Source organism: Carcharodon carcharias, chromosome 9 (assembly GCF_017639515.1).
Source record: "Carcharodon carcharias isolate sCarCar2 chromosome 9, sCarCar2.pri, whole genome shotgun sequence".
Taxonomy (NCBI): domain Eukaryota; kingdom Metazoa; phylum Chordata; class Chondrichthyes; order Lamniformes; family Lamnidae; genus Carcharodon; species Carcharodon carcharias.
The window spans coordinates 23,586,618-23,730,796 of record NC_054475.1 but is presented as its reverse complement, the minus strand read 5'-3'; the positions used below and the strand labels follow the sequence as shown (position 1 = coordinate 23,730,796).

The following is a 144,179-nucleotide window of genomic DNA, read 5'->3' as shown; positions in this document are numbered from 1 at the left end:
GCTTGATGTGAAAGTAGCCTACATTTTAGCTTTTTTTATGAAGCAGTTCCTCCAGACCGTTGTCCCGAACCTGCCTTTCATCAGTCTGAATCTGTAGCCCCTTGTCTGACTGTCCATGGCTTTTCTTGAAGTTCTAGATTTACTTTTTCTACACCATAGGTTCAATGCTATTTCAAAAGGAAAGATTACTATTCTTCGTGAAGCTGTTTGGTTTTTGTTTATATCATTTCGGCAGGAAAGAAATAGCTGATTAGGCCCTGAAAGCTTCCTGTTTTCTAGGAGGAGCGAGATTAACATGATTTAAATCCATAGTTTTTGAGTGACATCAGGTTCTAATATGACCAGTTGGCTGCCAACTATTTGACTTGATCCACTGCTGCAACCATGTAGTCACAGCTTTTGTTTGTGACTGCATCTACCCAATTTTAAAATTACTAGAATTGTGTGCAATTCTCATGGACACCAATAAAGTATCTTCTTCAGTAATTGAAGCAAGGCTATTGCTAAAATGAGAATTGATTCTGTTTTGTTTGCCTGTGGCTATTTTCTTTCCTTTCAGAATTTCATCTCGTAATTGGACTGAGGATTCATCTTTTGATACTGAGAATCCCACACGTTTTAAGTGTTGATAGATTGTCTTCAGGCTCCAGAAGTGAGCCTGCCTCTGCCTGGCTGGGAAGCGACAGCCACATATTATGGTTGCCAGGCAATTCACTGCCTGAGGTCTTGTCTTTTGCCCTTATCCGAGAGGATGTTTTGCTTCCAACAGCTGCCAACTGATCAGATGACCAGCAGCTGTCCAGTCCCAGTGGCGGTGCCAGGTGTAGTGGCCATTGCTGGGACTGCAGTCAGTCCCTGACAAAGCCACCGAGCAGGCCAGCTTATGAGGGATGTTTGGTCTTCTAAGGTCAATAAGGAAGGCCTCACAGCAAAGAGGAGGTTGTAACAAACACCTTTTCCGGCTGACCTCCATTGGGCAGAAGGTGCCTGAACAGAAGGCCCCCACCCCAGCTTGTAGCCCTTAGTGGTCTCGCCACGTGCCATTAATTGACCGCTACAGAATCGTTACAGCGCAGAAGGGTGCCATTTAGCTCATTGTGTCTGCACCGGCTCTCTAAATGAGCAATTCCCTTAGTGCCATTCTCCCACCTTCTACCCGTAACCCTGCACATTTTTCCATTTTGTTCAGCATTCAAAAGGGAGTCAGACTGTTTTGATTGAAGCTGACTCCACCACGCTCAAGCAGTACATTCCAGACCTTAACTACTTGCTGTGTGAAAAAGCTTTTCTCCTATTGCTTTTGCTTCTTTTAATAATTACTTTAAATTGTGCTTTCTCATTCTCAATCCTTTCACGAGTGGAATTAGTTTCTCTCTATTTTCTCTGCCCAGCTCCCTCATGATTTCCTCTCAGCCTTCTTTTCTCCATTTAAAACAGTCCTAACTTTTCCAATTTATCTTAATAACTGAAGTTCCTCATCCTTGGAACCATTCTCATGAATTTTTTCTGTACGCTCTTCACATCCTGCCTAAAATGTGGTGCACAGAATTGGATACAATACTCTAGCTGAAGCTGAACTAGTGCCTTATACAAGTTCAACATAATTTCCTTGCTCTTGTACTCTATGCCCTATTAATAAAGCCTAGGATACTGTATTACCCACACTCTCAACCTTTCCTGCCACCATCAATGACTTAAACATACATCCAGGTCCCTCTGCTCCTGTACCCCCTTTTAGAGTTGTACACGTTATTTTATACTGTATCTCTATATTCTTCCTACCAAAATGAATCACTTCACATTTCTTGGCATTGAACTTTATCTGCCACCTGTCTTCCCATTCCACCAACTTGTCTATGCCTCTTTGAAGTTCTACACTATCCTCCTTGAAGTTCATAATGCTTTCAAGTTATGTATCATCTACAAACTTTGAAATTGCACCCCGTATGCCACAGACTAGGTCATTTAATATGTAATCAGGAAAAGTAAAGTTCCCAACACTGACCCCTGGGGAACTCCACTGCAAACCTTCCTTCAGCCTGAAATAGCCAAAATGATATAAATCCATTAACCATTACTCTGTCTCCTGTCACTCAGCCAATTTTGCATCCATGTTGCTACTGTCCCTTTTTATTCCATGAGCCACAACTTTGCTTACAAGTCTGTATGGCACTGTATCAAATGCCTTTTGGAAGTCCTTGTTAATACATCAACATTGCCCTCACAAGCCCCTCTGTTAGCTCTTCAAAAACTCCAGCAAATAGTTAAACATTGTCCCTTAAACCCTTGCTGGCTTTTCTTAGTTAACCCACGTTCTCCATGTGACTGTTGATCTTGTCCTGGATTATTGTTTCTAAAAGTTTGCCTACCACCAGAGTTAAACTAATTGGCCTGTAGTTGCTGGGTATAACAAGATGTAAAGTTTACAATTCTCCAGTCCTTTAGCACCACCCCTGAGTCTAAGGAAGACTGAAAAATTATGACCAGTGCCTCCTCAGTTTCCACTCTTGCTTCCCTCAGTATTCTTGGATGCATCTCATCCAGTCATGGTGCCTAATCACCCTTAAGTACAGATAGCCTATCCAATATCACCACCTTATCAATTTTTAAACCCTTCTATGAATTACCTCCTCTTTCACCATGGCCTGGGTAGCATATTTTTCCTTGGAAAAGATAGATGTAAAGTATTCATTTAATATCTCAGCTATGCCCTTAGCCTCCATGTGTAAATCCCCTTTTTGGTTCCTAGACCCTACTTTTCCTTTTACCATCCTCTTACTGTTTCTATGCTTAGAAGACTTTGGGGGCAGAATTTTACATTTGACATGTGGGGGCGGGACCGACACGCCGGAACGTAAAATGACACGGTTGGCGGGCAGGCAAAAAGGCCAAGTGGCATTTATTGAGGTTTCCTAAAGTTTTTAACAACTTAAATAAAAACTTTCTTTGAAAAATGAAAAAATGTCCCATCTCATTTGACATTCACATGAGGGGACAAAATTTCAATTTTTACTGTATTTATTTTTTTCAACCATCACTTCAATCTCCGTGAGGCAGCCTCCGTGCCTCGGAGGTTGAAGTGCTCTTGCATGCACGTGCAGGAAAGAACGCTGGACCCGACTCTCCTTCCTCCTCTTCCCCACCCCCCTGCTGGCACAGGTAGCGCTCAGTACTACTCACGTTCCATGCTGGGTGGGCCTTAATTAGCCCATCCCACGTGAAGTCGTGGTGTGGAGCTGATCGCGGGCAGCTCCACGACCGCTCCTGCCGAGCCCACCCAACCAATGAATAATCCTGGCCTAGGATTCACTTTTATGTTAGCTGCCAATCTCTTTTCATACTCCATTGTTGCTTCCCTTATTTGATTCTTCACCTCCCCTTTGAACCTTGTATATTCAGCCTGGTTTTCAATTGTATTTTCTACCCGAAAGCTGTCATCAGCACACTTTTTTTTCTTTATCTTAATTTCTATATTTTTTGCCATCCAGGGAGTTTTTGCTTTGTTTACCCTGCCTTTCCCTTTTGAGGGAATATACCTTGACTGTGCCTGAATTATATTTTCTTTGAGGTCAGCCCATTGTTCAGTTACTCTTTTTCCTGCCAACCTTTGGACCTGGGGCAAATAAATTGTTAGTCTTACCCCATTGAAGCTGGTTTACCTCCAATTAATTATTCTTACTCTGGATTGTTCTTTGTCCTTTTCATAGTCAGCCTATACCTTTATGGTACAACGATCACTGTCCTTTTTAAATGTTGTCCTACTGTCACTTGAACCACATGGTCCATCTCATTCCCAAGAACCAGGTCCAGCAGTGCCTCTTTTGTCATTGGACTGGAAACATATTGCTGTGGTGTTCCTATGTGCCTGCTACTCTTCTACTTCTAGCCAGTAGAGGTCATGGATTTGGAAGGTGCTAGTGAAGAATGTTACCTACCACTCACCAGCTCAAGCCTGAATGTTGTCCAGGTGTTGCTGCATGCTTCTGAGGAATTGGAAATGAAGCTGAATACCCTACAATCCTCAGTGAATATTCCCACTTCTGACCTTATGTTGGGGGGAAGGTTATTGATGAAGCAACTGAAGATGGTTGGCCCTTGGCCACTACCCTGATGAACTCCTTCAGCATTGTCCTGGGACTGAGACGATTGACCTCCAACAACTGTCTTCCTTTATGCTAGGCATGACTCCAACCAGTGGTGAGTTTTCTTTCTGATTCCCATTGACTTCAATTTTACTTGGGGTCCTGGATGCCAAAATCAATTAAACATTGTCATAATGTCAAGGGCACTCACTCGCACCTCCCATCTTGATTTCAGCTCCTTTGTTCATGTTTGGACCAAGGCTATTCTTGTGTTCTAAAGTTAAATGGTCCAAGCAGAACATAAACAGATTATTTGTAAGAGAGTGCTGTTTGATGGTACTTTTAGCGAAAACAGATTATTTTAATGATTGATAGCAGACTGATGAGGTGCTAAATGGCTGGATTACATTTGTCCTGCTTTTTGTGGATACAACATTCCTGTGCAATTTTTCACCTTGTTTCCCTGTAGGGTGTATGTGTATTCAGCATTGGACCTGCTTATGTGCATAACATTACGCTTTTTAATTTACCTGTTAATTGCCAATGCTTTACCCCTTTCTCCCAACTGATCAAGATCCGCACTGTATATAGTCAAGTGTTATCTACTGGCACAAACCAGCCAGAAAAATTATGATCTCCAAATCCTACATCTGAGTTTTTAATGGAAATAGTAAATTGCAATGGTCCTAATGTTAATTCCTGCAGGACTCCACTAGTGACCATTTTTCAACCTTTTCTGGAAGCCATGCTGAGCATCCCTGATCAGGCCTTCCTTGTCAAGGTGGTCATGTAGAGCATCTCTAATGATACCCTTTGAGCATCTCATCTACTACTGAGGTCATGCTATTGAACCTATACCCAGCTCTGCCAAATCACCCTTTATAAAAATCGGAGCTTCTTTGATGGCACCCTTCTAACCTGAAGAAACAGCTCCCAAGCTGCTGACTGCATTGAGCTACCAAAGGTACAGGCAAAGAATTTGCATGGCACCTGTCCCATTTAAGGATCCTTGGGCAGATATAAGCTGGGCTGGTAGCCTGATGTATTTTAAATAAAAACAGAAAATGCTGGAAAAACTCAGCAAATCTAACAGCATCTCTGGAGAGAGAAACAGAGCTAACATTTCAAAACATTGACTCTGTATTTCTTTCGACAGATGCTGCCAGACCTGCTGTGTTTTTACAGTATTTTCTGTTTTTTATTTCAGATTTCCAGCATCCTCAGTATTTTGCTTTTCGTGATCTATTTAAGGTTTCTCATTCTATGTTCTCTTATCATGAGAACAATTTTTACTGTTACCCGCACCATCTAAGAAAATGACTGATGTGTATGTTTAGCATCTAATGTGTGCTTTCATTAAAGCTTGCTAGGGGACATTCAGAAATTGATAAATATTTAATGCTATGTTTAGGTTTTTTTCCCTCTGTACTTCAGCATTAGAGAAGTTTTTTTACGAGTACTATGGTGCTTTCAGTGATTCAGAACATCAAGCCTCAACTATACCGCAACTGCTCTGATTTTAATTAAACAAGTCAAGATTAAGAATTTCTTTGAATTTCAGATTCTTTATTACCAAGTTAATTATACAATTGTGAATTGTTTCAACAGCAAAATAGCTAAGATTTTTTGGGCCTTTTTCATTTAAGGATTTCAGTCAATCAGTGAAAGAAAAGGGCACGGTCTTTCTTTCTACCTCCCTCAGAGTGAATAGCAATGCAAGAAAATTACATTTAATCTCCCTTGGCAGAACTAGTGGCTGTTTAATTTCAATCTCCTTGCACAACAAACAACACAGTTAAACTTTGAAAACAACTGGGGCATCTACTTGCCAAGAAATGGGGAATTCTGGGTAATGTGAATAATGCCAGCTCCTTCCATGTACAATAGCTGATTGCTACCTGTTAACGCCCTAGTATTCAACCTGCGTCATTCTCACTGTGGAGAGCTCAATATTTTTCAACGCTGGAACACTGGATTCATTTCAGTAAGGAATATTTTGTGGTTGTATGATTGGAGTTCTCTTGCTTTAAATTTTACTTAATAAAGACTTGAATCGCTTTTGGTGTTCGAGGTGGCATTGGTGCTCAGGCCAAACTCGCTGAGAGATCTGCAGTTGGTTTGGGTTGTCGTCATAAATGTAATTGTGATTTTTATTGAATGCTGAAGCAAGCCTGCAGGAAATTCTGCTTCTGAAATACCTGAGCTGCCAGCTGTAAACAGCAAAAAAAAATAAATAAATTCAGTTTGTGTTTACGTGGGCATTCTACTTGAATGAAGCTTTCAAATGTTACAAGCTGAGCTCCTGTCATCGTTTATTCCATTAGTTCAGGAATTTTTCAATTTAAAAGTGGATCTGTTACCAAAATACCCCAAAGAACATGTTAAGAAATTCCGCCAAATTTGTTTCCGAACATATTGAGAGCCTTTTTTTTTCGAAAATGGAGAAATTAAGTAATAGCTTAAACGGTCAGTAATGTTGCACTGGTTTACGTTTACAGATTTTTCTTCCTTCTGAAAATATTGCTGAGGTAATGAGCCTTGAAAGACAGTATATTACCTTCAGTAGTGTTTAGCTACCATTAAATATGAATGCTGGAAGAATATTATTTCCTATTATAATCAGCTATTTTCTTTCGATAAGTTTGATTCTGGGGCTAGATATTCCTTACTGGTTTACCATGAGAACTGCCTGTAACCTAACACAAACCCATCATTATAACTGCACCTAGAAACAGTCCAGTTTTTCTCTGTTCATCCACGACAGACTTCTGGAATCATTAGCCATGTAGACAGTCTTCTGCAGCAGAGGAGAAAAAGTCAATGATTTTGGACCATCTGAAAGAATCAATGCAGCCATTTTGTGTCTGTAACAATGTTGTGTCTACAGGGCAGCAAGCCCACCAAACAGCCGCAATGTAATTCTGTCTTTTTTCATTCGTTCATGGGATGTGGGCATCGCTGCCCACTCCTCATTGCCCTTGTTCAAAGGGCATTTAAGAGTCAACCACATTGCTGTGGGTCTGGAGTCACATGTAGGCCAGGCCAGATAAGGATGGCAGATTTCCTTCCCTAAAGGGCATTTGTGAACCAGATGGGTTTTACAACAATTGATAATGGTTTCATGGTTGTCATCAGATTTTGAATTCTAGATTTTTATTGAATTCAAATTCCACCATCTGCCGTGGTGGGATTTTGAACCCAGGCCCCCAGAGCATTACCCCGGGTCTTCTGAACCCAGGCCCCCAGAGCATTACCCCGGGTCTTCTGGAATTCTAGTCAGTGACGATACCACTATGCCACCACCTCCCTGTAACCCATCAATTGAGAATCCAGCTTTTAGGCCTCAAGTGAAGAAGGCCCACCACACACCTGTGGAAGGAGGTGACCTTGGCAATGAGTGTCACCTCCAGTGAAATCTTGATTGGCTACTCAATACCAGAAGTTGTTCACTGGAGTTGATATTGTGACCTGCAGCATAGCCACAGGCACTAGCACCTTGTAACACTGCACTTCCATAAGCATACTTGCCAGTTGTAGCCACCTCACATTAATGGTGTCAAACGCCGTCTAATCACCTATGTACAGGGGGTAACACAATATCTGTCATAGCCCTTTCCTTATTCTGCAAGTGTTCCTTCACTCATAGCTGAACACTTATAGAAGCAGTGGAAAATTGTATAATGGGTATCTTTGTCAGTACCTAGCCTTTCCTAGATCTACTTTGTTTAGACTGGCAGCCAAAAAATAGGAAGCACCACCTCAATTTCAGCTTAAAAAAAAAAAATCATTTAGTTAATCACCTCACTCCTCTTGTAGAACAAAGACACCAGGATTGAAATGGCACAGATAAATAAGCGCCGAATGAAACTGGTTTTGGAGTAGGAACATTGTGTGATCATTTGGGGCAAGACTGGCAAAGGCCTGCACAAAGGAGCTGTAGAATGATTTCCAAATGGTACTTCTGGAGGAGAGCTGCTCTCTGGCTTGGCACTTTAACCTCTGCAGCTTTCAAAAGCTGGTTGCGCCAGCCTGCCTGAGCTCCACTGCCCTTCTCAGTGGGACTGCTCTCACTTGGTCCTGCTTTTTAATTATGCAATTGTAGCCATACATCTCAAGTAAAGACCAGCACACTGGCCTCCAGTTTGCTGATTCTGGCCCTTACCTTCTCATCATCTCCATACTCCCAATTGGTGATGTCTTCTGCAGAGTTGGGGGTCAGCTTCTTCCTAAATGTTGATGTGAGCTGAGCCAGAATCAAACATAACAGTGCAGTGCCTCTGCTTCTCTGATATTCAGTTTTGGATGAGCTACAGTTTCAAGCCCTAAATGTCGGGAGGATCCCCAGCTCCATCCTCTTTCCCCAGCTGTTGCCTCAGGCTGAACTTAATTGCTCACATCCCTGATGTCTATTTAATCCAGAGTTTGCCAACCTCACATATCCTCTATAATGTAAACAAAAAAAAAACACACGCTTCCACTTTTATATTGCTCAGCTCTGTCCCTACCTCCACCTTCTTCAGTATATATGTGCTGTTCAAGTCAATGCCAACACCCAGCTCCCTGTGTACCCATTTTCAGATGTGCTTTGCATGTGCTGTGATCTGTTGTTACTTAACATGATGGGATCCATTGGGCCAAGTTCTCTTCACCAGGACCAGTTGCAAGTCATTGGGCCAAAATAACATACGTTGCTTGTGAAGAGCTGTTCTTTAGCTAGCTCACCATGATGAGTACTTTAGCACTCCTATCCAGCAAGCTGGCCTTAAGATTTAGTTCTTCAGAATCCCACTGGGAATTTTTCTGCTGTGTAAATATTCTTTTCTATTGGCACTTGAAGGTTGAACAACAAGGGAGGAATGTTTTTATTATTAAGTTTTGCTTTCAACATAGTATTATTTTCTCATTTGACGTAGAGAAATTTGCAGCTTTTGTATTTTATTGTGTTTCAGTGCTCTTGCTGTTAACTGGGGTATCCTTGTTACTTTGTCAGGGTAAAGAGAGACATCCTGGACTCATCCTTTATGTAAAGCAGAACGCAGGTATATCTGCCCTTTCAAAGTATGATTATGAAGGCAGTGCTTATGGGCAAAATTTAATGGAGGCTGGGGAGCTGGCAATAGTCCTGTGTTGCTTCTTTTAGGGAAGGCCTGCCATATCAAGTGCCACTCAAACACAACTGGATAGAAGCGAGCCTTTCCCAGGATCAAAGACCCAGAGGGCAGAAGTCTCACCTGCCAAGAACCCATCAGAAGGGGGCAGCGTTATTGAACAGCAGCACCACCAGAGGTAGTGGCTGCTGCTGGTACTACACATCTAAAGGCCTGGTATCATTGCTGGACCCTAGGCCACAAGTGACTCATGGCAGAAGGTAGGAGAAGGGAACTAGATGGCTCTCAGTGGGACTCTTCTTCCCCCACCCCCTCCATACCAGGTCCCTCAATCAGGCACTGAGTGTCTTTGAATGAGGGACCACATCTGGGAGCCTGCAAGCAATCCAGCATGGGCTTGCATGTCATTCATGCTCTCCCCTCCCCACCACCCCCCACCTGTAACGGGCTAACCTAACCTGTGCTGGATTAATAACAGCAACATTCTTAATTGGGCATTAATTGCTTAATTAATCAGGATAGAGAGGAAAGGCTGTGGAGTCCTCGCCTGCCAACCTCCCGTCTGATTAAATTCCCCCCCCCCCCCCCCCCCCCCCCCCCCACCCAAACATGGTCACCAGACTCGCTACAGGGGAGGACTTAAAATTTACTGTCCTCTGGAATTATGGCATTACCTTATTAGTGTGTATAGAATGGACATCTTCAAAATGTTGGAAGACCTTTAAATGTGGAAGTCGTGCAGACCCCCCTCCACTGATGGAAGTGCGTTAGAGCAGGAATTATGGCTGCAAATCTGCCTGAACATAGATTTGGGATTGAGGTTGGCTGCTGTGGGGTATGGCCCTCTTAAGATGTTCCCCGAGTATCCCTGCGAGTAACTTGGAAATTTCAGAACAACACCTCTGTTCCATGGGTCGGTCATTTGTTTAAAAACTTGCTGGATGATATTTGCACATAAGTATCAATCTGAAGCATTGACTCTAATCAGCTGTCAAAATTAAACCAACATTCTGGATGACTCTCTTGCCCCATTTATTCTGGCAGAATTCTAGTAATAAGGACAAAAGATGCGGGGCTTCACTTTTTCTACCAATGCAGGAGGGCATGGATATGAGAAGAGCTTCTTCCCTTCCTCCCACCCCCTCTACTCAAAACTTCTCAATGTCTGAAATCATAAAAGCTGCTGCCCAGGAGGAGAGTGATCCTGACCCAAATAAATGGCCTCAAAATGCATGCCAGAGAATTTTGCATTGGGTTTTTTAATGGAGGGGAGAGCATTTGCATAACTTATCAAGACCAACAAATGCATCCTATAATCCATTCAATAGTACTGAATATATGCCCAACATTATTACAACCAAACGGTGTATCTGTACCAGTGACTTATTGGATATAAGATGATTAATACTGGTTCCTTTTTGCCATAAAGCTGAAGATATTTTGCTGCAAAATGACCTGTTTATTAAATGTCATTAGTTTCCTGTACTTCAATCTTTATTGCAGCTAAAAGCACTCCATTTTGTGGAGCACACTGATACTGCAGCAAAAGTGAAGACCTCTACTTTTTACAATTGAAAAATTGGTATTTTATTACTTTTTTCCTCTGTTTCATGACTGACAAACAATATTTTTATTAACCTCGTGAAGGTCACTATACAGGACGAGTTTTCTAACAATCTCTGTTAACTCCCTGTCATCTGAAGGTCCTAACAAAACACTAATTAAAGTTTTTTGTAAAACCTGGCTACAATCCAGTTAGCTGCCTACACACTCTACAGTGTCGCAGTGCAATTCAAACAGATAACGAGCAGCCACATAAAATTCAAACATAAATCCATTAGAGGCAATCGCATTTTTGTGTCTGGGGAGAAGAGAAATAAGATCCTTTTGTGCACGTTCAGAAAGCGTGAAGTTGCTCTTTTTTCACTCCGATCTCTGATTGACAGTGAACAATGTATTTCTCAGAATGCCAGAAATCCTAAAGTGAATGAAGTGCTTTGAGGTATGTGGACAATCAAATTTGGACGCTTAGAAGTACAAGGACAGCATGAAAGAACTAGAGATCTGCTGGAGGTTTTTTTTTATATAACCTATATATATAACTCTGCAATCAAGGGAGTGGCCACTGATTGAAGTGCATGACTAAAGAGGCATTGTGGGAGAAGAGTGAAGAAACCAAGACTGATTAGCATGTGTGAAATTGGGGGGAAAAAGTTTAATGACAAAGGTTGCAGGCATGATATTGTGATTAGCTAGTAATTTAGCACAGGAAATTTACTCTCAAATCAGGAGTTGTGGATAGAATTGAGAGAGATTCTCCTCAACAGCTGGTTGTTTCTTTGTGTAATGAGGGATTGGATTTTTGTTTTATCAACATCAAATTTAAGGAGAGTATTTTGCGCTTCAGTGCTCCTGGCACATGGCTGGGAAGGCAAAGTGAATGAAATCTCTCATTTTGGTACCATATTTCTGTTCTTTTAAGATGGTAGAGACCTTTGTGTCTTAGTGGTGGGGATCAGCTGGAGAATTGAATTGTGACTGCTATCAGTTGTAATTATAAGTTGACTCTCAGCTGCATTTATTGGTGCAGTAGAGCTACGTGTGTATGATATGGTCAGTCATTCCAGAAGAATCTGCTGGAATGCTCAACAAATATATTTCCATTTCTCATTGTTTCCATTTTATTTATTTGATTCCTTCCTGAATTAAATTACTTTCATTTGATCTGCAACAATTTCAGGTGGTCTCTTTTTTTCCCATCTTTATAAAGCACAATTTATCATTCCTCCTGCCACGCAGATGCATTTAACACTAAAATGTGCTCTCCTGTGGCACAAAAAAGTAGCATTCCCTGCTGTTCTTTACTTTAAGTCAGCTCCTATCAGCAAATTATTGAATTTATACCTTTTATAATGGAAAAGGTGGTGGTGGTGGTGGCCCAATCATACATCAGCACCCTGACCAGTCCAAAACCTCAATCAGATCTCTAGTTCTTCCATGTGGCTCTTGCACTCTTAAGCAACATGTCCAGACATCCTATAGGGATGCCCTCCATCTGCTGCTGATGTATGTGTAGTCAGTCTTGATCAGGGTGTTACCACCTGGAGTCTTTTTGTGGATGGCCTTGCGTTTTGAAGAACGTATTCCCAGTGCTGAGATCAAGACCAGTAGACATTCACCGTTTCCGTTGAGCAAACTTGCTGATCCATGGCGCCTGATCGCATAGCTCAGTCTTCACCAGTTGCCGTCTGGGTGACATTTGGGTCACTGATCAGTAGCTTGATGTCAGAGCTAAATGTCATGTCCAGTATGTCCTGCAATTGGTGGTAGAATTTATCTTTCTCCACCTCTATGCTTCTCGCTCTCTCTCGCGCTCTCTCTCTCTCATATGCTTAAACTTGCACACCAGTGACTTTCGGGTGTCCTGCGTGGAATCTGGCGGTAAAGATGATCCAGCTAACGTCTGCTGAGCATCTGTTCGAGTATGAGGCCAACTCGATGGGTGTGATGCTCTTCTTGCCCAGAGAATAGGATTGTTGTGTCCTCACCGCTGATTTGCTCTTGGCCTGCCCACTGTATCTTGTTGATGACTAAGATGTTAAGCCAAGAGGTTCTGATCTCTTGGCAAGATCCACCTGAAGCTGAGGCAGGCAATAACTACAAAGTTATAACAGCCATTTGCAACAGAGCAACTGAAGGACAAGGACATGATAAGGATAGTTTCTCGCTGGTCCTCTCCAGATTTGAAGTACTACTGAGGTTGGGCAACATCAAAGAACAGTGGGACATCTTCAAAAGAGGGATTAAGGCGAGTGCAGAAGTCACCATTTATATGAAGAGGAACCAGCCAGGAACAATGGATCACTGACCTATCATGGAAGTTGATTGATGAAAGAAGAGCAAGAGGAACCAGGAAAAGAATATTGAACAAAGATGAGAAGACAGAAGTTCAGAAGGCTGGATGAAGTGATGAATTAGAGCTGCAAGAGAAACAAACTAGAAAAGGTTAGTCTTTAAAAGCAGGGAGGTATAAAAACAAATTGTAACAACTCTAGGCACTGTACAAGATTATACAGGAGCTGATTGGTATAAGGAACAACCACTGTACCAATCAAGGGCAAGGTTGGCAGGTATCTACTGATGGAAAAGGAGCAGGAGGCAAGGGATGAAACACTCAGGAGATCCTCAAGCAGCCCAACCCCAGCTCGGAGTTCGGGTTCGATAACAGCATCACCCTTCGGCAGCTGAACTTCAACCTGGGGGAAATTGCCACATCGGAGGTCCAAGCAGCCATCAAGTGTCAATTCTAGGTATCTTGTTCTTCAGGTGAGATACCTGCAGAGCTACTGAAACATGATGATAACACTATCACAGAGCCTCACGCAATTTCTAATAAGATTTGGACTGCGGAGGACGTCCCACATGATTGGAGTTGAGGAGTAATTGTCAAGCTGCCAAAGAAAGGGAACCTCAGTGACTGCAATAACTGGAGGGGCAGAAGACTGCTTTCAATAATTGGCAAAGCCTTCAATATGATGTTCCTCAACTGCTTAAAAGCAGAGGTAGACAGTACCCATCATGATGAACAGGCAGGTTTTCAAGGTGGCAGATCATGCTGCGAGCAGATCCTCTTGCTCAGCAACATCATAGAGCAGAGCCTAGAGTACCAGAAGACACTTGTTCTCAACTTCATTTGATTTCAAAAAGGCTTCCGATAGCATCTATCAGCAGTCAATTCAGTACATTGCAAGAAGGTACGATATCCTGTCCGATGCGGTATATTAACATCTTCAAAGCCTTACATCAGAACTCCAGCTGCTGCGCCAAGACCAGCACGGGCACAAAAAAATTCCTTCAACATTATCACGGGAATGCAGCAAGGCTGAATACTCTCCCCATTACTTGTCCCATTGGTTTATTGATTTCCTCATGAGGAAGGCGATGTGGGTGCAGACTTTGGCATCCTGTGGCAGCACCACTGGTTGACGGACCTGGATTTCACAGATGACATCACCTTGCTAGCTGAAGAATCACATGGGTCCCATGACATGGCCAACACCCCTGAGAGTAGCAGCACCAAGGTTGGCCTAAGCATCAGCTGTCAGAGCACCAAGATAGCGACAACTGGACAGCACCATGGCCCTCCCATCGCTATCAGGCAACAGAACATGAGGACGTCGACCACTTCCCATAGCTGGGAAGCAATATCTCCAGGGTGGGCAATGTAGAGATTGATGTCCACACAAGAATTGGCAAAGCAACATTGTTTTCCAGTGGCTGGGCATCCAACACCACCATGAAGCTGGAATTCTACATGTCTGTTGTACCAACCACAATCTATGCCAGCAAGACACAGAACAGCAAAGCTGAACATCATCTGCCAGCGCTGCCTACCTCACATCCTGGGCATCACATGGAGAGACAGCATCACCAATGAAGAAGCATTACAGAGGACTGGTCAGAGCTGTTTATGGATCATTGTGACAGAAGGGTGACTGAGGCTGGCAGGACACACATTTCACCTTTCTGGACATATGCGCTGCCAGAGTATCAGAGTAGAATGGACACCACCAGGCAAAAGAAGATGGGGCCAGCAAAAGAAGACCTGGTGAAGTACATTTAAGGAGCACCTTCAAGAATGGGACACCATTCAGGCTGGAGCAAAAGGGACTGCAATGGATTGGGTCCAGTGGTGGAGTCTGCTGCCTGTTTTTCTGCAGAGACTGGAGGAACCAAGTCAAAATCCAAGTATAATGGAAAATTGAGTATGTTTCGAACAGGTAAGATAGCACAGGGAATTTTGATTAATTTTGGATTGCCTTTGCAAAGGTCAAGTGTAGAGGATTGACTCAAAAACAGAAAATGCTAGAAAAACTCAGCAGGTCCAACAGCATCTGTGGAGAGATGTAAAAAAAGCAGTTAATGTTTCAAGCCTGTATGACTCTTCAGAGCTAAAGAGAAGTAAAAATGTAATGAAATTTATACTGTTTAAGGGGGGGTGGATCAGGTGAAGCTCGATAGAAGGCCAGGCAAAGGGGAGATGCTCCTTTTGTCCATGATATCTCTGGCAAAGGGGTGTTAATGATGATGATACTGGCTAAAGGAAGTGCTGATGGTGGCATTAAGGTCAGAAAGCAGAATTTGATAATAGCAGGACAAGGGTAAGCACTCTGGAAAGAACAACATGAACAAGTGGTCCTTGTGGGGGTGGGGTGGGGGAGGGGATGGTGGTGGGAAAAAAGATTGAAAGGCTAAAAGGTGGGGATAAAAAATAAAAATGGAAAAAAAGTAGATAAAAAATAAAAAGTAAAAGATGGAAAAATAAAAATTAAGAAGTGAGAATGAATGTTGAAAGGAGATAGAAAAAGGGGTCAGGATGGAGGAGAGAGTTCGTGATCTGAAGTTGTTGAACTCAGTGTTAAATTCTGTAAAGTACCTAGTCAGAAGATGAGGTGCTGTTCCTCCAGCTTGCGTTGAGCTTCACGGAAACGTTGCAGCAGGCCAAGGATGGACGTGTGGGCATGAGAGCAGGGTGGGGTATTGAAATGGCAAGCAACAGGAAGGTCAGAGTCATGCTTGCGGACAGACCGAATGTGTTCCGCAAAGCGGTGACTCAGTCTGCGTTTGGGTGTCTCCAGTGTAGAGGAGACTGCATTGGGAGCAATGAATGCAGGAGACTAAATTGAATGACACGCAAGTGAAGCGCTGCTTCACCTGAAAGGAGTGTTTAGGCCCTTGGACAGTGAGGAGGGAGAAGGTAAAGGGGCAGATGTTGCACCTTTTGCGTTTGCATGGGAAGGTGCCATGAGAGGGAGATGAGGTGTTGGGGGTGATGGAGGAGTGGACCAGGCTGTCCTGGAGGGTACAGTCCCTATGGCGTGCTGATGGGTGGGGGGGCTGCGGGGGTTTGGTGGTGGCATCATGCTGGAGTTGGTGGAAATGGCAGAGGATGATCCTTTGAATGCAGAGGCTGGTAGGGTGAAAAGTGAGGACAAGCGGGACCCTATCATGTTTCTGGGAGGGAGATGAAGGTGTGAGGGCACAGGCGCAGGAGATGGGCCAGACACTGTTGAGGGCCCTGTCAACCACGGTTGGAAACCTCCGTGAAAGAAGAAGGAAGACATGTCAGAAGCCTGAGATGGAGTCCTTTCAGGAAGCGGGGTGTGAGGAGCTGTAGTCGAGGTAGCTGTGGGAATCGGTGGGCTTGTAGTGAATATTGGTGGACAGTCTATCACCAGAAATTGAGACAGAGAGGTCAAGGACGGGAAAGGAAGTGTCAGAGATGGACCATGTGAAGGTGATGGAGGGATTGGAAATTGGAAGCAAAATTATTCATTTTTTCCAGGTCCAGACGAGACCATGAAGCGACACCAAAACAGTCATTGATGTACCAAAAAAAGTTGTGGGAGGGGGCCTGATTAGGACTGGAACAAGGAATGTTTCACACACCCCAGAAAGAGACAGGCATAACTGGAGCCCATGCAGGTATCCATAGCCACATCTTTTATTTGGAGGAAGAAAGACAAGTTCAAGGAGAAATTGTTCAATGAGAGAACATGCTCAGCCAAATGGAGGAGAGTGGTGGTGGATGGGGATTGTTCAGGCCTCTGTTCAAGGAAGAAGCATCTTGGTGGTGGATGGAGGTGTGGAGGGTTTGGACGTCCATGGTGAAGAGGAGGCGGTTAGGGCTGGGGAACTGGAAATTGTTGATATGATGTAGGGCATCAAAGGACTTGTGGATGTAGGTGGGAAGAGACTGGACAAGGGGAGAGAGAACGGTGTCAAGATAGGAAGAAATGGGTTCCGTGGGGCAGGAACCGACTGACATAATCGGTCTACCGGGACAGTCCTGTTTGTGGATTTTGGGAAGGAGGTAGAAGCGGGCTGTCTGAGGTTGGGAGACTGAGGTTGGAAGCTGTGGAAGGAAGATCTCCAGAGGAGATGAGGTCAGTGACAGTCCTGGAAACAATGGCTTGATGTTCAGTGGTGGGGTCATGGTCCAGGGGGAAGTAGGAGGACATGTCTGAGAGTTGGTGCTCAGCCTCTGCGAGGTAGAGATCAGGATACCAGACAACAACAGCACCATCCTTGTCAGCAGGTTTGGTAACAAAGTCAGGGTTGGGCCTGAGAGAACGGAGTGCGGTGAGTTCAGAAGGAGATGGATTAGAGTGGGTGAGAGGAGCAGAGAAATTGAGATGGCCAATGTCAGTTCTCAATGAAAAGATCAAGAGGAGGTAAGAGGCCAGAGGGAGGATTGACTGATTGGCCTCCTGTGCAGAAAGGTTCTAGAATCTCAACTGAAGTTTGCATAGTAGGATCACCTGGAGTATTGACTGTATTGGTGTACCTTACAGCCATTACTCCATCAGATCAACATAATGCAATAGCAACAAATGGTGTTTGAAAAGCCCAAATGTCAAAAGCAAATGACTTTGAGACAAATCTACACCCATCACAATCTCAGGATGTTCATCTCGAGGATTAGAAAGTGGTCCAGCTGGATATAGACTTTTACATTCTGCATTTAATTTCCGACACCTTTTATCAGTGTGACTAATTTTCTATCTCCCTCCTGCCCTTGACTACTTCTCTCCAGCATGTATGCAGTTTCCTGATTGACTGGGTAGATAGGTTGGCCTCTTTCTACAAAGGTTCAAAAAAAGTGATTTGAACTTAAAAGGCACAGGTTTTGCCATCCCCTCTTCATCAAGTGTGTCCTTCACCACCATTGGAAATACCTGGTGTCACATTTAGCTGAGATGAGGAGCTTGCTGTGTAGTGAAGAACCAATATCTAATTATTCTAGCATGTCTAAACCGAGCAATCTAGAGTATGGAATTCTTCCATAATATTGTTGTTTGAATTGTTTCAACAGTTCAGCTGTAGCCTTGTTGTGAACCAGCGATACAGAATATGGCTTCGTACTCATTACAATAATGTCCCCAGGTCAGGATAATTTCAGCTGAAGACTCAGTAAGTGGCTTCAAATCAAGTGGAAACATGATCACAAGTGCATTAGAAATAATCTTGCCAGTACCTAACTTTGTAAGAGGAATTTCTGCTTTGGTAAAACAACTTGGTGTATGGAACTAATCAAACTGAGAGCTTTAGTTTATTGTCAGTTCGCCACTTACTGGAAAATAAAACTGCAATGAAACACAAAACAAATGATCCTCTTTGGAAATTAATTAGGCCAAAGGTAGGTAGTTCACAAATTTAGGTATTAAATCTCATGTGCCTTACTTGGAATTGTTTTGAAATGTGATCATCACCAGGCTTATATTTGTTTTAACTCGGCTGCAGATTTGATTAACTTCTATTGTTAACATTGTTTTTACCATTTGCAGTAACTACATTAGGTGGCCGTCTATGTCCAGGTGTGTATATGATTATCTTAATTTACTATATGCTTTAGATTTTCCTTTATTGAAAAAATCAAGATGACCAAAAGCAATTTGTGAACTAGCTGTGGAAAATATTTATCCAGAAAAATAAACGTGTTCTAACAATATCAGATTAGTTTGGGGAAATGATGTAAAGTTTGCAGGAAAAGGGGAGGCCATTAAAGAAGCAATTTGCAAATTGTCTTCAGTTTCATGATTTATCTGATAGCACTTAGTTTGTTTATCCTCCATTTGCAAAGGAATTGGGCCCCTGTGGGGAGGATCATAACTTCTAACAATATTCCCTTGTTCTAACTCCATAGCAGTTACTTCATAACCTGTGCGCCTTCCTCTCTGTATGTTAGGACTCATTGAGTACTCGTTCACAGGAACATTGCTGGCAGTTTCTCCTTATCGTCTAACCACAAAAAGACATTCCTCTGCTATCGTCTCCAAATATTTCAAAAGCTTTTTCTTCTTCCCCACCAAAATTGCTCTGTTAACAGCTTTTTTTGTTTTGTTTAATATACTTTTTGCAAAGTTTTCAGTTAAGCACCAATTTTTCATTGTAGGGATTTTTCTAAAAAAGGAAAAATTTGCATTAGTAAGTGTTGCATTAGTTGGATTGAGCCTTTTTCTTGCTGAGGAAGTCCAGCCATTGACTGCTTCCAGCAAAAGATCCCCATTTTAAATTTTTACATTTCCCCTATTGAAGCAATGTGTAGGTTATTGCAACAAATGTCTTAAGTAATGGCCTTTGATCAGGAATGAAAGAATACCTTTGCTTAATGCACATTTAACCTTAATTGAGATCTTGGCCTCCATTATACTAATCCAAATCCAAGGAGCACAAACATAAAATAGACGTGTGCATGGGAGACTCTTGTCATCAGTCATTGGACCAGTCAGCTACACATGAAACAGTTAAAGCAAGTTCTGCAACCCACTCCCCTTGGTTGCACAAAAATAAATGTTTAAACATTTTGGGGTCTTTTTTGGTCTATACGGACAGCTGGTTAAGATGCTCGATGGTGGAATATGTACACTTTACCCATTTATTCCTCAATTGCAACCAGAGTCCTATTAATGTCATAGGATTCCAATTTGTATATTAAAAAGTAGCATTCCATTTGAATGGGTGAGCGATCCAGCAGCCATTATAAGGACCCTATCCAAATTGGCAGTAAGTGACCAGATATTATTAAAATAAGATAAAAGCAAAATACTGTGGATGCTGGAAACCTGAAACTAAAAACAGGAAATGCTGGAGAAACTCAGCAGGTCTGGCAGCAGCTGTGGAGAGGAAGACAGAGTTAGCGTTTCGCTTCCCTATGACTCTCTTCAGAGCTATTTACCACCTACCGCTGGCCTTCCATCCAGCTTCACCTGCTCAACACCTCCTTAGTATAAATTTCATCACATTTTTACTTCTCTTTAGCTCTGAAGAAGTCATAGGGACATGAAACGTTAACTGTCTTTCTCTCCGCAGATGCTGTTAGAGCTGCTGAGTTTTTCCAGCATTTTCTGTTTTTCTATCATTATTACTACCTTGCTAACCCCATGTTGATGCTGTTAAAGTCAACTTCCAGATGTTAACTGGCTACTGGAAAGCGTCTTTAATTTGAAAAATAATAGTTCTGTCACTTTGTGATCCAACTATTTGAATTTCCATGAGAAATTTCATTTGTAATTCCTAAAAATAGCTATTTAATTTATTGTGCCATTGTTGCCCCAACTTCAATCTGGTCAGATAAACCAAGTTATCTTGAGACCTTCCAAGAGACATGATTTTCGTCAGTGCTTCCAGATACGCCACTCCCATTGAAACCAGTTTCCTCGTATCGTATTACTTGTGTCTCCCAAAGGTGCGATGTCTTTTCTTACTGTCCTTTTGAACTCTCCTCACTGCTCAGGAAGCCTCAGCAACCAGAAAATAGTCATGAATTGCAACTTTCACATAAGGCTGGATTTGATGTAGGTTTGTTGTAGCCAGAACCATGGCAGCTGGGCCCATTAATTGCAGTGGAGGCCCTAGCTCAGTCTTTCCAATGGCAGCAAACACTGACCCCCACCCCCACCCGATTTTTAAGGTGCAAGGGACTGATGTAGGATTCCCAGCCACAGGCAGCAGGATGTCAATTAGACTAATTTAATGAGCCAGTTGACACTCATTACCCCTGAGCCCACCAGAACTGCCAGGCTTTCCCGCACATGTCAAAGCCTGCCCGGTGGCCTCCCAGGGTGGTGGGGCCCCTCATAATGAGGCACTCGGTGCCTGATCGAGGGTCCTGGCATCAGGAAGGCGGAGTGACCACGGAAACCATCACCTGCCCTTGCTTCCAATCAACCCCCGCCCCATGATCCCCCAACCCAACCTCACTTACTCACCTTTGACCTACGGTCTCTCGGTAATCCTGGAATTCTGCTAGGTGCATTGCTGGCCACTGCCACCACTCCTCCTCCCAGTGGCATTGACAGACGATGGAGAACTGTCAGTCTCTGGCCAGCAGCTCTTGGCGGATTGGAGTTCCGCTCCTAGGGTGCTGAATCCCAAAGAAGACCCAACAGTGGCCACAGACACTTAGTTCTACGGGTGAAGCCTGATGGTATTAACAGGATTCTCCACTGGGTCCCCAACCCATGGTTGAGACCCTGTTGAGCCGACTAAATGCGCAATTGGAATTTGTCTTTGAGTATATCACATACAACCAGAAGTACAAGACGTGTGCAGTAACATCACCTATTTAGCACTTATGGATCAACAGTTATCCTAAGACACTATAGTTTGTGTAACTGAAGCAAGTGCTAATTTTGCTTATTGAATTAATTACAAGTAGAACACAAGCATACAGTCATTAAAATACTAATTAAGCAACAGACTTGACTGCAGCTGGGTATCCAGTTTGTAAATCAGGGACTAATTCCTCAACTTCTCAGGTTGGTGCTAGTAATACTGTGAATAATTAATGGCCACTGGCATATCCCAGGTGTGCCATGGTGTTTTGTTTTATGCAGGGTCTGTTAGGCACTTTGTACTAAAAGTTACTGTGGTCACAAACACCTGTGGAGGACAGGAATAGGAGAGATTATGGCGGCTACATTGTTATGAGGGGAGGTAGTATTAGTACTTATCGATGAGATGATGCTTGCTAGTGACAGACTTGAACTTGAATTCTCTTACTGCCTTAATATTCTTTCTAGTCAGGGTTGTCCACCATGGTCTGCTTCAAAGGAGTTTTAAAGGTGAGTAATTTCTGAGCCCTTCTCCACCTTCCCTCGCCAAGGGGATGGTTTCATGCTGAACCTCAGGGTGACTTCTTTGTATTAACTGGCATCATGACATGCTGAAGGAGCATGTGCAGTGGCTGAATTATGCTGAGGTTGCTGTCCATCATTGGCGTCATTAAAGCTGGATTCTGTTACATTTGCTTTTGTGTGTGAGGCCCTTCTCAGGTATATGTGTGTCAAGCTGTAATGTACCCTCTGGTTATGGATAGTAAATAGTAGAAGGTCTATAAAGATATGTGAAACTTGGCATGGGCCAGCAGTAAAGTTGCCTTGAAACATTGTGACATGCATGATTACTTGCCTGGCAAGTGAAACTTTAAAGTAGCTTACCTTCGCTTTTTTAATATTGCATCTTACATGACTGTTTTCGGACCTTGCAGGTTGTGACTGCATTATCAAGTTTTTCCACCACTTCCTGCCAGGGCTCTTTCCTCATGGTATGTTTGTGATGGTTGCTTCCTCGTTGTTCCTAGTCTCTTTTCTGTGCTCGTCTGTAGCTTTGTTTGGTCTCGTAGGCAGAACACTGGTGTCAGTGATGGGTTATGGCATTTCTGTATGTAACACCTTGTGCAAGCAGGACTGCTACTTGCAAGGGTTGCTGCATTTGTGCCCACTTATTTTTTTTTCAGATGGGAGAGAAGAATACAGGGTATTCCTCAAGGTACTAGGCCCACTGCCTTTTTTTTTTAAGTTAATGACCCAGGCTTGGGTATACAGGGTATAATTTCAAAGTTTTCAGTAGGGAAAGATCATGTCTTACGAATTTAATCGATTTTTTTTTTTTTTGCTGAAGTAACAAGGAGGATTGGGGGTAGTGCAGTGGATGTTGTCTATATAGATTTTAGTAAGGCATTTGATAAGGTCCCACATGGCAGGCAGGTGAGAAAAGTAAAAGCCCTTGGGATACAGGGGAATGTGGTTGTTGAATTCAAAATTGGCTCAGTGACAGGAAATAAAGGGCATTGGTTGATGGATGTTTTTGTGAGGGGGAAATGGTTTTCAGTGGTGTTCCACAGGGCTCAGTGTTGGGCCCCTTGCTGTTTGTTGTATATATTAACGATTTGGACTTAAATGTGGGTGGCATGGTTGGGAAATTTGTAGATGACAGCAAAATTAGCCATCTAGTTGTTAGTGAAAAAGATAGCTGTTGTCTCCAGAATGATATCAGTGGTTTGGTTGAGTGGGTGGAAAAGTGGCAGATGGAATTCAATTCAGAGAAGTGTGAGGTAGTGCATTTGGGGAGGGCAAACAAAGCAAGGGAATGCACAATAAATGGGAGGATATTGAGAGGGGTAGAGGAAGTGAGAGACCTTTGTGTGCATGTCTACTGGTCCCTAAAGGCAGCAGGACAGGTGGATAAGGTGGTAAAGAAGGCATATGGAATGTTCTCCTTTATTGGATGAGTTATAGAATACAAAGTATGATGGAGCTGGATAAAACGCTGGTTAGGCCACAGCTGGAATTTTGTGTGCAGTTCTGATCGCAACATGTCAGGAAGGACATAATTACTGTGGAGGAGATTTTCAATAATGTTCCAGGGCTTGAAAATTGCAGCTAGGAGGAAAGATTGGATAGGCTGGGGTTGTTTCCCTTGGAACTGAGGAGGCTGAGGGGTGACCTGATTGAGGTGTACAAGATTGAGAGGCCTAGGTAGAGTAGACAACGGGGATGCCCTGTTTCCCTGAACAGAGGGGTCAATTACCACGAGGCACAGATTTAAGGTGATTGGCAGAAGGATTACAGGGGTGAGGAACAACTTCTTCAACAAGAGGGTGGTGGGTGTTTGGATTTCCAGCTTCAATACCTCTTTGTCCTTTTGTCTATGATATCTTTTGGTTGTCTCCACCTATCACTGGTTCTCTATCCAGCTCTACCTGTCCCACCCTCTTTCTCTCCCCCCCCAAACCTTAAACCAGCTTATATTTCACCTCTTTTCTATTTTTCCTTCTGTTGAAGAGTCATACGGACTCGAACACTAATTGTGTTCCTCTCCGCAGATGTTGTCAGACCTGCTGAGTTTTTCCAGGTATTTTTATTGTTTTGGATTTCATTGCTTGGTTTGTTGGTGGAGGCAGAAATCCTTAACTCATTTGAAAGGTACCTGGATCTGCACCTGAAATGCTGTAACCTGCAAGGCTACGGACCAGGTGCTGGAAGGTGGGATTAAAATGGGTGGCTAGCTTTTTTAATTTTTTTTCTTTCTCGGCTGGTGCAGACATGATGGGCTGAATGGCCTCTTTCTGTGCTGTAACTTTTCTATGGTTCTATACAAAATTTGTATAGATATTAAACAATGAAGAGGATAGTAACAGACTTGCAGAGAGTGCAGAGCTCTGAGTTGCAAGGAGATCTAGGGGTCCTAGTGCAGGAATGACAAAAGACTAGTATGCAGGTACAGTAATTAGGAGAGCTAATAGAATGTTATTATGTATTGCGATGGGAATTGAATTCAAAAGTAGGTAGGTTATGCTTCAGTTGTACAGGGCGTGGTGAGACCACATCTGAAGTACTGTGTACAGTATTGGTCTCCTTATTTAAAGAAGGATGTAAATACATTGGAAGCAGTTCAGAGAAGATTTATTAAACTAATACCTGGATTGGGGAGGTTGTCTTATGAGGAAAGGTTGGACTTGCTAGGCTAGTATCAGCTGGAATTTCAAGTAAGAGACAACTTGATTGAAACATAGGCCAAAATTTTACACTCCCCCCCCCCCCTCCCCCAACCCCGGCCCCCTTAAACTCCTGGGGGGGGTTATGAGGTGGGAGTAGGGGGAAGCGTGAAATTGTACAGATGGGATTCCCTCCAGTTCCGACCTCATGGCGATTTTATGCTGGGGTGGGCAGGGCCTCGGATGGAAAGCCCACCTTTGCCCATTGAGGCCCTTACGTGGTCAATAAAGGGCTGTTCCCACCCAGCCCCAATTTTTAGGCTGGCAGGTGGATGACCTCTCTGAGGGGAAGCTGGACATGAAGAAAAGTCGATCTCGGGCAGGAAGGGTTGAAGGGCCCCTATCAAGAGACCCCTTCTGACTGGGGTTGCCCTCTCCCCTTAAGGCCCAGTGACCTCCAGACCCCCTCCCCCACTCCGTCAAACAATCCCTGGCCTATCCCCCAAGACCCTTTTGCTCCCCTTGCGACCTCCACCTCCCCCAAAGCCTTCCCATTCTCCCTGCCCTGGGACTCCTGACACTTACCTGGTCCTTCGGTTTCCAGGACTTACCATTGCCTTACGCCAATCAACGCTTGTTAGAGTCTAAAATGGCAGCGAGGCTCTGAATCGGCGGGGTGTGTTCCCCACAGACACTTCACATGGTGGGGGCTCAGCCCCCATCATCCTAAAACTTTAGTCCATACAACCGTGAGGGGTCTAGACCGGGTCATTGTAGAGAGGATGTTTCCTCTTGTGGGAGAATCTAGTACTAGGGGCCACTGTAAGGGGTCACTCATTTAGGATAGAGATGAGGAGAAATGTTTTCTCTTGGGGCTGAATGTTTTTGAAACTCTTTTCCTCAAAAGGCAGTGGAAGCAGCATCTTTAAATATTTTTAAGGTGGAGGTAGATAGATTCTTGATAAGCAAGGGGGTGAAAGGTGGCTGGGGATAGGCAGGAATGTGGATTTGAGGTTGCAGTCAGATTAGCCACGACCATATTGAATGGTGAGTCAGGCTTGAAGGGCCAAGTGGTCCACTCCTGCTCCTAATTCGTTTGTAGACTTCAGAAGGACTTAGGCTGATGAAATGGGTAGACATATGATAGATGACATGAGGGAAGTGTGACATGATACATTTTGGTAGGGAGTCAGTTTGAACTAAAAGGTACAATTTTAAAGGGGTGGGAGTGCTGAAGGACCTTGGAGTGTATGTACACAAATGCTTGAAAGTGGCAGGACAAGTTGAGAAGCCTGTTTAAAAAGGCATGTGACATTCTTGGCTTCAGTAATAGGTGAATAGAGTACTGTACAAAAGCAAGGAACTTATGCTAAACACTGTTATAGGCCTTAGCGGAAGTATTGTGTTCTGGTGCACCACGCTTTAGGAAGGATTTCAAGATCTTGGAGAGGCCACAAGGGGGGAGTGAAGTGATTAACAAGAATGAAACCTGAAATGACGGACTTCACTTATAGATAGAGGCTGGGGCTGCTTTCTTTTGAGGCCGAAAGGAGATTTGATAGATGTTCAAAATAATGAGTAGAAAGAGTAAATATGGAGAAATTGTTTCCACAGGTAGAAGAACTGGTAACCAAGGGACACAGATTGAAGGTGATTTACTGGCAAAATAACTAAAAGAGGTGTGCAATACGTGAGGAAACATACACCAACTTGCTTGCAAAAAATATATCAGGCAATGCGCTGCTTGGAAGAGTGGTGGAAGGAGGTTCATTAATAACACCCAAAAGACAATTGGATAAATACCTGGAAGAGGAAGAGAAATTACAGGGCTATGGGGGAAAGAGCAGGGGAGTAGGATTAATTGAATTGCACTATCGGAGGCACCATGGACCAACTGGCCTTCCTTCTGTGCTGTATGATTCAATGATTGTATGATGTATGTTAGTGCAACAAAAAGAGAAAAATGGTTCTCGCATGCTCTGAGCTCACAGAAGACAAACCTTTACCAGCAAGGCCTTAACTTCATTTTTGGCACTTCACCAAATGAGATGAAACATTATTTTCCCCAGATATGAGCGACCTGTGAGACTGCATTCACTTAGTCTGTCACCACAGAGAATGGTCAGCTGCCCCAGAACAATCCATCGTCTGTTGTCGCGTGTTGTATAGCAATACTTTCAAGGTGCCCTCACTGAAGGGCATAGTTTTGCTCACAGTGCTCCGCGTGACCTAGTATCCTCACACAGATAATGGTGTGTTTGCAGAGTCAGCAGCAGCTGTCTAAGATCTGCTGAGTGCCCAGATTTTATGACTCTCGGCCAATAGTGCTGCTGGCCTGACTCCCTGTACCTGTTTTTTTTTCACATCTGTAGCCTGTTCTAATGAAGGGTTAGGGGCCTGTGTACCAAAATTTGGCAAGGCAAGCCTTCTCTATTCCTGTATCATAGACAAACGCAGCTGTGATTTTTGCTGGTCTCAGAAAATCAGAGCTTTGATCTGCCCGGTCTTTGAAAGTCTGAAGGCCTGTCTTCTACAGCTGTATTGCAGCAAGAATACTGCACCAAGTCACTCTTGGCACAGTGGTAGGACTCTTGTCTCTGAGGCAAGAGTGCTGCCACTGAAGTTGAAAGGCACTAAATAAAGTCCTTTTTTATGTATGCCCCAGCCTATTTTTCCTCTTGTGTTCACGAGACAGTTGGCGACAATGCCTCTGTGGTGCTGCTTGCTGGTAGTGACCAGGCCTCCTCTATCTACTTGGAGCAGTTCCCCTTAGACGTAGTTGGAAGGATGAGATATATGACTGGATGAACATCCATAAGGATGAGCACACAGGTTAATCCTTCACATTAAAAATGTTGGACCATAAACACTTGGGATTCTCTCACCTCACCACTGTTGGCACCTTTATTTTTCTTATTGTTACAGTTTATGATGCATTATATGGTGACTCTGTGGTTGACAGACACGTGCTGACCTGCACAGACAAGTAACTAGGAGACATCAGAATCATTATCACGCCATAAGAATGTTACCGTCAATTTTTGGATGTCTGACAACCTTGACCTTTCCTTCAAGCTGCAGGTGAGCATAAACAATCAGTATTTTCCCCTGACATTTAAACAATCAGTGTTGCAATTCTGCTGAAGGTTGTGGCAGTGGCTTTCTGGCAGTTCCCTTTATTCACATCAGCCCCAAGTTACCTTTCATTCTGTTTGTTGCCCACTTGCGGTGCTAATGCTTCCCGCATTGTGTGCTATGTTGTCTGTTCAATAATCGCATCGCTTCTGGGTTCCTTTTCTTGGGTACGTTTTCAAGGTGTCCCTGGAGTAACAAGTGTGTTGGAATTGGAGCGCTCAGACTAAAATGTTGCTCTGTGAACAAACTGGTTTTAGTATGGGCCTCATTTGGTATTTCATAATTGGTCGTCATGGCGATTGTTGTTATCACCCAAGACTGAAGCTGGAATCCACGAGGAACCATCCGTCCAGCCTATCACTTCCCTGGGCCAGATCCTGGTTGTTGCAATGTCACAGCAAGATTTGGAGCTCACATGATACCTGAGAAAAATGTGGAGGAAGCTGAAGTTGACATAACATAGTATTATGTGCAGTAGTGTCCATTCCATTCGTACACTGATACCATGGGTACTTGTGACCAGTCTGCTTCAGCTTTCTTGCCTCGTTCCTTTGTTGTGCAGTTTCCCTTTAGAGAAGATTGCGATGGAATTCTGTTTCCTAACGAGGGAGCCGGCCTGCTCAAATATCTGTGTTTGTTTTGCATTTTTAAAATGCTTTTGATATCATTAAACCAAGTCCATGAATACCCTATGTCAAACAGGATCATTAGTTAATATGACTCAAGTTAATAAAAAAAAATCAATTCAACAGAAAAGTCATATTCAACGAACACCAAAGTAAAATTTTCAGGACTTTTTTTCCCTAAATTACTTAACAAGAAATGGATGATTTAATTTGTTTTGATTTTTTTTTTTTTTTGGCAAGGAAATGTTGACCATACACAGCACAATTGGGTAACATGTCTCACAGACCCGATGGGGAAACGAGATATCGGGGTTAAGCAGGGTTGAGGCCCAAGGTCAACCCTAATCCCAAGGTCAACCCTAATCTTATGAGTATCCTGGCAGGCTTGAGGGGCTGAATGCCCTTCTGCACCATTCTTTTGCTGCCAATTGACAAAACTAGGCAAAGGGAATTTTTTTTTTTTATTCAGAATGAATCTGCCAAACTCTCAGCATTGTTTGCTTTTTCTTGAAGAGGAACTGGAGGTTATCCCGGAATCTACATGGATGATGGATACATTTTCTCTTGGAAGCTGGTTTCATATGGTGTCTTAGATTGTGTCAGTGCTGATTCTAGCACCATTTGAAATCAGTGTTCTAGGAGGAAGAATAGCAGCAAATTGGATTATCTAACAACCTCTGTCCTGCCCCTTGTCCACCAGGATGCCTTTCCCTATAATTTTCCTTTTCCCTATTCATGGGACTGCATCTTTCTCTGGTTTCTCTTTTATCTCCTCTAATGCACCATCCGAGCTCATCTTGTCCAATGAGACCCAACCCCTGCTCCCTTGACCTAATTTTCCTGATGACTTCTCATCCTGGCCTCCTCTACTTCCGCAGCTCCCAAATCCATGCCCATCCTTCCAGCAATTTCATGTTTGAATCCCTCAAAGTTTTCACCCGTGCTACAACACTGATCATAGTCACAAATGACACCCTCAGTGTGATACATTGCACTGATCCTCATCCTTCTCTCCATTGTTGATGTAGTTGACCACACTAACTTCCTCCAGCACCTTTCCTCCATTGATCAACTAACTGGGACTTCCCTCCCTCTTACATTTTCCATCAGAGCAAGAGCATCTCCGACGATGGCTTATCTTCCTGCTCCCATTAAGTTACATCTGCAGTCCTCCATGGATACATCCTTGTCCGGCTTGTCCAATTGCTCCCTCCTGACCATATCATCCAAAACCATGGGATCAGGTGCACATGTTCGCTATAGACACCTAACTGTACATTTCAATCACCTCTCTTAACCCTTCTACTGCTTCATGCTTGAACAACATCAAGTCCTGGATGAGCCAGAAATTTGCTCCAGTTAAACTATGGAAAATCAAAGCAATTATCTTTGTCCTCTGCCAAAACTTTCATACCCTGTCAGTTCCAGTCCCCCTTCCCAGCCATTTGTTTCAGCTTGAACCAGCCTGTCAGCACCTTCAATATCCTGCTTGACACCAAGCTGTATTTCCAATGCCATCTCTCCTTTACAAAGGCCACTTCGTCCCATTGCTGTAACCCAGCCCATCTGCTGCTGAAATCCTTCATCACTTTTAGACTGGACTACTTCAGTGCTTTCCTGGCTGCTATCCCATCTTCCAGCTCATCTCAACTCTGCTGCCTGTATCTGTCCTGCTGGTTCTTCATCCCTGTGCTTGTGTTGGAGCACCAAAAGCCAGTGTCTCAAATGTAAAATTCTTACCTTCACATTTAAATCTATTCATTATTCATCCCTTCCTATCTCTAATCCTCTCCTTACCCATCAAGAGTTTTCTGTTCCTTGTACAAAAACAGAATTACCTGGAAAAACTCAGCAGGTCTGGCAGCATCGGCGGAGAAGAAAAGAGTTGACGTTTCGAGTCCTCATGACCCTTCGACAGAACTAGTTCTGTCGAAGGGTCATGAGGACTCGAAACGTCAACTCTTTTCTTCTCCGCCGATGCTGCCAGACCTGCTGAGTTTTTCCAGGTAATTCTGTTTTTGTTTTGGATTTCCAGCATCCGCAGTTTTTTTGTTTTTATTTCTGTTCCTTGTACTCTGGCCTCTCCTACATCCCCTTCTCCCTTTGCTCCATCACTGGCAGGAATGTAGTCAGCCATCTGATCCCTAAGCTCTGGAATTCCCTCCCTGAAATTCTCTTTTCATCCTTTTAAGATGCTCCTTTTAAAAGCCATCTCTCTGACCACTCTTCGTCACCCCTCCTAATGTCTCCTTTGGCTCAACGGTTTTTGTCTGGTCCTACTTTGGTGAGGCACCTTGTAATGTTTTTTAATGTTAGAGGAGCTAGCTTGTTCGTTTGATATAGGCATTGTCTATTGAGCAGTGGTATATAATTTAACAGTATTGTAAGCCAATGTTGTTAGTGTTTGGATTCATTGAAACTGTTGAGCATCATTTATATAAATTAATTTCCAATAACTTGTGACCCTCTACCCAGGGTGACTGATTTCTCCTGGTGCTCAGAGTCATGGTTAATTTCTAGCACCATTTGAAATCGGTTACAATGCAGAGGGGAAGACACCGATAGTAGTAGTGCAGTACCATCAGCAAAAAAAAAACACACCCAGGACTGGACTAGATAGTGTGACCACAGAGATGCACTTTAGATTGATATTTGGGGGATGCGCCATCACAGTGAAACCTTAATCTTTTCATTGCTTGAATAATGGCATCAATTGAAGCAATGTCTCCACCATTAGGTTATTTTTAGCGAGACTATATATCAACACCATTATCACTGCTGCTTGAGGTGAATTATTCTAATGATCCATTTAAAAAGCTGAAAAATGAATTTTCCAGTCTAGCCTTGTACTGCATGGAAATCGACCATTTACTGATGCTGCATTGTTGGTGAGTAATGATTTAAATAATTCAAATAAAATGGTGTACAGAATGAAATAATTCTTTTAACTATGCTAACTAATCATAAATGTTACATTTTCTTAACCACTTCCTCACATATGTACTTACTTCACTCTTTCTTATATTGTCCAAATAATATTATAGTGATGTATATTTTGTCTAAATTTAATGTTTTATTTTCCTCCTACCTTTTTATGGTTGTCTCAGGTCACACACACTTGCTAGGTTTAGAGGACTAGCTTGTTCTACAGTTACTTTGCCTCCTCCACTGGAGGGCATGCTCGTCAAATTCACCATGTGTGAGAAATGAAGTGTGAAGAGTTCCATGGTACAGCAGGTTGAAGCGTGTCAGCTGTGGTTCAGTTGCTAACACTCTCTTGCCTTTGAGCAACAAGATTGTGGGTCTCACCCCAACACTTGGCTACACAAATCAAAACTGAGGCAGTGTTGCACTGTAGCAGGTGCTGTCTTTTGGATGAAACACTAAACCAAGGTGGATCTCAGGTGGATGCAAAAGATCCCGTAACACTATTCAAAGAAGAGCGGGGGAATTATTCCTGTTTTCTTGGCCAATATTCCTCCCTCCATCAACATCACTAAAACAGTTTATCTGGGTCATGGTCACATTGCTCTTTGTGGGAGCTTGCTCTGTGGAAATTTGTTGCCATGTTTCCTACATAATAGCAATGACTAACTTCAAAAGTACCCCCGTTGACTGTAAAGCAGTTTGGGATGCCTGGTTTTTATGAACGGCACTATATAAATGCAAGTCATTCTCCTTCTCTCTCCCCCCCCCCCTCCCCCCTCAAAAGTAATAAATCCAATAAAATCCAACAGAAAAAAACACTAGGTTTAGATCGAATAATGTCAGTGTGGCTCGATTAGTAACGATCTCATCTTGTCAGAAGGTTGTGAATTCAGGACCCTGGTACAAACTTGTAGGCTGATTCTTCATTGTTGCATTGATGGATTTCCGCATTGTTAGCCACACCTGTCTGCCTGTTCAAGTGCATGCAAACTATCCCATCGCACTATTCAGAGAGAGTGGGGAATTCTCTTGGTGTCATGACCAACGTTTATCTCTTGATCAACAAAACAAAAAGGTTATCTGGTCGGGAGCAATTTGGGATGGGCAGTAAGTGCTGTCCTTGCCAGAGATGCTCATAGTTCATGAAAGAATAAACAAAAAAATTACATTTTCATGGTTTGTGAAATATTGCTGTGTGCTAATTAAAGGCTACACTTACCATCATAATGTAACTGAAGTAATATACAATGCCCTGAAGATAAGATGCTTTATGATTACAGATTCTTGTTACTGGTATTCTCCAGTTCCTCCTACGGTTTCCACAAACAAACGTGCACAGTGAAAGATACAGATCAAGACAACGCTGCTTTACCGCTCTGGGGAACCTCATTGTCATGGCGGACAAGCCCAGAAATCTTAAGTCCCTGCCCCAAACATGGTATTTCTTACTTTCACTGGGGGGGCGGGGGGGTAGGTGCAGAGAATGGAGCCAGGCTGGGGTTTGCCCATGTGCAGTTAGTGGCCACTTAAATCATTAGCTGCCTGCACTGAAGCGGGATTTTGGTAGGCCCGGAATGTGGAAAGCTGACGTGCAGATTGGACCAGGTAAGAGCTGGTCTGAACTTGGTGGTTTTGTTTGGATACCCCCTTTGGAAAGCAAGATACCCCTTTGGACATGGTCCCTGGACATCTTTAGGTGAGGTAAGGCACCCTTTGGGATTGTTAAAATTAGACATGATATTGTGTAAAAAGCGTAAAACGCATTGGAACTGTCAAAGCTGTCTGAGCTTTAAATTTTTTTTAAAAAGTGTTTAAAAAAAAAAACACTGCTTTAAAGGTGACTCTGTCTGTTGACATTAAACCTGAAGGTTACCATTATAGGATTTGTGCTGATTGACTGATTTTGCAACCTAACATTATCAAAGTGGGGTGCCTTTTAAGTGATCAACTTGACAGCTCCGAGTGATTGTAGAATAGAAATGGTAGTTTTCGTAACACATTAGTTGATGGAATTTCAATGTATTGAATTTTTAATAACAATAAAAGTGTTCTAAATAGTGCTGTTATCAATAGATACACAACTTTATTTTATGTCAGTATTGCTCCTGAAGTTTGCCCATGGTGGATACTAGGTGAGTTGGCTTGGAGGGTCTAAGGGCATTGTGGGAGGCATGGGTTAGCATGAGTTGGCACTATGTTGGCTATAAAAGGTCATGGGGATGAGTGGGGGCATGGGTTGGCTTGGGGATATGAGGGGCCACTGAGGGTGGGTAGAGGGGCATGGGTTGGCATAGATGGAGCATGGGGAATTTCTGGGGCGGGGGGGGTGCAAGGTAGTAGTGAGGGTTAGAGGAATGATTCTTTTGTTTTAATCATTTTTAAAAATTAAATTCAATGAAGTGCCGAAGCACAGAGTCAGCCCTTCTTCCTAGCTTGCCCCCACACCTGGCAGCCTTGCACACCTGTCCTGGGGACAGCAGAGCCAACATCTAATCCAGCCCGACACCCCCCCACCCCGCCTAAAATGAAAATTGGCACTGCGGGCATCCATTTTTTTTTTTTAAAGCTTAAGTTTGTTGAGTTGGGAATTCTCCCAGCTCTGCTCACCTGACGCAAGAGTGAAAATCTGGACCTTGATTTTGAAAAGATTTCATCAGGTTACCAGCCGAGTTGTACCATGGCGACAGTTGGAATCTGGCATAAGGGGAGAATGGAAATTACTTAAAAGGAGGGAGTATGAATAACTAGCTGCAAAAAAAATGTATGTATAAAGTTAAAAATGTTAAACTGGTTAAAAATGTTTTGCACCATGGCAGATATTTACCACAAGGTGGTGCCATCTCATCACACTTTGTGTCATGTTGATATTTTGCGTATTTCTGATTCTTATCAGCAGAGAACAAGTTCTGCCACAGGACCTGAAAGTGGGATCTGAATCTGTGCCAACAAGCGACAGGACCCTGGGAGCCAAATAAGCAGCAGCGACCAGAACTGCTATTCAATTGAGGACAGTAGTCTGCCTTAAGGAGAGTTTCTTTTAAAAAGCCAGGGCTGATGGTGCTGATATCTTCAAGCAGCAGTGTCATTGTAGCTTTGGGGGAGCCCCACCATGAGCCATGGTGCAATCAAAAAGGAGGCTTACCACCTCCTGGAACCCACTGAGTGTCCACCCATAAAATGCTGGGGTGGTGGGTGGGGGGCAGAATGTGATCCTTAATTGTGGCACTTCGGTGCCCAATTGGCTGTCTGGCAGTTGGCTATGCTACTGAGGTTCCCAACATTTGGTAAAAGGCTGTTCCTACATCAGTAACTACACCTCAAAAGCACTCTGTTGGCTATAAAGCACTTTGTGACGTCCGATGGTCATGAAAAGCGCTATATAAAACGCAAGTCTTTTTTCCAGTGGTGGGAAGCTGTTACACTCCCCTCTCGATGCCTTCCACCACCATCTTCCTCCCTCCTCCCACCGCCCCCCCCTCCCCCCTGCCCAACACCACTCCCCAACCTGGTAAAATCCAACCAATTGTTCATACTTTACGTAGAATTTTCGACTCTTCTCAATTCAAAACAATATTCCACATCTTGAACTATATAGAACTACAAAATAAACTAATGTTGTACAATTGGACTTTACATTTCACTATATTGAAGTACCACTTTTATTTTGCACTGATTTGCATGGGAATCACATATTTACAAACACTTACTATTTCTTTCTCATTCACAACATTGGATACATTTGACTTGGCTTTGAGGATTGTAATCCACAGGATTTCCTACTCTCACGGCGCATGCACCATCAGGATCTGCCAAATTTGCTAAAGTTCACGGCTTCCAGCCTCACAGCATTCAGCCTGTTTGGGGGTCCTGCACCTTTTAATGCTTTTTTCTAGAAAGCTATTATTATAGCTGTGCCTTTTGTGAATTTCTACTGTTCTTAATTCTTTTTTTGTGACTCCTTTATTCTTTTTTTCAAACCTGGATCCCTCATAGACACTCGACATAAGTTGATTTGAATCTGGTCTTGGCTCAGGGAACCTTTAGCAGCCTTTTATTTCAGACAGAAGTATTTATTTTTCTCATGGGCACAAGATTGTTTTATTCAAGACCAATCTAAGAAAAGGATTGTTCTGTGTCCATACATTCCAGGGAGTGATTAGTACTTGAGAAATGAAAGAAATATATATTGCATTACAGGCACATAACAATACAAATAAGACAGAATATATAGGATTTAAATAGAAAGTCCTATAGTTTGATGTTGTTTTCCTTTACAGAAGCAGTCCCTAGATGTAGTCAGCACTGGATTCAAACACTTGCACCAGAACCCACAGAGATCAGCAATGTGTCATTGTTGTGGATGATGGTACCTTCCTCAAGATAAGACGTTGCATCATTTTATTCTGTGCTAAGTCCCACTTCTCTATCGTCCCTGAGCTTTCTGACCGACAGCTCCTGGTAGTGCAGTGTGTCCAATTTAAAATTCTCATAGTCAGGTTTAAATCTACTAATGGGTCGCCCCCGTCCTACACTGGTAACCTTCTGTGAACCCTGTGTTTAACCAACACTGGCCTCTTCCCCTGCACCCCCACCCCTCCAGCCCCTATTGCTAGCTTTGCCTTCAGCTATCTGGGCCCTCAGCTCTGGAATGCCCTGCCTAAATCTCTCTGCCTTTCTCAACTCCTTATAAGACTTTTCTTCGAACCAAATTCGGTGATCAAGCTTTAAATCCCCTCCTTATACTTCCCATTTTGGCTCAGTGCCAACTCCTGTCTGATTGTACTTTTATGAATATCTAGACATGTATAGATACAAGTTGATGTTCATTTACATTTTTTGGAGGATCCCTGAGGTACTTGGTTGAGCAGATCTCAAGATTTTGAGTGGTGCGCACAACCTTGTCTCCATGAGCAGACAGTCCTTTCCCCTGCCTCTGAGCAGGAGCAAGGGGAGGATACTCTAAACATTCCCTTTCTACCAGGTTGTATGTGAGGAACTCATCTGAGTGGCATATCAGTAACCTTAACCCTAATTCCCCACTCACCATCAGTACCACCGACCTTCACTCTGTCACTGACCATCACATCCTCTTGGCCAGAATGCAGAAATAAAAGCCAATGCAAATTGCACATTCCAATCCAAATTTATAAATGAAATCATGCCAAACAAGCCTAAAGAGATCACAATGTGCCTTTGCCTGTCCTGCTGCTCTTAAGCAGTGCTAACCCAATGATTGCAGACAGGCTGTTGACCGGCAGTAGGTGAGGCTGCAGATATTCTTGGAGGATGATCTCCAGCGGCTGTGGGCACAGAAGGCCTAGCTTCAGACTGCCCCATCTCCGCATGGGTGGCAGCAGACTGGCCGGCGGCCAAGTAAAAGCAAAGGCATTGATGGAGTGGTAGTGGTGCAGTCTTCCTGAGAGAGCAGAATGGGTTTCTTCTTCCTGAAGTCACTGCCACTCCCTTGGAGTTCTGTGACACCCTGCTCACCCTTCCAAACACGGATATCCATACCCACGATAGCAGCAATCTGAGCTTGCAAGATAGCAATCTGAATTTCCGTTACAGCGATTGAACATTTTAGTGGAAAGGATGTGCTCCAACCTCTGTGCAAAGCCCGGTGCCAAGTGACTGCTGGGCGTCTCTATGCACATTGACAGTGTCATCAGGTTTCCTGGCAGGCTTCCCAGTGCACCATTTTGTGGACAAACCCATCAGAGTTCTCCTATACCCTGGCTCATTGGAGCGCTCAGCTAAACCCTGGGCAATATAACTCATGCCCAACCATCCTCTAGCATGCTTGCACCTAGTTATCCTTGTCTCCTTATCCCCTGTGCAGCCCACACATACCGGACGTCTCACCATTGTCGTGAAGTCACAGCTCCTTTATTTTTTGAAAAATGTTTTTTTTTTTAAAATCCTTCAGCTGAAGCCCTGTAATTTGAAATGAGACATCACAAACTGCTTTAAAATGTGAGGTCACCTTTTGAGGTGAAGGTAAGAAAAGCAAACAAGGCCATTCCCCTGCAGGAAGTGTGAAGAGAGAGACACATTTCAGGTAATCTACAGACGTCGAAACCCAACACTAGGCAAGATTATTTAAAACTGCAAACTGCTGAAATTTAGTCAACTGTAATCCTATTAAGACAATGGGGAACTTCTAACCAGCCAGGATATTCAACTAACAGACACTCAAACCCCTGTGGAGGATGAAAAAACAGTTTCTACTATCATGAAATGTCAAAATTTCTGAGTTGAAACATCAAAATGGTGATTATGTGTTCTCCAACAATGACTACAGCAGACATGGTAATCAAATTCCTTAGGAATATACAGCAAGCAGCACTTTTTAAGAACTTTTTAGCCAAGCAGAAGCAGAGGAGCCTGGAAAAGCTGCTAATGGAGCAGTAAGGAAGCTCGCGCTCTCTCTCTCTCTCTCTCTCTCTCTCTCTCTCTCTCTCTCTCTCTCTCTCTCTCTCTCTCATGCTCTTTGTCTCTGTTACTCTCTATTTCTCTCCGTCTCTCTCTATCTCTCTCTCGGAAAGGACCTCAGAAGAAACTCATCGAATTCTGGAAAACAGATTACAGATTTTTTTAAAAGGGAACTTGACTGCAATTACATGGCCTCCTTGCATCTGACGCTGAAGCTCTTTACAAGAGGTCCTGGGAATGCGATGCCCTGTGCAGTTCTCTTCCAGCCTGAGTTGGAAGGTCAGGTCAGGCCAGAACCACGGAAAAGATTTTGATGTAAAAAAGAAGCAACGGGGGGTTGTATGTGTGAGACGCGTTGCATCTTATTATTTATTTTCCTCTGGTTTAGTAGCTAATAAATTTTCTCTTTCTTCGACTCAAAACCTCCTGATTGGGCCCTTTATTGCTCACTGTAAATATGTTTTTTTTTTTAAAAATACATTTGGATTGGAAAAGGTATCTGTGGGGAAAAGCAATTTTTAAAAAAAAATATACATTTGTGGTGATCAGCCGAGGAGGCTGAATAGAGGCATAGCCAGTTCACTCTCCCTCCACCTGGTTGTAATTTAACTGGGGGCTTGTATCTGAGATTTGTTCCCACAAACCAGCAAACAAATTACAGCAGGGGAGGTAAACTGTTCTTTCAAAAACAATTTCAAAACTGCAAAAGGTTTTCTTGGGTCTATAATACTAAAGCACTAAAATATCCACATTTGATGCCAGTGCCGCCTTAGAACAGGGAGAAGTTACTTTTGAGGATTTAAAAGTTCTATGGCTCGAAGAGTTAACGGCGATGGCTAGGCACTTAGAATTAGAATTTCGCTGGAAAGCTGTCACGTGTACAATAGTAAAATGCATGGTCAAAGAATTAGGTTGCAAACCTAAAACAAGAGTACAGAAAAATAATTGGAAAAAATACAGCTAGAACAGAGACTAAAAAGTTAGAACTCCAAGCATTAGAGAGAGAGGAAAGAGAAAGGGGAGGAAGCTTTCAAAAGAAGACTACGGGAAATGGAAAGGGAGACCGAGGCAGGCTGGAGAATAGTACTCCCAAAAAGTCAGGGACAGTTCAATGAGGCTGGAGGAAGCAAGCAGGAATCTGTGGGAGTACAGGGAACTGTGAATGATTCAGAGGTTTTGCAGAGGGTGATGAAACCTGTAAGGTTTGCAGTAGCGAGGGAAGGGCTGCTTGCATTTAAAGAGGCCAGAAACAGAACAGAGGCCCTAAAGGAGGCAATAGAACCTATGAGGATTGGAGTAGCTAAGGAAAAGCTGCTTGAGTTTAAAAAGGCCAAGGTTAGGCCAGCGTAAGAGTCCAAGGAGGTCAGGGAAGGACCAGTGGAATTCAAAACAGACAATGAGAATGAGCCAGAAATTGGATTGACAGATATGTTCTTATCAGAGTTAATGATCAGGAGAGTTCCAAAGCAGGTAAACACTGCGAGGGAGATGACTTGCTTGGTTGAAGGGCCTGAGGGAAGTCAAATCATTCAAAATATAGAAGGTAAAGGTTGAAGATTTGCCTGAAGTATGGCTCATGGAAACCTTCTTTCAGATTTACAAGGTGATGAGTTCCCAAACAGACAAGCGGGTAGTGGGGGAGAGGCCTCACCCAGCTGAAAAGCCACAAGGAGTACAGTAGGAGCTGAACATTCACTTGGGGGCAGTGGTGTTCACGGGACCTGGAACAGGTTAGAGGAATACCTATTCCCAAGACAAAGAAGGGAGCTGATGAACCAATGATCTGTTTAGCAGATAGCTTCATGGCAGATTTAAGTGGAGACCAGGGAATTCACCAAATCGACCAGGAAAACTGTGATGTCCTACTTTAGATGGAGTGCAACATGGAGTACAGCAGGAATTGAACATCCACCTGAGGGCAGAAGTGTTCCAGAGGACATGAGGCAGTTTAGAGGAAAACCAAACTCATTCCCAAAAAAGATGAGAGGAACCGTGAGGATGAATTGGAGGGAGATGTGGGTGAGGCCCACATTGAGCCACATACTATCTGGCTAACAAAGACAAAAATTCTAGTGAAATTGGACATTCTATTCACCCTCCTAAATGCAGAAGTGAGGAGACCTGACAGCTGCTCACTGAATATTAAAGTCTCTGTTGAGACAAGGCGGGCTGCACCACTTTAGCTGTACATGATGTGGATGTGGGAGAGGCCGCTCTCTAAGGCAACATCCCTATCATCTAGGTCTGGAAGAGCTAGCCCAAGTTTGGGAAGAGTTTAACTACACACTGGAGCACCAGCTAATGGAGCCAAGCAGCAGTAGCTGAAGCTTCCCAGTTGTTCTTTTACCCAAGCCAGAAACTAAACCAGAATAACTACAGGAGGCAAAAACCAAATTGCAGCCCACTAACCTCTCAGCAATAAGATTTGTAAAAGTTCCTGGGAGTGAGCAAATAAATGCACAGGTTGGAGAGGTGGATGGGAAAAGAGTTGAGCCTGACATGAGCAGTTCAGCCCTACAGCCAAAGGAATTTTAATTTACATAGCGAGAAGTGCGGAATGCCCATACAGGTAACCGAGAGCAGTTGACTGTTAACAATATGGGTGGTAACAGCAATGTAAGAAACTAAGACCCCTTGGACAATACCTAATCAGGATTTGAAGAAGGGAGCAGGCACTGTGTTCTGAAACCAAAATCTTCGCTTCTGCCTGACGCTCCTGCCCCAGGGGTCAGAATTATCTTTTCCAATAAAGATAGGTTGTGAATGTAATCATTTCACCTATAAAAAAAAACCATCTACATTGCAAGGAAATCAAATGTGATGGCAGATGCTGTTTGGAGTTTAAAGACAGCAGTGTTTCTTAGTGTCTTTGTCAGGGTTCCCGTTGCCCCCCTTTAAGTGGTTCTTGGACTTTAAGATTTATAAACACCAAAATTACACAGACACGGTATTCAGCTCAACTCACTGATGTCCCTAATACAGATACGTCAGGAGAACCCTGAAATTAAAGCATCCTGCCCTCAGTATAAAACCTCCTGTGGCTGGCTGAAATCAACACCCCAATTCATAGCTAACCCACCGCGACGTCACAACAACTCAAGTTTAAAACTTACAAAATACAGGCAAAACTCTATTTCTTGTCCCAAAATGTTTCGAAACCCTCAGACCAATATCACTACGATATGGCTGAAACTACTTACAATCCCCAACACAACTGGTCCATCCAGTGTTGATTGTAGGTCCTGATCCTCCTTCCGACTGCAGTGAGAAAAAAACTCTGTAATGCTCTTTTTGTAATAATTCAGCTCCGATATATCAAACATAGTTCCTGCTGTTCCAATGTCCAGAAGTTAGCACTCTTAATTTATTCTACACATTAGTCCCGACAAATGTGATCAAATCATGCTGGTTGAAACACTACAGGGTTTTTTCCATGGGAGATATATCCAAGATGAATAGTATCAGTTCTCACTGTGTGAACAATTCTCCTGCTGCTTGAGGTGGCACAGTAATAGCACCTGGCTCCAGGGTTGAAGTTTTGAATGACCCTATTCACAGAATCATAGTGCAGAAGCGACCCTTCAATCCATCGAGTCTGCACCGACATGCGAGAAACACCTGACCTACCTACCTAATCCCATTTACCAGCACTTGGCCCTTGGCCTTTAATGTTATGACGTGCCAAGTACCCATCCAGGTACTTTTTAAAGGATATGAGGCAACCCGCCTCCACCACCCTCCCAGGCATGCATTCCAGACTGTCACCACCCTCTGGGTAAAAAAGTTTTTCCTCACATCCCCCCTAAACCTCTTGCCCCTCACCTTGAACTTCTGTCCCCTCATGACTGATCTTTCAACTAAGGGGAACAGCTGCTCCCTATCCACCCCATCCATGCCCCTCAATCTTGTCGATCAGATTACCCCTCAGTCTTCTCTGCTCCAACGAAAACAACCCAAGTCTATCCAACCTCTCATCATAACTTAAATTTTTCATCCCAGGCAACACCCTGGTGAATCTCCTCTGCACCCCCTCCAGTGCAATCACATCCTCCCTATAATGTGGCAACCAGAACTGCACACACTACTCTAGCTGTGGCCTCACCAAGATGCTATACAACTCCAACATGACCATGCTACTTTTGTAATCTATGCCTCAATTGATAAAGGCAAGTGTCCCATATGTCTTTTTCACTACCCCACTAACATGCCCCTCTGCCTTCAGAGATCTATGGACACACAAGCCAAGGTCCCTTTGTTCCTCAGAACTTCCTAGTGTCATGCCGTTCATTGAATACTTCCTTGTCAAATTACTCCTTCCAAAGTGTATCACCTCACACTTTTCAGGGTTAAATTCCATCTGCCACTTATCTGCCCATTTGACCATCCTGTCTATATCTTCCTGTAGCCCAAGACACTCAACCTCACTATTAACCACCCAGCCAATCTTTGTGTCATCTGCAAACTTACTAATCCTACCCCCGACATAGTCACCATCTATGTTGTTTATATAAATGACAAATAATAGGGGACCCAGCATAAATTCCTGTGGAATGTCACCAGATACTGGCTTCCAGCCACTAAAGCATCCTTCTGTCATCACCCTCTGTCTCCTGCAACTAAGCCAATTTTGAATCCACCTTATCAAATTACCCTGTATCCCATGTGCATTTGCCTTCTTTATAAGTATCCCATGTGGGACCTTGTCAAAGGCTTTGCTGAAATCCATATAGACTACATCAACTGCACTACCCTCATCTACACACCTGGTCACCTCAAGAAATTCAATCAAATTTTTTAGGCATGACATCCCTCTGAAAAAGCCATGCTGACTATCCCTGATCAAACCTTACCTCTCTAAGTGGAGATAGATTCTCTCCTTCAGAATTTTCTCTAATAGTTTCCCTACCACTGACGTGAGATTCACTGGCCTGTAGTTCCCTGGCTTATCTCTACAACCCTTATTATATAGCGGAACCAGATTAGCTGTTCTCCAGTCCTCTGGCACCTCCCCTGTGGCCAGAGAGGAATTAAAAACTTGGGTCAGAGCTCCTGTGATCTTCTCCCTTGCCCCCCTCAGCAGTCTGAGACACAAATCATCCGGACCTGGAGATTTTTCCACTTTTAAGCCTGCTAACACCTCCAACACGTCACTCCCTATATCAATTTGCTTAAGAACCTCGCAGTCTCTCTCCCCGAGTTCGATATCTTCATCCTCATTTTCTTGGGTGAAGACGGATGTGAAGTATTCATTCAACACTCTAGCGATGTCCACCCATAGATTGCCCCCTTGGTCCTTTATGGGCCCTACTCTTTCCCTGGTTATCCTCTTCCCATCGATATACTTATAGAATATCTTGGGATTTTCCCTACTTTTACCAGCCAGAGCTTTCTCATATCCCCTCTTTGCTCTCCTAATTGCTTTCTTAAGCTCCACCCTGCACCTTCTGTACCCCACTAATGCATCCGCTGATTTGTTTCCCTTCTACCTGCGAAAAGCCTCTCTTTTCCTTCTCATCATAACCTGAATATCTCTGGTCGTCCATGGTTCTCTGGGCTTGTTACTCCTTCCTATCAACCTAGAGGGAACATGTTGAACCTGTTCCCTCCCCATTTCCTTTTTGAATGCCCCCCACTGCTCCTCTGTAAACTTCCCCACAAGTAGCTGTTCCCAGTCTACCTTGGCCAGATCCTGCCTTATTTTACTAAAATCCACTCTCCGCCAATCCAAAACATTTTTTTGCAACTTATCTATTTCTTTGTCCATAACAAACTTAAACTGTACCATGTTGTGGTCGCTATCACTAAAATGCTTGCTCACCACCACCTCAGCCACCTGTCCGGCTTCATTCCCCAGAATTAGGTCCAGCACTGCGCCATCCCTTGTTGGACCCTCTACATATTGACCTAAAAAGTTCTCCTGTACACATTTCAAGGAATCCACTCCACCCAAGCCCTTAACACTATGTCTATCCCAATTAATGTTGGGAAAGTTGAAATCATCTAATATAATTACCCTATTGTTATTGTTTTTACACGCCTCCGCAAATTGTGCACATATTTGCTCCTTAATTTCCCGATGACTATCTGGGGGTCTATAATAAACACCTAAAAATGTGGCTGCCCCTTTTTTATTCCTAAACTCTATCCACAAACCTTCATTTGATGCCCCTCCAAGATATCATCTCTCCTTACTGCAGTGACTGACTCCTTAACTAGTAATGCAATGCCTCCTCCTCCTTTACCCCCTCCCCTCTCTTGCCTGAAGATTCTATATCCCGGAATGTTGAGCTACCAATCCTGCCCCTCCCTCAACCACATCTCAGTGATGGCTATTATATCACAATTCCACATGTCAATCCTCACCCTTAACTCATCTGTTTTACCTATAATACTCACAGCATTAAAGTAGAGGCCATCCAGCCTTGCCTTGGTCCCTTGAAACTTAATGCAGCTGTACTCCCTCTGACTTGATTGTTTTACTGTATCATGATGTGTCCCTATTCTGCTAACATTCTGTGTCCCCTCTCCCTGCCAAATTATTTAAACTCCTCCCAGCAGCACTAGCAAACCGCCCGCAAGGATGTTAGTCCCGCTCTGGTTCAGATGTAGACCGTCCTGCTTGTACAGGTCCCACCTTGTCCAGAAACAGTACCTGTGATCCAGGAATCTAAAACCCTCCCTCCTTGACCAACTTTTAAGCCACGTATTCATCTGTGCCTTTCTCCTTTTTCTGAGCTCGCTAGCACATCGCACTGGGAGTAATCGAGAGATTACAACCCGAGAGGTCTTGCTTTTTAGTCTACTGCCTAACTCCCTCCTTGAGAGGAACCAATCATAGTTGCAATGCCAGATTCCAGTACTATTGTTTGTGCTGGAGAGCTTAGGGGCATTATTATTTCTTGAGCATATTGCATTGATGACCTGTTCCTTGTGCCATTGTATTGAATAATCAGACTCTTAATTACATGAGTCAGTGGCAGGTAATGCCATTTCCCTGGTACTATAATCACTCTGAAAGGAATTAGTCAATGTCCAAATCCTTACATGAGCCACTGTTTTTTACTGAATGTCTGAATTAATCCCTTTCTGCCCAGCCTGTGTCTTGGCTGCAACTGGGCTTTTGTATTTTATAATACCAAACATGAGGCCTAAATGTCCGTGGACCTGGAATTTTTTATACCATAAATTTCCCAGTTGAAGGGGATTCCAAACCTACACTTTCTTAGTGCGTGGTCTTTATTGAACTGAACTAAAATGGCAGCTTCCAGAGATAGTCCTTCATGGCAGAGGTCACATAATGCAGAAAGCCAGAGAGGACATGTAGCCTCGTTGCATTTTAAAACCCACATATCTCCCCCCGCCCCCCCTTTCATAATGAACAAAAGACACAAACATACCCTTTTTCCTAATGACCAAAGGACAAATTTACATACATGATCATTTGTAACTGTGAGTTACCCAGGTTACCCACTATACACTCACAGTTCTCATGCATCAGCGACTGTTTGTTCTACTAGTCAGTGTTTGCACCTTCATTGCACATATTCTTTAAACCAAGCAGACCTCTTAATGTTACGTGTGTGCATTGTCATTGGCTATTTGTCTGGGTGATGTTCTTGTCTAGGTGATGTCCTTGTCTGGAGAGTGTCGTTCCCGTGGCACTAGTTGCCATGGTAATTTGTTGTTCCATTGCTGTTATTGGGGACTTGTGGAGCCCTAGGATCGATGGTAGTTCTGTACTCAGTACAGCTGGTGAGATTCCATCTTCCTGACCTGCTGACGGCAGTGAAGGAACAGCTTCTCTGGTTGAGCAGATATGCCTGCATTTGCACCAGTATATGTGGTCATTCACTTCCACCACATACGATTGAGCTGACATCTTCTCTATGCATGTCTCAGGTTGCCAGGTGGGCAGACTCCTGTTGAGAGCATTGAAGGTTTGTACCCTGACTGGCTCTCCAATGCTCAACTCTGGCAAGGGTTTGGCAGTCTTATCAAAATGAAATTTAGTTTTTTGCCATTTCACCTTGATTTTTTCCACTCACACCTGTTATTATTCTGGATTCAGTAGCTTTTTTGCTATTGGCAGAGTAGTTTGTGTGCAGCGTGACATTAGTCTTTGCACTGGACCACTTTCCATGTCTTCAGTCAATGTATTTCTTCACTTGAGGATTGCCTTGTATACAGATCTGCTCCATTTCTTGATGATTGCTTCGGCAATTTTCACTGCCACCTCAGCCTTTCCATTCAACTAGGGATAGTGTGGAGATGATGTGTAATGTTGAATTGCCCAATCCTTTGTGAAGCAGCTGAATTCTTCACTCGTGAACTGAGGGCCACTGTCAATCATTAAAATCTCTGGAATACCGTACTGACTGTAAGAATTTGGGGCCTTTAATAAACTGGTATTTTGTGCATAGTATAGAACTTTAATGAGATTAGCTAAATAGCATTGATTTTCTCTCTTGAAAAGCAATCACTCCAACTTCTAAACAGTCCCTGGAAATGGCAAGGTCACTTGGTTCAGGCTGCCATGTTGACATTCCTAAATTGGTAGGATGGCATCTTGTGTATCCCCTTTTCTATGCAAGTGTTTGGAAAGGGCCAGGAAATGACCCTCAGCATGATGTAAACTAAAAGCTGACCTCAAACAGGTGACGAATAGAGGAGGAGGTAACCATCCTAACATTTTGGGTACCTGTCCTGTATCCATTAGTCAGAAGATGTGAATAGGTGATTGACACTGGGTAAGCTATCAGCCCCCAGAAAAAAAGAGTATATCAACAAGTGCTTGGGGTCAGGAGGCAGGTGCTGGTAAGGTGGCAGTGCTCATCAGGCAGTCCTTTTCTTCACAAAAAAGAGGAGGATGACTGAGGGAAGAGTTCCCTGACAGTTCCACTAGAGAGCAGAATGCTGCTAATCACAAGCTACTGAAATCAAGACACTCTGTGCCAACTGTCCATTTGTCCTCTGGGATCAGTAAACCACTCACCTGTCACAGGTCGTTTATTTTTTCTGTCTAATTAATTAATACATCGTTTCTAAACTGTTACTTCTTAATAAACTATCTTTAAATTATTTATGAATTGTCGACTGCCTACCTTAGGTATCTGTGGCCCCCAATCCAAAACTCTTACACGACTGAAATGTGCTTTCAGGCATTCTACTATTTTTCCTGTTGACATTGAAGTCAGCTGGTCTACCTCCCAGTAGTCAGAATAAAAGTCTACAGTGACAAGACAATCAGTTCCTGCTCTACTGAAGAGGTCTACTCCCAGCTTCACCCACGGTCTGTGTGGGAAGTCATGCATCATCAGCAGCTCTCTAGCTTGTTTAGCTTGGTACTCATTATGTGCATCACACTGGCCAGTGTGGTCTTTAATTTCATTGCTCATGTTTGGCCATTAGAGCACTTCTCTTGATTTCCTCAGATTCGAGTCAATTCCTTGGTGGCTTGAATGAATGCACTTCAGCATCTCTCCTCATCTCTTTAGGGATGAAGACATTGTTTCCTTTCTACAAGATGCCTTCTTGGACTGACAATTCACCTCAGTATGCCCAATATGCTCTTGTGGCCACAGGTGTGTCCTTAATGATCTCGGGCCATCCTTCCATCACTACTTCTTGCTGCACTTGGAGAGTTGCATCTTATTGGGTAGTTTGCTTGATTTGAGCGAGGTGCTTGTCTGTCAGATTCACTGTCTCCTGGGTTGACGACTTCCAGAGCACGTTGAGCTGCTGATGCACATTGAACTTGAAAGATTTCACATTCTGTTGTAGCATCCTCAACTTTCTTCATGGGGACAACATGTCTACAATGTACATCTGTTTCCCTTGTTTTTATGTCATGTCCAGGTGGTACCTCTGTAAATGAAGTACCATTCTTTTCAGATGCTTTGGAGCAGATTATAGCAGTTTCGGGAAGATACTTTGAAGTGACTTGTGGTTGGACTCCACTGTTACCTTGTCAAGCATTGATGAAAATGCTCACGAGAAAAAACAATAGCCAGGCACTCTTTCTCGATCTTAGTGTAGCATTGTTCCATTTGGTTTGCATTAGATCGCTGGATGCAAATGCAACTGGTTGTCCTTGCTGCACTAGGGTTGCTCTAAAACCCGTCTCGCTGATGTCACACTGCAAGGTACTTCAGCACATGGCATTGTTGTCACTAGTCGTTTGATTTTAGTGAATGTTGCTTCTTGTTCTGTGCCCCAATACCATTGCACATCCTTGGCAGTGATCTTGAGTAATGGTTCACACTGCCGATGACAAATTAGGCAAACATTTTGCTAAATAGTTCATGAATCCAACAAACCGATGTACTGCTTTCACACCTATTGGTCGTTGCGTTGATGCCACAGCTCTCACCTTGTCAGGGTTTGGACGAAGTCCTTTTGCCATCAATATGTGACCTATGTACTTGACTTCAGGCATCTTCAATTGAAGTATTTTTCTTGTTCAGCTTCAGATTCATCTGGCAAGCTCTCGGTAGCAGTCGTATTAAATTCTGACCATGGTCCACCATGGTGTCTTCACTGTCTCCACATCCATAGACTAGTAGATCATCCACTATGGCTTCCACCTGGGAAGATCACTGACGATCTCATGTTGTTTGCATTGAAACTCTCATGGAGCCATGGAAATGGCAAACTGCATGCACAACCATCTGTATCTCCCGAATGGCATCCAGAATGTAGTTAGAAAGCTGCTGCTTTCATCCAGCTTCACTTGCCAGTAACCATCCTTTGCATCTAGGGTATTAAAGATCTTTGCCTTGGCAAGTTGCAGCAAAATTCCTTCGAAGAGTGACATGGGGTAGAGAGACCTCTTTAGCGCTATATTTAGATACATTGGGTCTAAGCAAACTCGCAGCTTTCCAGGTTGTTTTACTGCGACCATGCTGCTAATCCAGTCTGTAGGAGTTGTCACTTTCTTGATTCCTCCCTTCTTTTCCAGCTCTTCTATCTTGTTTTTTAGGCTGGACTTGAGGGCAGCTGGAACTCTTCTTGGCAGGTGCTGAATTGCTCTTACGCTCTCATCTACTGTCTAGATGATATTCTCCTGGTAGACTCTTCTTGGCAGGTGCTGAATTGCTCTTACGCTCTCATCTACTGTCTAGATGATATTCTCCTGGTAGACTTCCCAACCCTGTAAACACATCTTGTACTCTACTAGTTTGGTAGTTAATGGTTGTGTGTGCTGAGGCAAGTTGTAAATCTCTGACACATTTAGGGTTACCAGTCCAAGCCTTAGACTGTTGTGTCCCATCTATGAGCTGGAGCTCCAGATCCTCATTCTTGCCATTGCATTGGGCTCTCAGACTAATTTTCCTCTCAGTATGAGTATCATTCCATCATATAGCCTCAATCTTACTTACAAAGACTTCATTTTTGGATCGCCATGTTGAGCCATTTCGCACAGGTCTGTGAAGATCATAATGTTGCAAGATGCACCAGTGTCCATTTGACACTTATTTACTTGATACTCTCCTAATACAGTCATCATTGTAATGATCACAAACTATTCAACACCTATAGACTTGACAGAACCAACGGGCAGAATTTTGCCCTCGGTTGGCAGGCGGGCCCTACCGGCTCGGCGGTGGGCGGGTAGCCGAACTCCGCGGCTGAAACGGGACCCGCCGCCATTTTGAGTGGGCGGGCCAATTAAGGCCCGCCCAGTGGCCTGCCCAACAGGAAGTGCTATGCGCTTCCTGTGCAGAGGGGGAGGGATTCCCCAAATGTCAAAGTGCGCTCTTTCGTGCATGCTCGCGAAAGAGCACACTGCTCCCTGAGACTAAGTTCAGTCTCAGGGAGATTACTAAAAGTCTAAAGAACTTTTAAAAATAGAAAAATTAGAAAATTATTAACATGTCCTCTTTATGTGACAATATCACATGAGATGGGACATGTTAATAAATATCACATAAAATTTATTAAAATGTTTAAAAACGGACATGAAACCTCATCCCACCAGTGGATGAGGTTTCATGTATTATCAGAAGCCCGATGGGGCTCCTGGCCTGCCCGCCAGCCTTAAGGTTGGATGAGCAGTTCTTTAATTATCTTAATTACTCTGTCAATGGCCTCAATTGGCCATTGATAGGTCAGCGGGCGAACAGCTGATTTCACTGTCCGCCCGTCTTTCTAGAAATTTAAAGGGACCGGGATGACATTGGGGATTCCTCCTGACGTCATCCCGCATAATTTTCCTGTCGGTGAGCAGGCCCCGCCCCCAAATCGCCGACAGGAAAATTCTGGCCAACATGTTGAATGGTGTATAGTACTTCATCAGACTCTTCTGTTGATGTATCTCCATGGCCATCTGTGTAGGCTTGTCTTGCTTTTTTCTAGGCAAGCACTTGTGTGCGAAATAATGCGGCTTCTTGCGGTTAAAACATTGCTTCCCCATGGTAGACAATCCCCTGCTTTTCCTTTGTATGGTTTCTTCTGCAGTATTTGCATCCTGCCTTTTGTCCGTGATTGTTCTGCTCTCTCTTTCATACACCTTGTAGCAAAATGAGAGTGAATCTTATTTCATTCCTTGAGGGGCGGGAGTATCATGAAGTCACAGCTCTTTATTCTTTGAAAAATAATTTTTGCAGAATTTCTGTTGAAGGTTTTTTTTTAATTTGAAATGAGACAGCAAAAACTGCTTTAAAAGGTGAATTCACCTTCTAAGCTGAAGGTGGGAAAAGCAAACAAGATCCCTCCCACCCCTTCCCCCTAAGGAAGTGTAAAGAGAGACACATTTCGGGTAATCTACAGACATCAAGACTAAGGAAGGTATTAAAAATGCAAAGTGCTGGACTTTAATCAACTGTAATCCTATTAAGACAATGGGGAATTGCTAGATTGCTAGTGTGTGTGCCTGTGTGTAACGATGCGTCTTTTATTACTTTCTTCACTCAGGTTTAGTAGCTATTAAACTTGCACTTTCTTTGACTTAGGAAAACCCTGTGATTGGCTCCTTATTGTTCGCTGCGTAGACAGTAAAAAAACACATTTGGTTTTGGAAAACGGATCCATGGGGAAAAGAAATTTTAAAAAGCGTTGTTGTGAATAACACATGAGTCTGAATAGAGGGGAGCCAATTCACTCCTCCTCACCTGGTTATTTCACTGTGTGCTGATTCCGCATCTAATCCATTCTCTAATGTAGAAGCAGTGTCAATATCTGAACTGGCGGCTGTAAATGTGAAATCGAGTGCCAGAGGGCATTCATCACCAGTCTCTTCATGGTCTGCCTCCATGGTCTGACCAAGTTGCAATTCCCCTGTACCTGAGGGGGAAAATATACAAGGGAGGGGGGAAAAGTAGGAGTTGCATGCTTACATCATCTGCAGCTTGTATGTCAGAAGAAATTATGGGATGAGGGGGAGGTAGTAGGATGTGAGAAAGAAGATTAGATACGAGGATATCATCACCTTCAATGGATTCAGCACTACAGAGGGAACTGTGCTCACTGGGGTTGGGATCTGTAAGTTCCCTGGACACAAACTCCTTCCATGCTCAGGAGCAACATGGGCCCTCAGACTTTTTTTTAATTCACTGGATATGGGCATTGCTGGCTGGCCCAACATTAATTGTCCACCTCTAATTGCCCTTGCGAAGGTGGTGGTGAGCTGCCCTTCAACCGCTGCAGGCCATGTTTTGTAGATACACCTACAGTGCTGTTAGGAAGGGTGTTCCAGGATTTTGATAACTCAACTGGTGTGTCTGCTGGAGGGACCTGTTCTGAGTGTGGTGGTGCCACTCATTTTTTCAAAAGCATCGGAGGAGTTTGGACTGTTTCCAGCGCTGGATCCAGATTCTAGGTGTTCCTCTCCTGCTGTGCTCACAGTCACTGCCATATCATGCCAGGCCTGCTTCATTTGTGCAGGTGACCACCTCCTCCTCCCACCATCCAGGAAGTCAGCCTCCCTCCTCTCCCTTTTTGGCCCCCAACATTGCCTCAAGGTCTGCATTTGATAACCTAGAGGAAGCTGTACCCTGAGCTCTGGCTCTCCCGTGATGTCTTGGAAATGACGAGATTGAATTAGATAGCAACCACTGTAATTTCTGCTGTGGTCTGTTTAAATCATGCCCACACTTCAGAAGCCCCTCCTCGGGAGGCAGGGACATCTGGGAGACTCTAATCCAACAAACCTTCAGCTAGCTCCACACACATGGATCTGCAGGACCAGCATTGCCTGGCGCGTCCATATGCGGCACGTAAGTGCTACATCTTCCCCTTCATCAGCTGCAACTAAGGGCTTCGTATATAAACATCAATGTCCACTCAAACACTCATGATATGTCTGTGAAACATACAAATGCAGCACAAAGGAGACACTCTCAGTCATGGTAACAAATATGGACTTTATTCCCATCCATCAGATGGTGCCACAAAAAACAGAACAAAACGTTGCTCTGACATTGACAAATATACATTCCCTAATCTAGGGGCAACAGAAAAGCACCAGTGAGAAACCCGTGGAGTGCCTAACATGCCTTATGCTTATGTTTGCGGGTGCTTCGTCTTGGGTGCCGCCCCATCGCTCGGAATGGCTTGTGAGACAGCCTGCTGACTCTAGTGTCCTGTTGGCCTCAATGACATTGGCGGCCGTCCTCTAGAACTGGCAACTCCCCCGTTGTCGCAGGCTCAACAGTTGCAACGGTCACTGGCAGAGGGGCAGAGGAGCTGTTGCCCTCATCCAGAGCGCCCTGACAGGAGCTCGCAGAGACGACAGGCAGCTGCCGCGCTGACGTGAGGTCACTTTGGACCTCTCTGCTCACCGCAGATGGATGGGCACCGAGCTGGGACACTTGGTGCCCAGAACATCTCCCACATTGCCAATGATCACCTGTGGCCATTAGCTCTGTGAGGGCTTGCAGGTCCGAGCGTAACCCAGTCAGATGTTTCTCAATCTGTTGGAAGCCCCTCTCCATGAGAGTCGCCAACCTCTCAATGGAGGAAGCCTGACACGAGGTTCATGTCATCACTGACACTCTGCCTGGATTCCTCCACCACAGAGACCAAGTCAAGCATACCCTCATGCAACCCTGCCAGATGCTCCCGCGCACCCTGCCGCTTTTCCTGCAGCTGCTGCATGGCGGACATCTCCAGAGGCACGTCATCACTGCCCGACTCAGCATGTGCCTGGTCCCCTGCAGTCCTCCGGCTACTCGTGCTATTGGCACTCTCTGTCCGTGCCAGCTCCTCCAGCGATTGTGAAGTGCCCTCTCCACTGTGCCCCGGGACACCAGCCGACGTCATATTCCCCACCGATGTGGTAGTCGCTGCGCTGGTGCGTGGCTCACTGAAATGATGTGACGCTCATGCCAATTGATGCCCTTCAGGTGTGGAAGAGGGACTCTGGACATCCTCCTGGCAGTGATGCTGAAATTAACAACAAGGAGAGTGCATCAGTTAGTGTTCAGCCAGTAACACCTTTCATCCCTTTCCCCCCAGGCTCCTAATGCGCTCAACCTTCAAAAACCTAAGGAGACAAACATTGGTGGGGTGGTAAATAGTCAAGAGGAGGCCCAAACATTACATGCGCATACAGACAGGCTGATCAGATGGCCTAAGGAATGCCACATGGAATGTTATGTGGATAAGTGTGAGGTTATGCACTTGGGCAAGACAAACAAACAAGACAAACATGAGTAATGGTGGGACCGTGGAAAGTAAGGACGATTACAGTGACCTTGCTGGGCAGGCCCGTTAAGGTAGCAGAACAGGAACATAAGGCGTTTAACAAAGTAAAAGCCAGAATTGCCTTTATTAGCCGAGGAATAGAACGTAGGAAATGGGAGGTCATGTTGCAAGTGCAGAAAACGCTGTCGAGGCCACAGCTACACTTCTGTGTTCAGTTGTGACCTGCACTTCATGGGAGGGATGGCATTGGAGTGGGGAGAGTGCAGAGGTTCCTGACCAGGATGTATGCTGGCCTGGAGAGTTGGAGTTATAAGGAAACATCGTGAACACTTGTGACATTTGCCATGGAGCACAGGAGATTGACAGGTCATATTATTGACCTTCATTACGTTATGAGGGGCATAGGCAAGGTGGACAGAAGGCAATATTTCCCCTTGGCGCAAGGATGACTAATGTAGCATTTATTTAAGTTGAGTGCCATGAGGTTGACAGGTGAGGTGCTGAGGACCTTTTGGACAGAGTAACGTGGGACGCACTGGCTGAAAGGGTGGTGGAGGTACAAACCCTCCTAAGATGCAACATGTATTTGGATGTGCAGCAGTGATGCCATGGCATGTTAGGCCATGGGGATAGTGGTCAGAAATGGGATAAGGCGACTTTGGAAGGTGCTAGAGACGTGCATCCTCAAGGGGCCGAGGGACCTTTGTGTATGACCCACAAGTCTGACTGTATCAGTCTGTGAATGAGCAGTATTGCTGCATTAACGATTGTAGCAATCATCAGTGCTTTGGATGGCGGAAAGACAGAGTAGATGGGACTGTGGGCCTCAAAAACTGGCCGCTCCACCCCAGCCTCGCCGACACCCGCCGACCTGGCCGCTTGGCTCCTTTCCAGCTCTACGGCCTGTTCTTCGAATTGGGTCATTGTGTGCAGCATGGCCTGGCCACCACCAGTCCTCAAATGCTCTTGGGTGTTGTGCGCAGTTTTCGCCTGCAGAACAGAGAACACCATTAATTGGGGCTGATCACCCATGTGCTCTGCATGTGCACACCGCACCCCAACCACAGTGGCCCATCTGAGGCCTCCAGCGGCTCCTGTCCACACTCCTGGTGATCAGTCACCAAAAAATAGTACGGCTGCTCCCAGCTCCCTCCCCCAACGGCCACCTTGGACACATTCGGCATCCATCACTTTCAATAACACATGGGTCTTAGCGCCCATGGTAAGGAGGCACAACAGTGCAGCGCCGAGGCCACCAGATGGCTCTTGGCTATGACACCTTGAGGCTCCCCTTCCACCATCTCATTACCGTCAATAAGACATGTGTTGGCGTTCTACGTATGTGTCTAGCTGCCTCTCCTGCAGGTTGCCCCCAGACTATTCAAATGTGACAAACACCAACATATGCTGCGGGAAGAACCCATCTTCTCCTCAACCACTCAGGCTGATGTAAGCATGATCACTATCTGTTTGCCCACCCAGCGTGCACCAAATGCCCAATGCAGTAACGACACTAAGACGTGGGGGATGGGGGGAGCCTCAAAGGCTAAGGCTACCTGCTGGATAAAATGGCCAAGACTGACATGGTCCTCACCCTTCCAGAGCGCAGAAAATCATTGAAGGGTTTAGGCACTGGGTCCACGATTGCCGCACAGCATCCATGGAGCTGACCACCTCCGTCAGGCCCGCTTTGTAACGTGGGGGGCCCTCCTCCTCCCATCCTGGGGAAACAGGACCTCTCGCTGTGCTGCCACCTCCTCATCAGAGAAGCAAGGGGCACATTGGCCCCTTTCTTGCTTCCTCCCTCACACCCCTCAAGGCCCCTCATACCCCAAGAGTTAAGCTGTGGCAGTTCCGTGCACATTGGTTCTATACAGTGTATAGTGGGTCAGTGAGCCCTATAGTGACAGAAGGATATATATAAAAAAAAGCTTCAAAGAAGGAATTCATTCATAACTTTCTACTATGTTAAGAAGTAACTTCACTAGGAGACAATAGAAGTGTCAATCATCCAGATCCTTTAAAGTATCAATAACAGGAATTGCAAGCCTTTGAAACCAAGGTTAGTGTAAGCAACATTGTGATATTGATCGCAGAGATCAAAGCAAATGAGCTGTTAATCAAGCAGCGTTTTCCTTTGGGTGCAGGTGTTTCAACAGGAATAATGGATGTCTGGGCTCTTAGCATGGAGAGCGTGCGGGCCCATGGGGGAGTTGGTGGGGAGGCATAACTTGGCATAGGGGTCATGAGGAGGACTTTTACTTTTTATAAGGTCCCCTTACACAGACAAAGGTTCATGGCTCCTTTGGGGGGCTGTGAACCATGATGCTTTAAAAATCTGGCCCAACCCCAGAAAAATTACGGAGGAGTAGGAGGATGCCCTTCTCTGTAATTGAGCGGGCCATATATTGTGTACTTTTTAAAATTAATTGATGGGATGTGAGTGTCGCTGGCTAGGCCAGCATTTATTGCCCATCCCTAATTGCCCTTGTTCAGAGGGCATTTATTGTTAAGAGTCAACCACATTGCTATGTGCCTGGAGTTACATGTAGGCCAGACCAGGTAAGGACAGCAGATTTCCTTCCCTAGAGGACGTTAGTGGATCAGATGGGTCTTTATGACAATCGGCAATGGTTTCATGGTCATCATCAGACTTGTAATTCCAGATTTTTATTGAATTCACATGTCACCATCTGCCATGGTGGCAGATATGAATAGTAAGGTGTGGGGTTATACTTTCAGTAGCGTAATCAATCAAGGCCAACACTCCAATGCAACACTGAGGGAGTGCTGCACTATCAGAGGTGCAATTTTTTGGATGTGATGTTATACCAAGGCCGTGTCTGCTCGGTCTCTGACATAAAAGACCCCATTGCAATATTTTGAAGAAGAGCAGGGTACTCTCCCTGACATTCTGGCCAATATTTATCTCTCAATCTATGCCACAAAAACAGATTATTTAGTCATTAACACGTGGCTGTTTGTGGGAGTTTGCTATATGCAAATTGGCTGCTGTGTTTCCTACATTATAACAGTGACTACACTTCAAAAAGATTGTTCTCTCCGGGACACCCTGGTCCACTCCTCCATCACCCCCTACACCTCAACCCTCTCCCACAGCACCTTCCCATGCAACCGTAGAAGATGCAACACCTGCCCCTTTACCTCCCCTCTCCTCACCGTCCAAGGGCCCAAACACTCATTTCAAGTGAAGCAGCATTTCACTTGTACTTCTCTCAACTTAGTCTACTGCATTCGTTGCTCCCAATGCAGTTTCCTCTACATCGGAGAGACCAAACGCAGATTGGGTGACCGCTTTGCAGAACACCTTTGTTCTGTCCGCAAGCATTACCCAGACCTCTCTGTTGCTTGCCATTTCAACACTCCACCCTGCTCTCATGCCCACATGTCCGTCCTTGGCTTGCTGCATTGTTCCAGTGAAGCTCAACGCAAACTGGAGGAACAGCACCTCATCTTCCGACTTGGCACTTTACAGCCTTCCAGACTGAATATTGAGTTCAAAAATTTTAGATCATGAACTCTCTCCTCCATCCCCACCCCCTTTCTGATTTTTCCCCCTCCTTTTTGTTTTTTTCCAATAATTTATATAGAATTTTCTTTTCCCACCTATTTCCATTATTTTTAAATGTATTTCCATCCATTGCTTTATCTCTGCCTTTTCGCCTTTTTTGATTCCTTCACCCCACCCCATCCCCACTAGCGCTATCCGTACCTTGCTTGTCCTGCTTTCTACCCTTAGCACATTCCTTTAGATAATATCACCACCTTCAACACCTCTTTGTTCTTTTGTCTGTGACATCTTTTGGTTATCTCCACCTATCACTGGCCCTCTATCCAGATCTATTGTCCCAACACCCCCCCCCATCCCTTTAAACCAGCTTATATTTCACCCCTTTTCTATTTTTCTTTAGTTCTGTTGAAGAGTCATGTGGACTCTAAACGTTAACTGTGCTCCCTTCCACAGATGCTGCCAGACCTGCTGAGTTTTTTCATGTATTTTTGTTTTCGTTTTCAAAAAGTACTTTACTGGCTAAAGCATTTTTTGGATATCCTATGTTTGCAAAGGATTCTTTATGAATGCAAGTCTTAATCAGAGGCCGGAAATTCTGAGCGAGTAACTCACCTGACTCCCCAAAGCCATGATGCAAGTCAGGAGTGTGATGGAATAATCTCCACTTACCTGAATGAGTGAAGATCCAACATTCAGGAAGTTTGACACCATTCAGGACAAAGCACCTCAATTGATTGGCGCCCCATCCTCCACCTCAAACATTCACTCCCTCCACCACCTGTGCACAGTGGCAGCAGTGTGTAACATATACAAGATGCACTGCAGTGACTTGCCAAGCTACCTTTGACAGCACCTTCCAAACCCAAACTTCCACCACCTAGAACATCGGTGTTCAGCATGTGGCCCAAGAGCCACTTGCGGTCTGCATTTGTCTTTCCTGCGGCCTGCTCACCAAACCCTGTCCACTCACCACCTCACTCCCACACACTGATTCTTATGCTTGCCGCCTGTCCTGTAACACTTACTTGCCCAACCGTCCCACTTGCAGCCCCTCTTGCTCGTTCGTTGCTTCCTCCCTCTCACTCCTCAAGGCCCCTCATACCCCAAAAGTTAAGCTATAGCAGTTCCATGCACATTGGTTCTATACAGTGTATATTGGGTCAATGAGCCCTATAGTGACAGAAGAATATATATAAAAAAAGTTTTTAAAGTATTCATGGCTCATGGCACCTCAGAGGTGTCAAGAACCATAGTCTGAATGAGGGAACTTTTTGAAAGGTAAATTCAGAAGGTCTTTCCCATGCAGTCAATCCAAACTAAGGAGGCCATACAGCCTCTTGAGCCTGTTTTGACATTTAATTAGACCATAGCTGATTCGAATCTTAACTCCACCTATCCATCTTGGTTCCATAACTTTTCATATGCTTATCTAACAAAAAAAAGCTATCAGTCTTAATTTAGAAATGTTTAATTGACCTAGCCTCAACAGCTTTTTGGGAGAGACAGTTCCAGATTTCCAATCCCTTCTTTGTGAAGTACTTTCTAACATTACCCCTGAACAGCCTGACTCTAATTTTAAGGATATGCCATCTTGTTCTAGACAGTGAAAATTGTCTCTGCTGAAGTATTGTAAAGAAATGTGGGCCAGTAATTTAAGGCATGTTTGTTGCCTTATGTTAATCTGGTACCTTACACCAGATGGTGCCCCACTTCACTTGGCACCATCATTATTGCCTCCCTCCCATCGCCCAAACTCCCCCAAGGGGCCTACAGCTAGCTGGTTTGATGTAGCTGAAGTGTAAGAGCAATTTTGATCAGGCTTTGGGAGGACATCTTCACATTGTGTCACCCATTTAAATAAAGAAACTAACACGAGTTAAATTTCTTCCCCTAAATGTCTGCTCTGCACAGACTGACATGAGTTCTGTCGAAGGGTCATGAGGACTCGAAACGTCAACTCTGTTCTTCTCCGCTGATGCTGCCAGACCTGCTGAGTTTTTCCAGGTAATTCTGTTTTTGTTCTGTCATTATAATCACTCATTGTATGAATAGCCTAATCAGAGCAATTGTGTGACTTTGTGTCTCAGCCCTTCCCGACCATGAAGAACAGCTTTCTCCTCCTTCTACCATCGCAGCTACAACAATACGTGAAACAACACCTGAGATAAACAATATTACCACAGGTGGTGGAGACAGGAACCATTTGCTTTCATCACTTCCTAGCTTGGGTATTAGATGTCAACTATTTGAATGTATAGGGCAGTTTACACATGCTCCGGTCTCACATTGTTGTATTCGCTGACCTACAGGCACAGTTGAAGCATGAATTGGAGAGCTGTATTGCCCCAGCCTTTATTATTACATGTGCTGAGGTGCTTGGTGTATTTATTGCTTCATAAATTTGCTTAATAATTTCAATCCAGAAGAAGATTGAATGCAATGTTTTACTATGCAAACAGATCCTGTGGCTTAAAAATAATTGATGGATTAGCATTTTCTGTCTCAAAATGTTACTGAGCATTACACAGATAGTAAGACTGTTGAAAATAGCTTTGAAGACTCTGGTGAATTGAGGCACACCAATGAAAATGATCTAATATATGAAAGCTTACAATCAGCGTAGAAAAGGGTTAGAGAGGACATTTATTTAGGGCAAGAAAAGATGAATGATCAGGTTGGGACCAGCAACAAGGACTCAAGACTGTAAACTAAATGGATTAAATGGTCTGTAATATTCAAATTTTCCTATTGTCTTATTTATCTCATTATTGGTGTAATGTTATACCTTCTGCAGGTGAGTGAAATTGAGAACTGACTGCATCACAATGTGTTCATTTGCCAATAGCAAGTCAGTCTTATTCACACAAATGCCAGTGTACTTAAAGGGACCAATGGAGATTGCTCACAGAAAGGTAGAAAATGTGTTTATAGTGCAATTTCTGTGGAGCTCAGAGGAGCAAGAATGTTTCCACAGAAGTACTGTGTTCCAGGATTGCTCCACTTCACTTGGCACCATCACCATTTCCTCCCATCCATCACCCAAACTCTGCCATGGGGCCTACAGCTTTTGGTTTGATGCAGCTGAAGTGTGAGACCCAATTTTGATCAGGCTTTGGGGGACATCTTCACATTGTGTCACCCATTTAAATAAAGAAAGTAGCACGAGTTAAATTTCTTCCCCTAAATGTCTGCTCTGCACAGACTGTCATTATAATCACTCATTGTGTGAATAGCCTAATCAGAGCGATTGTGTGACTTTGTGTTTCAGCCCTGCCTGACCATGAAGAACAGCTTTCACCTCCTTCCACCATCGCAGCTACAACAATACGTGAAACAACACCTGAGATAAATGATATTACCACAGATGGTGGAGACAGGAACCATTTGCTTTCATCACTTCCTAGCTTGGGTATTAGATGTCAACCATTTGAATGTATAGGGCAGTTTACGCATGTTCCGGTCCCCCATTGTTGTATTCGCTGACCTACAGGCACAGTTGAAGCATGAATTGGAGAGTTCTATAGCCTCAGCCTTTATTATTACACGTGCTAAGGTGCTTGCTCCATAAATTTGCAAAATAATTTCAATCCAGAAGAAGATTGAATGCAATCTTTTGCTATGTGTACAGAGATCCCGTGTTTTGAAAATAATTGGTAGATTAGGACTTTCTGTCACAAAAGTTACCGAGCATTACACAAATAGTAAGACTGGTGAAAATAGTATTCAAGGCACTGGAGAGTTGAGAGACAGTAATGAAAATGATCTAAACTATGAAAGCTTACAATTGGAGTAGAAAAGGGTTAGAGAGGAAATTTACTTAGGGCAAGAACAGATGAATGGTCAGATTGGGACCAGCAACAGGGCCTCAAGACTGTAAAATAAATGGATTAAATGGTCCATAACATTCCTCTCTTCCTATTCTGTTATCTAACTCATTATCAGTGTAATATTATTCTTTCTGCAGGTGAGTGAAATTGAAAACTGACTGCATCACAATATTTTCATTTGCCAATAGCAAGTTCCTGTTATTTACACATATGCCAGTGTCCTTAAAGGGACCAGTGGAGATTGCTCACAACAAGGTAGGAAATGTGTTTATAGTGTAATTTCTGTGGAGCCCAGAGGAGCAGGAATGTTTCCACAAAAATACTGTGGACCAGGACTGCTCCACTTCACTTGGCACCATCACTATTGCCTCCTACCTATCGCCCAAAATCCCCCCTGGGGCCTACAGCTTGCTGGTTTGATGCAGCTGAAGTGTGAGATCCAGTTTTGATCAGGCTTTGGGAGGACATCTTCACATTGTGTCACCCATTTAAATGAAGGAACTAGCATGAGTTAAATTTCTTCCCCTAAATGTTTGCTCTGCACAGACTGTCATTATAATCATTCATTGTGTGAATAGCCTAATCAGCGATTGTGTGACTTTGTGTTTCAGCCCTTCCTGACCATGAAGAACAGCTTTCACCTCCTTCCACCATCGCAGCTACAACAATACGTGAAACAACACCTGAGATAAACGATATTACCACAGATGGTGGAGACAGGAACCATTTGCTTTCATCACTTCCTAGTTTGGGTATTGGATGTCAACCATTTGAACGTATAGGGCAGTTTACGACCTCCCATTGTTGTATTCACTGAACTATATTGACTCCCAGTCCAACAAATACTCAAGTTTCCTTGTGTTCAAGTCCCTGCTTGGTTTTGCCCTATTCTATCTCTGTAACCTCATCCTGCCTTCTAACTCTGAGAATTCTGTGTTCCTCGAATTCTGGCTTCTTGTGCATCCCTGATTTCCTACGTTCCACCATTTGTGGCTGTGCTTTCAGCCGTCTAGGCCCCAAACTCAAGAATTCATTCCCTAAATCTTGCCCCCTCACTGCCTCTCTCCTTTTCTTCAAGATACTCCGAGAGCCTTAGACCAACCTGTCCCATAGTGTCATGTTGTGTCTGCGAATCACCTTGGGATTTTTCATTATGTTAAAGGTGCAATATGCAAGTTATTATTGCGGTGGAGATAGAAGGGCACCAGTGTCTGTCTGAACAGGATTGACAGATGAAACAATCACCTGTTTGAAATGAGAAGAATGGAAAGAGGAGTGCTGGCAATGGAAGAGGAGAGGAAAAGATTGTCAAAATGATCTGAAAAAGTAGGAGGGGAATATTGTGCCGTGTGAATAGAAAATTGTAAAGCATGTACGATATGTGGGAATAATAGTTGTCAAGGAGAAGAATCTCTTCCAAGGGAGGAGTGGGGGAAGGTGGGTGTGGTGGGCGCAGTGAGAGCTTTGGTTAAAATAAGTGTTACTTTTGAGATAGTTTGAGGAAGCGATACTTTGGTTGGTTTTCTGAAAACCCAATGTCACTTAATTTATCATTGATAGCTTTCCAGTTCAAAATACAAGTAAAGGGTAAAAGTGTTCAAAATTGAACAGATTGTACATTTTAAATTGGAAAAAAAATGAAAATGTTCCGGGCTAATGGCCTGACTTCCCTTAGTGTAGCACTAATTGGTGCAGAGGAGATGCAGGAAAGGGAAGTAATACATGCCATATATACCACTGAAATCCATTATGTCCTGTCATCATTCTGTTCAAAAACCCTATGTCAAAAGTATATGTGAGTCTTTCAATGTTAATTGTGTTTACACCTTGTCACACCCTAATATGCGATACTCAGTTCCAGGTCTTGCTCAGAAGGTGGCTCCGACAACCATGTAGTTTTTCCAGAGCAAAATTATCCTCATTTCTCTGAAGCCATTTTGATTTTTTGAAACCTATTATTTAATAATATTAATTTTTTTGGAATATTTCCAACATTCCTCAACATTACTTGTTCATATCGTTCACAGGGAAGTCTGCATGAATGAATTAATATTTCATTAGCCACTGACCAGAGGGTTGGGTGTTTAATGAAACAAGTTGAGATTTACAGACCTGTTTTTTTGGTTTGAGCCTTCAGGAAAATGAATCTGCCAAGACTACCTGGCCTGGCCTACCAGTTACTCTGTCCCATGCTACGTGGTTGATTCTTAATCTCATCTGAAATACTTTAGCAAGGCACTCAGATTCAAGAAGACATTTAGGGATGGACAATAAATGTAGCACCCTAGAACAAATACAAAAGCATGTCAGATACCAGAGCATGTCTGGTTACAGTGAAGCTGAGCTTGACAATGAGTCAGCATCTTCTGGAAGGGAGGGGAAGGGAAAGAAAAATGGAAGTTGATTATATTATTTCTTATCCTTTGTATATGTGGTTTTACATTTCAGATCCGCTACATATGAACAAAGGCAAACAGATCTTTCTACAACCACAACTGTAAACACAATAATCAATAAAACAATACCTCCGAACAACTCCCCAATTCCTACAAATAGACTCGACAAAAGCTTAACGCTTTCGGCAGCTCCTCACTGTGAGTATCTAGGTCTTGTAAAATGAAACATAGCAAAGGAAGAGTGATAAGTAAAGGTGTGAATTATTTTCAGCAATTCTGTATTTACCTATGAATTATTTGTCTTTCGCTTCTTTTGGTCCTCTACTCCAAAGTTCTGGTTAGGTGTCAGCTGCTATATTGTGCACATTTCTGGGCACCACGTTTTAGGAAGAATGTCGAGGCATTGGAAAGGGTGCAGAGGTGATGTATGAGAACAGTACCAGGGATGATGGACTTCAGTTATGCAGAGACCAGAAAAATTGGGATTCAGTTTCATTAATTGGAAATCATGGATGGGATTTTTGAGTCTTGCCCACTGTGAGAATTGTGGAACAGAAAATTTGATGGATCAGCAGAAGGTCTGTTGACTTTTGGTGGGAATTTCTGCTGCGGGACCGGAAAATCCCACCCCATGTTTGAATAATTTATTGGAGTTTGTTGAGGAAGTAACAAGCAACGTGGATAAAGGGGAACCTGTGGATGTGCTGTATGTAGGTTTCCAAAAGGCATTGATAATGTGCTACATCAAAGTGTACTATGCAAAATAAGAGCTCATGGCATATGGGGTGGCATATTAGCATGGTTAGAGGATTGGTTAGCTAAAAGGAAACAGAAAGTAGTGACAAATGAGTCATTTTTCATAGTACCACAAGGACCAGTGGTACAGCCTCAACTATTTAAATTTATATCAGTGACTTAGATGAAGAGACCAAATGTATGGTTGCTAAATTTGCTGATGATACAAACTTAGATAAGAAAGTAAGTTGTGAAGAGGACATAAGGAGTGTACAAAGGGATATAGATAGCTTAAATGAGTGGGCACAAATTTTGCAGATGAAGTATAATGTGGGAGAATGTGAACATGTTCACTATGGCAGGAAGAATAGAAAAGCAGCATATTATTTAAATGGAGAGAGATTGCAGAACTCTGAGGTACTGAAGGATATTGGTGTCCTGCTATATGAATCACAAAAAGTTAGTATGCACATACAGCAGGTAATTCGGAAGGCAAATAAAATGTAGTCATTTGTTGTGAGGGGAATGGAATATAAAATAAGGATGTTTTTCTACAGTTGTACAAGGCATTAGTGAGACCACATCCAAAGTACTGTTTACAGTTTTTGTTTCCTTCTTTAAGAAAGGGTATAAATATGTTAGAAGCAGTTCAGAGAGGTTCACTTGACTGATATGTCGGTTGACGGTGTATCTTACAAGGAATGATTGGACAGGCTGGGCCTGAATCCATTGGTGTTTAGAAGAAACATATAAGATCCTGAGGAGGCTTGACAGGGTGGAAGCAGAACGGATGTTTCCCGTTGTGGGAGAGGCCAGAAATAGAGGACATAGCTTAAACATAAGGGGTTACCCATTTAAGACAGAGATGAGATGAATTTTTTTCCCTGAAGTTCGTGAATCTTTGGAACTTTCTCCCCCAACGTGGTGGAGGCAGGGTCAATGAATGATTTTAAGGTAGTGTAGATAGATTCTTGACTAACAAGTGAGTCATGGGTTATTGGGGGTAAGTGGGAAGGTGGAGTTGGGGCTGTGATCAGATCAGTCATGATGTTATTGAATGACGGAGCAGGCTTGTGGGACCAAATGACCCAACCCTCCTCCTAATAGTATGTTTGTATGTTCCTTTGACTAGAGGGGGTTAAGAGGAGTCTTAATAGAGGCATTCAAATTAATGAAGGGTTTTGATGGAGTAAATAAGGAGAAACTACTTCCACTGGCCATAGGGCAGAGGAGACAGGTTTAAAGTAATTAGCAAAAGAACCAGAAATGAGATCTTATTTTATACAATAGGTTATTATGATCTGAAATGTACTGCTTGGATGGATAGTGGAAGCAGATTCAATAGTAACTTTTAAAAGAGAATTAATCATGCTTGGAAGGCAAGAAAAATTGCAGGACTCTGGAGAAAGTACAGGGGACTACAACTAGTTGTATAGCTCATCAAAATGTTGGCACAGGCATGATGGGCTGAAAGGTTTCTATCTATGCTATGAAATACTATGGGTGAAATTGCCCTAGATTCGCACTAAGTGCCGTAACAGATGGGAAAAAGGACGTTTTACCCGCCAGCTGCAATGGCGGCTTTTCACACTGTGGTCTCCCAGTCCCTCCACGTTAATCATGCAATCCCGGGCAGCGTGTCCCGCCACATTAATCATGCAATCCAGGGAAGCATGGCCCACCACGTTGATCATGCAATCCCAGGAAGCATATCCCGCCACATTAATCACGCAATCCCGGGAAGCATGTCCCGCCACATTGATCATGCAATCCCAGGAAGCATATCCCGCCACATTAATCATGCAATCCCGGGAAGCATATCCCGCCATATTAATCACGCAATCCCGGGAAACATATCCCGCCATATTAATCACGCAATCCCGGGAAGCATGTCCCGCCACATTGATCATGCAATCCCAAGAAGCATGTCCCGCCACATTGATCATGCAATCCCAGGAAGCATATCCCGCCACATTAATCATGCAATCCCGGGAAACCTATCCCGCCATATTAATCACGCAATCCCAGGAAACATGTCCCGCCACATTGATCATGCAATCCCAGGAAGCATGTCCCACCACATTGATCATGCAATCCCAGGAAGCATGTCCCACCACATTGATCATGCAATCCCGGGAAACAAGCCGTTTTGATGGCAGGTGGCCTCCGGTTTGCCCACCAGAACGTCACTTTGTTGGTTCCTCATGCTGGAACGCCATATTTAAAGTGCAGCCTCGTGCACACCTCTCAGTGACTCCAGCCCAGGACTGCTGTACAGAAAACATGGCCCCAAAAGGCAAAAAGACTGCAGCCCCCTGATTCAGTGACCTGTCCCTCAAGCGACTTTTCAACACTGTGGAGGCCCGCTGTGAAGCCCTGTACCCCCGCTCTGGGTGAAGGCCAGCAAGCATGGTCACCAATGCAGCATGGGAGGCAGTGGTCAGCACCAATACCTTGCAAAAAATGACAGTCACCAAGTGCCACAAGAGGATGAATAGCCTCATCCATTCCACCAGGGTAAATCACTCTTCTCATCACTCTCAACTCACACATTCACAAACCCATCATACATCCACAGGAATCTCACAACTCAAGACTAACCCTCACACACACCCTCACATCTCCATCAGGTTCATATATTCTCGAGCTCGTGTCGTCATCACATCCATGTCTCCACTCACCACACAAACACTGCAGACAGTACCATGTGTCCTGCTCACACTCTCCACCTGGTTTCATGCAGGAGAAGCTGGCTCAAAGCAGCAGGGAGAGGTCCCAGACCGAGAATGGAGTGGCCCACATTAACCCCCTCACTCACTTTGAGAAGCGTGCCATTGTGCTGATTGGTGAGGATGTGGGCCATGCCTGCGGCGATGGTGAGGTTGGCGGCATGAGGCACCACATCATCCCTCTCCCAATGCAACTGTGAGTGCTCTCTCTCATGTTTTTGACTCTGCTGCCGTGCACTAATTATCTCTACTGTGGTTCATGGGAAGGTCTGCCAAGTGACTGACACCCTCATGTAGCCAGTCCCTCAGCTCCATCCAGGGTCCTCACCTCCAACCGAGAGGACACCTCCAATCAAATGCTGGAAATATGCAGCCTGGAAAGTCAGTCTCAGCACTTACCCACACCCCCCATCAGCGCAGAGACACACATCTTGGTGGGATCTAGATCTAGAGCAGGTTCGGGTTCACAATCTGGTAGTCACTGCACAGACACATGTCTGCAGCAAGAGGAAGCAGGTTCAGTTGAGCTCCCCAGCACTCTGAGTATTGCTGGGGAAGAGGAATCTGTAAGGTCCGAGCCAGATGACAAATCCCTATATTCGGCCTTCAAACTCATCACGGAGAGTCAGCAGAAGGCAGGGGAACATTATACAAAGCTGTTGGGAGCCCTTAACAGAGTGGCATGCAAGTTGGAGGAGTAAATCTGCCTCCTCTCTGAGGAAGTGGTGCCCACATGCATGCACATGGACGCCTCCATGGGGAGGATGACAAACACCTGGTCCAGCAGAACATAGAGATGCACACAGACCTGCTCTCCATCGTAATAGACATGGGTGAATTCCTGCAGTGGCAACACAAGAAGGAAACGGGGCACCTCGATGTCCCTCAAGGTGCTCTTTCCCCTCAAGGAGTCAGGCCAGGGTCCTCAGGTACCCAACGGGAGGAGAAGTGGCAGCTGGACATCCTGGGTCATCCACTCAGGAACCTCAGGGGCTGTCGTCTCCCTCTGTGCTCCCTTTGCCTGTGACCCCCACTCAATCTGGTCCTCAGTCACTGCAGAGGGAGCAGCTGGCTCACAGGAGGACAGCCTAAGCATTCTGGGGCCCTGAAGGCCTCGGCTCTCCAGAGGACCCTTGCCGAAGTCATCAGAGGAAACAGGGCCAACCATTGCACAGGCTGACTGCACCCCTGCTGCGGATGTCAAGGCAGCATCTGGGAAGAAGTGGTAGGCCTAGAAAAGTTAAGAAATTCTGATCACAGTTGGTTGCATGGGTGAACACATTCTGTCACTTTATAATCTGAAAATATATTCACTTTTGCTACATAATGTGTAATGGTGTCTTTCAGCTTCATTTACAGGCTTCACAAGTCCTCCCACTGCTCACTCCCCCCTCCCCCACTAGCAGTTCAGCTGCATGCAGCCCGACCACGAGTGATTGTGGAGGGAGAAGTGTGTGTGTGGCAGGGCCTTTTGAAGCCTCATGCAAGCACTCTCCCAAGCACACGGATCCTTTCCCCATCACACTCACCCCAATGTCCTGAGCATTTTCAGAGCTGCCTGCTGGGGTTCCCTTTCTGACCAGCATCTCTGCCCACCCACTGATCACTCTCCCATGAAGCACCTGTTCCTGCCCAACTCGAGTCTCCTTTCACTTTGGGATTTACAGGAATGGCGTGTGTAACCTTCTTCTTTAGCTCCCCTGTCCTTTCCCCTCCCCCAGTCACCCATGACCTTTCCCCCAGCCCTGTCAAGCTTCCTGGCATCACCTTCCACCTCCCCAGCGTCACCTACTGGCAACAACCCTTTTCTTTCAGGGATGTCCTGGTGAACGTGCACGTTCCCTATCTTCTCAAAAGGCACGTCCCCATCCATTTTGACCTCCCCGACCTCCTACTTCCAACCCCCAGAGTCCGTGTGCACCACCGAGTTGCCACCACTTCTCTTGCCATTCCTTCCATCAATACTGTTGCACCCTAACCCTCCCACCCTACCAATTCACTCTGCCCACACTCATTCTTGCCATTCCCTCCTGCCTCTTTTTGCTCCACAGGAGGCAGCCATTGACTGCCCAGACCCCTCCCTTGCAAGTTCACCTGGGCATTCCCCCCCACATACTCTTTCCCCCCCCCTTACTCCTTGGCCCCCCACCCACCTTACTCCTTGTCCCCCCATCTTACTCCTTGGACCTCCTTACTCCTTGGCACCTCCCTTACTCCTTGGCCCCCCTCCATTATTCCTTGGCTCCCCCCACTTACTCCTTTCCCCTCCCTTACTCCTTGGCCCCCCTTACTGCATGCTCCACCTGACTACTTGCTCAACATTTACTTCTCCTGCCTCCTTACTCCTTCCTCCAGCCTTACTACCTTCGCCACACTTGCTTCCTTTACCCCTCTTGACTCCTTCCACCCACCCCCACCTTCCCCCCACAACCCCCCCTCACCCCCCAACTCCCTCGGGGACTCCTTCCGACCTCAAATTTTGGAAGAGCCTGTAAAATCCATGACAAAAGACCCCCCCCCCCCCACCCAAATCTGTAAAGAAGGTACTTTTATTTTTCCCTTTGACTGTGGCTTTAAAAACTACCCATGGCTGCATTTCAAAAGTGTTTCAATGGGGCAGGAAGAAGAAAATCTACAACATTGCTATATTGGAACTGCGTGTGCCAGGTTGGACAGAATAGTGCTGGAACGGAGACCTGGTTTAAGAGGGAACTGCCTAGCGACAGTGTTTAGATTGGCTCCTGTTCCAGTGGCCAGGCTCTGTGTGAGGATAGTGCAGTATATCAGCTCCTAACCTGAAAAGGAAGACGACCTGAAACCTCTCTCTCTCTGAGAATTTCATAGCTGTTTCTACCTGTTAATTTGTTTTGCGTAGACAATATCCAGTTTTCCTTTGGCCAGTTCACCTGTTTAGCTATCTTCTCAAATGAAATAAAGAACGCTTCAACATCTCTTTCTCCAAATTTTGGAAGAGCTTGTATGAATTTAATCATCCCCCCACTGGATTCTGATCTGGATATATTTCCCTGCCTCATCTCCTGGTGTCTCATTTATAACTGCCAGCATTCTGAGCTGGAATTCTCTGTCTCTCTCTTTTTCTCTTTCCTCCTTTCTAACTTCTCTGGGCAATTGCTTTTCAAACTTCATCCAACAACAATTTATTCATCATTGTCAACTAAGAGTAAATAAAGTGCAGTTTAAAAAATGTAAATTTCTGTTGCATTTTATTGCCATACTTCTTCAATCTGCATGGCTTTCACTTGTGCCAATGCTCCCTTTGACTAGCTTTTAGGTGGCTGAAGCTATTGACTGGACAGGACAAGCTCATCCTGTTTTCTCATTCTGGCTGTTGTGATGTGTTAGGAACAATGTATAGCTTTAAGTTTAATTTATATTTTTGTAAATTTCATTGATGGGATGTTGCTGGCTAGGCTAGCATTTATTCCCCATTCCTAATTGCTCTTGTTCAGAGGGCATTTTTTTTCTCAAGTCAACCACATTGCTATGGGCCTGGAGTCACATGTAGGCCAGACCAGCAGATTTCCTTCCCTGAAGGATATTAGGGAACCAGATGTGTTTTTACAACGATCAGCATTGGTTTCATGGTCATCATCAGACTTTTAAATCCAGATTTTTATTGAATTCAAACTTCACCATCTGCTGTGGTGGGATTCAAGCTGGGTCCCCAGAGCATTACCCTGCATTTGTGGAATACTAGTCCAGTGACAATACCACTATGTCACTGCTTCTCCCCAATCTGGAGTAAAACGTTAATCTCAGTAATGATGACCATGAAATTACTGGAAAAAAAACCCATCTCGTTCACAAATGTCCATTAGGGAAGGAAATCTGCCATCTTCTCCTGGCCTGCCTTAATATGATTCCAGACCAATGGAAATGTGGTTGCCTATTTAACAGCCCTTTGAAACAGTCTAACAGGCCACTCAGTTGTCCCCATGGAGTGTAGCACTTGAAAACGGCAGCTTAGTACTACACTCTCGAGGGCGATTAAGGATGGCCAACAAATGCTGGCCTCACCAGAGATGCTTCTAACCCATTAATGTGTTTAAAAGATATATAATTATTTTTATGAACCGGTGGAATCTCCTCGTCAGAGGGTTTGGGTGGGAGCGGGTGTGGGCGGGCGTGCAGCCCATTGCCATCCACGATCAGCTGGGTGCTGCCATTTTGCATGGGTGGGAGGAAAAGGTTGAGTCGGGGCCTGTGCTCTTTCACACATGCACGCAATAGAGTGCAGAAATCTCCCTAAGGCACCGAGCTGCCTCAGGGAGATTAGTTCAATTTTTAAAAATTTTAATGAAGAAAAAAAAAATTAAGACATGTCACATGTCAATGTATTTTAATTTTTAAAATTATTTAATTTATAAACCCATCATGAAATCTCACACCCTTCATGAAACCTCATCCTGCCCATGGATGAGGTTTCATGATACATAGTGAGGAATGATATAGGCCCAGGAGAGCAAGGCGTAGAGTTAGTCTGGGTAGAAGTAAGAAATAGCAAAGGACAGAAGTCCCTGGTGGGAGTAATCTATAGGTCCACAAACAATAGTTAAGCAGCAGTGCACAATATAAACCAGGAAATACTGGGAGCATGTAAGAAAGGCTTAGCAATAATCATGGATAATTTTAATATGCATATAGACTGGACTAATCAAATTGGCAAGGGTAGCCCCGAGGGAGTTTAGAGAGTGTATTAGAGATTGTTTCTTGTAGAAATATGTTGTGGAACCAAGCAAGGAGCAGGCTATTCTGGATTTGGTTTTGTGTAATGAGGTAGGATTAATTAATGATCTCATAGTAAAGGATCCTCTAGGGAAGAGTGATCATAGCATGCTAGAATTTCAAGTTCAGTTTGTGAGTGAGAAATTTGAGCCCCACACTAGTGTTCTGGAGTTAAAGGTAACTACATAGGCATGAGGGCAGATTTGGCCCTAGTGGACTGGGTAGGAAGACTACAAGGTAGGACAGTTGATGAACAGTGGCAGATATTGAAGGAGATATTCAATTCCTCCCAAGTAAAATATATTCCAAAGAGGAAGAAAGATGGAAGGAGGGGGGAAAAGCATCCATGGCTAAGCAAGGAAGTTAAAGATAGCATAAAGCAAAAACTAAGGCATACTAAATTACAAAGGTCAGTGGCAGGCTGGAAGATTGGGAAACTTTTAAAGATCAACAAAGGGTTACTAAAAAAATAATAAAAAGAGCAAAGGTAAACTATGAAAGAAAACTAGCGCAAAATGTAAAAACTAATAGCAAAAGCTTCTACAAGCATACAAAAGGAAAGAGAGTAGCTAAAGTGAATGTTGGTCCCTTGGAGGACGAGACTGGGGAGTTAATAGTGGGGAACGCAGAAATGGCAGAGACGCTTAATCAATATTTTGCCTCAGTTTTCACAGTGGAGGGCACTAGTACCACCCCAATAGTAACAGGTAGTACAAAGGGTATAGAGAAGGAAGAACTTAGAACAATCTCCATCACTAGAGAAAAAGTACTGATCAAACTATTGGGATTAAAGGGTGACAAGTCCCCAGGACCTGATGGCCTATATCCCAGGGTCTTAAAAGAAGTGGCAGCAGAGACAGTGGATGCATTGGCTATAACATTCCAAAATTCCTGGATTCTGGAAAGGTTCCAGTGAATTGGAAAAATGCTAATATAACACCCTTATTCAAAAAGGGCAGAGGAGGCAGAAAGTAAGAAACTATAGATCAGTTATTTTAATGTCTGTCATTGGGAAATTGTTGGAATTCATTATAAAGGAAGTAGTAATGGGGCATTTGGAAAGTTAAAATGCCATCCATCAGAGTCAGCATGGTTTTATGCAAAGTAAATCGTGTTTGACTAATTTGCTAGCGTTCTTTGAAGATGTGACAAGCAAAGTGGATAATGGGGATCCTGTAGATGTAGTATATCTGGACTTCCAGAAGGCCTTTGATAAGGCACCACAAAAAAGATTAATACACAAGATAAGATCACACGGAGTTAGGGGTAATATATTAGCTTGGATAGAGGATTGGCTAACCAACAGAAAGCAGAGAGTCAGGATAAATTTTCTAGATGGCAAGCTGTAACTAGTGGGGTGCCACAGGATTGGGTCCTTAGGCCCCAACTATTTACAATCTATATCAATGACTTGGATACAGGGATAGAAGGTACTATAGCTAAATTTGCAGATGACACCAAAATAGGTGGGAAAGTAAGTTTCAATGAAGAAATAAGAAATTTAAAAATGGATATGGACAGGTTAGGTGAATGGGCCAAAATTTGGCAGATGGTTATCCATTTTGGTCAGAAGAATAAAAAGGCGACTTATTATTTAAATGGAGAGAAACTTCAGAATGCTTCAGTTCAGAGGGACCTGGGTGACCTTGTGCATGAATTGCTGAAAGCTAGTATGCAGGTACAGCAGGTAATAAGGAAGGCAAATGGAATTTTGGTATTTATTGCCAAAGGAGTAGAGTAAAAAAATGGGGAAGTGTTGTTGCAACTGTACAAGGCAATAGTGAGACTGCACCTGGAGCACTGCGCACAGTTCTGGTCCCCTTACTTGAGGAAGGATGTAGTTGCATTGGAACTACTTTTCTGAAAGGGTCATGAATCTGGGGAATTCACTACCTCAGAGTGCAGTGATGCTGGGATGCTGAATAAATTTAAGGAGGAGATAGATAGGTTTTTCATTAGTAACGGGTTGAAAGGTTTTGAGGAGAGGGAGAGCAATTGGAGTTGAGACCGAAATGAGATCAGCCACGATCATAAAGAATGGCAGGGCAGGCTCAAGGGGCTGAATTGCCTCCTCATGCTCCTAGTTCTTATGTTCTTATATAAATGGGAAGGTCGCCTGGGTTCTTTGCCTGGCCCCCAACCTTAAAGTTGGACGGGCAGCTCAGTTAATGATCTTAATTGGAATCTAAGTGGCCTTAATAGGCCTTTGACAGTTCGGCGGGCGTGCAGCCGACTCTGCTGCGTGCCCACGAACTGAGGATCTGAATGACGCGTGGTGACGTCGGAATGCATGTCCAACATGACTGCCCATCATTTTATGCGTTGGCGAGCCCCCAACGTTGGGGACCCGCCCCCAACGTCGCCGAACAGATGATTCTGGCCACAGTCCTTGAAAGTTTTGGAGTTGGTGTGTCGCATTTGTGCAAATTGGGAGCCATGAAATAGTCATTTCTTAAGGCAATTGTACTCCACCTTTTGAATCGTGGTTAATATTTTGCACTGATCAAGTTTTGAAAGAAATATTCAAGACATTTTTATGAAATTGTGGCCATGTGCTCGGGATCCAGAAATGGATATTAGATTTGTCATGAAGTTTTTTTTTGCATTTTATAGAAAGTCCATGTGTCAACATTTGTTCAATGACCTGAGAAACTCCTGCAGATAATCTTGTTCAGGTTAATGATTAAATCTCCAAGCTACATTTACATTCTTGTGGAGAAATCACGGGCATCAGTGCAATAAATAGCCAAAATATGCCCTTCTAATTCTCAATCTTTCACACTAAAACTAAATGTATTCAACAATAACCATGAGAAGAATGCAATTTTTCACTAGCAATTTGCCCTCTCTTTCCTCATTTTCAGGTGATGGATTTGTGATTAATGCAGCTTTTCCATTCTTTAAATTGTATAATAGTCTATTTGGATTGTAAGGAGAAAAAGTAATTCAATAGGATAATTCCTCAAGTCTGTATTTTTTTTCTTGGATATTTGCAGATTCCTCTAATGAGTACTGGAAAAAGGGGATATATTTTGGTAAGTATAATGATGGGAAACTACTCAAAGCATTACTTTAAAATAGTCATCAATTTTGCAAATGATGTATCTAGTATTTTATAATTTTGATAAAAACAGTTAAAGACATTGCATCCCATTAAGTCATTCTTACAAAAACCATCGTGCGTGACCCATATGGCCCTGCCCTGTTCATTCTGCTGATATCTGTCTTAATTAAGGTATTAGATTGCCTATGAACTTTTTCTCCCTTGCCTGCAGGGTAACCTCCAATGTATCCCAGGATCATTCTTGGTCCATTCCATCTCACCATTAACATCCAACCTTTTGGTAACATCATCAGTTACTGACAACACAACTCAATCTCTGTTTTCTCTACTAATCCTCTCTCCCTATCTGACATCAACAGCCAATTCTGCCCATCTTACTGTCAGCAAAACCATCCCCATTAGCTCCCTTCACTATCTCTGAGTCTTTGACCTGGATTAAACTAAGCTCCATGACTGCCACTTCAGATTGAGTCAAACTGTGATGTGATGCTAAACTCAGATTCCTCCTTCGCATTTAATCCATTCTGAAAATCACTTCCTTGCACCTTTGCAGTATTGTCCACATTCACCTCTTCCTCCACAATGATACATCTTCAACAGTTCAAGGCTCTGATGCTCACTTAGCAGGCCTACTCTACTAGTTTTAATGCTTCCAAAAAATCCCTGCCAACATACTCACCAACACAAAAGTTGCACAGTCCTGTCCTAACTGTCACTCCAAGTCCCCTGGCTCACTGAGCTTTGGAGGTGTTGACTTTAAAATTCCCATTCTCAAGTTTTAAATTCCTCCCTGATCTCACTCCTATGGTCATTTTCTTCTGCCTTACACTCCAATTTCTCTTAAAGCTGAGCTTCTCCATGTCCCCTGCTCCATTTGTGGTGGTAGCTTTTCAGTAAGTATACCTCTTTGGAACTCCCTCCAATTCCTACTTTTAAAGTCTGCTGAAAACCCTCTTTCAAAATATCTTTGAGCCTCCACTAGACCAATCTCAGCTTTCCCTTTTCCTCTCTTACTCAGTGTTCACTGTTTGTTTCCTGCTTAACGTGAGCTAGTCTAATATGTCCTCTAATGTGTGAGGACTGTTAAATAAATGTAAGCTTATTATTTAAAAAAAGATTTTACAAGAAGTCCTTGGGCAGGATTTTTCGGATGGTGGGATTTCCTGACCCGCCACCTGAAGAGTCGACGGGTCAACACAACGCTGCTGACACTGGCTGCCCCACCGCCATTTAAACCTCAGCGGGATGTTAATTGGCTAACGGCGAGGCTTCTGCCCCCACAAGGGAGGGAAGGCTGCCTTAGAGAGCAGCCGGCTAAGCCAATCAGCTGATGGCTCTGTAGTCCCAGCAGCTCCAGGTCCCGGTCTGAGCTGTGGCCACTGCTGGGACTACGGGCAGTCCCTGAGGAAGAGGAGATAATGGAAGCAGACTTCAGGTCACCAGGTATTGGCAGAATCTGGCTGGCAGGCGCCAGGAAGAGGGGGAAGAGGGGGTATGGGTTTGGGGTTTGAGAGGCTGGGGGAGGGGTAAAGAGGGGGAATGACCTTGTGGAGATTGCCTCTTATGGCCAAGGAAGAATCCCCTCTCTTGCCTGACACCACCTCATCCAGTAAAAGCTGCCGGGTGTAAAATAGCAGCAGAGGCATAGTTAAATGGCCATAATTGGACACTTAAGGGACTCAATGGGCTCAAGGGTGGGCAGGTGGACAGGCTACACGCTGCATTTTATGACCACCACCCCCCACCTTCCGCATTCAAAACCATTGTTGGGGAACTGTAAAATTCCACCTCTTATTTTTTAGGTCAGTTTTTCAAAGACTGAGAACATATATTCATTTCACTGTGAAACTAATATTAAAACCTTAATATTAAAATATTAACCTAACTCACTTAGTGGGAATGGGGCAGATTCTATTTGCACACCATCTGTTTTATACCCCGACTGTTGTTACCATCAATTGACTTCAATCGTCTGTGGGACAGGGTGAGATGTAATGTGCGAGTCTGGCCCAGGTCTCATCTTTGTTGTATTAATTTCAAGAGCCATCCCTGGTGCCATTGTTATAGTACTAATTATAATCAAGGTTATTTGTGACAGAAGAAAATATGGGTGAGTGTAGAACTACTTTTATTCTTATATTTCTCTGCATCATTTTTGTAAATTTGGATATTATAAATCCAGTGGAAACTCAAATATCCACCACAATTGAGATGACATGGCCAGCAATAGAAACTGGAAAATAATTGAGCATTTCTGAATGACTGCATACATATAAGCCTCCATGGCACTATTTTGAAGAACAGGCCAGTTCTGCATCCTGTCCTGGTCAATATTTAGCCCTCAATTAGCATTATTGAAAAAACAGATTTCTGGTTATCACGTTGCTGTTGTGGGAGCTTTCTGTGGCTGCCATTCTTTCCTACATTAGAACAGTACTTCAAAAGTACTTCAATGGCTGTGAATGACTTGGGACGTCATAAGATTATGAAAGGTGCAATATAAACGCATGTCTTTTTACCCCACATATTCCGTGGGAAAACACCATTGCACCTGCAACGAGATTAGCTGACATTGCAACAGCTGATTGTTTGCCTGATCTACAGCTCCCCTATCCACCCTCTCACACCTTCAGCCATTAGGATGAAGTCATTTTCTGGTTGTCAAGCAAAATCTGCAAGTGCAGAACCATAGCATCTTGCTCAACCCTGCGTGCAGCTTAATCCTCAACACTTGCACCATTACCACTTGTGTCATCTCTGTCTACTGTTACCCCCTCCTCCTTATTGGAAATCATTCTGAGAAATTTTCTTGCATATAAAAATTGTTACATAAGTGCAAATTGGAGTTATCTGAGAGAAATGCCCGTGATTCCATACTGATGGTTCGCTTGTGAAAGTTTAGTCCCAACAATTGATTTATCATTGCCCCTGGATGTTCCACATAACTGATCTCACTATTTGCTGGACTCCTTCCTCTTATGGACTACAATGAGAAAATAATGTTTATTTTTCAGTGATACATTTTTTCCAAAGTATTATGTTCTCTTGCATCACGAGAAATTGGCTGTTGGAATGGAATGTTCCAACACTTTAACCGCAGTTTATATATTTAGGTAGTCAGAGATGCAGAGAAACTGCTTTCATATTGTTTAGGTCTTCAGGAGTAAGAAAGACAGTAGCAACTGAAAGCTAAATGCTTTGCACATTTCAAGACCTATGGCTCAGAACTCTTTCCCTTGAGTCTTCCTGACTGTCACCCGATCCAGTAATGCTGCACAGTTATTGTGATGTGCATCTGCGATTTTTCTGTGCTGTTGTCTTAATGCCACTTGTTCTTGATGTCATGGCACTGCTATGTTGCACTTAAAGTGTCTCTGCTTGTCCGCGTGAGCGTTTTGCAGCTGCCATACTGCAGGGACTGCCACACTGTTTGGATGTAACTATAGGAGAGTGCTACACTCAAGTTGCTCTCCTGAGACCCTGCAATAAAAAATAGGTAAAATGTCAAATGTACTGTCAGTATCAGTATTGTATTGGTACCTTTGTAATGTATTTACTGTGCTCTTCACAGTTTTTGAAACACTTTTACTAGAGCTAGTTGACCATATGCTGTCTCCCTGTTTGTTTTGCCACTTCTTCCTTTCCATCTAGATCCTATAAAACAGGGAGTCAATTCCTAGAATGTCACAAGGACACTGAACTAGTAACAATTAACCTTACTGGAAATTGAAACTGCAGCCGTTTTAGATGAATGGTCGTCAATCTTGGGGGAAATAATATTCCAGTCCTTTCAGTTCAATGGATCAAATTCATAAAGATCTCCATGACAAGAGAGAGGAATCAGAAAGCAGCATGATCTTCGTACTACTTCTAGAAATTTGGAGTCTGTATATAAAAAATGAAAGGTTGAAATTTCTTTGCTCAAAATTAATTTTTGATGTGAATTATCTTAAGAAATATAAATGTTCTACTGTACTGTGGTGTAAACATAGCCCTGATTTTGCAATCTTGGCAAAAATTAGGTTGTACTGGCTCAATGGATGGGCATGTCTGTAGGCAAGGGGTGAGCCTCTCACTGCAGCTTGTGACATAAGACATGCCCTCTATTTGACAGGCATTGAGAAAGTTTGCCTATAGTATATTCCCTGTGACAAACCAGGATCACTGGCGATCTGGCAGGGAATCTCCCTTTAAGGAGAAATGCAGCATCAGCCAAATTCCAAGAGTGGGACAAGTTCAGCTCTTCAAAAATCATAAAAATTATGTAAAGAAATGCAAACCTTAGAAAATGCTTCCAAAAACAATTGGGACAAATATGGCAAATAAGCAGCCCTACTTTGTGTGTACAAAAACAGATTCAAAATGATAGGACTAAAGAAAACTCCTCAGCCCATCTGGTCAGGCACAAAAATTTAGCCCCCTTAAATATCTCTACACTCTGCTTTCTTGGACAAACCACATGCTCTGTGCAACCTCACTCCTCTTAGCTTCAGCTAATGTCCCTGATTTTATACAAAAACAGAATTACCTGGAAAAACTCAGCAGGTCTGGCAGCATCGGTAGAGAAGAAGAGAGTTGACGTTTCAAGTCCTCATGAGCCTTCAACAGAGCGTGTTGATCTGAAACATATTAATGAGGCTCAATTGATTTATTCTCTTAAGCACATTGAATGGGGTCTGCCCTCAGTCTTCTCTTATTCAAAGTAAATAATCTCTTCGACTGCTCCTCATAACTCATTGTTTTAAATTAGGTATCAAGTTGGCTGTCTTTTTCTTCACTGTCTCCAATTTCTGAATACCCTCACTGGTGACAAGAATTGAACACAGTGCACCAGGGTGTGGAAATGCCAGAGCCTTGTAATAAACTCATTGTTGCTTCCAGAGATTTGTGCTTAACCACTCTGATCATACATTCCAAGGTCTGGTTAGCTTTCTTATTCTATCAGGACATTGCACTGTTAGTTTCAGTGAACTATCCACCAAAACCCATCACTTGTGTTGTGTACTGTGTTCAAAGCTATAAAGCTTATATTCCTATTTTTCTTTTTTTCCTTTTTGTAATCTTGTTACCTCATATTTCGTGGTCTCTCTACACTGTGCCTTGGATGAAGGATCATACTTGTCAAGTTCTTGTGCGTAGAGAGAGAGAAAATAGTTGTCAAAACGCCCTGTGCTCCTTTTACATGATCAGGCACCTCAAAGATAACATTGGAACCAATCTTTATACTGGAGCAAGCGGGTGGCAGAAAGAATTTAAAGAAAGAAGAAAAACAACATGTAGGGCATGTTACAACTGGTCCCCGGGTGAGGTCCCCCAATTTGTTATGAGCCCGGACAAGATACTCCAAATTGTTAACTTTCCAAGCAGGACCCCCATTTTGTTATGCCCCTGGGCAAGGGGGAATGAGCTGGCTCCCCTTCTTTATTCAACCTTCTCAGTTGGTCGCAACAAGGTTTAATTTAGGGATCCCTTCCCTGATGGATACGTTTTCCCAGTCCAAATTTTTTATGTTTTAGAAGTAGCCAAATTAAGCAGGCTCTCTTAAGTCAAAGAAAGATTAAATTTATTAATTACTAAAACCCAAGAAAAAAATAATAAAAACACAACACACATACACAGAGATCAGAAATGAGAAGTTGAGTCCAAAATTAAAAGTTAAAAAGGATATATGAATCAGTCTTTGATGTGTCTGTGAGGAGCAGATGGAAAAATGTTGCGGCATTAAGTTGAGTGATTCTGGTAGAGCTGACTTTGGCAGTTGAGCTGTTGTTTTGGAGACACTTGGTTCTGCTGATTAGCTGAATGAGTTTTCCTGTTTGCTGTTTGACTGTGGCTTTGTTGACTTGCCCCCAGACACAGAGGGAGAGGAGAGAAAGACTTTTTCCTGCAAGCTGCAGGGATTCCTATTTGCTGTTTTTCTGCTGTGACCTTCACAGCACACACTAGCACAGCTGAACTAGAACACAGCTCAGGTTTGCAGCTGGATTTTTTTCTGACATTCTAGTTACATTTCACTATGAAAAACTTATAAAGTAAAATGTCAGTTGCCCAATCCAGTGTCCATCCTAGAATAACCCTCTTGCCCCCTTTATGCCATGTCAATGATCAACACCCGATTGCAGCAGTGTAGCTCCAATTATTTGCCAGAGCTGCTCACATCCCAAGAACAAATAATAAAGTCTGTCTACCTAAAAATGCCCTTAATTGTTGCCTTTGCAACAGTATCAGAAACCCATTGCTGCCAGCATTAGCCAGGAATCATTTCACTGTGTGATCCAACATTACTGACACCCAGCAACATGATCCCATGGGTTTTCAACTAAAAGATTTTAAGGGACCAGGAATATATGTCTTCAAATATTGTTTTGTTTTAAATTCCATTGACAATTTAATAAGAACATTGGAAGGGGAGTAGATCATTCATGCCATCAAGCCTGTTCTACCATTTAGTTATAATCATGGTTGTTCTGTACCTCAACTTTATCCTCCTATGAAATATTAATACTTGAAGCCAACACTTCAGATATTTAAATAGGATAATTTATTAAATAAGGAAAATCGAGTCACCCGTTTTACCAAATCTGCAACCGTAAACTTACTTTTATATGTTGGGATCTCACCACTCCAACCATCAGCTTTGCATATCCAGTAGTCACTACCAACCAGTTTGTACCTAGAAATGAAAAAAACAAGCCAATGTAGAAAACCAAAAGAGAAATCACTTATTGTCAGATAAGTAAACTGAAAATTACATGTGAAATTAGTGCAGCATGCTAATCAGGAAATGAACCTAATGGTTAAACTGGTTTCAACTATGAAACTATTATATAACATAATAAAACCATTATTAACCTGGGGGAGGGGCGGGGCGCTTGCTATGCAGGGAACATGACAAAAAAATCCTGGCGTGTTTGTTTGCAGGCTCCCAGGGAGGGTCCCTTGTTCAAAGGTGCTCAGTGCCTGTTTGAGTTACCAAGCATTGGGAAGGTGTGCCCTCTGAAATTCACCTCCTGTCCTTGCTGCCAACCCCCATCCTGCTACCCCCTTCCTGCTATCCCTCATCTGTGGCCTCCTGGCGGATGCAGAACTGGCAGCAGACACCGTCTTCCCAGTAGTGCTGCTGAGCATAGAAAAGCACCTCTGATTGACCAACAGCTCTCAATGGGCGGGACTTCCACCCCCAGGGTCCTTGATCTCAGGTGAAGGCCACCAATGGCCTGTTAAGTGCCTGATGTGGCAGACCTTCTCAAAAAAGAGGTGACATGATTCCCGCCAGCTTTCCAGCTGGCAACTGAGATCCCTCTTGCCTCCACCAGATTCTGCCCAATGATCTCATTGTCTGTCTAGTCCTATTGCTTTAAATATGTCCATGGTGATGGTGGTGTATGCTGCACATGGGAGCGAAGTCACCGTGCAGCAAATACAAAAGGCATGGCAGGAAGAGCCAGAAGAAGAAGACAACGAGGAAGATTCAGATGAGTTGCCAGCTCCACTGAACTGCAGCAAGAATGACAATCTGTCATTTACTGGGGAACTGTTTCCCTCAACTTTTGAACCTTCCCATCTCATGTTTCTAATGAAACAATGCTGTAATCAAGCAGAATGAGAAACTAAAGATCACAACCCTCCCAATCTTCAGTATAACATACAGGATTTGTCTGTAAAAATAAAGCATTTCTCCTTCCTGCTTGAGCTATTAAAAGCAATTTGGAAATACTGCATAAGGAGATATTGTGACATCCTTCAACATCATCCCAACATTAAAAACATAACCCTTCAGCAAAATCATTCCAGAATTTGTGCAACTGAATGCTCACCCTTCATCACAATGAAATGTAACTTTATTTCCCAAAGTAGTTTCTGATGCTTCATAATATCCATTCATAATCTCTCCTGGATTGCCACAATCCCTCACTAGACAGAGACAAAAGGTTATAAACAGCAAGATTGCCAAAGAATTTTTCAATGTAACTCATAGAAATGTACAGGTTAAAAGTGATTAAACTGCTGGACATTGTTCCAGAATGCCTGCTAGCCTAACTGTTGGAATTATTTTCAAAATTTTAGCAAACAGGTACGCAATACAGTCAAATGATCCAAAACCCCATGATAGCAGGGCTCTGACTTCAGCCTAAATTTTAAAAAAACACACAATCAACTTTTCATCAGGCATCAGAAACTCAGTGGTGTGAAGACAAGGGCAAAGCATCTGCAGTGATGGTCCTGGACTGTGACGTTGGCTGGGACAACTACAAACAGTGTCAGTTACTATTCTAGTCACTGGCGGCTTCTCCCTTTGACTCCCATTGATCTCAGTTTTATAAGGGATCTTTTGTGTCTTACTCAATTAAATAATGCTTTGATGTTGAGAGCAGCGACTGTCACCTTTCAAGGCCCATTGCACCGATTTTCCTTGTTTCACCCCATTTCTTCTTTGTCCTCTTCAGCTCCTGCTGCAGTTAGGCTCACTCCTTATCCTGCTGCATGTTTATGCCTTTCCGTGCTCCAGTTGTGCAGCAGACCATGGTTATTTAGAATACATTTACTGGGCTATAGAAGATCAACTTGCTGGGGTAATCCAAGCATTAATACATATTGTAGGATCCATGTATCTATGGATAATTAGGTTTAATCAATAACTGCGCAAGATCTTGTTTATGGGTAATCACATGGTTAAAAGCTAAGCAGCAAAGCATGATGATTAAGATTGTTCACAAAATGCTAAGATAAAGTTGTAACATTGCTCCTCATATAGCAAGAGTACTCAACAGCGTAGAAGTGAGATGAGACTGCTAAGCTAGAAGCTCCTTAGCATGGATTGTATGTGAGACAAACATCAAGTGAAACCCTATGTGACATTGCAATAGTCCAGTGGTTCAAGAAGACAGCCCACCACCACCTTCTCAAGGGCCTAACCAGCAATGCCCACATCTTAAGAATGAATTTTAAAAATTACAGAAAGTGGTTGATGCCAGCAGACATGTGAGCTTTGAATTGTCTGCAAAAAGGGGAAAAATGGGTAATTTTGGCTCAGTCATGCTAACTAGCGACAACTATAGCCTAATATGACACAAGAAGGGTCTCTCAACAGGATAATAGAAGGACACTTTGAGACATCATTGGCATTTCTCAAGAGAAGACAATATCATGGTCAACAGAACATAATTCAGAAGACAATGCTCAGTGACTTTGGAGAACAAGGACCAGAGGTCGCTGATTACACAACTGCCATTGTTAAGTAGCAATTTTGTGTATGCTAACTGAACTTAATAAGCTCGTGTTGCCAATTGACACATTCAGTGTCTTTTCTATTGGGTCAAGGAGTGGTTAAGATCCTAATATTTACCTTATATCCCTACAATATGCTTTAACTAAAAAATCGCTGTGCCCTACATTAATTATGGTTGAGGTTCATAGCTCATTGTAGCTGTATTTTGCTGCTTTTCAATGCTTTCTTAATGAGGTCATCAGCAATATCCTTCTGTGACAGTCAATCTGATCTTTTAAGTAGCACAGGCACCATGGACAATGAAGACATTTTGATTGCTTCCTTTAGAACATGCATTTACTTTCGTTACCTTTCTGCGCACAAACTAACTGAACTTTCACTGAATGGAAGCTCTTTCTGTTCCTATGGAAACACTGCCAATGGTTGTATAAGTGCCATCAGTGATGATCTAGACTCTTGCCAACACCAGTGAAAATGTTATGGTGCTTTAAACTGATGCCATCTTTCCACACCTAATGCACAGAGTACTTGGGGAACACCAGGGAAATTACCACCCTCAGCACTTTCACACTTCCAATTCTTCTGGAGATATCAAGAAAGCCTCTGGAAAGAGAAAACTCTGAGGTCAAAGTTAGTGCAGGCCAATATTTACAAATTGAGCAATTGCAGGGGATGATGACACTGGCATAACTGCATCATGAGTCACTGTCCACTGCATTGCCCAGTCAGTTTCGTGGGATGTGGGTGTCGCTGGCAAGGCCAGCATTTGTGGCCAATTCCTAATTGCCCTAGAACTGCATATCTTGCTAGACATTTCAGAGGGCGGTTAAGAGTGAAGCACATTACTGTGGATCTGGAGCTACATGTAGGCCAGGCCAGGTAAGGAAGACAGATTTCCTTCCTTATAGGATACTATTGAAGCAGATGGGACTTTACAACAATGGTCACCATCACTAAGACTAGCTTTTCCACCAGCTGCCATGGTATTGTAGTATTAAAGATTAGTAGGCAGTCTATCACCCGAAATTGAGACAGAGAGGTTAAGGAAGGGAAGGGAAGTGTCAGAGATGGACCATGTGAAAATGATGGAGGGGTGGAAATTGGAAACAAAATTAATAAATATTTCCAGGTCCAGATGAAAGCTTCCCTTCCCTTCCTTGACCCCTCTGTCTCAATTTCTGGTGATAGACTATCCACCAATATTCATTACAAGCCTACCGACTCCCACAGCTACCTCGACTACAGCTCCTCACACCCCGCTTCTTGTAAGGACTCCATCCCATTCTCTCAATTCCTTCGCCTCTGTCACATCTGTTCTGATGATGCCACTTTCAAAAACAGTTCCTCTGACATGTCTTCCTTCTTCCTTAACTGAGGTTTTCCACCCACGGTTGTTGACAGGGCCCTCAGCCGTGTCCAGCCCATCTCCTGTGCATCTGCCCTCACACCTTCCTCTCCCACCCAGAACCATGATGGGGTCTCCCTTGTCCCCACTTATCACCCCACTAGCTTCCACATTCAAAGGATCATCCTCTGCCATTTCCGCCAACTCCAGCATGATGCCACCACCAAACACATTTTCCCTTCAGCCCCCCTGGCAGCATTCCGCAGGGATCATTCCCTCCGGGACACCCTTGTGCACTCCTCCATCACCCCCTACACCTCAAACCCCTCCCACAGACCTTCCCATGCAACCACAGAAGGTGTAACACCTGCCCCTTTACTTCCCCTCTCCTCACAGTCCAAGGGCCCCAAACACTCCTTTCAAGTGAAGCAGCATTTCACTTGCACATCCCTCAATTTAGTCTACTGCATTCCCTGCTCCCAATATGGTTTCCTCTACATTGGAGAGACCGAAAGCAGACTGGGTGACCACTTTGCAGAACACCTTCCATCTGTCCACAAGCATGACCCAGACCTCTCTGTCGCTTGCCATTTCAACACTCCACCCTGCTCTCATGCCTACATGTCCATCCTTGGCCTGCTGCAGTGTTCCAGTGAAGCTCAATGCAAACTGGAGGAACAGCACTCATCTTCTGACTAGGCACTTTAGAGCCTTCTGGACTGAATATTGAGTTCAACAATTTTAGATCATGAACTCTCTCCTCCATCCCCACCCCTTTTCCAATCCCCCTTTTTTCCAATAATTTATATAGATGTTTCTTTTCCCACCTATTTCCATTATTTTAAAATGTATTTCCATCCTTTGTTTTATCTCTACCTTTTAGCCTTTTTCGATCCCTTCCCCCTACCCCAACCTCACTAGGGCTATCTGTACTTTGCTCATCCTGTTTTCTACCCTTAATGTCATCTATTAGCACATTTCTTAGCTAATATCACCATTGTCATCACCTCTTTGTCCTTTTGTCTATGACATCTTTTGGCAGTCTCTACCTATCACTGGCCCTCTCTCCAACTCTATTTGTCCCACCCTCACTTAAACCAGCTTATATTTCACCTCTCTTCTATTTTTCCTTAGTTCTGTTGAAGAGTCATATACACTCGAAACATTAACTGTGTTCCTCTCTGCAGATGCTGTCAGACCTGCTGAGTTTTTCCATGTATTTTTATTTTTGATTTTGCTTTGGATTTCCAGCATCCACAGTTTTTTGCATTTATTACAGATCTGTAGGTTGTGTATTGTAGCATTACAGATCTGTAGGGAATAGATAGCAGCATTGTAGATCTGTAGGTTGTGTACTGTAGCATTACATAAATGTAGGTAATATATTGTAGCATTACTGATCTGTAGATAAAAATTGCAGAATTACAGATGTGTAGGTTATATATTACAGCATTGCAGATCTGTAGATTATGTATTGTGGCATTACAGGTCTGTAGGTTGTGTATTGTAGCATTACAGATCTGCAGGTTATATATTGCAGCAATACAGATCTGTAGCTAGTGCATCGCACAAAACCCAAATTTTTGCCATAGTAGAGAAAGTCAAAATTAAACTGACACGTGAACCAAGAGAAAAAACAAAAACAAAAATACCTGGAAAAACTCAACAGGTCTGACAGCATCTGCGGAGAGGAACAGTTAACGTTTCGAGTCGTATAACACTTCAACTCTGTTCTGTTGAAGAGTCATATACACTCGAAACGTTAACTGTGTTCCTCTCCGCAGATACTGTCAGACCTGCTGAGTTTTTCCAGGTATTTTTGTTTTTGTTTTGGATTTCCAGCATTCGCAGTTTTTTTCTTTTTATCCACGTGAACCAAGAGGCATCAACTGCAGATTATTTTCCAACTGTGTCACTTTTCTTAATTTATTTCTCCTTTCAGGAACCAATGAGCTCTGGTGTGCGAGATAAACATGCACTCAGTTTTATTTTTGGCAGAATGTCTCGGAAAGGAACCAGGAGAGTTTTCAGGGGGAATAAATACACCAAATATCCTGTTAATGCAATCAGCTTGCCGACAGCGAAGAGTAACGAACGCTGGAAAAATAGATCCAGATAGGAGCAGACTGCGAAGAAACACAACCCTAAAATACACTCTACACTACAATGGAATTGAAGCGTTCGATAATGGAATACTTCCGACATTAGTCTTACCAGCAGTACAAAGAGGAGGAACACGCCTTAAAGCCCCAGCGCTTTATTGATCCAGGCGGCACTTTCTGACACAGGACGGGATTGGTAACTCTATACGACTCTCCAGGTTAACGAGGGCGAAAATGTGGCAGAAAATTGCGCTCATGGTTGCTGTCTTTCTTACCCCATGCGCCAGTAACAAACCAGGTAAGGGACAGAATTTGGCCAGCTCTCAATGTCGCTGTGCGGGTTTTAGCAAGAGTGTATGATTGGACTTTAAGAAATTAAAACGTTCGCATTACCTTTACCACCATTTTAATTTTCTCCAAGTGTCCCCGCAGTTAAGAATTTCAACCCGGGGCCAAACCAAAAGTTAAACTCTAAGTGGCGCCTATCCCTGTGCACAATCCGACAATTTACACTTAAATTTCCTGCGAATTTCAGGAGATTTACCCCCACCCCCGAATGTAAAATGGGTAGAAATCAACACGAACAATCTAACCCACACCTAAATATTCCTCTGTAAGTATGAACATTACAGTTTCACATCATCCATACACATTAAGTGTTTTGTTGTCATATTGGAGTTGCTTCTCAATTTTAAGGCCACTTACTTAATGCCATAAAAATTCAAATAACGGCAAAATGTAATGCACCTACTCCAGGATAAATGTATAAACAATATCCAAAAAATGCTGAAAAAATAACACCAGGAATAGATTTTGTTTCCTGCTATGCCTGAAAATCTGGTCATAATTTGGAGGGAACCTCCAGAGCCGGCGCTGGGCAGGGATTCATTCGGCCAGAACCATTGTAAAAGATCGAGGCAGTGTGAGCATGTTGTGCTTACACAAGGAACTCAAGCTCCCAGATCTCCCCGATCTTTTACGCTGCCGAGTTCATCTGCAAGCCCATCCCGAGTCCTGCACAAGCCCAGGTGCGAATATGGAGGAAATGTATTTCTTTTATTCATTTCAGGGATGTGGCTGGCCAGAACTGTCGGGGGTGGGGTGAACACTGTCGGGAGGGGGGGTTAACACTGTCGGAAGAGGGTTGGGGGGGCGTTAAGTCGGAGGGGGGGGGGGGGGGGGGGGGGGGTTAACACTGGGAAGGGGGGTTAACACTGGGAAGGGGGTTGAGTGGGGGGTTAACACTGGAAGGGGAGTTGGGGGGATTAACACTGTCGGGGAGTGGGGGTTCGGGGGGGTTAACACTGTCGGGGAGTGGGGGTTCGGGGGGGTTAACACTGTCGGGGAGGGGGGGTTCGGGGGGGTTAGCACTGTCGGGGAGGGGGGGTTCGGGGGGGGTTAGCACTGTCGGGGAGGGGGGGTTCGGGGGGGTTAGCACTGTCGGGGAGGGGGGGTTCGGGGGGTCAGCACTGTCGGGGAGTGGGGGTTCGGGGGGTTAGCACTGTCGGGAGGGGGGGTTAACACTGTCGGGGAGGGGGGTTGGGGGGTTAACACTGTCGGAAGAGGGTTGAGGGGGGTCGAACAGTGTGGGAAGGGGGCGGAGTGGGGGGGGGGGGGGTCGAACCGTGTGGGGTGTTTTCGGGAGGGTCGAACCGTGTCGGAAGGGGGATGGTTTCGGGGGGGGTGGGGGGTCGAACCGCGTGGGAAGGGGGGTGGTTTCGGGGGGGGGGGTCGAACCGTGTGGGAAGGGGGGTGGTTTCGGGGCGTAGTCGAACCGTGTGGGAAGGGGGAGTGGTGGTTTGGGGGGGTCGAACCGTGTCGGAAGGGGGGTGGGGGACGAACACTGTCGGGTTGTTTGGAGGGGGTGAACGCTGTCGGGGGTGGGGGGGCTGGTCGGGACGCCTGTGGCATGTCTTATCCCAACAATCCTGCCCTACCAGGAAACAGTTAGATTTGAGCTACACTCCGTATTCCTGAAGAAGACAGGATTGGAAGTCCGGGTCAGAAATGCAGAGCTTGGATGTGGCGCAAAAAGAGTAGGACCAGAGTGGCAATCTGACGGTGATTATATAGAGTAGAAAAAGCAGGAAGTTATGTTAAACCTACAGAAAATACTGGTTTGACCCAAGATGGAGTATTGTGCCCAATTCTGGGCATCCACTGTTCCGAGTTGTTCTCAAACTACGGAACAATTTGTGTAAATTTTTTGACAAAATTCTGGTGGTTTCCTCGGTCCCCATCATAAACTCCAATCCCGAGCCACCGACTTCTTGTCTCTCACTGGCAGCTGTTTGAGGTTAAACCAGACTGTTCGCAAATTCAGTGTCATATTTCATTTCAAGATGAGCTTCCAAACATCACCAAGGCCACATATTCCCATCTTTGTAACTTCACCTGACTCTGCCCATGCTTCAGCTCATCTGCTGCTCACTCTCATCCAGACCTTTGTTACCTCTAGACTTGACTATTCAAACCCACCCCTGGCTAGCCTCCCGTGTTCTACCCTCCGTAAACTTGTGGTCATCCAAAACGCTGCTGTTCATGTCCAAACTTGCACCCAGTCCCGATCACTGTGCTCACTGGCCTCTGCTGGCTCCTGTTAAGCAACCCCTCAATTCAAAAATTCTCATCCTTGTTTTCAAATCCTTCCTCATCCTTCCTGATCCTGTAATTTCCTCCAGCCCCACAACCCTCTGAGATATATGCACTCCTCTAATTCTGATCTCTTGTGCATCCCCAGTTTCAGTTGCTCCACCATTGGTGCCTGTGCTGCTGAACGCCTTGACTCTAAGATCTGGAATCTCTTGCCTAAACCTCTGTGCTTTATCTCCACCTAGCTACTTTCAGTCACTCCTTAAAACCTACCTCTATGACCAAGCTTTTGGCCACCTGCACTAATAACTTCTTTTGTGGCTCAGTGTCATGTTTTGTTCTATAATGCTCCCGTGAGGTGTCTTGGGACATTTTATTATGTTAAAGAGGCTTTATTAATACAAGTTATTGTTGCACCACCGCACCTGTTAGATTTTAAATGTAAATTTTCAACGTTGTTATTATTCACTAGGAGGAATGCTCATTCTCAGTGTACATTTGTTTGTAGAAATTATTAGAAAACTTGATTGCAGAGAAAACTTAAATGTTACACAGCCTTGGTTCAAAGATGAACGAAAGAGCTGAACTCCAGAAGTGAGATGAGAGTGACCGCACTTGACATCAAGGCCGCATTTGACCGAGTGTGGCATCAAGGAGCCCTAGCAAAACTGGAGTCAATGGCAATCGGGCAAAACTCTCCACTGGTTGGAGTCATATCTTGCACAAAGGAAGATTGTTGTGGTTATTGAAGATCAATCATCACAGCTCCAGGTCATCACTGCAGGAGTTCCCCAGGGTAGTGTCCTCGACCCAACCACCGTCAACTGCTTCATCAATGACCTTCCTTCAATCGCAAGGTCAGAAGTGGGGATGTTTACTGATGATTGCACAATGCTCAGCGCCATTCACCACTCCTCAGATGCTGAAGCAGTTCATGTCCAAATGCAGCAAGACCTGGACAACACCAGGACTTAGGCTGACAAGTGGCAAGTAACATTCGCATCACACAAGTGCCAGACAATGATCATCTTCAATAAGAGAGAATCTAACCACCAGCCCTTGACATTTAATGGCATTACCATGGCTGAATACTCCACTACCAACATCCTGGGGTAACCAATGACCAGAAACTGAACTGGACTAGCCATATAAATATTGTGGCAACAAGAGCAGGTCAGAGGCTAGGAATCCTGCAACAAGTAACTTACCTCCTGACTCCCCAAAGCCTGTCCACCATCTACAAGGCACAAGCCAGGAGTGTGATGGAATACTCTCTGCTTTCCTGGATGAGTGCAGCTCCCACAACATTCAAGAAGCTTGAGACCATCGAGGACAAAGCAGCCCATTTGATTGGCACTCCTTCCACAAACTTTCACTCCCTCCACTACCAATGAACTGTGGCAGCAGTGTGTACCGTCTAAAAGAGGCCCTGCAGAAACTCAGCAAGCCTCCTTAGGAAGCACCTTCCAAACCCATGACTGCTACCATCTAGAAGGACAAGGGCAGCAGATACATGGGAACACCGCCATCTGGAAGTTCCCCTCCAAGCCACTCACTACCCTGACTTGGAAATATATCACCATTCCTTCACTGTCGCTGGGTCAAAATCTTGAACCTCCCTCCCTAACAGCACTGTGGGTGTACCTATACCACAGCGACTGCAACGGTTCAAGAAGGCAGCTCACCACCACCTTGTCAAAGGCAAGTAGGGAAGGGCAATAAATCAGGAGGTCAGAGCTCAAGTCCTAGTCCATAGGCTTAATTTTAAGGCAACGGGATTTTATGTTTCCGCCGAAGTCAATGCAGTTTAGAATGAAGTTTACAGCACCGTTCCCAGCACACCGGTTCGTAAATTTCCAGCCCGTGACTTTGATAGCAGCAGACACTTTGGTGTAGTACCGAAAGAGTGCTGGAGTGTCGAAGGTGCTGTGTTTGTTTGGGCATTACTCAGGTGGATATAAAAGATCCCAAGGCTTTACTTGAAGAAGAACATGAGAGTTGTCCTGTTGTCTTGGCCAGCATTTACCCTTTCACCAAAATATTTTAACTGGTTAGGCCATTTACCTCTGCTTTTTAGGGTCTGTACCATGCACATATTAAAAAGCCACATTTACCTACATAATAGAATTAATTTATTGGTTGTGAACCACTTTGGGATATCCCAAGGACAAGTGCTATATAAATGTAAGTTTTTCTTTTGGGTTGGGAATTTGCCTATTAGTTTGTTAACGACTTGGAACCAGAAGAAGATTGCTGACCAGGATCTTCTGTAGATTTACTAAAATTGTATCATTTTGTGATATATGATGTGATATTTGTAAAGGTCTAAACCTGTAATATGTTGTAATGTGCCATAGATACTGACGTTTTTTTGATTTGGCAAGAACTTCATTATTTATTGTATATTAATTGGGTGTTTAATTGTTTTCACGTGGTGTCATTGACTGAGGATACTGAAACTGGTAGTTGGGTTAAAAGATACATGTTTATAATATGTATCCCTGCAAATAAAAGCTCCTAAAAGTATGCAAAGATTTGGCTCCAATTCTTCACTGTCTGGCTTTCTGGAGTAGACCAATGATGAACGTAGTTTGGTAATAAACAAGTTTTCCACCATTGCTGAAAATGTTATTCACTGTGTGGTAAAAGGTATTTCACTGCCACAGCTGCTAAAAGATAATCTCACTGGTATTACAACGAATGAAGGTCAGGGGAAGTAGAAAACTGAGAACCTACGTGTTTCTCCTTTGCAATCCCTGTTTATTTCATTATGCATGTTAGTTTAGTTAGAGACAAAATATAAAGCACTGCTCGTCTTTCTTCTCAAGTGGTATTTTTATGCTTGCAATTAAGATTATTCTCTCAAATTATCCCTGTTCTACCTAGAGTTCTTCCTGTTCTGTCTTTAATGCAAAAAACGATATTGAATTATGAGGAGTTGGCTGCAAAACAAAAATGCAAAGTAGGAGAGTCTAATACAATGGGTCAAATTTTACACTCTCCCTCCTGGTGAGTTTTGTGGTGGTGGGGGGCTTTAATTGGGCAGGATGGTGGCAGTTGGAGACCCCGCCACCTTCCTGCGCCACCCTGATTAAATCCATGGTGAGAAGGCTGCGGACGGCCTAGTTGCCCCATCGCTAACTGAGGATCTTAAGGGCCAATTTATACCCAATTAAGGGCCTCTACTTGCCTTTGCTGGTATTAACACAGCAACAGGGCGTCTGTCACCACGCGAGGAGCATGACATGCAGACTTGTGTAGAATTCTTTGGTCTCTGGGGGGGGGGAAGCCCTTCATTCCAAGGCACTCGATGAGGGATTCTGCATCGGGAAGGGGGGACCTGCTGAGAGTGACATCCTTGCCCTTGTTGCCGAACTCTGCTTCCCCAACCCCCTCCTGCGAAACCCACCTCAAAACTCTCACCATCACTCATGGGGGCAGGACATCTGGGGTCATAATCTCTGGAAAGGCCTGCCGGTGGCCTGTTAATTGCCTGGTTAATTGGCTTGAAGTTTGGCAGGCTTTCCCCAAATGAGGCGACCCAGATCTCTCGCCTCCCTCTGGCAGCTGAGACTCCCCTCATCTCCTTAAGATTCTCTCAATATTTCAGGTCAGTTCACTGAATACACTTCTGTGCTAAAAGTAAAATGTTCATTTGAATGAAACAATTATGAATTCAGAATTGACTGGTTACTAAAATCGTTTTTTTAAACAGTTACGTATTTTTACTATTGATAGCATGATGTCAAAGTGTGGTGTTCAGGGGTTCATGTCATGGATGTGAAAATACAGGCTGGCATCTGCTAATCATGGTACAAAGTATCCCGAGTTCAACATGACCATCAGGAGAGGAAGCGGCATTAGCTCATCTGTCACAAGTGAAGGGGAAGAAGTCATTCTGTATTACTTCTTGTACCTTCTCATTTGACTGGCTTAGAATTAGCATTGATAGAAGCCTGAAAGCAGATTGGATACCCATCTCCTTAGGTGTGCTAAAAAGGGGGAGAGAATAATATACATTGAAATTAAGAATGAGACAGAGACCTCTGGGTATAGTGTATGAATCTAAATGTAATATATTAACATGAGGGATAGGTTTCATGACAACAGGGTATATGAACATGTGAAATAATGGCAGAAGTAGGCCATTTGGCCCCTCAAGCCCACTCCGCCATTCAATAGGATCGAAGCTGATCTGTTTGTGTTTCGAGTTCCACATTCCTATCTACTTCTGATTCCCTAGCCTAACAAGAATCTATCAACCTCTGCCTTAAAAATATTCAATAACCTTGCATCCACTGTCTTCTGAGGCAGAAAGTTCCAAAGTTGCACAATCCTCTGAGAGAATTTTTTTTTCCTTATTTCTGTTCTAGAAAGGTGACCTCTAATTTTAAAACAGTGCCCCCTAGTTCTGGGCTGACCCACAAGAGGAAAAATCTTTTCCACGTCCACCTTGTCAAGATCAAGCAGGATCTTATTTACTTCAATCAAGTCACCCCTCATCCTTCTAAGCTTCAGTGGAAACAAGCCCAGCCTGTTCTACCTATTCTCATAACACAACTCACTTATTCTCGGTATCAGTCTAGTAAACCTCTTCTGAACCACCTCCCATGCATTTACATCCTTCTTTAAATAAGGAGACCAAAACTGCACACATTATTTGAGATGCGTTCTCATTAATGTCCTCTATAACTGAAGCATAATATTCTTAGGTTTTAGTTCAATTTCTCTCTTTATAAAGGATAACATTCAATTAACTGCTATTGATTATCTGCTGTAATTTTTTATTACTCAGGAACGTGAGTGCCTGGATCCCTCTGCACCTCGGAATTCTGCAGCCGTTCTCCGTTTAAGTAATGCTTTGCTTTTTTATTCTTCCTGCTCAAGTGAACAACTTCACATTTTCGCACATTATGCTCCATCTGCCAGATTTTTGCCCACTCACTCAACTTATCTATACCCATCTGCAAACTTAAGTCTTTCCTGCGTATCTTTGTGTCATCTGCAAATTTAGCTACCATGCCTTTGCTCCCCTCAGCTAAGTCATTGCTGTAAATTATAAATCATTTATGCCCCAGCACAAACTTCTGTGAGACTCCACTCATCATGTCCTGCCAATCAAGCAAAGACCCATTTATGCATACTCTCTGTTTTCTGCCAGGCAGCCAATCTTCTATCCATGTTAATGTGTTACCCCCTATACCATGAGCTTTTACTTTCCACAATGACCTTTGATGTGACACCTTATCAAATGCCTTCTGGAAATCCAAGTACAGTACATCTACTGGCTCTCCTTTATCCACAGCACATGTTACTCCTTCAAAAAAAAACTAATAAATTGGTTAAATATGACTTCCCTTTCACAAAACCAATTACCTTTAGTTTTTCTAAGTGCACAGCTATAAACTTTTTAATGATCAATTCCAACACCTATCCCATGACAGGCGTCAAGCTAAATTGCCTATAGTTTCTTGTTTTCTGCCTCCCTCCCTTCTTGAATAGAGGGATTTTTTTGCTACTTTCCAGTCTGATGGAACCATTCCAGAATCTGGAGAATTTTGAAAATTAACAGCAATACATCTACTACATTATTAGCCATCTTCTTAAAGCTGCTAGGATGCAGTCCATCTGGACCCAGAGCCTTGTCAGCCTGCACCTCCATCAGTTTGCTCAGTACTCCATCCATAGTAATTGTAATTTCACCAGGTTCCTCTCTCCTTTCCACATCCTCATTTACAGTTATTACTGGAATGTTTTTTTGTCTCCTCCATAGTGAAGACAGGTATTCGTGGCTTGTGTTTAAAATAAATTGGCCATATTTATTCATTCAATGATTAGCTCTCCAAAGTTTGTATTCTACATTAATATTTTAATGGTTAGTTTTCTCCTAAATATGATCAGCATTAAATTATACAATATTTATTCTCACTAAAATAAATAGATGCCCAATTGTTTAGACCAAATATTCTTTTAGACCTGTGCCATGAAAATTTATATTTTGTTAATTATTTGTTAGTTTCTTCAATCTGTTGTCATTATTGCTTCATGTTGCCCCTTTTTTTTAAAAATGTATTTATGGGATGTGAACATTACTGGCAAAGCCAGCACTTACTGCCCATCCCTGATTGCACTTGAGAAGGTGGAGGTGACAACCAAGTGGCTTGTTAGGCCATTTAAGGGACAGTTAAGAGCCAAGCACAATGTTATGGCCTGAAGTCACATGTAGGCCAGATCAGGATGGCAGGTTTCCCCCCGTAAAGGACCTTAGTGAACTAATCTGATTTTTCCTGACATTCAGTAGTTTCATCATTGCCATTGCAGATACTAGTTTTTATTCCAAACATATTTAATTCACTGAATTTAAATTCCCCAACTGGCATGATAGAATTTCAACTTGTGTTTCTGGATTATTAATCCAGATCTCTGCATAATCACTGTGCTACTGTACTCATTTACATATACAGGTTTCATTCCTTATAGTTGACATATATTTGTTGTGCAGTGAAAGATAAAGATGGTTAACTATTTGTTGTACATAATTATTTTACATTTTTTTATTATTCTCTTTACAGATCAGTGCCCCATTCCTCCGAGTGTGACATCTGCTCAAATAAAGAATGAGTTCAGCATTCTGCAAAATTTCTTTGTGGGTCAACGTATTCACTACGAATGTTTGCCTGGTTATATTCAGAATGAAAACACAACTGATTTTATCATTTGTCAAAGTAATTTAACTTGGTCAGAGCCATTGATAAGTTGTATACGTAAGTATTTATAAATCAGTATCATTTCTTATTGTTTCTCTTTTAAGTTTTATTCAAAAGAGAAAAAGACTTGCATTTATATACTTCTCAAGCTCACCAGGCGCCCCAAAGTGCTTCACAGACAATGATGTACTTTTGAAGTATGGTCACTGTTGTAATGTTGGAATAATGACAATAGTCTAGATTTTCCATACCTCAATCTCAGATTTTGAAGCAGGTGTTAGATGCCTGAACACAGAATGTGGCTGGAAAGCCACTTCCACTACACACCAGTGGTGCACAAATTTGTTACAAATTCAAGTCTTGTTACTTAAACCTTGGAATATATATATATCAGCCCTGGGATCAGTTGCGTCTCAAAGTTCTTAACTCTGAATCTGAAGGTCGAGAATTCAAGCTGCACTCAGAGAATTGGGCACATAACATAACCTGATGTTGCAGTTTAGTACTGTGGGAGTGCTGCACTGTCTTTAATAGATGTTAAACCCAGGCTCCAATTATCCTATCAGGTGGAAATAAAATATATGAAGGGGCTATTTGAAGCTGAGAGGTTCCCTGATGTCTTAACCAACATTTATCGCTCAACCAATATCCCAGAGTTGCTTTGCATCTTGTTTGATTGTGAAGCCTGTCTTCCAACATCCTCTTCTTCCCTGGAAGGCTCCCCTGAGTATTGCAGCAGAGTGCTCCTTCATTTTCAAGGTACTGCTCCTCCACATCGCATCTAATGGAGATACTTTGTCCACTGGTGGAACCTCCTCTGAAGAGGAAGCAGGGAGGGGAGGTCAGGTGAGCATCGCAGGGTCAGACCTTTAAGAACGGAGGAAGGAGCTCAGTTGGTGTAGGGCCAGCAGGGAGACCAAGGCAGGAGGGCACGCCGAAGGCACCACTACCCAGTGGCTAGAGCGTACAGGCAGCGCTCCAACTACCTCCAGATGTCCGAGATCCAGTGCTGCAGGAGGCTCCGCCTCTCCAGGGACACAGCGACAGCAAAATGTCATATGACAGGTCCGGAAATCACCTCTAAATGCGTGAGCAGACACCCCATGCCGGTGACTTTGTAGGTCACAGTGGCCCTCAACCTCTATGCCTCTGGTTCTTATCAGGGCTCAGTGGATGATCTCTGTGGCATTTCTCAATCACCTGCACACAGTTGTGTCGAACTTGTGAATGATGCTATCCTTAGACACATCCGCGTGTTCACCTACTTCCAGGCGGGCCAGGTGGAGAGAGCAAGAGACTTCACTGCGCTGACTGGTTTCCCCCATATCCAGGGTGTAATAGGCTGTACTCACGTGGCCATCAAGACACCAGCAGGTGAGCCTGGAACTTTCGTAAACAGAAAGGGGTTCGACTCAATGAATGTTCAGATCATCTGGGACCACAAGACACAATTTCTCCAAGTTGGTGCCTGTTAACATGGGAGCTCAGACGGTGCTTGCATCTTGTGACACCTGCAGGTACCAAGACTGTTCGTGGCTCCTGCACAAGTGCATGGATGGCTCCTGGGTGGTAAGAGGTATCCCTTGAAGAAGTGGCTGATGACCCCACTCCGTCATCCAAGAACTGAGGCCCAGGACAGAGACAACAGGAGTCTTACCTTCGCTAGGGCAATGGTGGAGGGGACCATCTGGCTGCTGAAGATGCGCTTCATATATCTGGACCGGTCAGGGGGAGTATTGCAGTATCCTCCAGAGAGTGTCTCCCTCATAGTCATCGCATGCTGCGCCCTGCACAACCTGACTCTGGCAAGGGGGGTACCCACTGGAGGCTGAGGAAAGCGAGGCAGCTCCACAGGCCTGGGAGGATGACTCAAGTGATGGTTCAGCGGAAGAGCTTGGGGAGGTGCAGGGTGAGGACCTCGGGGCAGAGGACAGGAACTTTCATGGAGGCGTGGTCACCTGGGATGCTTTGATGCAGCGAACCTTCTGCTGGGCATCCAAGGCATCGATGCCTCATCAGGCCAATGGCACCGTCTCCTTTGCTAACAATGAATAAATGAGAACCCAACCCAGTACGTCAGCATCACACAACACCATACATTTACAAGCCTGTGCTGCTCCTGGCACCTATTCAAACCATCCAGCCAACTCAGCCCATTTAAGTCAAATACATGTTTATGTAACTTCACATGAACAAAGAAAGAGCAAACATTGTGTCCATCCCTAACACAAGCATCAAAAAAATTAAAGCAAATAATACCACCTGTGACACACCCCTGTTGTGCTCAAGGTGCCTTTAACTTACATCTGCGGTGCTATGTCTTGGTGCCTCCACCTTGTTGTCAGTGCCATTGGAGGCACCTTGCTGACACTGCTGTCCTGGTGACCTTCATGACCCTGGTGGTCGCCCGGTGGCCGCTTGGCTGCTGGAGTCTGAACAGGCTCCGCCTGGGAGGGTGCATCCAGCTCCATGGTTGGGCACTCCTCATTCATCGTGGCATAATCAGACGTAGTGGCTAATGGCAGAGGGAGGGGAGGCGCTGGTCCCCTTATCCAGAAGAGCGCACAGATGTGACAGGTAGCCCACCTGCCAGCGTGTGGTGCGTTTGTACATCCCTGCTCACCAGCAGAGAGGCTAGGTGCCTCATCCATCTCTTACACTGGCAGCGACCTCCTGAGGTCACTGCGTGTGTGAGGTCTTGCAGGTCTGAGTACAACCTCAGGATACCCTGAGTCTGCTCCTGAAGCTGCTTCTCCATGAGGTTCGTCACTGTTGTGGTGCCTTCTAAGAATTGAACACAGGAGACTCAGAGACAGGTTAACAATCGTTTTATTTAAATGAATGCAGGGAGACTCTGCCTTAGACTAAGTAAAACATAACTCCACCGATTACAGGCAAACCATCTTTTTTATACACAACTAGTCATGTACACATTGCATTATTCAAATTCGAATCTTTTCAGTACAGAATCATATGATTTGCAGTGGCTCCAGTACCTGGCACTGTTTGTCTTTACCCCTAATCTGTTTATCCTCATTTCCCCCCGCCCCCCACCCCCCACCACTTCTGTCGCCTAATCAGTTAATCCCTTATGATCCCCATGGTCTTTCTGGTGCATTCTGCTGATATCAGCACTTATGGTGTACAAGGTTTGCCTGGAAAATTCTGCTAACATTTGGTTTTACTAAAACATAGAAATTCCTGTGTAACTGTATCAATCTTTCCATGGAGGAGGCAGTACGCTCGGTGCTAAGGGTCACCGCAGAACCCATGCTGCACTGGGTGGGCAAATTAACGCCCGCCCAGTGTGATGCGTACCCGGTAGCGCTCAGTACTACCTTTCCAGGCGCGGGGAGGAGAGAGAATCGGAGCCTGCCCTCTTTCATGCATGCGCGCCACAGAGCTCAGAAATCTCCTTAAGGCACGGAGCTGCCTCAGGGAGATTAAGTTCAGTTTTAAAGTTTGAAATAAAGTTAAAAATCATTTACACATGTCCCCTCATGTGACAGCGTAACATGAGCTGGGACATGTTTATGAAATGTACATAAAATATTTATTAACTTAATAAACTCTTCACGAAACCTCATCCCGCTGGTGGATCAGATTTCATGAAAAATGCAAAGGCCGCCTGGGCTCTTCGCCTGTCCTCCAACCTTCAGCCCTGTAATATTGGTTCATTGTTTTAATAATAGCCTTAACTGGCCTTCGACATGTCAGTGAGCGCCCACCAAATGAAAGATCGGAATGACGCGCGGTGACATCAGGTGACATCACGCCCGACATCACCGTGTGTGATTTTACACATCGGCGTGAGGGCCCGCATCCACACGCTAAACAGAAGATTCTGCCCCATGGCAGACAGACCCTCGTGGACTCCATCAGATCTCCCCGTGCATCCCGCGGGACATGCAGCATATTGCCAACTGTTGGTCTACCCCAGAGGCTCATCATCAGCCTTAGACACAGCAGGGTCCTGATCTCCAGCTGTGCTCCCACTGTCAGCTCCCTGAGGCCTTTCTGCCTCTGCCAGCTCCTCATGTAGGTGTAATGTGCCCTCACCATTGTTGATTACCTGCGGAGCCGAAGAACTAATGTCCACCGACATGCGAGTATCTGCGCTGGTGCATGGCTCAGAGAGACGGTGTGATGCTGGTGCAGGTGTTGTCCTCGGAGCTCAATGGGGGATCCTCAGGGCCGCTGCTGGCTCCTGTGAATGGTGCATTGTGGGAGGATGGCAAGAGATCAGTACATTTAATCATCATCGTCACTATGCATATTAGGCAGGCTGAAGAGACAGTGGAGACCTACTGCATGGTGCCATCTGCATTGGAGCTTCAGTGGGCTCTCTGGCTCTGACGGTTCAGTTGCTGATGAGAGGAGCCCGTTATGTTTCCAATACCCACCACACACGCATCTGTCACCTGCACTCTCACCTTCGTCAGAGTGCCCCACCTCACCATGACCGGAGGAGTGAGCTGGCCAGTGGCATTCCAGCTCCAGTACATCACTTTTGTGTATCATGAGATTTAGTTGAAAGCAAATGCTGCTGATGCTGGAAATCTGAAACAAAAACAGAGAATGCTGGAAAAACTGAGCAGGTCTAACAGCATCTGTGGAGAGAGAAACAGAGTTGACATTTCGAATCCGTGTGACTCTTCAGAGCTAAGCTGAGTTTTTCCAGCATTTTCCGTTTTTGCACAGATTTAGTACTCCTTCACGCATCCCTCGGTGCTCCTCAGCGTTATGAATGCTCTTCCCCTGACAGAGACAATAGAAAGCCTCATTATTGCTCCGTTTCTCTGAAGGTCCTTTCCTTGTTCCCATACTGTCACTGTGGCACATCTCACCCTGCAATGCACTGAGGCCAGTCGTGCTGCCATCCCAGCCTTGACAGGGCAGGCTTCAGTGCCAGTTGACATACTCACTCTTATACCCCTGAATGTTCTGAGGAACAGGTACCTGAGTAAAGTTCTCTGCACAGGTCCATGCCATCGCTGCACTTAACCTTGCTGCCCGCAGAGGATCATTAAACCTTTTACAGCATTGAAGCCACGTGTGGCACACCACATCTTGCCTACTGACCCTGGTGGTGACCTCTGTCCAGGTCGTCTTGGTCAGGTGGAGTGGCCTTCTCTTGCCATCCCTGGGCATTAAGATATTCCACCTGGTACTCACCTCCTTGACCAGCACTCCCTGGCTTTCATCTGAGAAATGGTGAGGGGGAGCAGAGTACGCACCCGACTTGCCCTCCCACCTTCCGTGGCCACCAGGTGCTGAGACCATGACTGTACACCAGGATACTTCTGGGGTAGCTTCAAAACAGCTCCCTCAGGCTCCCTTTCCACTCCTAGCAGCCTTCAGGGAGCTGCCTCTTTCATTTTTGAACACCCTACTGGGTTCCCATTGAACCCGGCACCCATTGCATTCCCACCCCCTGCACATGGGAAAACCAACCGGCAGTCGTGTTTCATACTGGACAAGCCTTAATTGGCTACCCAGCGTAACATTGCATTCACAGCGCAATCTCAGCTGGGAGCAGGGTTTACATCCGCTTCCAGCCAAGGAGGCACACCCTGAGGGTAGAATTCAGGCCCAAGTATACTTCATAATATTTCATTAGATTTGAAGCATTTCTATACATCCTGAGGTCATGTAAGCTGCTATATAAATGCAAGCTTTTTCTTCCTGAAGGACAGTGTGGATTAACATGGACATGTACAAAATTCAGCACAAACTCTAATTCAGTAAATACATGTAAAATTCATTCAACTTAAGACATCACATTTAATTATTTAATTATTAATTTTAGTAGCTTTTTATATTATAAATTAACATTTCAAGTTACAACCATAGAACCATGAAAAGGTTACTGTGCATAAAGAGGCCATTCAGCCCACTGTGTCTGCGCCGGCTGTAAAAAATGAACAAAGAAGCTAGCCACCCATTTTTAATCCTATTTTCCAGCACCTGGTCTGTAGCCTTGCAGGTTACAGCACTTCAGATACAGATCCAGGTACCTTTTAAATGAGTTGAGCGTTTCAGCCTCAAACACCAACTTAGGCAGTGAATTCCTGATGCCCACCACCCTCTGGGTGAAAAAGTATTTCCCCATGTGCTCTCTAATCCTTCTACCAATCTTCTTAAATTTATGCCCCTAGCAATTGACCTCTCAGCTAGGGGAAACAGGTCTTTCCTGTCTACCCTATTGAGGCCCCTCATAATTTTGTACATCTCAATTAGGTCACCCCTCAGCCTCCTCTGTTCTAAGGATTAGAACCCTAGCCTATCAGATGTTTCTTCATAGTTGCAATTTTCAAGCCATGGCAAAATTCTTGTAAATCTCCTCTGTATTGTCTCCAGAGCAATTATGTTCTTCCTGTAATGTGACGACCAGAACTGTAGACACAATTCCAGCTGTGGCCTAACCAGCATTTTATACAGGTCCAGCATTACATCCTGCTTTTGTATTCAATACCCTGTGCAATAAAGGAAAGCACTCCATATGCTTTCTTTACCACCCTATCTGCTTGTCCTGCCACCTTCAGGAACCTGTGGACATCTGCTTCAAAGTCTCTCACTTCCTCAACCTTTCTCAATATCCTCCCATTTATTGAGTGTTGCCTTGCTTTGTTTGCCCTCCCCAAATGCATTACCTCACACTTTTCTGAATTGAATTCAATCTGCCATGTTAATTCCCACTGAACCAAACCATTGGTGTCATTCTGGAAACAGCAGCATTCCTCTTCACTATCAACTATGCAGCCAATTTTTGTGCTGTCTGCAAATTTTCCAATCATGCCTCCCACATTTAAGTCCAAATCATTAATGTATACGAGAAATAGCAAGGCCCCAAAACTGAGCTCTGTAGAACACCAATGGAAACCATTTTCCATTCGCAAAATCATCCATCAACCATTACCATTTGTTTCCTTTCACTAAGCTAATTTATCCAACTCGCCACCATCCCCCCCTATCCCATGGGATCTCACTTTTCTGATCTTGTTAAATGCCTTACTGAAATCCATGTAGACAACTTCCACTGCACCACCCTCATCAATCCTCCTTGTTATATCCTCAAAAAATTCTATTAAGTTAGTAAGACCTGATCTTCCCTGAAACAAAACCATGCTGACTATCCCTGATCAAAACTTTCTAAGTGACGGTTTATCCTAACTCTCAGAATTGAGTACAATAATTTGCCTACCACCAAAGTCAGACTGAACAGCCTATAATTTTCTGGCCTATCCATCCCTTTTTAAATATTGCCACAACATTCACTGACCTCCAGTCCTGTGAGACCTCGCCTGTATCTAGTGAGGATTGGAAATTGATCCTCAGAGCATCTGCTATTTCCTCCCTGGCTTCCTTTATCAACCTGGGATACAATCCATCTGGCCCTGGTGATTTATCTACCTTCAAGGATGCCAGTCTCTCCAGTACTTGCTCTCTCATTATGTTTATTGTATCTAATATTTTGCACTCTTCCTCTTTAACTAGAATGACTGCATCATCCCTTTCCCATAGCGAAGACAGAGACAAAGTACGCATTGAGAACCTTGCCCACATCTTCTGCATCAATGCACAAGTTACCAAGGCCCTACCCTTTCCTTAGTTATCCTCTTGCTCTTAGGTTCTGTCAGAATATATTAGTTTAATGGGTTTGAGTGCTGCTGAAAGGTAACTCATAACATTGGGATTAGTGTAAACATTGAAATCATGTTTAAAAGATCTCTTTGTCTGCGTTTTATACAGCTATAGATTGTGGTGATCCAAAAGATATAAAGAATGGCTACCACACATCTACAGGTTGAACGTATGGGAGTACAGCAACTTACGACTGCAATAAAGGGTAAGTATTAATTTGCAGCATCACAGGTTCATGGAAGCGATCAGAGATGGCCACATTGTAATTGACACATTGGGATTACTGAGATTACATGACATGGCAAGCTCAAGGCAATGGAAGTGAATACGGGTTGGTATGTTTATGAAAATATAGCACAACATATGTGCCATGGGGATAGAATGGGGGTAATAAGACTGATTAGATTATTCTACACAGAGCTGGTGAAGCTCAGTGAGTCGAATGGCCTCCTTCTGTGCCTTAATGATTCTGGGATTGGGATGTTGCCAAGCTGATGGGGTGTCGCCCACTGGTCAGAGAACCGATCGGCAACTCCCATCAGTTCCCTGAGGGAGGCCCAATGGAATCAAGTGCCCTTCAGGCACTTAAGTGGCCATTTGGCAGACCTTCCCCACTGTTGAGGTACCTGGCAGCGGTAATCCCACCTGCCGAGAGCTGCCGGCCAACCAGAGGCTGGCAACGCCTCATGCTGCCAGTGCAAGGGACTCTCGACCGTAGGTGAGTGAGGGCAGGATGGGGGTTGTGAGACAGGGGTCATGGGGAAGGGCTTTCAGCAGCCCAAGCCCCTGTCTGATGCCTTGTCCCTGACTATAAGGCACCCCCTTAGACACCTGGAAGGCCACTGGTGAACTTGGTTTGCTGGGCGGTCTTCCAAGGGCCTGGGAAAGCCATGCTGCCCCCATTTAATTCCTCAGCAACCACGAAATTGTGCTGGGTTCAGGGATAATGGGTATCAAGTGGCTCATTTGATTGACATCCCGCTGCTGATTGCCGGGGAACCCGTGTCAACCATTCTCACCATCTAACTTAATCGGGAGAGGCTTTGCTGCCACTGGGAGACTGCCACGAGGCCTCTTCCATGATTAAGTGGACCCGGCCACCATGTTTTCCACCATGATAGACTGCATTAAATTCTGCCCATTGACTGTAAAAGAAGATCATTAACCCACCCAGCCTATGATATCTCCCCATTCAGCAAATAGTGTTATATATTTAATGGCTAAAGATCAGTATCTGAGAAAATATCCCCATAAAAGAATTAGATTAGTAATAATCCTTTCAGCTGCCTAATAAAAACTGTGAAATGTAACAGTGGTGCATAACCTCCCACATAGTCCAGCTGGGCACAATGAGCTGTTTCAGTGCTGTAGACTCAACATACCATCCCACTGTCACAATGAGTTAAGGTTTCCTCCAGGTAAACCAGACAATGTAAAGGCCTGATTTACCCTAGGCGACAGATAGGTCAAGGATGATGAGGAGAGATAGCTTCCCACAGTCGCAGTCACAAAGGATGTCATTTGTGATTTTGAAATGAGCCATTTTGGTATTGCAACCGGGGCAGAAAACTAATTGGTGAGGTTCAAACCTGGAAGTCTAGCAAAGATGACATGGATTTGGGAGGAGATTGCATGTTCAAGGATTTTGGAAGAGAAAGGGAATGTTTGAGATGGGACAGTAGTTTGCAAGGATGGATGAGTCAAGGTTGGTTCTTTGAGGCAAGGGGTGATAACAGCAAATTTGAATGAGAGTGGGGACAGTAGCTGAGGAGAGAGAACAATTAACATCTAACATGGGAACCAAGAAGCAACATGGGAAACAAGATGGGAAGATGGGCGGTCAGCACATTAGATGCTCGCCTGATGTCTTTGTGTATTATTTTACATTCGGGTGTGTCGGATGCACCCTTGCACACTGAGCAAGAAATCCTGCCCCCAATCCCTCATATCCCAACCAGATTGCTGAATATATTATAAATCACATTCTACATCAATCTTTTCTAACAATTCAGAGATTATTCATTTACTGAATGTTCTTCTTGTTCTAGCTATCAACTGATTGGTAAAGGAACTATAGTGTGCACTATTGATGGATGGAATAAAAACATTCCGTTCTGTGACAGTAAGTAATTGATCTAATTGGTTGTAAAGATTCACTTCAGATTCATCTTTTGAATGCTCTTAGTATAAAGTACTGGAAGAAATTATTTTTCACTTACAGTTCCATCTATGTTCTCACTTCCTGTTCTAATTTCATTTAAGATTAGCATACAGTGCCTATTTGTATACTGAAGGTAAAAGATGTTGGAAGTGGAAGTATCTGTTGTGATTTCCTAGAGGGTTGAGGATGTGCAGTTAACTCCATTGAGTTAACTGAATAATACAGACTAGCAAATACCTGGTCTTGTGGTGCAGTGGTAGTGTCCCTACCTTTGGGCCAGAAGCTCTGGGTTCAAAAGTCAACAGCAAACCACTCCAGTACTTTACCAAGCATAATCATGGACCAATCTTGTGGAAGTCTGTGGTTGCTAACACCCTCTTAGGGCATGGTACCTCCAGGAGGAGGCAGGGAAAATGTTAGCTGATCTGTGCCGGGGCAGCAATGCAGTTTGTCTGAGTACTGCCCCATTTGGGAGGGAGAAATTGGTTAGGGTTATGGCAATTCCTAACTGGTATTCCATATTTGAACTTACTTAAGGTTCTTTGCAATCCATGAAAAGAGAACAACGGCCAAATGTTAAAACACTCCATCCAACAGCAATTCAGTCTCCAGTAACAAATTCACATCTTCAGTTCTCTAACTGGAGCAGTGTGTCTGAAACGCGTTATCTAATTGATACATTGCCAAATACAATTTGCTATCTGACTAAGTTGAGTGACAGTTCAGCGTTTGTAGTTCACTGTTAAGATGGTGCTGTAATTGTATCACAAATAGTAAACTCAAACAGGAATGAAACATTGACTCTTCATGAAGTAAAGGAACACATCTATAATGACATTGTACAGTACACATAGATGTTTAAGCTGGCTATTTTGCTGTGGTCAAGTAATCTGTTGACATTCACTATTAGGGCTTCTGTCATTAGAACAACACGAATTGACAACATGATAGAAATTATTAAAATTATGAAGGGATTGACAAAGTAAATAATAGGTCCCTACTGAGGAGTCTAGAACGAGAGACTTCGGAAGCAAGATTGAATGTAAAAGATTCAGAACAGAGGCAAGAGAATTTTCTTTGCACAGAACATTGTGAGAATGTAAACTCCAGCACCAGTATTAACGACCGAGTCAGAAACCATGGGCTGAATTTTTCCGTCGGCGAGTTGGGTGCGAGACCTGCTCGCCGACACGACCCAGGATGACATGAGGGGCAACCCCTGACATCCATCGCACCCCATTTAAATCTTCAGGAAGGTGGGGGCAAAGCGCAATCAACTGTCTGCCCGCCGACCTGTCAATGGCCAAATGAGGCCATTGACTGGATAACTAAAACAATTAAAGGACCTGCCCATCCAACCTTAAGGTTGGTGGGCAGGCCAGGAGTCCCGGCGGGCTTCTGAAAAAACATGAAACCTCATCCTCCAGCGGGATGAGGTTTCATTTAGTTTTTAAAAAAGTTTAGAAAAGTTTTTGTGAAATCTATTAACATGTCCCACCTCGTGTGACATTGTCACATGAGGGGGACATGTTAATGATTTTTTTATTTTTCTATTTGTAGAGTTTGAAAACCTTTCAGCGATCTCCCTGAGGCAGCACGTAGCCTCAGGGAGATGTGCGCACTTTTGAAAGAGCGCACTCTCGCATTTGGTGAATCCGACTCTGCGTGCACAGGAAGCGCATAGCGCTTCCCGTCAGGCGTCACACTGGGTGGGCCTTAATTGGCCCATCCACTTAAAATGGCGGCAGGGCCCGCTTCTCTGGCAGGGATTGGCTCCCAGCCTGCCGGAGATTGGTTCAGGCCCACCTACACAACAGGCAAAAAATGCAGCCCCATGTTAACATTCATAATTAGATTGGATAAGTGGGTGAAGAGAAAACAAGGTTGAAGGGGTATGAGAACAAGGTAGGTAAGTGTGATTAGAAATATTCGCGTGGAGGGTAAACATTGACATGAACTGGTTGAGCTGAATGGTCTGTTTCCATGTTGTAACTTATGTGTATATGGGTAATTGTCACTTTGGTAAGATGTCGGGTACGTGTGGAAAATACCTTATAAGGAAGCGGCATCTTCCGAGAAGAAAAAATTTGATGAAAGAAAAGCAATTCATTGTTAATAAGATTTTGGAAAAAGGACAAGTGCAACTTTCAAAGAATTTATGAATTTCTAGCTGGTGCTACAGTTGTGTCACTGAATGGGCTTTGTATAGTTCTATCTGCATATTGAATCAGATACACAGCAACTTTATACATGTGGGGAAATCTCATTGTTGCTGTCAGGCTGAAGTCTAACTGTTACCTCCCTAAAAAAAAAAGAAAGAACAAGTACTTCAACATTAAAAAGTAACCTTCAAAATAATTCCTTATCTGTAAACGCATATGATTTACTGTAATACAACTTTACACTTAAATTTGTTGTTTGCACCAAATTAATTTTGTTTGAAGAAAGTTATAGGTTTCCTGCCCTTGCATGTTAGAACACTGTAGGTTGATTCTGTGATTGAGCACTCCTGGTGGTTGCAGAGAGTCCTAGCCAGGAAATCACAGACCTTCAGTGTCTAAGTTTTCATCCATTTAATTGGATAGGGAGAAAGTCTCACACAGTGAGCTCCATGCCTGCGGACCCTGGAGTGCCAATGTACACTGCAAACCCCAACCACAACATTGGCCCTTGAATTTCTTTATATAGCCATTTCACGTCAGTAAAATTTAAATGTAATCAGCTTTGATATTTTTGTTCAATTTATACATAACTGACTCTAGTTATAAATCCAATAAGTATGGTTTGTAACGAAAAAAATCACTGAAGCTTTTTAATGACTTTCACTCGGATGAGTATTGGCATCAAGTAATGATGCTCTGCTTTAAACTTACCATATATTAGAATCTTGTTGACTGGCTTCTTTTAATGGTTACACCTCATGGCACCATTGAGATAAAGTTTTCCTCAACTCCTTGCCCTAAAAATCAAGTTCTCAATTAATTTTGGCCTGTTCTTCAGTCTTTTTTCATGATTTTGTTTGAATTCTAGTTCCTTGAATCTTTTGACTCTCCTTCGGTGAATCCATCCTTAATTATCCTCTTGGACTTTTTTTTTAAGACCCTAAAACACAGGGAAAGCATTTGAACAGTGAATTAAGCCCTTCCATCAGTGCTAATACTTGTATCAAAAAAGCTCATTCTTATATTGGGAGAGTGTTAGGTATCTCAGTGGACTGGAATTGTGGAGGGGAGGGTGGGGGCTGTACCCATTTCCACATGACAGGAGTACTAGGTAATTAGGGGGACCATATGATTTGGCTTTGAACCCTGAATGGTCCACTCAGCCTTTTGATGTGGATAGACTGAGTATCATTTCTCGGGATATGGATAGTGTGGTCAACATTATTCTATTCATTCTGTGTACTGCTTACTGCACTGAAACAAGTACTACCTTTTTAATCATTGAATGTTTAAAGCTCTGCTCTTCTTAAGCAGAGAGCAAAATAGAGCTGACAATATATTTCAGTGTTGCTAAATCTAAAATGTTCCTACCTGGTGCTTGCAGTACGACTGCCCCTGTAGTATTTGAATGCTGTTGGTACGCATGGAAATAACCTTTACGACTAAATGGAGGCAATAACCCTCATAGGTGATGTGAGCTTTCAGGACTAGTGTGTTTTGGGGCATTTCCTTTTGAAACATGTACCAACTCCTGAATAAACATGTAACAGATCATGAGCAGGCTCAAACTACTTTTTTAATGTAGCAAATTAAACTATCGCACAGGTTTTTATGACAAAAATATGACAAAGGGCTGAGTTCTAAATGGAATGCCCTATCAAAATGCCATCTTTACACATCACAAGCAATGACAAGTGTGACAAGATTCCATTTGAAAGTGCTTTAAAAACTATGTCCTACTTGGTCCTTTTGATAATAACATTATAAAAGTGTCCACTATTATTTGCAACTTTTGTTACCTTTGGTAGATGCTGCAGAAGCATTTCTTTTTAAAAACAATGTTGACACCTATATTCTTTTGGCCACTCTGTGCCCTGTTCTTGGGCTGCTTTCTCCCTGTTAATCACCACCAAGGGCTCTGAATACAGACAGGAAAGTAGTTACCGTCAGCAAGTGTGGTTTTTCTTCAATCCATTGGTAATATTCAGACAGATCTACATGGGTCACAGTCATAATGAAAACACCTGCTGTGTCATCTACTAAATAAATGTGCAATAATTCCATCTTTGCCTTTTTCTCTTACAGCTATTTTATGCGATCCTCTGAACCCTATTAGCAATGGAGATGTGACTGAAAGAGATAGCTGGGACATTGGAACAGATGCAAAATATTCATGCCATGCTGGCTATATTCTGATTGGTCAACGTACCATTAATTGTACAGACACTGGGGACTGGAGCCATGACCCTCCTCTGTGTAAAAGTCATGTACCATGACATAAGAAGAGAAATCACATTGTACTGGTTATTAGCATGTCTTTGTAGAACTTTCAAATGTTCTCATTACTTTAAATACTATGTGGAATTTTGGTATTTAAAAATATCTCTCAGCTTTGTTCTGTTCTGTTGACACAGTATAAAGACAGGAAGTTGCCAGCTGGAGCATTTCAGGCCAGAGTTGAAGTGTTATACCATTGTCTCATAGAACACCATTGAGCTGATTGAGTTACATTTTTAATAAATCCTATGGGCAATTGCTTTTCAAACTTCATCCAACAAAAATTTATTCATCGTTGTCAACTAAGAGTAAGTAAAGTGCAGTTTAAAAATATAAATTTCTGTTGCACTTTATTGCCATACTTCTTCAATCTGCATGGCTTTCACTTGTGCCAATGATCCCTTTGACTAGCTTTTAGGTGGCTGAAGCTATTGACTGGGCAGGACAAGCTCATCCTATTTTCTCATTCTGGCTGCTGTGATGTGTTACAGGATAGTGTTAGGAACAATGTATAGCTTTAAGTTTAATTTAAATTTTTAAAAATTCATTGGGATGTGACCATCGCTGGCTAGGCCAGCATTTATTGCCCATCCCTAATTACCCTTGTTCAGAGGGCTGTTTTTTTTTTAAGAGCCAACCACATTGCTATGGGCCTGAAGTCACATGTAGGCCAGACCAGATAAGGATGGCAGATTTCCTTCCCTAAAGGACATTAGTGGATCAGATGGATTTTTATGACAATCGGCAATGTTTTCATGGTCATCATCAGACTTTTAAATTCAGATTTTTATTGAATTCAGATTTCACCATCTGCCATGGTGGGATTCAAACCAACATCCCCAGAGCACTACCCTGGGTCTCTGGATTGCTTGTCCAGTGATAATACCACTATTGCCACCATTTAAAGGTGTTTGTGAGCTGGGTGCTGGAAATCTGAGGCCATGTTTATATACATGCATTTTTAACAAGGTTTTACAAGTCGTGAAGTGAAGAGATGTGTTACCAAGGGGTTAGTAGTTTAGTGAAGGTAAAAAAAAAGTAGAAAAAATGTGTAGTTACTTAGCAACAGGGGTCCTGAGAAACAGAGACCAGGAAACACAGAAGGGTGGTCAGTTAATGTGTGTATACCAGAGAGTGCAGGCAGAAGGTCTAATCTGTCGAATAAGAAATCCTGCAAGCCTTCCTTCTGGGGAACTGAGTTTAGGGGACCCATATATTTGCTCTGAAGTTGAAGTAACAGTGTGTTTAGATTGCAGTTTTTGGGTGTCTCAAAGAGAGATACCAGCTGGAGAAAAGCATCTAGTGAATGCTCAGCAGTCCGCTGGAAGAAAACTGTTTGAAACTGCGTTAACCCAAGCAAGAGGCCTTGGTGTTGGGGCAGTGGTAAATCTTTACTGATGTTTTATGTCTGTAAGGGTTGCTGGGATAAAAGGAATAGTGTGAGCTTGAATCATTTTCTGGTATCTATTGAAATCTTTCCAACCATTTTGTCTAGTGTAATTTAGCTCATTTTTTCTTGTTTAATAATAGTTTATTCTTTGTGTTAACAGTGTACTGGCAGGCTCTTGTGAATGTGTTCAGTAACTGACCACCACAGTTTCTTTAAAAAAAAGTTAGGACCCACCAATCCAGGTTTCACTCTGGGATCTGACTTGTCCAGTGCTAACATCAGCTGGGATCATATGAACAGTAAGGTGTTAGGCTTTACTTTCAGTATCGTACCCAATCAAGGCTGACACTCCAATGCAGCAGTGAGGGAGTGCTGCACTATTAGAGGTATAATTTTTTGGATGAGCTGTTATACCAAGGCCGTGTCTGCTCGCTCTCTGACATAAAAGATCCCATTGCACTATTTTGAAGAAGAGCAGGGTATTCTCCCTGACATCCTGGCCAATATTTATCCCTCAATCTATGCCACAAAAACAGATTATCTAGTCATTATCACATTGCTGTTTGTGGGAGCTTGCTATATGCAAATTGGCTGCAGTGTTTCTTACATTACAACAGTGACTACACTTCAAAAAGTACTTTACTGGCTAAAGCTTTTTTGGGATATCCTATGTTTGCAAAGAATTGTTTATGAATGCAAGTCTTAATCGGAGGCTGGAAATTCTGCAGCAAGAAACTCACCTGATTCCCCAAAGCCATGATGCAAGTCAGGAGTGTGATGGAATAATCTCCACTTATCTGAGTGAGTGGAGATCCAACATTCAAGAAGCATCTTACAGACGCTCTGTTCAGACGTGCATTGACCTTCATCCACTTCCCCTGCGACCAGGTAAGTCAGGCACAGCGAGCCAGAGGCTTTGCGGCCATTGCTGGTTTCCCCTGTGTCCAGGGTGCTATAGATTGCACACATGTGGCCATCAAGGCGCCAGCAGGTGAGCCCGGTGCCATTCCATGAACGTACAGATAGCGTGTCATCACAGGATGCCGATTCTGCAAGTTTGTGTAAGGTACTCAGGCAGCTTCCATGACACCTACATCCTCAGATACTCCCAGGTGCCAGGGCTCTTCAGTGCTCTGGCTCGGCTGGATGGTTGACTGGTGGGTGACAAGGGCTCTCCCCTCAGAAGGTGCTCATGACACCTCTCCGCTATCCAAGAGCAGAAGCTGAGGAGGGCTACAATAGGAGACATACCTCCACAAGGGCTGTGGTGGAGAGAGCCATTGGTCTTCTCAAGATGCACTTCCAATGCCTGGACCGCTCAGGGGGCGCACTCCAGTACCCCCCAGATGGCGTCTCTGTGATAGTGATTGCATGCTGCGCTCTGCACAATATTGTGCTGGAAAGGGGGGACACAGTGGACGATGAAGACATCGACGCAGTGGCTGCAGCTGCACATGATGAATCCAGCAGTGGTTCAAAGGATGAGGAAGCACAGGGTAATGATGAGAGGCAGCACGCTGACCCACAACTACACCCCTCCTTTCACTTGAATTAAAGGGGCGCACCTGTGAATGTTGTGTATTATTTCCATTCAATAAATCAGGGATATAAAACTAGTCCCAGGCATGGTGACCATGACAACTATCATCAATTGTTGTAAAAACCCACCTGGTTCACTAATGTACTTTAGGGAAGGAAATCTGCCATCCTCACCTGGTCTGGCCTACATGTGACTCCAGATTCACAGCCTCTGAAACGGCCCAGCAGGCCATTCAGTTCAAGGGTAACTGGGGATAAGAAACAAATGCTGGTCTTGTCAGTGACACCCACGACCCATGAAGGAATAATTTTTTGTTTTATTCATTCACGGGATGTGGGCTTCGCTGGCTGGGCCAGCATTTAATTGCCCATCCCTAGTTTTCCCTTGAGAAGGTGGCGGTGGGCTGCCTTCTTGAACTGCTGCAGTCCATGTGGTGTAGGTACACCCACGGTGTTGTTAGGAAGGGAGTTCCAGGATTTTGACCCAGCAACAGTGAAGGAATTGCAATATATTTCCAAGTCAGGATGGTGAGTGATTTGAAGGGGAACTTCCAGGTGGTGGTGTTCCCATCTATCTGCTGCCCTTGCCCTTCCAGATGGTAGTGGTCATGGGTTTAGAAGGTGCTGTCAAAGGAGCCTTGATGAATTCTTGCAGTGCATCTTGTAGGTGGTACACACTGCTGCTACTGTGCATCAGTGGTAGAGGGAGTGAGTGTTTGTGGTTGTGGCGCCAATCAAGCGGGTTGCATTGTCCTGGATGGTGTCAAGCTTCTGGAGTGCTGTAGGAGCTGCACTCATCTAGACAAATGGGGAGTATTCCATCAGACTCCTGACTTGTGCCTTGTAGATGGTGGACAGGCTTTGGGGAGACAGGAGGTGAGTTACTCGTTGCAGGATTCCTTGACCTGCTCTTGTAGCCATAGTACTTAAATGGCTAGTCCATTTCAGTTTCTGGTTAATGGTAACCCACAGGATGTTGATAGTGGGGGATTCAGTGATGGTAATGCCATTGAATGTCAAGGGGTGAAGGTTAGATTCTCTCTTGTTGGAGATGGTCATTGCTTGACATTTGTGTGGCATGAATGTTACTTGCCACTTGTCAGCCCAAGCCTAGATATTGTCCAATCTTGTCCAGGTCTTGCTGCATTTGGACATGGACGGCTTCAGTATCTGAGGAATCAAGCATGGTGCTGAACATTGTGCAATCATCCGCAATTCTGACCTTATGGAAGGAAGGTCATCGATGAAGCAGCTGAAGATGGTTGGACTTCTGACACTATCCTGAGGAACTCCTGCAGTGATGCCCTGGAGCTGAGATGACTGACCTCCAACAGCTACAACCATCTTCATTTGTGCTAGGTATGACTCCAACCAGCAGAGAGTTTTCCCCCTAATTCCCATTAACTCCAGTTTTTCTAGGGCTCCTTGATGCCACACTCACTCAAATGTGCCCTTCACTCACTGAAGGGCATTCACTCTTACCTCACCTCTGGAGTTCAGCATGTTTGAACCAAGGCTGTATTGAGGTCAATGGCCCTGGTGGAACCCAAACTAGGCGTCAATGGGAAGGTTATTGCTAAGCAAGTGCTGCTTGATAGCACTATTGATGACCCCTTCCATTACTTTACTGGTGATCAAGAGTAGACTGATTGGGCGGTAATTGGCCGGGTTGGATTTGTCATGTTTTTTGTGTACAGGACATAGCTGGGCAATTTTGCACATAGTCGGATAGATACCAGTGTTATAGCTGTACTGGAATGGCTTGGCTAAGGGCGTGGCAAGTTCTGGAGCGCAAGTCTTCAGTACTATTGCCAGAATATTGCCAAGACCCATAGCCTTTGCAGTATCCAGTGCCTCCAGCTGTTTCTTGACATCACATGGAATGAATCAAAATGGCTGGAGACTGGCATCTGTGATGCTGGGGACCTCCGGAGGAGATTATCCACACCCACCCCCATCCCACCCCAACTTCTCCACAGACAGGTTTGTGACCAGGAAATCCTACGAGCTCACATTACCCTTCCCCAACACAGAATTTCAGCCTATAGTGTTAAAGAGTGTCTGGGGAATTTCCAGTAAGGCTTCTTGGAGGATATTTTGGAACAGCTTTCAGATTTTTCATGCTCCTAAAATCCTGCTGCATCTCTTCAACCTGATCCTTAAATAATAACAACTCTGAAAGAACATCCTCAAATGCAAGCCTGAAATCTAAAACCATGAGCAGCCATTCGAAAAGATGGTTACATTTTTGTGACAGTACGACTCATTCTCTCTACTGCCAACTTCAGCAGGCAAGCAACATTTTCTATTAACCAAGATTTGATTTTATGTGAATGTGGCATGGAAGGCCACAGTATGAACTGTGAAGCTTTATACTGGTTGGTCTATGCATCAGATATAATGTGCGGTATTGCTGTGCACTCTTGAATATTCTCAAGTGCTTAAATTTGACGTTGCTTTCCCGAACCACTCAGACCTAACTTGCTTACAACTCCCAGCATGAAACAGTTGCCAGTCATAGGGCGGAATCGTCTGCTCCCATTGGCGGTAGGCATCATGGTGGGCAGAAGGGCAGAATTTGGCATGAGGGGCAGAAACAAGTTTCACACTGGTGTGAGATCACAATGGGAGCATCCAATGGTGTCTGCCCTGGTGGATCATAAATCCTGCTGGACGTTGACTGGAATCGTGTCTCCCCCCCCCCACCCCACCCCTCCACAACCCCCACAACTGAATTACTGTTATGCCGGAGGGAAAACACGCCAACCCATAACATGTCTGGACCAGCATGACATGCATAAGTCATGACTTCTTACCTTTTAGGGTCTTGTTCAGACTGCAGATGTCCTTGGAGAAGATGATGCTGGAGCCCTAGAGCTACCGGACCCTGGAGGAACATGTACATCACATGCTGAGTGGATCCTCGTGCACATGGCTCCACTGTGAAGCAGCTCTCGGAAGGTGGGAGGTCTCCACGCAGCAGCTTCAACTTTGCATGAGGATTCAGACCTTCACGGGCTCGCACCATCTTCCATGGTCTTCGTTGATGCTTCGAATTTGCTTCAGAACATCACATTCTTTACCATGGGCTGGTACGGCTGATCGGCGAAAGGGGGGGCAGAGAAAGATCTAGATGTGAGTGGGAGAGGGAGGTGTACTGAGGGGTGGGTGAGGTTAGACAGGGGTGGAAACGAAGGTATCGGTGGGGGGCGGTGAGGTTGAGACAGGGGACAAAGGTATCAAGAGGTGAAATTGGAGGGGGGGGACAAAGGTGTTGTAGGTGAGTTTGGTTGGAGGGAAGGAGGGCATCTGGGGGAAGGAGGGAGCACAGGCAGGAGGAAGGTATAATTGAGGAGAATGCTGCAAGTGGGGAGATATGTGTAAGGGAGGGAGTTCGAAGGGGGGGTCGGGAGTGTCCTGAGGGAGGCAGGTGTCCAGGTGGAGCAGGAAATAAGGGGGAGGAGGGAATAAGGTGGGGGGGGTGGTGGTGGCAGGGTAGTAATGTCCAGGTGAATACGTAAGGGAGGGGTCTGTGGAGTCAATGACTGCCTCCTGTGGAGTGAGCTCAGATGGGCATGGTGGGGGGAATGATGAGTGTGAGAGGGGGCAGGGGGAGCCATTAGGGTGGGAGGGTGAGGGTGCATTGGTAACAGTAGAAGTGGCAGCAAGGGTGGTTGATGGGGACACGGAGACAAACACGGACCCTGGAGTATGAAGGGGGAGGTCAGGGAGGTCAATGTGGACGGGGGAGTGGGAGGTGGGATTCTCAGGAAGGTAGGGAACATGCACATTCACTTGGACATCCTGGAAAGACAAGGATTCGGATTGGAAGGTCACAATGGGGAGGTGGAAGGTCATGCCAGAGGGGTCAACAGTGATGGGGGAAAGGACAGGGGTGACTGGGGAAGGAGAAAGGATGGAGGTAGCTGACCAAGAACTTGACTATGACCATCTTTCACAAATCGAAAGCGAGTGGAGCTTCTTGTTGGATGGGCAGAGGTGCTGCATGGGAGTGTGATCAGTGGGTGGGCAGAGATGCAGCTCAGCTCAGATAGACAACTGAAAGCGAACCCCAGCAGGCAGCACTGAAAATGCTTGGGAGACAGATAAGTGTGATGAATGAAAGCTCCACATGCATAGCACTTCTCCCTCCAGAATTACTTGTGGTCAGTTGCATGCAGCTGAACTGCTATTTGGGGGGGAGTGGGGGTAGATGCAGTGGGAGGACTCATGAAGCCTGTTGATAAAGCTGGAAGACTACATTATACATTACTCAGTGAAAGTGGATATATTTTTCAGAATACGAAATGAAAAAATGTGTTCAACTGTGCAACCACTTGGGATCTGAATTTCTTAACTTTTCTAGGCCTACCACTTCTTCTAGGTGCTGCCCTGACATCCGCAACAGGGGTGGAGACAACTGGAAGTGAACCCCAGCAGGAGACAGCCTGTGCAATGTTTGGTCCTGTTACCTCTGATGACTTTGGCATGCATCCTCTGAAGAGCTGAGGCCTTGCTTTGGCTGTTCTCCTGTGAGCTCCCTCTACTGTGACAGAGGGTGAGGTTGAGGGGGTCACAGGCAGAGGGGGCTCGGAGAGAGCCTCTGAGATTCCTGAGTGGATGACCCAGAGTGTCCAACCACCACTCCTTCCCAGGAGCACCAGCTTGACTGCTGGCGGGGAAGGAGCACCTAGAGGGACATTGAGGTGCCCCGTTTCCCTCTTGCATTACCACTGCAAGAACTCAAGCCATGTCTACCACAATGGAGCGCAGATCTGCGCGCAACTCCACGTTCTGCTGGACCAGGGTCTCCATGGCATCTGACACCCTTCCCGTGTGGGCACTACTTCATCAGAGAGCAGGCGGATGCACTCTTCCTACTCGTGCTACTCTGTTGAGGGCTTCCAACAGCTCTGCGTGATGTTCCTCTGCCATCTTCTGACTCTCCACAATGAGTTGGAAGGCCGAAACCAGACAATTGTCATCCTTTTCGGACCTCACAGATGTCTTTTCCCCATCAGTCCTCCAAGTGCCAGGGAGCTCGGCTGAACCTGCCTCCACCTGCTCACCTCACCACATTGTGAACCCAAGCCTTCTATATGTCTAAGTCCCACTGAGATGTGTGTCTCTGTGCTGGTGGAGGGTGTGTCTCTGTGCTGACTGATGGGTCTTCCAGGCAGCTTATTTCCAGCTCTTCAACAGAGGGGCTTGGAAGTGAAGACATGGATGGAGCTTGAAGGAGTGGCTGGTCACTTGGCACAGCTCCCTGTGAACTAAAGTAGAGATAATTAGTGCATGGCAGCAGAGTCAAAAACAGCAGAGTGAGAGAACACTCACAATTACATTGAGAGAGGGATGATCTGTTGCAGGATCCTCATGTGGGTGTTTGTTATTGACCTCGCAGTCGCACGCATGGTCCACGTCCTCACCAGTCAATGTGATGGCACCCTCCTCAAAGTGAGTGAGGGGCCTAATGTCGGCCACTCCACCAAACAACCCCCTGCCTGCCATGTTATGAGCCATCTTCTCCTGCATGAAAACAGATGGAGAGTGTGTGAGCAGGACACAGCACTGTGTGGAATGTTTGTGTGCTAAGCGAAGCCATGGACAGGATGAGTAGGCCGGCTCCAGAGGATATGGACCTGATGGAGATGTGAGGGAGTGTGTGAGAGTTAGTGCTGTTGTCCTTTGAGGTGTGAGGTCCCTGTAGATGTGTGATGGGTTTGGGTTTGCATATTGAGAGTGATGTGATGGTTGACTTATCTGGTGGAATGGATGACAACATTCATCCTCTTCCTGCACTGGATGGCTGACCTCTTCTGTGTTCCCATGGTGTTGACTGCAGCTGCCACCTGCTCCCAGGCCGGACTGGTGACTCTGGTGGACTTCCTGTGGCCAGAATGGGGGGGGATAGAGGACATCACGGTAGCCTTCCACTGCGTCCAGCAGACACTCCAAATTTGGGGGCTGCTGTCACCTTTGGTTTTGGGGCCATCTGTTGCCTGGATCAGTCCTGGTCTGTCAACATGAAGTAAGCTTTGCTCTTGTGTGCTTTAAATATGGCGCCCATAGCGAGGAAGCGCTGAGGTCACGACGAGGTGGGCAAATCCGAGCCTGCCCACCAGCAATCCGGCGTGTTTCTTGTGAATACATTATTAATGAGGCGGGATGTGTGGGAAGGGGATGGTACGGCACACAAGTCCGCCATTGCGGCTGGCGGGTTAAACGTCTTTTTACACACCTGTTACCGCACATAGTGCAAATCTGGGACGATTCTGTCCATAGAATCAGTACACAAGAATTAAGAGTAGGCCATTCAGTCCCCCGCGCTAGCTCTGCCATTCGATAAGATCATGGCTGGTCTGATTGTGGCCTCAACTCCACTTTCCTGTCTACCCCCATAACCCTTGACTCTCTTGTTGATCAAAAATTTGACTCCGCCTTGAGTATATTCAATGACCCTACCTCCACTGCTGTCTGGGGAAGAGAATTCCAAAGTCTGAACCACTTTCAGAGAAAATATTTCTCTTCATCTCATATCTTAAATGGGAGACCCCTAATTTCTAAACTCTGTCCCCTAGTTCTAGATTCCCCCACAAGGGGAAACATCCTCTCAGCATCCACCTTGTCAAGTCCCTTCAGGATCTTATATGTTAAAATAAGATTGCCTCTCATTCTTCTAAACTCCAGTGGGCATTGGCCAAACTTGCTCAACCTTTCCTCATAAAATAATCCCTTCATTCCAGAAATCAGTTGAATGACCCTTCTCTGAACTGCTTCGAATGTAATTATATCATTCCTTAAGTAAGGAGATCAAAGCTGTACACAGTCCTCCAGATTTGGTCTCACTAAGGCCCTGTGCAGCTGTAGCAACACTTTCCTACTTTTATACTCAATTCCACTTGCAATAAACAACAGTCTATTTGTCTTCCTAATCATTTGCTGTACCTGCATGCTATGGTGCAGAAGAAAGCCATTTGGCCCATCAAGTCCATGTCGGCTCGCTGTAGAGCAATCCAGCCAGTCTTGTTCTTCTGCTCCATCCCTGTTGCCCTGTAGGTTTATTTCCCTCAAGCACCCTTCCAGTTTCCTTCTGAAATCATTCATCATCTCCACTTCCACCACCCCCATAGGCAGAGTGTGCCTGTTTACTACCCCTCGCTGTGTTTAAAAAAAAGTTATTCCTCACATCCTGCATCTCCTATCCAAAACATTAAATCTGAGCCCCCTGTTAGCTAATGGGAGCAACTTTACTTTGTCTAGTCTTATCTAAACCTGTCATAAACTTGTACAAGATTAACTTTGTTGAACTAAAGAGTTAAGGTGAGGGCAACTTCCCTTGACAGCAAGGCATCAAGGAGCTGTAGCAAAATTAAAGTCGATGGGAATCGTTGGGGGGAAACTCTCTGCTGGTTGACGTTATACCTAGCACAAAGGAAGATGGTTGTGGCTGTTGCAGTTCAATCATCTCAAGCCCAGGACATCACTGCAGGAATTCCTCAGGGTAGTGTCCTGGGCCCAATCAGCTTCAACTGCTTCATCATCCTTCCATCATAAGAGCAGATGTGGGGGGTGTTCATTGATGATTGCGTAATGCTCAGCACCATTCATAACTCCTCAAATACTGAAGCAGTCCATGTCTGTATGCAAAAAGATCTGGATAACATTCAGGCTTGGGCTGATAAGTGGCAAGTAACATTCACAGCACAAAAGTGCCAGGAAATGACCATCTCCAACAAGAGAGAATCTAATCGCTTGACAATGGTATTACCATTGCTGAATTCCCCACCATCAACATTAACAGGACTAGCCATGTACTGTGGCTGTAAGTGCAGATCAGAGGCTGAGAATTCTTCAAGAAGCTCTACAGAATCCAGAAGCCCACTTGATTAGCACCCCATCCGTCACCTTAAACATTCACTCCCTCCACCACCGACAGTGGTACCAGGTTGTGCTGCACTGCAGAAACTCACCACTCTTTCGACAGCACAACCTCTAGCATCAGGAAGGACAAGGGCAGCAGATACATGGGAACATCACCATCTGCAAGTTCCCCTCCAGGCCACACACCATCCTGACTTGGAACTATATTGTTTCACTGTCATTGGGCCAAAATCCCGGAACTCCCTTCCTAACAGCACTGTGGGTGTACCTACACCACATGGACTGCAGTGGTTCAAGAAGGTGGTTTACCACCACCTTCTCAAGGGCAATTAGGGATGGGCAACAAATGTTGACCTTACCAGTGATGCTCGCAATCCATTAAAGAATAAAAAATAACACTTCTATTAAATCTCCCCTCAAGTTCTTTTGCTCCAAGGGGAACAATCCCAGCTTCTCGAATGCAATCTTGTAGCTAAAATCCTTCATCCCTGGAACCATTCTGGTAAATCTCCTCTGCGCATTCTCAAGGGCTCTCACATCATAAAATGTGGTGACCAGAACCACAGGGCTTTATGAAGGTTCAGCATCTTTGTTATTGTACTCAATATCTCTATTTATGAAGCCCAAGATCCGATATGTTTTGCTAACTGCTCTCCCTATGTCCTACTATCTTCAAACCACATGTACCCACCAGGTTCCTCTGACCCTGTACACAGTTGCTGTGATTAAACTCTGTTAGATAAGACTATATTATACAAGTTGAATATTTTAGTTGCTGTGAATGATTACATAGACTTCTGATCAGACTAGATCTTCTAATAATTTACTAAATTGATTGATTTTGCAAATCTTTTTTTCTACCCGAGCAAACAGGAGTGTAATAATTCAGTTTGGAAATTATAATAAACCTTAGTTTTGGCCAATATTTTTGAATGAAAGACTAAAAATTATTTCATGTCTCTCTAAAGTGCAAATATCCCTTTGACTTGAACTTCAATGATTTTTGAAAAGAGTGAAAGAAATATCAAAGGTGAGCAGGGAGGCACTCTATTGGAATCTGTGACAGCACTTCCCATAAACCATTTTACTTCAATTATTTCATAAGAGAGTATGCTGATTGTGAAATTGTGTCCCTGAACTAGTTCACCCATTGCTTTTTAAAAGTGTTTTTTTTTCTGTTCTTATATGCAATTTCCCAGAAATGTCAATTAGATTATTGTGGACACAGCCCTGTTTATAAACAACACCCTCCCGCCCCCATCCCCGGAGACCCCCTTCAAAATCAATAGAATCCAAATGTGAACTTCTAAACAGGTCATTTGAAATAACTCAGCGTCTCAGAGATAGAGAAGTGCATCACTAAAAATCAAGTTGGAAAGAGAAAAATACAAAATGTTTCAGAGAATCACATTAACAATAACATTCATTTGCATTGTGCATATCAACGTTGAACTTGGTAAGGGGTGAAATCTATGTTTTTATTGGTGATTTTTTTTTTGATTCATTTGAGCATTGTCTATGAAGGACTGCAAGAAATGTGAGTGATTTTACTAATGCAAGTTAACGGCTAAAGACAAATACAGCAATATTTAAATTTATTGACTGAATTGTGGTTTGCTTGAAGCTTTGTATAAAAATATTTATTAACGAATACAATGCAGCGAATGTGAAGAATGTCACAGGGATAAAGAACCACTCTCAGAGACAACAGTTTTGGTAAGAGAATAAATGCTTTAAAATGGCGGTGGGGGGGGGATTGGGAACTGTTTAGAGCCCCCCAGGGCTGTACAGTTCAAAATGAATGTCTGCAAATGATTGTAATATTCATTGATTGTATTGATGCACCTCGTGATACATGTTGTAAAAGTTGAACCTGATTGTATTTTTGTGATGGTGATTTTGAAATGGTTTGGAATGTTCTTGAAGATATTTTATGAATAAAGTATATTTTTGTGGAAAAAAATTATCCTTATGTACAGCTTCCAGACAAACATACTGGGTAGAAATGTTTTGAGGTATGTTAACGCTTTTAAGAACCAAGAAGAATAATTGTAAATACCTCAAAAATTTTTAAATGTTAACAATTTGTCTTTAATTACATTTAAGCAAAGAATTTGGTAACCTTAAGATTAAAACATTTTTCAAATGAATTGGGGTTGATTGTATAAGTTAAATGTGCTATTTAAGTTGTTAACATAACCAACAAAATAATACAAGTGAATACTAGCATAATGGAAATAGTTTGAAAAACAATTGTGATATGGGAAGGAATTCAGTTATACACACACACACACACCCCTAAATGTCTCACTTAATTTCCATTTTGTACAACTGGAGTTTAATTGAGACAGGTTACAGCTAGATTCTCTTTTCAGAACACATGTTATTTTCCAATCTCTTACCACCTTATTTGTACTTTCTAACTTTTTTTAATGAAACAAATCTCTCCCCTTTCTCAAATAAATCATCCACACACTGGGCTGGAAATTGCTTTGAATGTGCTTTCGTAGACCCCATACCTGTGGAACTGATTAAACTGAAATAGACAGGCTTCCAGCTCTCCGTGTGCTGTTGATTGGCAACTCGCTTGATAGAGGGTGTCAATTTTGCATGTTCCTGATGTGATTGAAAGGCAGTCTGTACCTTTCAATGGAGCTGTGGCACTTTGTCTGCGGGCATCTGTTACAGAGGATTATGGACAATGGTAGGTGCAGGAGAATCTGCAAGGGTGCCCAGGTTGTCAGACATAGTTTTGAAGGAAGCTGAAGAGGAGGCAATTTTCAAAGTAGAAAAAAAATCACCTAATCCACATGGAATATATCCTAGGTTACTGAGGGAAGTAAGGGTGCAAATTGCAGAGGCTCTGGCTACAATATTCTAATCCTCCTTAGATATGGGGATGGTGCCAAAGGACAGGAAGATTCCAAATGTTGCTCCCCTGTTTAAAAAAGGGAAAGGGGTTAAACCAAGCAATTATCAGCCAGTAAGCTTCATGTAGTGGTAGGAAAACCTGTAGGGACATTATCCAGGACAAAAGTCACTGCATATGTGAATATATGGACTAATAAATGAAAGCCAGTACAGATTTGTTCAAAGGAAATTGTGTCTGGCTAATTTGATTGAGTTATTTGATTGAGTAATAATCAAATTGCTGATTGCTGAGGATAATAAAGTTGATGTGTATATGGACTTTTAAAAGACATTTGACAAAGTGCCACATAATAGCCTTGTTAGCAAAATTAAAGCCCTTGAAATTAAAATGACAGTAGCAGTATGATAATGATGTTGGCCAAGAGAGAAAACAGGGAGTATTGGTGAAGGGCTGTTTGTCAGACTGAAAGGGAGTATACAGTGTTGTTTCTCAGGTGTCAGTATTAGGACCACTGCTCTTCATATATATCAGTGACCCAGCCTTGGATGCACAGGAGATAATTTCAAAATTTGCAGATGGTACAAAACTCAGAAATGTAAAAAACAATGAAGAGGAGCGAAACGTTAGGAGGCCATAAACTAGTGAAGTATGTAGACTCATGGCAGATGATATTTAAAACAGAGAAGTGTGAAATGTTACATTTTGGTAGAAAGAATGAGGGGAGGCAATATGAACTAAAAGATACAATTTTCAAGTGGGTGCAGGAATAGAGAGAGCTGGTCTACCACCCTCACCCAGCCTCGAAACAGATAGCACTGACCGCACGCACGCCTGTCATTCAATAATAAGGTCCCAGCACACATTTCTCAAGATAACTTCGCCCATATGTGTTGGTGAATGCAGGTTGCACCCCAGCCCCTGCTGCCTGTTTTCAGCCATGTCAAATTTCTGAGCCAAAGTGCATTGCTCAGGCAGCACAAATAGGGATGTGCATTGCATCTGAACTGAGCTCTTCTCAACTTGAATTCTTCACAGTGACATTAGATTCTAGATGTGCAGCAGTATTCCATTTCATAATATTGTTTTTCCTTCGGATGAGCAAAGTGAAAAGAAATCTCAAACATTTTATTAAAGGGAATATATGGTGTAATAATGTTCATACTTCTAATTATGTAACACCTTTCAAACTACAGGCAAGACATTTCTCTGATCACACTACAAGCTCAAATTGGAGACTTTTGTATTCACACTTGTCCTATTTTTTTTTCTTTTGTAGCAACAGAGTGTAATAATCCAGACAAAATAGAATTTGGATTTGTTGATGATTTGGAAGCTCCTGGTTCCTTAAGGAGGCTTAAATATTCTTGTCACCCAGGGTAAGTATTCAATGCACAACAGACTTTATAAAACCCACAAAGGATAACATTTGTAATTGCAGAATTTCATATATGAATGTTTAGGCCCTAATATTTACCGGGGGACAGAAAGTGAATGGTGGCTGTCAGGTGGAGTTGGGGAGAGGTAAGATTTTCAAATGGCAAACCCAGAAGTATGACGTTCCTCCACGTCCTGCAGAAAGTAGTCATACAACGTCTTTTCAAATGATTTCAGTGGGTCTCTTTCCTGATTGCCAGCTAGGTCAGTGAGCTGTCTGCTTGTCAGATGAGGAAGCAGATGGAGCAGGTGTCAAGTAAGTCTGATAGTGAGGGTGTCGGATATCACGGAACATTGCAGGAATGCATGGGGTATGTTGGACATTGAGGCAGGGGATATTGACCCATTGTGAGGGGGTTTGACAGGCAGCCATTTGCAGGGTTCCAATCATGTGAAATTTAGCTTGCGGAGCCTGAGGGAAATTTTACTGCACCTCCTGGCACTTACCTTATGAATCCAACCTTTCTTGACTCCTTTCACCTGCTGGGATTCACAAGGGTGGTAATCACTCCCTCCATTTGTTATAAATAAACTCCAGTTAAAATGGGGGCTTAGACTCTCCTTAAAAGATTTTAGTGATCCATCTGCCTCCGCAAAAGAGGCTTATTGCCTGTTCCCCTATCCGTCTTTGTTGTTACGGGGAGTGGGCGATTAGAGGCGGGTTGGGATTTGCTTTGAGAATTATATAATTTTTATCTTTTCACCTGCCCCCAACCAAACTGATTTTGGGGGTTAAAATTCCTCCTTAGTCTGCAGCTGCTACATTCCTGGGTGCTCTACTTTTTACGTAAATAATAACTCAGCTACTTTAATGCACACTGGAATGTCAAAGCTGATTCCAGGATGTAACATATCCAGTGGACAAAAGAGTTCATAGGGAGTCTACCTAGGGAAATTGAGGGTGCAGAGCCTGTGATTTTACATCCATTAAAATTAATGGCTGGAGCACTGGATTACAGAATTATTGATTTGTGAATTTTGCCAATCTACCCTAAAACTATTCCAACCCTTCTGTATGCATTAAGGTTAGTCTAAGAGTAGGATTGAGTTAATTAGTCACATTTACCAATAACATGATAACACAAAGTAGTATTTCTGGGATCTGAACAGAATCAGACCATGGGGAAATTCCATCATACTGTACATCACTAGAAAATGGGCCACACTTTGTTTTTATCATTGAAATTACTTTGAAATTACAATTACTCTGTTTTCTTGCTCATTACTGAATTGTTAAAATTAGAACTGGCATTATATTGCCACACCTCTGTTCAGTCCTCAAGCATGACCCTGAGCTTGCTGTTGCTTATCATTCTAATTCTCCACCTTATTCCCACTCAGACCTTTCTGTCCATGGCCTGCTACAGTGTTCCAATGAGAAACAGCACCTCATTTTTCAACTTGGCACTCTACAGCTTCTGGTCTCAACACTAGGTTCAACAATTTCAGATCATAGCCTCTTGTCTCCAACCTGTTCTAAGTATTTTGCTGGTTCAGTCTTTTTTCATTTCTTTGTTTATCCCTTCAAGTTGCATTCAGATGGCTGCTATGTAGTCAATTACGCCTCATCTGTACACGTCTTTTATTTCTTTTCTATACCCATTGCCACTCTCTTTGGCTTTTGTACCATGAAATCTTTTGTCATTTAATCTCTCCTGCTCAAACTCCACCCCATCACAGACTTTCACTTGTTTTTCCTGCCCCCTCCCCACTTCCACAAGCTTAAAACCTATTGTGCTTCTATCTTTCTTCAGTTCTGATGAAAGGTCATCAACCTGAAATGTTAACTCTGTTTCTCTCTCCACAAATGTTGCCTGCCTGACCTGTTGAGTATTTCCAGCATTCTGTTTTTATTTCAGATTTCTAGCACCCACAATAATTTGCTTTTGTATTATATTCCCTAATGTTCTATAAAGTATGTTAACTGTACAAACTATGGATCAAATGGCCATTATCAAAGAGAAGGCAATTTGCAGTATAAAACAATCATAAATCCACTGGTAGACTCGCTTTCAATGCCCTCTAAACATCATTGCAACAACAGAAAAGCATAACACCACTAGATTGACAAACATGTTATAAATGGGGATTCAGCTAGGATGGAATGGCTTAGACTTTTCATGAAATTTACACTGAGGAAGAAACACTTCTGTTGACTGTGGAAGAGAAATAGGCCCTTTGGATAAGAGGCTGCAGTCCCTTAATGGATAATCAGCTTCCTGGATATTTAAGCATTTTTTCAATGTACAATTGAATTGAATGCACATTTCTCTTCTTGCACTCTCCAGTCTTGCATCCACCATTATAGGAACTTTTAATTGCTTTTTGACCAAAAAACATCTCTGTATTAGTTTCCCTTAAGTGGCTTTGTTTTGTTTCTGTAGGTACCATTTAGTTGGCAAACAGTATCGGTCATGTCTCATTACGGGCTGGGAGGGAAAGGCCCCAAAATGTGAACGTAAGTCACAGTTACATTGTTAGAATAGTTGACCGACTTGCTATAGTTTTAGGCTCATCTTGTTCTGTTATATTTATTCAGATATCAAGAAGGTAAGAATACTAACATTTTGAGATGATCGAACAACTTCATCTGCCAGATTTCAACCCTAGTGTAAAATCTTATAGTCCACTTAAAAAAAAAAGCTATAGCACAACAGTGATGTAGGCAACATCATATACAACATTACTTGATTCATACTATGACTGATATTTAAATTGCTTTAAAATTGAATTGAACATTTATAGCTCATTAATGAAAAGTTTAATTTGAAGTGGATATTATAGTAGATTAGAAAATTGTTCTTTGACCTTTGAAACCAACATTTAATTCTAGCTGGTGCTTCAATTGTCTGTACGTGTCTTCAGTGCTTTTAGCAATCTCAATCCTGCAGTATAAATCTGCGTATAATTCAACACAAATCACACTAACTTGTAAGATTAACTCAAAACTCTAGAACAACTGATGTAGAAAACAGAAGCATAGATTTGATACAGTTGTGGATTGACATCATAATCTGTTACCATTTAAAATTTTGTAGTATTTTTGTTCATCAGAATATGTAGCATTGATTTTTATCCATTATGAATTGTTTTGTAAGTTGAATTGGTATTTGTAATCTCTCAACATTCACATTTTCTTTCTCTATATAGCAAGAACTTGTGGCAATCCAGGGGAGATTTTGAATGGATATTATGAGGCGCCAAGTGATGAACTTGGAAGCATAGCTACATTTTTCTGTAACACTGGGTAATTATGCAGTGCATGGATGAATTTAAATTGTTTTAAATAAAAGTGCTATTTAGGAACATAGAATTTAGGAGCAGGAGAAGGCCATTCAGCCCTTTGTGCCTACTCCGTCATTCAATAAGATCATGGCTGATCTGGTTGTGATCTTAACGCCACTTACCTGTATGCCCTCCATAATAATCATCCTGTTTTCAGGCTTTAATAACAGCTGCACCATATTCTCTAAGTCTGATCCTGAGGCTATCATCCTCATGTTAGGTGCCAGTAATCTGCTGTCTTGGTGCTTTGCAATTCAGCTGTTTAGAGCTCTCACAGCTTCTCTGAAAGTTCTTCTATGGGATTCTTGGAGCAAAATCTTGTTCTACACAGTTTAAGATTATAACTTTGCAAAACAGTAGTGTTTATGCTTAATGTTTGTATATATTTAGGACTGAGTGTTCCTTATCTCACATAATGGATAGAAATCGGAGGTATTTATTTGTCAATTATTAAAAGCAGTGATACATTTAGACAATTTGCGTAATCATTTGGTTAAAGCCCAGAAATTCTGAAGGGACTCTACAGCTCCCTCACCATAATTCCAGGAGACCGGTGGGATCCTAAGGATTTGGCATAAATGTCGATTTTCTGGGGTTTCCACTGTTTTCCTGCTGGAATTGCATCAGAAGCCTACTAGAACATGCTTATAGTTCTGAAACTCAAAGCTTCTTAAGTTTAAATTGGTACCATTGCATACATTTTTCTCCACATAGTTTGTGAGCATTTCACTGAATTTGTTATTAAACAAATTCTCAAATTTACTTCCAAATCTGTAGACACATGCCTAGAAATTGGGCACCTGGCTTGCATTTCAGATTTTACAAGAACATCAAAGTCCCAAAATTGGCAAGCAGGAAATGCAAGGCCCGACGGGGTAAGGACAAGTAACAGGCACCTGATACTTTTTTGAATATGCAAATAAAGGTTATATATAAATGCTAGGGATCACGACTGTACTTATGGAATACAACTGTTCAGGACATCAGCAAGAAAAAATGTAAGTTACTTACCACTCTACATGACCTGTGGGGAACAGGAATGCTCCTATTGAGCAACATTAAAGGACCCTCAACTGCTGCACCCCTCTTCTGCTGACCAGCAATCTCCAACTCCCAAAATTTCAGGCTCCCCGATTTCTAGAATTAAACAAAGTGGGAGACAAGAATAAATTTCAGACTAAGGTAAAGATTCCTTACTTGGTTATTTCCCATGCCTTGTGACACATGAGGCAGACAAAGCACATTCCGACGTATGTTTCCATGGCTAGTTTTCCCTGGAACAGCTTGTTAGCCTGTCACCAGTGGCTATAGCTTGAGGGGCACCACTCCACATCAAGCCTGGCTGACCAGAAACTTTACCGCCCTTATTGCCTGCCGTAGGTGTAATGGAAAGATTTACAGGTTGATAATCAACCTGCTTGGGCCTGTTATGAACACACCTTCTGTGCCATCAAATCCTGGAGTGAGAGTTCAAAAGGTAAGATCAAAGTCAACATAAATGGTCAGGGAACAGGTTCAGTTAGACAGCAAAAATATAAAATGACTTAAAATAAAATGAGTGGAATAATTCATAAAAACAAACTAAATTGCCTGTACAGCAATGTGCAAAGCATCTGAACAAAATAAGAGAGCTGGAGGCAATAATTCGCAGCCAGAAGTAATAGGTGTTGTTGGGTGTTGGTTACATCTTGGTAGGTTTGATGACGTATTCATACTTTTTAACAGGTTAACTGTAAGTCTTTCGTGACTCTTAGAACTATTTTCAGTAAAGGGTACAAGCTAGGAGCTGTCTCCATGCTTGGGTCTGGACACAGCTCTATCCAACACCTCACTGACCCCTAGGTGTGGGCCATGTGTTCTCTTACATCACTGTGTGGGCAGTGCTAAACTCAGTCCCTCATTAACCATCTATGTGCCAGACTATTATATTACAATAGGGAAGAATGAAACAAGGCTTAATACACATAACAGTACTGAGAATTAAATATTGCATGATATAATAGGCTAGAAATTGGATTGCCCTTTTGCTTGACTGCTGGGGGTGTGATTTGTGAGCTGCCCTTGCAAGTTCAGATCAAGGTGGGCAACATCTGTCATACCTGCCTCAACTGAATGATTGTAACACTTACATCCCTCATTTTAACAATATCTCCTTTCTATCTGCTTACAGGAGAAGGGCACTTGAAGAAAGGGGCAGCAGCGACTTCACCGTATCTAAAATAGTTTTGTCCCTCAGAAGTCAAGGGCCTTAGGTGATCTGAACTGGAGATTCTATGCCTTGAATGAGAGTCGAGAGGCTTCTCCTGGGAAACGCTACAGCTGTCCTTGCCAGTGTGTGTGGGGCTAGTGAGAGGACCTGCAATTTCAGTATTTCTGATGGACACCTGCAACATGATGGGTGCATCTTGGGTGCCTGCCACCATGCAAGGCATGGATTTTGCAGCTCTAGAAAATTACTTTTGGGGGTGTTCATGCCCCTGGCACAAGAATTCATTTGAAGGGAGGCTGAGGAAAGATTATTGGAACATTTCAGGGGCTTAGGCCAAATCTCAAGTGGGTTTTAATTCTATCAGTCACCAGGTCAATAGGCCTCCTCCTCCCCAGGCTAGTGAATGGACTCCAAGCTTGGACATGGAAACCTCTAACCTAGGAATCCCTCCTCCCTAGCCACATTCCCTAGAATGTAGAGGCTCTTGTTTAGAAAACCAAGAGGGTCATCCCAATCTAGGAGCACACGCCAAGAATCGATGTTTCCAGGTTCTGACCCAGCTCATTGGCCTTCAGTAAAATTCCCACCTGACCTAAAAGCATGTGTTTGTCACAAAAGTCCACAGAAATTCCAGTGCCTACTTCTCTACCCCGATCAACACACTGTGCCAAGTGTTCTGTTTAACAGTTGACTTGGTATCTGAGAAAGGGTCATTTTTATTTTGCTCCCTCTTTAGTGGTTTGTTTCCTATTTAGGTATCGAATGATTGGTAGAAGCAAACGCCTGTGTGAAGCTCATGGTTGGAGCGGTCAAATTCCAATGTGTGAAGGTAAGTTTGGTTTCTTGTTTCTTGGAGATAATCAAAGGATTTGCTTTCCTGTGTGAAAGTAATAAACCTTTTTATTAAGTTATTAATATATGGATTACTGTTTTTGCAATTATATGGGAATGCCCTGAACTGTATTGTTTTATTTATTCAAGCTCCTTTAATGTTAAGACACTTTCCCAGCCCCGGTATGGTAGGACCCACTGCGGTGAACGCAGTGGGCCAGCCAAATATCTATTGACTTTTGGTGCGACCAGAATATCCTGGCAGTGGGTGGGGCTGGAAAAATCCCAGCCTTAAGTGTATGGACGGTGAAATAAATTGTCAACAATCATCTGATGCAACATTTTATGATGGTTCGAACAATTAAAGCTTATTTAGGGTATCCAAAAGTTGAGGGTCTTCCATTAAGTGATACTTATTGTAAAAAAAGACTTTGTCAATCTTTCATAAACAATTCAAAGTTCACTATTTAAATTTTTAATTTTTAGTTATTAACTTGAAGAATTGTAGGGAGGCATAACGGAATAAAATGGGGCTCCAGTGTTTAAAGATTTCATTCAGCTTTAGTCATCAACATCCTCTAAAATTATACCTTCTAGAGATTTAAAGTTATATTTCCAGGAAAATAAAGGAAAATAAAACGTGTAACTTTGTTACAAAAAGTTAATGTAAAATTAACCAAACCTGGACCAATTTTCCAGACCATTAAATGTTGATGGAACAATCCCATTATCAGTAATGCAAAGAGCTAAATGTGTGACTACTATGAATAAAAGCATCATGAACAGACTATGAAGCTGATAATATATTGTGTGGTGCCAGTCATACTGCTGCATGACTGCATAGCCCATGCTGCTGTACGACACTGCAGACTTCTGTCATGGCTATTTTGGGAATCACATTCTCTGTCTGCAGAATTTTCATGTTTGAGTACATCCAGGTACAATTTTCCTTGTCCTGTATGTCAGTGGCAACATAATGATGTTACACGCTAACCTTGTCAAGGTCTTAGGAATGAACAGTTAATGCTGCCCATGCCAGCAATGCTGACACCCCATAATTGAATATGGGATTACATTCTTCATCTCATTTTCCTTCTTGAGAATACACACATAGGAAGGATGCTCAGAACAATGATGATAACTCCGATATAGACCGTGCACGGTTATGGCTTTCTGAGGAAATGGGTATCAGCAACTGATGGGATAAGCAGCTTTAAGAAGTTACACTTTTGGAAATGCAGCTGAACAGAAATGTTTAATTTGGTTTAAACAAACAAAGTAACTTCAAGGAACAAGTGCAAACAGATGAGATCACAAGATTGCTTTATGTAAATAACTGCAATATGGCATCATTCAACCTATGCAGTGCCCATTTTCTATTATAGTTGAATGCCTGAAACCTTGTTCAGGTGCTTTGCCCCCCATGATGTGGGTATAATCTCCCCGGCAACTTCAGTCAGGGTTCTAAATGATTCTATTGCCCAACAGGTGTGCAGGTATTCAACAACACAGGAGCTTCCAGATCACATTATAGAGCACAACAGACAAGTTGATCTTGGTTGATAATAGTGCAGGGCAGCAGTGCTCAATATGCAGCAGTACGACTGGCACCAAATAATACATTATCAGCTTCATAAACTGTTCATGAAGCTTTTACCCACAGTGATCACACATTTGGCTCTTTCCTTTATTGATAATAGGCTGGATCCTTCAACATCTAATGGCCTGGAAAATTGGTCCACTGGAGATCAGGAACTTACATGGGGAATAAGGAAGAGGGAATTATATGAGTTACCCTATGTTGCTCTGAGTTGCTTGGGATCTTAATCTGTGAAGGCAAAAAGGGTTAACATTCCTCGAACATTGATTCGATCTGTTATCCAAAGTTCAGTAGAAGAGGACTTTAGCAGGCAGTCTAACCAAGCCTTGATCCTGTCCCAGAGTAATAGTATAAAAGGATTATGGCAGCTACAATACTTCCTGGCAATTACCAGCTAACCAGGGCCAAAGAACAACACCTTGCTCTGGGCAGTGGGGCTGAAGATTATTTTTCTATTAAGAGGCTGCTTATAATATGCCATCTTGCCACTTCCCTAGCATTAGTCAATTACTCACTCGAATGCAATTTAGATACTGACATTAGGCCCTCATTTTCACATTAGTGCTGCCAGTGTGTCTTTTAGTTGGCCAGAAAAAAGGCAGAACCAGCAGGATATTTTCAATTCGGGAATGCCATTCTGCCAGTCTCGCCTCTCTATGACATCAGTATGGAACAGAGGGTGCAAGAAGTGCTGGTTCCCCATGGATCAGATCTTCATAATGTTTTCAAAAAAGGGGCAGAAACTAGTTCCACCCCCACACCCACCATCCTCACTTGACTTACATTACTTTGCCCTTCCCATCCCCAGCCTAGGAATTTCAAGATAAAATCTTGATCTAACAGTCTGCTCAGAACATTAACTAAATTTCATTTATTTCCAGTTGTCACATGTAATCAGCTTGAACCTATCAGTCATGGGAGAAATCCAATTCCACCCAATGAAGGTGTCTGGGAAAATGGAATGGTAGCAAAATTTTCATGCTTTGGTGACTATTCATTGATTGGTGCAGAAGAGCTTGTTTGCACAGGGACTGGAAAGTGGGACAAGAATCCACCAACGTGCAAAGGTACCAAACTACTACTACTTCCAGCTTCTCCTATTTCACATGGGGCCACCACAATGCTGGTTGATCACCCATCTCCATCTCCTCCTGTCAGTCACACATTCCTCTTCCATTCCTGCTGTGTTTAAATCTCTTGTCACTGCATCTTTTCATCTGGTCTTGGGCCTTCCTCTTCTCCATCACTGAACTCACCACGTGTCCTCTCTCTCGCTCTTGCTCTCTCTCTCTCTCCTAGAGCAAAGCTAATAAACTATGGGATGAGAATTAATATGATTTGCTCTTTCCATGTAAAACTGGGAGCATCAAATGTTAACCTTACTGCCTAGATTTTTTACTGATTGGCCCCCAGATATATTTTGAATCAAGTGCATTGGAATATTCCTTGGGAACAGCTTCACCAATGTTCCACTCTCCTCAAACACTTCTGCCACTTCCCTGTGGATATAGTGTTAGGATGTCTAATGCACAGATGCTGCAACCTGGAGGATCACATTTCTGGTCAACCACCAATCTTGTGTGAGCGAAGAACAGCACATCAAACCCCTTCTTAAGGCTCGTCTTTGTGATCAGCCACTGTCTCCATGTTCCATAATACCGTGATGCCCATTGCACTGACCCAATTATTGTCCTATTGCCGTTCAGACCTTTCAACACAGTTGAGGTACCATAGTTTCTACTATTAAAAAGCAGGAAAATTAACAACTACAGCAACAACTTGCACTTATATAATGCCATCAATGTAGTAAAACACCCTAAAGTGCAACCAATTGGACAGTAATTGGCAACAAACCAAAGCAAGAGATATTGGGAGGGGTGACTACGTAAGGCCAAAACATATTAGTAAGATGTACTTTCTGTCTGTTCATGGGATCCCACCTCATTTATCCTTTCATCAACTCACATGCTCTGTGATGCATCTTATCAGCCCTCTCCATCTGTAAGTTGCTGTACATAAAGGAGCGTGTATGTTCTTGAAGTGGAAATGATGATGCAGCTTCCCCAGCTAAATTCTGATCCTTTCATTGAAGCTGCAGGTCCTTCCTTCACCCACTTCATAGGTACTTGCACTGAACTGTAATTTAGTACAGTTACACAAAAATTCATTAAGAAGATTAGACTTTATTTTTGTTGCCTCCCACCAATTGTAGAATTTGCACCAGTGTTTGCCCTGGTGAAAGTTTCTTGTCACCTGACCTGCTGTTTTGTTCATTGCAGTGCTGTGATCACACCTGTTGAACAATTACTCTTGCATTAATCTCCTCCAAGCATTAACATTGACAGATCATTGTTAGCTGTACCATAACTATCTAAGGAAAAATCATAGGTTTGCTTCTCTAGACAGTGCACAAAGAATGTAGGCTGCATATCACCTGTATGAGTAACTTTGGCTGCATCCACCACATAGATTTCAAAGCACTACAGAATATTTCAATTGCTATTAAATGGAAGGAGGATAATATGTGGCTTAAAGTGCAAATTATTTGCATATGCAACTTGGTAAATGAATATTTTTAAGTGAACATTATTTGAGTTGATGAAATTGCAGTCATTTTCTTAAAAAAATAGTTACCTCCATCAAAAATAATCAGAAATCGGAAAGGTCTATCATTGTAGATGCTCAGTTTGGACTAATGTGTTGCTTTCTTGGCAGATGTCCAATGTCATCGTCCAGACTTGCCTGAAAATGGCCAGATAGCAGCAGGATTTGGACCCACATACAAATATCTTGAAACAATAACCTACAGATGCAATTATGGTTTTAAAATAGTCGGCAGCAATGTCATCGAATGTACCGAGAACAATGAATTTCTGCCACCCCCACCTATCTGCAAATTATGTGAGTGACCGTTTATTAAACTTAAAGTCAGAATCAAATGAGCATTTTTTTTGGAAAGGTTTTTACTTTGCAGACTTTGGACAAGGAAGCAATGTCTTTGATATTAACTATCTGCAGTCGTTTTCCACCCTCCCCCACCTCTCTGGCCCCCTCCCCCAAGCCAATGGGCTTGAGGAGGTTGGAGTGTTGTTTATAAATCCTAAAAAGTAGCTAAACATCCTTAGGGTGAAGATCAGAGTCGGATTGCCACTCTGCTCTTACTTTGTTACCCGAAAATCTTCTCAATTCTGTCTCGTCCGACCTTCCAACTCAGGCCGGGAGAGAACTGTGCAGGGCAATGCGCTCCTTAGGCATTCGGTTGAGCGCTGCTGAATCACATGGATGGAGGCCCCACCCCCTTTCTAAATGATACTGGCTGCCGTAAATCAGGTAAATTTAAAGGTGCCGCCACTTTCAAGCTGGGGAGAAGGTAGCTTTGTCAGGTAAGTTAGAAAGTTGGGCAGTCGAAAAGTGGTCAACAGTCGGGGGAAGGATGCCGACAGTAAAGGGGGTGTGACTGTCGCAGAGGGCACACAGTTGAGGGTGGAGGTCAGACAGCTGTGTTGGGGGCACAGAGGGGAGGGTCATTCAGTCGGCCGTGGGGGAAATTTGTGCAGTCAGCTTGGGGGGAGGAGGAGAAGAGGGGAAGGGTCGGTTTGGGCCTGGAAGGGAAAGCCGGGGCTGGTGTAATATTCGGGGTGGTGGAGGGAGCCCTCGGGGGTTGGGGGTGCCCCTTTGGGGAGTGGGGGCAGTGAATGTCCCTTGGTGGAGTAGACGTGGTGTGGGGAGGAGTCACCTGGGGGTAGTTGGGGGGGTGGTGTAGGGGGAGTCTTCTGAGGATTTGGGGGGGTGTCTTTTGGGGGAGGGGGAGGGTAATTGTGGATCTGTACAATAGTTACCCAAAAGCTAGAAGTGGTTTTAATTCTTCTAACTGTTTCTGGGTAACTGTTGATGTAACACAGTCAGAACCTTTTGAAGTTTGAAGTTTAAATCACATTTTCAGATTGTTCCCAGTGCAGGGCAATTGCTCATTGGAAGTTTGCACTCCCGGTCCATTGCCATACAATCCTTACTTGGAAACCTCTGGGGATGGGGGGGTGGCGGTTTCCCCAATGCATTTTTGGAGTACCCCCCAGTTAAACTGCCCTTGAGCTCGGAAGGTACAGCCCAAAGAGTTAATCATCAAACCACCACAAACGTCCATTGCCATTTTCTTTGGTTGTGCATTTCAAGCTGTGTATGTCCCACCTCAGACAGGCACAAAACTTTATTAACATATTTAAATCAGGCTCCCACAATGCAAGTGGCATCTACCCCAGTCCAGGTGAATGGTGAGTATTCTAACACATTCTTGCCTCGGGCCTTCTAATGAGAAGGCTTTAAAGGATCATAAGGTGAGCCATACATCTCGGAGCTTGTGGCATCAACCCCGCTCTTGTAGCCATGTTGCTGATATGACTGGTCCAATTAAACTGTTATTCAGTGGTTCCAGAATGTTGATGGCTGCGCTGTTGAATATGCAATATGTTTTCCTGGATGAGAAGATTTTTACCTGGTACTTTTTTACTATTTGTTGCCTACCGCTTGTTAGCCCAAGCTTGTATGTTGTCCAGGTCCTGCTGCATGATGGAATCGGCTAATTGATTATTCCTTATTTTACCCGTTTGAGACTAATTCATTTCCGTCTTGGTAGCTGGATGCCTGCAACCTAAGAGAATTGATCATGGAAGAAGAATAAATGAGAAAATAATATATGCCTTGAATGAAGAAGTCACCTACCAGTGTTTCAAAGACTATGAACTGATTGGCTCCAGTGTCATTCAATGCCAGGAGAATAACACGTTTGTGCCACCTCCGCCTATCTGTAAACTAAGTAGGTAACTGTTATTAGTTCAAAAGTATTTCTGTGCCATGTTTCAAAACATTTTCCTTTTGGAAGAAGATGGTCCAGAATTTCCTCAGCCACACATTATACCAAAATATATATCTGTTTTTTACACAGCAATTCATGCTGATATTTCCTAACAATTGCAATTGTGTATGGCAAAACAGTAAAAATTAGCATAAACAGTTGGGAAGCTTGGGATTTATAACAACAATGATCTGTATTTATATAGTGTCTTTAAAGTAATATCCTATGGCATTTTGTAGGAATGTTATAAAGCAAAATTAGACATCAAGGCAAGTTGGCTAAAAACTTGGACAAGAGGTGCATTTTAAGGTGCATCTTGGAAGAAAAAAGAGAGGTTTGAGGGAGAATTCTACAGCTTAAGACCTAGGCAGTTGAACCAGTGGTGGAGCAATTAAAATCAGGAATCTCAAGAGGCTGGAATTAAATAAACGCTTGTATTTCAGAGGGTGCTGAAGGGGATTACAGATATGGAGGAGCGAGGCCATGGACAGAGAATGGGAACTTATTGAGGCATTGTTGGACAGGGATCCAATGTAGGCCAGCAAATATAGGGGTGAGGGGTGGACTGGAGCTGGTGTGAGTAGGGACATGGGCAATAGAGTTTTAGATGGCCTCAGTGTTACTGCATTAACCGTTTCGTGCAACAAATCCCAAAAACCAGTACAGCTGCCCATCAGTAGACCGAGGGGAAACCTAGGGCATGGACAGGAGGAGCTGAGGAAGTCCCGCATTTCATGTATCATCCGCATTGCAGAGACCCTTTCAGCATGCCAATTTCAGAGCACCACAATTTATAAAACCATCCATATCTCGGAGATCATCTCTCCCAGCACCCCCACCACCCCCGCCCATTTCAGAGATTACACCAACCCCCTGGCCATTTCAGAGATCAGACTCCATTTGACAGGCCATTTGCCCCATTTCAGAGAGCCCCCAACCACTGAGGCCCGTGGAATCTCCAGCACCCTACCAACTACACTCCATTTGTTGCAGATCTTTGCAGGTAGAGGCTCTAAATGAGGAGAAACTATGAACTGTAGGAGAGCAAAGAGACTTGGAAGTCCAAGGACAAAAATCATTGAAAGCCGATGGGCATGTATAGTAAGCAATTTTAAAAAGACTAATGGAATGATGCTCTTCAACTCAAGGGGTTGGAATACAAAGGGGAGAAAGTTGCATGTCTAAATGTATTTATGCATACATAGCTGTGGTCAGACCCCATCTGAAGCACTGCACTCAGTTTTGGCCACTGACCTCAGGAAGGACATATTGGCCTTGGAATGGAATATTGAACAAGTGCATCTTAAATTGAGTTTAGGTGCAGATCAGCCATCAGGTAATTGAACAGCTAGAGGGGCTGAGTGACTGACTCCTGTTCCTAACAGTTTAGCATCCAAATCCAAAACTACTGACTTTTCCCAATGAGTCTTCCGTGTATCCTGCTGCTTATGGAATCCAACATGTCAACTGAATAAATTTAGATCACTGTTGAGAAGACATTATAGCAGAATAGGGAGAGCGAGATTTTGAAAACTGAAAACCATAATTTTATTCAATTTGATGGCAATGTATATTTTCCCTTCCCACCCTGCCACCAATTGAAGCCCTTAAATGGACATTAATACGTGGGCAATTAATGCCCACTTGAGGCCTCATGCTGCCATTCTCCTAGCGTTAACACAGCAGCAAGCAGGAGGCTATGGAGGGAGCATAACGAGCATGGTCTCCTGTGGGGTCCCTTGTTCAAAAGCACTCGGTGCCTAATCGAGGGACTGGACATTGAAAAGGGATGGGGGAGGGCACCATTGAAGGCCACTATCCTACATTGCTGCTGAACACCACCCTCAACCCCACTCTGTGACCACCCTCCTACCATCACTCACCTGCGGCATGAGATCCAGCGATTGTGACTGATATAGTTGTGTTAATCACTGGGGACAATAATCTGACAGTAAGAGATAGAAGTTGAGTGTTGCAGATTTCACACTCAGTGTGCTTGAATTTAGTAGTGGGAGCAGAATTTTGTTGTCTGCAACCAAGTATCAGCTCATATTTCCAGGATGTTAGGTAGAGGTTGAAGGCACAAAGACATCTTGTACCTGAAATATATACAAGGATGTAAATGATGTTTAAAAGTGCAAGAAATGCACTTTTACTTCACATCTATTTATTTTCCCAATGCTATTCGCAGGTCATGTGATAAAAGTGCTCAAAAAATTGGGTGTTCTTAGTTGCTAATCTCAAATCCAGTAACGATGTAAAAAGACAGTCGCCAACTCAGATTGTCACAGATTGCATTCTGGTTCGGACAGCAAATTTAAAGATTTACTGGTGCAATAGAGCTCTTCAGTACCGTTGATGAGCTTTTTAGGAGAGCTAGTAAATTACTTACAGTTCTCTGCTCTCAGTATTCCCCTTAGTGTAGAGGTATCCTACGGAGTTCGATAGAACATGCACCAGTTGCAGGAGTACGTGAAAGAACTTTTATATGTCAAGGAAGGGCAGCATGATTACAGAAGTTGCACACATGCTTGCCATTACTCTGCCAACTGAATGGATAAGCCTTAAAGGGTTTAATTGGGCCTTTGAAAGAACATCGGTTTTGGAGGCTGTATCTCACTAGTAGCACAATATGGGCTGAGTTTTATCAGGGTGGTGTTGGCCCTGGGGGCAGACTGGAAAGCTGGGGGCAACCCCACCTCACCTATTGCAGAGGAACCCAGACCCGATTCTGTGGCAATTAGACAATTAATTGCCTGCTGCCTGGGCTCCCATCCCTTTAAGGAATGGTATCAGAGGGCTAGCAGCTCTTCAGCCCCAGCAGTATCACCGGGAGCAGTAGTTACTCCTGGAACTGCACCCAGCCCATGAAGCAGCCTGGACACTACCATCAGGCTAAGGTAATTGGGGTTGGGGTTCCTGGGGTCAGTCAGGCAGGTCTAGAAATAGGGTTGGGAGTGTGGTTGGCGAGGGCAAGGGGATGGTTCTGTGGGGACAGCCCTTGCTGTTGGACAGGGCCTTCCCTGGGGAAACATGATGACCTCTTGGAATGTTCCTCTTCCCAAGCCCACAGGTAGAACACAGGTATTATTGGATGGTCATCCTATGTGGTAGAGGGCCACCGCTCCACTGGTAGAAAGCCAATGATGGTGCATACAGTACTCAAGTGCCTCTTGAGAGGAAAGGAATACAAAGGGTAGTAAGTTATGCATCAGTGGTCAGACCCCATCTGAAGAATTGCTTTCAGTCATTTGCATTGCCCCTCAGTAAGAATTTATTGGCGTTAAAGTGAGTGGAGTTATGGTGCAGATCAGCCCTGATCAAGTTAAATATCCTGAGCTGAATGGCTACCTCCTGTTCCAATTTTCCCCAAGATTTAGCAATGTACTCTGGAATTACTGACATTTGTTAGTGCATATTATCTATATTCTGCTGGTTGCCAAATTAAATCTATAAATCATAAATCAAGATCACTGCTGAAAAGGTATTCTGAAAAAATGAAGCCACCATGCTAAATGGGATAGATTTCAAACAGATCTAGCAACCCAAGACTGGGGAACCATGAGGCGCTGTGGGCCATCAGCAGCAGCGGAACTGTACTCAATCACAATCTGTAATCTTCTGGCCCAGCATATCCCCCATGCTACCATTACCACCAAGCCAGGGGACCAACCCTGGTTCAAAGAAGAGTGCAGGAGGGCGGTCAGGTGCAGTACCAGGCATACCTAAAAATGAGGTGTCCGCCTGGTGAAGCTGTAACACTGAACTACTTCGGTGGCAAACAGCATGTCCATCATCATCAAGACACAAGTCAGGAGTGTGATGGAACACTTGCCTGAATGGGTGCAGATCCAACAACACTCAAGAAGCTTGACACCATCCAGGACAAAGCAGCCCGCTTGATTGACACCTGATCCACAAACATTCACTCCCTCCACCACCAATGCACAGTAGCAGAAGTGTGTACCATCTACAAGATACACTGCAGAAACTCACCAAGGCTCCTTAGGCAGTACCTTACAAACCCAGGGCTACTACCAACTAGAAGGACAAGGGCAGCAGACACATGGGAACCGCACCACCTGGAAGTTCCCCTCCGAGCCACTCACAATCCTGATTTGGAAATATATCACTGTTCCTTCACTGTCACTGGGTCAAAATCCTGGAACTCCCTGCCTAACAGCACTGTGGGTGTAGCTACACCACATGGGCTGCAGTGGTTCAAGAAGGCAGCTCACCATCACTTTTTCAAGGGCAATTAGGGATGGGCAATCAATGCTGGTCTAGCCAGCAACTCCCGCATCCTGTGAATGAGTAAAAATGTTGGAACTTAAAAGCAGGGCAATTCATTCAATTTAATGGCAATGCAAATTCTTCTAAAGCTAATCACATCAACTCAGAAATAGTCATGAACAGAAATAACTTTCTAACCCAATGTAACGATATCATTCCTAACTACAGCCAGTTATCCATGAAGACTAATACATTCCTCTCTTGCAGTTACTTGTGATGTACCCTTGGCTATTCAGGATGGTAAAATAACATCACGATATAGATATAGTCGTAAGTACAGATATGGAGAGAGCATCCATTACATTTGCAATATTGGTTTCGAATCACATTCTCAAGAAAGTACGTGCAAGGAAGGTGGCTTATTTCAGCCTGTACCCCACTGCCAAAAAGGTAAGAAACCACATGGAAACGTAATGACAGAATAAATTAAAAAAGCAATAACAATTTTATAATATGAGGGGGATTTTCCCCAGGCTGGAGGAGGCTGGGAAAAATTCAAACAATGTTGTGGGGTCAGGTTCCCAAAGCGTCCTCACCTCCTTTCCTCTTTCTCAGGCGTGCAGTAGGAGTGAACCCACAGATAAGCTTGGAAGGCAATTATTGTTATTAATCAGGCAATTAAGAGGGAATTTGCAAATGGATTCCATCCTTACAGCAGATGGGCAGTCCCACTTGATATCTAATCCACAGGCTGGAGAGGACAGAGCACAATGGGAGGGACTTACTCAGTGAAACTGACAAACTGTGAGGGGTTTGATCACTTACACTAAAGAGCTGCAGACATGGCCAAGTGAGAGGCTGCTTTGCAAAGCCCTCCTTCTGTCAGAGAGTGCTAGCACTGTGTGACAGGCGATTGCCAGATGTTTGTAAGACACTTCACCTGACCAGCACCTCACCCTCCTTCAGCTGAACTTCCCTGTGGCCTATCTTCAGAGTAACATGTGGGCAGCTTATGCAGCTCCACTATTGCCCCTCTGCTGAGGGTCTACTGTAGGGGGCTAAAGCACGGCAACATCTCCAGCTGCAGCTGGAGGAACACCATCAGCAGTACCAGCTCTCTACTCCTCATCCACGTGCCCCTCCAGAGGGAAGAGTGAATGGCCACTGAGATACCATTGTAAAGAGGAAGAAACCCCAGCACAGGGTCTCCAGGCAGCGGACCAGCTATCCTGATATGTGTAAGTACCAAAGCCTCAAGATGCTCAGGCTGTCACGGCAGTTCGCTGTTTGAACTTTCATCTTCATGATGCTAGATTGTCTTCTAAGTGGAACAGGTGGGCAAGCATTGCCAATGGCAGACAAGGCACCTGTCAATGGAGGCACCCCACCCCTCTGCTACCCATTTCCCCAATCATGTTCCTCTTCCTCTCACCAAATTGCGTGGTCTTTTACGAACATATGAACAAGGAGCAGGAGTAGGCCATTCAGCCATTCGAGCCTGTTCCGCCATTTAATAAGATCATGGCTGACTTGATAGTAACCTGAAGTCTACATCCCACCTACCCCAAT

At 43.8% G+C, this 144,179-nt stretch overlaps 4 long non-coding RNA genes across 4 annotated transcripts; 3 read left to right on the top strand and 1 right to left on the bottom strand.

The window, feature by feature from the left end:
* Positions 1 to 58,863: 58,863 nt before the first annotated feature.
* On the top strand, positions 58,864 to 61,345 carry LOC121281741. The gene is made up of 3 exons (XR_005943921.1): positions 58,864 to 58,993; positions 60,034 to 60,174; positions 61,204 to 61,345. It is a non-coding gene; the product is annotated as an uncharacterized LOC121281741 (long non-coding RNA).
* A 1,706-nt stretch (positions 61,346 to 63,051) lies between these two features.
* Positions 63,052 to 77,968, top strand: LOC121282536. Its single transcript, XR_005944061.1, has 3 exons — positions 63,052 to 63,186; positions 74,195 to 74,233; positions 77,914 to 77,968. It is a non-coding gene; the product is annotated as an uncharacterized LOC121282536 (long non-coding RNA).
* Positions 77,969 to 86,879: 8,911 nt separating this feature from the next.
* LOC121282229 lies at positions 86,880 to 110,584 on the top strand. Its single transcript, XR_005944021.1, has 5 exons — positions 86,880 to 87,236; positions 96,103 to 96,294; positions 103,990 to 104,086; positions 105,930 to 106,003; positions 110,290 to 110,584. It is a non-coding gene; the product is annotated as an uncharacterized LOC121282229 (long non-coding RNA).
* Positions 110,585 to 129,938: 19,354 nt separating this feature from the next.
* LOC121282350 lies at positions 129,939 to 140,299 on the bottom strand. The gene is made up of 3 exons (XR_005944047.1): positions 140,261 to 140,299; positions 138,245 to 138,334; positions 129,939 to 130,022 (listed from the first exon to the last, which is right to left on the bottom strand). It is a non-coding gene; the product is annotated as an uncharacterized LOC121282350 (long non-coding RNA).
* Positions 140,300 to 144,179: the final 3,880 nt, after the last annotated feature.